Raw genomic sequence first — 144,179 nt, forward strand, 5'->3', positions numbered from 1 at the left:
CAAATAACATCACAGCATACACCTTGTCCTACCTGACCTACCCTCCCTGCTTTGGATGTATGGCTGGTTGGAAGCAAAAGGGTGATTTTAAATATCGGAGAGCTGAAGTGTGAAGGAAGATCATTAGGCTCACTCCTGCATTACCTGCTCAGATACATTCTTTCTGAGCATAATGTGCCAGGTTAGGATATATGTTTACTTACATCTTCCACTGGACTCACTGAAAGCAGAAAACTGGGAACAGGGAAGGAACGAACGAGTCTCTCTCATTTAATTTCAATCCTCTTTGCTGTCTGTATTATGTTTCTCCAACTGTATAAGGACAAGGCTGCTGGACTGTGCTCTGTCTCTGTGTCCTGTTGTGTACATGCTGCTGCTTTTGCTTTAGTGGCTCTCCTGGATGGTCTCTGTTTGCTATGGTTTCCTTTGTTATTTGCCATATACGCTACCTACAAAGAGCAATTTAGGACTTGCAGAATTTGAAATCTCCTTGTTAGCCCAAATGCAAACTCCTCTACCGACAAGAAGTGGTGAACTTCAAATAGTGGTGGTCTAGTTTGCAAATGTAAGTCAGTGACAAGCCATCCACCTCCCAAGGTGGGCAGATCCATTTTCCTAGCACCCAACCAACCCTCCTAGTCCTACCCTCTCCAGTTTTTGGAGCAGGATTCCCTGCATAGCTGAATACAGGAGTGTGCAGAAGGTCAGGGTCACTCTCAATCTAACTTCTCCCAGTGGACTATAGGAGGTTTTGTGCGAACCTGAACTTCCGAAGAGTTAGATGTCAGAAAGCAGATTCACTGCTCTTTTCGCCTGGACCATTTCCCAGTTGCCCGAGAACATAGCCTGCAAGAAACTGGTTATTATATTGTCCTTAACGCAGCCTCAAAAGTTTGGAGTGGAAGTGATTAGACATGTGAGCTTTGGTTTGGGAGACATGCTTACTGTCTGCCAAGGGACGTGCAGACAATCACGTAAAGCAGAAATGCACACACTCACTCAGAGTCATTACTGGAGAGACGAAACTCCTATTGCAGAAGCAGTGACTCAGAGCAGTATTTGCATATGCTTGATCAAGAAAAAAAAAAAAAAAAGACTGGGAGCTGAAGGAGGGCAGGATCGCATGTGATAGGGAACAGTCAAGAAGAAAGGCATATTGAAAAGTGGGTGAGGCTTTACTCTCCTGGGACGTGCTGCTTTGCACCTGGAAATGTCTGCCTGGGCACAGTCCAGGCACAGCCTGCTTGCTCTATACACTCTCTACCCTGCTTGCATATTCTTATGCAGGCTGATACAAGCAAGCAGAGGCTGTGGGACCCGGATCTACCTTGTATGGGCTAGGTGAGTCTTCTGGGATCTGTATTTCAGCAGGGGGGATTATGCACAGAATGGCAGAGTTATCTGTACATATACTTTTACACCATTAAAGTAAAAAGATGGATGTTTAATTTCCCCTTAGTCTAGTTCCCAGGAGTCAGACATTATAAGGCTATTGACTTTTGAGATTTTCTATTAAAGGAATAATTGCTGAAACCCCATGAGGTTTGAAATAAGATATGGTATTATTTTCACACACCCACATGCACACAAAGCAATTTTACTAACCGAAATTAAGATTATTCCCCTTAATTAACAGAGCCCATAAAAATAAGGTAACTGCTTAAAGTGTAAACTGAGAAAGGGATGGAAAGAACTCGTTACAGTGACACAAATAAATGTTACAGTACTTCCAAAGGCAACTCAGTTCTTTAACAGTAAGATTAGGATAAAAGAGAGCCTCCACGTCAGTGGAAATTCTTTTCTCCTTTACCGTGGTGACAGCCACATGTGTCGAGCTACATAAACATGTAACAGGAGATCCGTACGTTGAAAGAATTCATAAGGTGCAATGAGGCGTGTTTAGTTTCTGTTCCTAACAAAGGGCTTGAATCCTGCTTTCAGCTGGAAATCTCATCATTAGCGATGCCTTTCGAAGGAAGGACTGGTGCTGCGTTGACGGGGGGGAGGGAAGGAATAGGCAGCAGTCCCAGAAAGGCTTTAACTAAAGCAATCATCTGAGAAAGCAGAGGGAAATTCACTCCTGCGCAGAGGGTGTTTGCCAAGTTCCTTTACACCACTGGTGTCAACACCAGGTCTGGATGGAGGTGGCACCTGAGGGCTGCCCCAGGCTGTCAGAAATGCCGACTTGCTGCATCCCAAGGTGAAGCACCTGTAATCTCTGCTCGCAGTAAAGCTGAAGGCTGGCTTCTGGGGGACACAGGATTTGCTGGGCAGCTGAATAGGCTGAGGGAACATCCCTAGAAAATCTGAATGTGCCGACCAGCCTCCAATGTGTCTTTCTGGCCTGGGTAATGGGGCTGTTTGCTAGCTCCTCTCATAACCAGGAAGAAGGGGGACCGTGAAGTGCCTAAAGCCCATGATTACCATCAGAGACCACACAGATACAACAAAAGAGGCATAAGTGTTGTTCAGTGACTTGGCCTGAACCTCTGCCCTGTGGACCTTTTAGCCCTGCAGAATAAGCAGAGGTTTCCACTTGCTGACTGGCACATTTCTCGGTCAGGGTTGGCCAGTCTGTAAGACAGTTACCATGTGAATGTTTCAAGCAGTTCATTTCATCTTTTTAGATCTTCTCCAGAAATACCAGGAGACTGCAGCCCTTACAAGAGCAAAACTCTGATAAAGATAAGTATCCTACAGCTCCTGCGGTGTGAAGGCCACAGGGTCAGGTAGCTTTCAAAGTGTGCTCAGCAAAAAAGACATAAAATAAATGTGAAAAAAAATGTTTCTTTAAACTTTCATAGGAAGTTTAACATGGTAGTAGCTGAAAAGTGGCAACCATAAGGCTTTACAGCCCTCCTGTGAGAGACTGAAGTATTTTTTCTTTTTTTCAGTATGGCTTTCTCAAGATCATCTTACACATCTATGGTAGAGCAGACAATAGAGGTTTTATTATTCCCGTGTTCTCCCTTCCACTGTAGGCTTGGAAACACATTTTCTTTGCTGCCCATATGAAGCAGATTAGTTTTATTTCCTAATCTCTGCTGTAAGGATGTGTTGCAGCTGGATATTGATCTACTTAAAAGAAACAAAACGGGAAGTTTATATTCTTCATGAGCCTCATCTTCCCTGTTGCACCAGCAGAGTTGGAGGGTGGATGTGCTCCTTTCTCTGTCTCACTGCACTGCTCTCTTCTCAGTCTCCTCTTATGGTGCGGCTTTTGCTCCAGGGCAGTGACCTTTCCTTTGTTTGTTTGCTGGATGGTGTCTTCCTTTTCTGTGTGTGGCTGGCCTATCCCTCCCTGTTCTCTTTCTGTTCTTTTCCTTCCTTCCCTTTTTGAGGCCTTTGAAAATAATTTTGGCTGAAGATTTCTACAAGAAACTCAAAGGAATTTAAAATCACAAGAAAAATAAACAAAAAGTCTGAAGTTTCAAACTTCCAGGTTCAGACTCATTTAAGGCAAGGAAACAGCATAGGAAATTGCAGCCCAGCTCCCTGAAGTTTAGTAACATCACCAGCAGTTGGAAAGAAGGTTATAGAGCTGAAATACCAGGTCCCAGCCCATCACTATTCCGGTTCAGTTTGATAGAAATGCCTGTTTTCTTGTGTCTGATCACCCAGAGCATAAGCTATCTAATTTTACTTGGGAGAAGCAAAAAATGTGTCAGTTCGTTTCACCATCTTAACATTCTCATCCTATATTTATCATTTGCCTAGGTTATTTCATGTATAATCGTCCTTTCCATCAAACTTTGCTGTTTGTCATGTAGATACTTATTAACCAGTCAAAAGCAATCATTTGGACATCAGTGACTTCGTTCCTTATCTTGAACATATATTGTGATCACATTTCACATGCATACAGAAACACATGCACACAATAAAAAAGCAGCCCCTGCTAAGCCCAGGCAGGAGAACAAACACTTCCATTTACAGACAACATGTCTACACACCTCCCTACTTTTGCACATTTTCAGAATGGTTTACAAAGAGAAAAGAAAAATATGGGGCTGTTTCATTTTTAAATACACAGCTCCTGTGAAAGACTTCTCTAAAGTCACAGACCAGTAGCTCTCAATTGAAAGGCAGCTGTGATATGTTAATAAATGCCTATGCCCATGCCAAATGCACAATGTAAAAACATGGCTATGCACATGGAGTGTTGTCAGCATAGGCACTACGCCGTAAAATTGTTTGCATATAGGTAGTCGTCAAACCTTTGCCTTCCTCCATCAAACGATCAAATCACTGTCCTGGGCCAAGATTACGGATTTTTCCCTTATGCTCTCCTGTACTTCACAGTGTAGTGCAGCATCACTCATCCTGTTAACCTGTGTGCCAAGCCAATGCATCTTGTAATCAGGTAGTCAGCAAACCACAGGGAGTCATACGTGACCTGTCAGATAGACAGTCACATGCAGTGAGTCATTTCTGTAAGCTGGAGGAGGACCAGGGCAGGGCGCTGAAGGTGAGTTGCACAGCTCCCAGATGGGTCAAGCAACCAAGGGGTTGCACAGACTCTCCTCTTTGTCCCCGCCATTGCATTAGCCAAACCTCCACACACATGTCTTATCACATGCCTCTACATCCCACATGACACGGGGAGTCCTTTGGCACTCTCCATCAGGCCCTTTTGCATGGAAAAGAACACGGCAGAGAAAAATAGCTGATTATACAGGACAAGCACAGAAAGAAGGAGAGGACGTGAGGTCTGACTGCTCAAGAAAAAAGAGGAGAGTGCACCAGAGGGGGACAACAAGCAGACGACCGCAGACAACACCCACCAGTACTGGAAGGCATCCAGGGAGCTGGTGGACATGAGTGGAAGCCAGTCTGTGGCCACTGTGACCACAATTCCCCCTCCCGATAGCATGGATGGCAAGGAGGCTGTGGAAGAGCTTGTGAGTTAATAGGACAATTCAGACTCTCTAATTCCCTAGCCAGCTCCTCCTACCACATTGACATAAGTGTGGCTCTGCTGCCTCTTCGCTGGCTGCCCAGGTGCTCAGGAGAACACAGCCCGTGCAAGGCCTATCCAAGCATTACTGTAAACCTACAGTTACAAGGAAATCTTCCCCTTAAGGCAAGGGAGATCTGGTTATGCTCCTACTCTCTTATTCCATTCTCTCCTCAGCGCTAGTTCCCAAAAAGGGATCACATGTGTGTGGAGGTATTTGTATCAGTAAAGCTGCCTGCATTTTTTCCAATGAAAAAATTCCATAAAACCTCCCCTTTGCCCCCCCCCCCCCCCATATGTGTCTTTGATTAAAAATTTTCAGCGCTTTTGACTTCTTAAATACCAAAATGCTTCATTTTCAGTTCTAAAATCCCAAAGAATAATCTTCGTGACATTATTGAAACAAATATAATAAAAAATACACATCAGTTTGGGGGCAGTTTTGCTTATCAGGATTATGTGATATCTGTCCTACAGTGGCACATTTCTGAGCAGAGAAAAGAAAAAACAGCCTGAGAATGTCTCTGAAGATTGAAACTGGTGGTCTACTTAGGATCTTTCACAGACGATTGTGGGGGTGCTGCTGAAAGCGGGATAGAAAGGTTTAAGCTAATGAGACTCAAAGGAGAAAAGCATAAAAAGCAATGTGACACAGAGACTGCTGTTTGTTGCCAGCACTGTTGAGGGTAGTCAAGCACACACGTCGGATGTACATGATGGATGCCACGAGGACAATGGATCCCTTCAATCCATAAAGCAGAGCGGAGCTGCCAGGGCCAGCTACTGCCAACAGGTTGAGTCTACAAGGCTCTTGGATGATTACCCACCTTTGTATAACCTTCAGAGAGTCAAAGAGAGGCATAAATGAGCAAAACTTACATTGTCTGTGCAGAACTGCAACTAATAAAAAGAGTACCAGTTTTGACCGCGTGATTCAAACAGCACAGAAAAAACTACTAATATCAATGGGAGATCTATTGTGTGATCTGTATCAGGTTAATCTTTGTATAAGGAGAGTAAAAACAAACCCATACTATTTACTTACAGCACAATTAGTCAGGCACCAATAATAACCACTTGCAGCCTAAAAAGGCATAGCATATGCTGTTACAAAGACAAACAGCTGGCATGTTAGAGATTCATGCTTTCAAGATACTAGCTTCAGAAGAGGACTAGTCTAAGCACAAACACTCAGTTAATTTAGCCAGTGACGACGCAGCTCATGTTGAAAAAAAAATTTGATCAAATCCCTTCCCAGATTACATGAGCTATAAACGTACATATAAATGGGTCCCTAATACTTGTCTATCTCACCTCTCCATGGAAAGTTTTTCTGGTGATATTGCTATTTTGGTTCACGTTATGCTTCTTTCCCACTCTAAATTAATACAGTTATGTCAGTAAATCTTTGTATTGTAGATCTGCTATAACCTGAAGTGCTGGTTAGCATGGAGATCTCTTCTGACGAGTTTGAATGAAAGCCAGGTGTGGTCTGGCACCACTTCAGATGTGTTGACCCCATGCTTGAACTCTTCACTTCAACAAGTGCATCTTGCCAAAAGCAAGGGCTCTGGAGGCTGGGTGTAGCACTTCGCTAACCTCATGAAACTCTATGTAAATTTGAGCTGATAGTTCTGAGTGGCATTTTGCTCTGCCATATGGATCCAGGATGGTTCAGCGAAACTGAGGCTTCACTGAAAAGTGCTCTATGTCTCAGATGTGGACTTCCTGGTGGGCAGAGGCTGCTGCTGTAGAAGATGGGGAAGATGAGGAATCCCTGAGCAAGAAATTTGCCTGTTGTTTGCAGGTGTTTGAAAGATCAATTTGTGTCTCAGTTGAAAATAAACAAGAATAGGCCCAAGATATATCTGACTTTTGGCAATTTCTTTTCATGTGAGAAGCAAAACTGCGACGCTCAAGAAGCCATTAAGTAATGTGGAACACGGGACAGCAGCATTGTGAGCTCTTTGCTCTCATGGGTTTTAAAGAGCTAAGTGGTTGAACGTATTTCATTCACCAGGACATAGCTGGAACAGGGAATACATCGAGCCAGACAATGTCCGGCTTTGACCAAAAAACTAACTCCTGTGCGGCAATCTCATGACTTGGAAGCACTCACTCAAATTTATTTGTCTCACTCAAATTTATTTGTCACATGAAGAATCAGTATGTAATTCTGTTTCTTTTGGATTTTGCTCCTCATATTGTTTATAATGAAGGCTAAGAAAAGAATATTGTTTTAGCCAGGCCACAAGGAATATGAGATGCTTATTTTTATTATATTCTTCCTACAGGTTTGCAAGTATTTTTGCTGGCAAAATGTGATTTGAATTTTCATCTTTTTAATAAAAGAAGGAAAAAGACTATTGCATTTCATACTTTTCTTTGGAAAGCGTCAAAAACGCATTATTCTGTTCTACCTTCCCATTACATGCTGAGTATTGGTAGTGAACAAGAGTTTTAGCGTACCAGATTTCAGGGAGAACGTGAACTTCCAATGCCTTAGACACTTTTTTCTGCTTCACTATTAGTTCAAAGCGTACAACTGTCCTCTGATACATCACTCTTCATAAGAGGATCAGCAAGTTTTTTGCATGTGCCTGTGCAATGTAGAAAAGCCTCCGTTTTTACCTCATGCTTTGCCATACGCCAATTCATACCATGATGAGGGAAAATCACTCTTTATGTGAAGACTGTGTCCTGCATAGGATGTGGGCGCTGCTCCTAGGAGCAGGAAAAAAACGGGGTCCATTGCCTTGCCTCGTGATAAGTGACACGGTTTCATCTTAAACAGTGGAACAGCCTTTGTGGACAGCAGCTGGAGAAGCTGCCATCAGCTGAGCTGAGCTGTAGTGATGGCTGTGTGACTGGCCTGCATTTGAGCATTTTCACTGCAATTTACTATACACTAGAAATGTGAATGGTTTTTTCTTGGGGAGGACAAGCGTGTGGGTTATGTGTTGGTGAGACATTACTGGGCCATATCCCGTGGCTTCTGTGATTTTCTCCTGAATGCACTGATGTCCTCACTCAGGCAAACCTCACCTCTCCTCCAGCAGTTAGCTGTTTGGTCTCCTGACTGCATTGCACAATATCACCTTCTACCTAAGACAAGCTCCTCATTTGGCTTCAGTAACCCCTGATGACCTTTGCAATGGACTTGGGATGCCGGTCTTGGGATGGAGACCTTGAATGTTGAAGAGTTTCTTCTAAGGTTAATCTAAGAACTGGTAACACTGGAACAGAACCCCATATGCCCGACAACTCAAACCATCTTCCGCAAAGGATTAGCTCCACAGAATATAGAAGATAAAATAGTGAAAGAGTCAGTGGACCAAAAACTATCAAGCTATCAAAGGTACAATGTTAAGTTCCCTCTGTTTTAACATTGATTAATTATTACATTTACAATGTTACAGATTAAACATAATTGGAGCAGTTGTACAAAAAAATTACCCTGTAGACTACTAATTAAAATACTCTCTGGACAGAGGGGACCTCTTCTGAAGAAAATAGGGACAATGAGCCTATGTTTCCAAGGCTGTAGATTACACTAATCAGTGAGCTACTGGTTAAAGAGCAATGGTAGTTTGGATGGGATTAATTTCACCAGTGTTTGACCAACTTTTTAGCTTGGTGTCTAGTCTGAGCAAGCCGAAGGGGAGGGTGACACTTCAGTTGTTCATGCTTTTTCTGAGGAAAGTATATCTTTTCTAGGGAAAGCAAACAGGGTGAAGAAATGAGGGGAACGGAAGCGCAAAACAGCGTAGCAAAAAGAGGAATGGATATCAGGAAAGGGACGTAGCAAAACCAGAGGAAGTTGTAATGTTCCAAAAAAGTCACAGGGCAAAGTACCAGCATCAATGGTGGACAGAACAGGAAGCCGGGGACCCGCAGGGAGGCAAGTCCCATTGCAAACTGCTCATGTACGCATGCCTCCTCTATGACCAAACCCCATAGCTGAGAAAAGTAAAAGCTGCCAATGTTGTGATTCTTGATGAAGCTTAGGTCTGAGCCCTTCTGAGTAGACGTTTAGATGGAGGAGCAGGTGACACCATGGAAAGCATCAGGTGTCGACGGTTATAGCTGTCTTCAGACTCAGAACAATGATTTGGAGTGAGTCTTGGCACTTTGACTGTGGTTTCCCCCTCTGTTTATAATTCATAAACGAAAAGGAAACCTAAGCTTTAAAAGCATGGCAGCAGGCACCCTAAACTGTGCTTGCACAATCACATTGAAGCCCAGCTTCTACTGTAGATGAAATAAACAGCTCTGCTAACTATAAACCCTGCCTTTACAAAACAGTACCAGGAATGGACTGTTTGTGGCAGATCTCTGGTCAGGTGAATCTATTTAATGAATAACAGCTATGAACAGGCACTCAGCAAAATTTCACATTGTAAAGACAAAGGCTTGGCCCTTCCCAGGGCAGAGTCAATGGGGGAGTTGTAATGTTGACAACTGACACAGGGTCAGATGCTTTTCCCGTGTGCTGCTGAGACAGCTGCGCTGCAGTGCACTGTTGGGAGAAGCAAGAGGAGTTGGCCTTGGTCTTGGAGTTTTTTTGAACTTATCCTGTATGAAGGAAAAGTGGAATTAGTCTCTGCCAGAAGGCAGGTCAGTCATCCGTAAGCAACGCAAAAGCACCTAAGCAAGGTAATCAATCCCGTCCCTAAAGGTGTGTCCACGACGGTTGAATCATCCTCCGAAAGTGTTTACACACTGATTACACGGGGAGACTAGAAGATCAGTTTGTATTCGATATCTAGAGTTCAAGTAGATAAAATTAGGTAATCTCATCCTTGAGAGTCCTTTTACTAACTACAGCGGGAGATAATCCGAGCCCCTTTTATGAGAGCAGACAGTGAAACCGAGCAGCTAGCTTAAAAGAAGTACACGGAAAGCCTTTGTCTGCCCCAGCTTAAAAATCCCTACCGTGCCGCATGGGGAGAAGAGCACGTAGCCTGCCAGGTTCAGCTCCGTGTGTCTGTGGCAAAGAGCTATGCTGTGCAAGCCCCTGGGTGCCGTGTCCATCCTCCAGCCTTCTCACCACAGCTAGCAAAGCCAGATGCTGGGCTACGGCCAGGACTACGAGGCACGACCTCAGTGCAAATTATAAATCAGGATCCAATTAGCCAAAGGCTCCAAGTAGCTCATTCAGAAACCAAGCATCGCTTTCATGAAGTTAGAAAAATAAAGAAAAACCCCAGTGATGATACTAATACTTGTTTACACTTGTATTGCCACTCGCAAAGAAGGTAGTATCTGCCTGACTGGGACTGCCAGAAGCTGGACTGTTCCGCCTTCGTGCAGCAGGGAAAAATATGGATTTTATCTGTCTCTGCCTGGAAACTTGCTTTCAAGAAAACCAAACCAGTTTTAGGTACTGTTTGAAATGTAATGTTGCCCACCCCTCAGAAAATTAAATGAGCTACTGCATATTGCCCAAGGGATAAAAGTCTCCACCTAGTCGCCATGGAGCTGCTGGAGTTGCTGTGCCAGTTCACACCTCCATGTGCCTCTAAATACCAACATCATCCACCCACCCGAACACTTGTCTGCTGCAGGCCCAGGCATTACACAGGACCTACAGGAAACACTGCAAAAACTTGGTACGGTGTCTCCTGAGGTGTCTGTATAGGCAAATCTCCTGCCATAGTCATGCTGGGATTATCCTCTTGCTAGAACTGGCTGCTCAGCGTCCTTCTGAAGATACTGCTCTGGAGCAGAAGCAGTTTTCTGTCCTTCTGTTTTGGAGAGAGTGTAGAATTTCCTCCCTCCTCCAATCTTTCTCCGTAGCAGTTGCACAGGTGCTTGAGATGAGGGTTTTGCTAGATGCCACCCCTGCAAGGCATACACCAAACACATTATTTGTAAAGTCAACAAGATTTAAAAAAAAAAAAAAAGAAAAAAAATGTTGTTTTTCCCAGACAAAATCAGAGCGAGAGTTTCCCATATCTTATCTTAGCTTGTAGATAAACAAGAAGCTTCTTAATACTTTTAACAAGACGAGCAAATATGAAAAAGAAAGAATGGTGTTTGGTAACTCCTGATATGCAATATTTTAGGAGCAGTCTCCAAACAATTTTTTAGGAGCAGTTTATCAAAAACTAATTGTTTTTTTGACAAGAGTTATAACCTTTTAAGTACATTTCATTTTAATAACTAATCTGTTTCAGCAAATTAATTCACTTCATTTAAAATATATTAAACACAGCAAGTTTCCTAGTCCATTAAAAAAAAGAGTGAAATTAAAGCATGATGGGAATGCAAATGGCCAAATTCAAATGTAAGATGGATATAAACTGAAATCTTGGATCTATATGTAATTAATTGCTATGAAATTATTTTGACTCCTTATTTCAATAGAAAAACTCTAGATCATAGTAAATGCCCTGACGTTTGGATTCCTTGGTCTAAATATACCCTAATAGTTCTGATGAACCCTAATAACTCTGAAATTGAGACTGAAGAAAATTTGTATTCGAAATAGACTTTGAAGCTCAAAAACTCATTCTCACAGCAGAGAATGAGTGAATGAGTCCCAGGTCTCCTTGCGGTCTCCTTGCGGTTGTTGCTTAGGACTCAGTCCACTTTACATCAAAATAAAAGGAAAATTTCCTGTTGATTTTATGTGGTAGAGGACAGAAACAGCTAAGGCTCCAAAATTCACCAATAGCCTTTCTACGTTTATGGTGCTTAAACTTATCAGACTTGTCAGGCATGATTTCTCAGCCACTCAAGGCCCCAGCAGGCTGGCCTGTTTGGTTTGGATGAGGTGTTATGGGTGAGGCCACATCCTCCAGCCTCACCTTCAATCTACGTGCACTCCTGTGTCTTCTCCTCTCGCAGCCAAGGTGCCTATCCAGAGCTGCCCAAACTGAGTAATCACTGCTCAGCTTCTTCCTACACCCATCAGGATCCGGGAGTTCAGCAGAAGTTTGCCTGCAAGATCCAGCCCCTTAAACACTCTCAAAGAGCGTGTAATGCACAAAGTCTCGCACCAAATACGGTTGGGGCTGCCTTACTTGAAGACAGTGGTCTCTACGTTTTGAGCAGAACACTAAATAATCTCCTCTTTTGGAGTGCTGTGACCAAAATGGACTTAGACGTGCTTCTTCGACACTAAGACGCTGGCTCAACACCCTATACAGCAACGTAGCTCTTGCTAGTAGGTGGGGGGATGAATACCCCCACACAGTAGTCTGTAGCCTGCTAAATCATGCTGCTTAGTATTTGCTGATTTGAACCATCCTAGGTCAAGTCTCAGTTTGGACTTGAGGCCTCCCACTTCCTGAGCAAATGCTTTAACCACACAGTATTGTATAAAAGGTGGACACCAAGAGCACTACTTTTTAAAGGGAGTGGCCTGTTTTTCTGAGCAAGAGACCTCTTTTTCTGAGGATAACAAAAGTCCAGTCTGGCACACCAAATGGTGCAGGACCGTCAAGTTGAACTGGTGTCCAACGTAGTGTCAAGACTGCGACTGAGCATAGGGAGTAGGTACCTGATTGCGCATGTGCAGAAGCTGATCTGTGTACCATCCGTCTGGGTGGTGCTCAGAGATTATTGAACTTCTACAGTTACTGAAATCCTGGTTCTTACTCCTCATTCCTTTATTGCCAAAGGGTCACACTCAAAAATTTTAGGTGCAGTGTTCTGAGTGTATCCCTGAAGCAGTTCAAGCCTAAAAAGAGCGGACAGTACAGCTTAAGGCTAGAACTAATTGATCAGGACATGTAAAAGTATTTCATCTGAGTAGCTGAGAGCTACACAAAAATAGAGGGAGTAAACAAATTGCACTGGAAGATTAAGATGACCCAAGGCCCCAGTAAATGCCTGACAAGATTAGATTTTTTTTTTCCCGAGATCATATTGTTCTTTCGTTCCAGTAAATTTATTTAACCATGTTATCCTCCTCAGATATATTTTATGTACAGCTTCCACGCACTAGAGCTAAACCCAGTTCAGCCTTCAATATTGCATGATGAATGGATACCTTCTTGTCTGACCAGTGAATGACCTCCCACTCCACCGCAAATAAGTATGAAATTGTCATCTCTTTGGCAGGAGCACTAGCTATTGTTAGGGCCTTAGCCATGCTGTTTTGAGTGTGCTTGTACATAGGTGTAGAGGTCCAGGGGATGTGAGCAGGTATTTGTGCGCGTGCATGTGCGTGCATGCAAGAGAAGTTTGCATTAAAACTAATTGCTTTGGATCTCATAACCTTCTGGATCTGTTTACATTCCTGAGGCAAATTCCCTAATATATCTGCAGCTAGACTGCTCCACAGCCTCTAAATACATGGCTTTGGTATGCCATCCATCTTTCCCTGCTCAGGGAGCCACAGAGAACATTTAGTGCCTGTGGTGAATAAACGTGCCACCGATATAAACATAGCAGCAACGTGTTAATACACTGCACTAATGCTACTTAATCCTGAGGATAATCTACTGGCTTTTCTGAATATGATCTTAATATAGCATGGGAAGGGGGAATTGTTTGGTTTGGAGCGTGGAGGGGTAGGCAGGAGGAGTAGGAGGGTAAGAGTTAGAAAGTGTTTATATAACTTTGGTAATGACCTCAGTGCTGATGGGGGACTTCTGATCACAGGACGAGTTACGCTGAGCGTCAGCATTGAGAGCTGAGCAAGATCCGGTTCAACGTATCAGATCGTCTGTAGTGTTATGGGCTGCACAGCACTCATTCAAGATATTGGTAAGAAGCAGTTATACTCGCGCACCTGATTCCATCACCAGTGTGATGGAGCACACTCCATATTTGGCTAAACCCTAAAGTAAAACCAGTAACAACAATTTTCATTTTCACTTTCTCAATGGAATATATATATATATATTTGTATGTATGTATGCATGCATATATGTATGCATTCTCTTTTTTCCAAAGCATAGATCCCATCTCAAGAGGCAATTATGCAAGAGATATTTTAAATGTAGTTGCAAGGTATTGCTACATCTTGTCTAACTCAGCTTACCAGGCTTCCCCATATCGGAAGCCAGTATTTGGGGATGTGGTGTTCATGAAGGTGAGTCACTGGTGTTTACGCAACAAGTTCCTTACATAACATCTTGCCAAGTTTTTTAAGGTAAGGTAAGGAAATGAAGAAATCACTTCGGCTTGATTGGAAGTATATATTTGATTTTAGGAGAAAGGGTTACCTATACCTGAATTTCCCTTTATCTTGAGCATTTGCAAGTTTAAACAATTTTTTATTTGGTGTTGGTTACTTTCATAAGGACAGAGCCTAGAAACTCCCACGCTGAGGAGGACTCCATGGTGCAGATTAGAAGACTCTCCAGGGCATTTCCACCTCTCCACTCCTTCCAGCTGTTCCACTACTGTGAGCCCGCAGCCCATCTCCGTGAGCAGGTGCAGCCTGAGAGGGTTTCACATAAAGCTTGGGCTTTCCAGCTCCAAGTACAGTGCCAGCATGCACTAAGGGCTGCTTCCAGCAGCTCCTCATGGCTCCAGGGTGCCAGCCCAGCGGTCCTTCCACTGCATCGTACTGAAAATGGGGGGGTTTGAACATTAGCCACGTACAGTGAGTATGGCGTGGGATAGTGCCATGGGGAAGGTAGTAGGTCTTGGAAGGGGGCAGGGAACAGGCAAGGGAGCGGAGCAACAAGTGATGGAAATCAGCAAAACAACTGGCAGAGCCAAAATAGTTTCTATCTTTACTCATACGTGTAGGGTAGCCTGCAACGCTGGAGGCCAAGTGAGGTAAAGCATGCCCTGCAACTAGTTTCAGGGCTTTCTGTTAGCTCAGACCAAGTACTAACTTTCTCTATTAGGGCATCAGGACACAGAGAAAGCAAAAAGCTTTTCTCTGATGAAATAGCCCCAGTCCATTGTGCAGCTCCAGCACTAGAGAAAAATTTCTCCTGGTCCAGCCTCTCTGGATTTGGAGATTTGTCCCAGTGCCCTAAACTAACACAGTAACTCAGGGAAGTAATGGCTTGAAGTGAGAAGGGAATGTAATGTCTCTGTGTGACTGAAGCCCATCTCAAACTGCACCTGAGAACGAACACCTAAGGGAGGAAAGCTTCTCTTCCTCAAGATGCTAGTTTGTAGCATTTCCCCAAAGTGCCTGTGCACAAGAAATGGGAGTTGACTGAGACCACGACTGAACTAGTGAAAGAAACGGGGCTAACTGCAGGCTTTAGCCTCCTTTTGGGATCAGCGGCTGCTGATTTCATCTTGCATATCTCCAGAGTTAGACCTTCCATCTTGGTGCCAGCTAGGAGACAAACTAACTTCCCTGCTACTGTTCAGGAGACTTAATCTACTACCATACTTGGAGTGATTTCCTTGCATGTATTTACTCAGACCAGTCATGTGCTTGAGCAAAGATCAGTGGTGTCTGGTGAAAGCCCCCTGAAATCAATTATTGATTAAATTCTCATTATCACTTGTAATAGATTACTAAGCTGAGAGAGCTCTTGGGCACACTCCATACAGTTTGCCTGGGGTTCTGGCAAAGCTTGCTCAACTCCAGCCTGAAGTTAGGAACTGCTTTATTGTGCTTTGCTTTTTGCTTGTAAGCGTTTATGAGAGTTAAAAGTGTAAACATGTAAATTTGACTTCAAATAAGAAAATCTATCTATAAATACGTGGTAACTATCCAGCTGTTTCTGTGCATCTGCCATCCCGTTCCTTTGTTGCTTTGAAACATGCGCCTTATCTCTCCTTTACGATTTAATAGTGGCCATAATAATAACCACCCCAGCTTGCAGAATAGAGCTATGTACAGGGATCACATTGTTCAGAATTAAAACACATATATTGTGCAACAACTGCGCTGAGAGGGAGAAGTAAGATAGCAGGGAAAAAAAAAAACAAAAACAACCCTACAGGGTGGATTTCAAAATGCCAGAATTCAGCTGCCAGTGCAGGAGCTTGGCTCTGCCATCGCAGGACCTGGTGTGGAAGGGACAGGGGAGGAAACAAGGTCAGATGTTCTCAGACCTGAAGCAGAAGCCAGGTTCATATCTATCAGTGCCTGGAGCTACTGCCGCAATGCAAACACATAATCAGCCTGTAACCGAAAGGCCACACCACTTATTCAACCAAACTGCTTAACTGCACCATTTACTGGGACAGCACTGCCTGCGGGGGCTCTGTCATCCTGAACAAACCATCAGGGTCCGACCAAGGCTAACCTTTCCTGAAGGACACCTCTCTCCTGGTTTTTTAAAACCCTAGGCAACTGCTTGCTTTGTCCACTGACCTTTGCTGACAGGCCTAATGGGAGCAGACACACATTTATTGCGATCTTGCACTGCTATTTTTCAGAAGCTGAAATGTCCTGTAATGTCCAGGATTCACCATTCTTTTACAAAATAAAAAAAAAAAAAGCTGCCTCAGACTGATTCAGCTAAGGGGAAGTATTGCTTCCCCTGTGTTATTTTTAGCCAGAACAATGAACGTTATTATATCCTTTGCTGGATCTGGTAAGTGTGAGTGGGAGAAAGCAAGTCACAAGATTTACTTATTAGACTTATTGTTTGATTGCCTCTTAACAACACCCCTAAAGCTGGGACAGAAATGCTGGAGCTGCAGCTATCTTTCAGGTTTTTATTCCTCTGGAAGAGGAATTATCATTGGCACTGACTGAGACATATGGGCTGCAGAAAGAAGAGTCATCCCTGGGTCCGAGATAATTATTCCTTTTCCCTTGTTCCCTGCAGAGGCACAGGACTAGAAGGTTTCTTTTTGTTTTAAAGTGAGCTTCTGTTGTTTGATTTTTCTGGCGTGCTTGGAAAAATAAAAATAAAAACAAAAAAAAGGCTCCTAAAACACAGAATATGTGAAGCAAGCAAACCTGCTGAAGACTTCACATGTAGACATGCTGGAGTGTTCAATGCCAGGTAGGGAACTGCTCTTAGGGGTTTGTGAAGCTTCGAATGGCCGAGTGCCGTTTCGGAGGTGACATGATATACATGCAGGTCTTCAAATATAAGTGAGTCAAAGGCTGTAGAAAGAGGAAACATTTCCTCCTGCTAGAGCTGGGACAAAGCATGTTAGCCTGTGGTCATGCTAGTAACCTGGTGAAGGGCCTGCTGTCCAGAAACAGGCAGCCTTTTCCAACTGTGTTTGCTCATCTAGTAACGGATGTCTTTCCCTGCACTCTGTGTCTCACAGTCTAGTTTTGCTGCTTCGAATGCAGCTGCAAGGTTGATTTCCTCAGTCTGCTGATCCCTGCCTTGTTGGACCTTTCCCATCATCCCTCACCCTATTGTCACCGTCCTGCCCAGAGGTGGAGGGCACTCCATAGGGCCGGGCAGGCTGAGGTAGGACCTCACAGTACCATCAGGCATAGTCTGGTCCTCCTCCTGCTCCAGCTCCATACCGAGGGCCTGCTCCACACTTGTTCCACAAAAAACACTCCTCTTGCCTGTCCCTTCAGACACTGACTTGCTACCCAGGAGTCTCCCAGGTAGGAAAACCTCAAGATTTCTGTGCTGAGACCTTGGCCAAAAGCCAGCAGGAGAAAAGGGCACTGGAGCTCCTGAGACCTTTGGTTTCCTAATCTTTGAGGGCTGCTTCCAGGCTGGGTGTAGCACAAAGCAACCACAGCTCCAGCAAGCAACTCTGCCTTACGAAACAAAAGCCCGTTTGGAACAGGGAATCCAGAATTCTTCATTTAGAAAAACACACAAAAAATGTATTTCAGGTGAAGTTGAAGGGTTTTTTCTTGACACATCTGTCTGCATTGATGAATTCTTTAGTTACCCTTTGCTAGAATGTTTTCAGTTTATATGCCTGTATGTTTTCCCACGAAAAACAATGTTTTCTTAGAAGATTCCCAGCAAGCTGTAATCACAACCATAGTACCTGAGGTCTGTTGCAGGTGCTAAGTGTATGCACACTTCCCACAGTGTGCATATGCAGAAACTCCCCTCTCCCACACCATGCCAAGAAAGGATTATTTCTCCTATACACTGAAAAGAAGATCATTAATAATCATGAATTACTAATCATTAATCATTAATTATTATTACTGATTATTAATTTATTAATTAATAATGTTTATTAACAGGATGGAACTCCGTCCTCAGCCGACTGCTTGTAGTAGTCTGTATTAAGAGTTTATTCTGGCAGGGACACATCCCATCTTAATAGGCTTCATGAGGAACAGTTACTGGGGGAAGACATTATCCTGCGTACTGTGGCACCACCAGCATTTTTCTAGCTGCTCTGGAAGAGTGGAAGGTCCTAGGTAAAGTACGAGAGAGAGGAGACCACAGACAAGTAGCAGAGCAGGTATCATACCAGATAAGTCTAAAATCCTCTATATATTAAGTCTGATCCACTCAGCAAGTATTTCAGGAATGCAGTTGGGATTCAATTTAAGGGAATCCTGCAGGGAGTAGCCCAGTCCTCTCAGCAGGTGAGGCTCAATCTGCTTCTCATAGAAAAAGGCCTGAAACAAAGCCCCTGGGAGGGAGGCAAAGGAATTGGAGCCTGAAGAAAACTAAATTTCAAAGGATTGCTCTCTCTGTATATAAAACCTATAAGATCTGATGGAAATTATACACTTGTAAGTAGGTTTTGAAACGTCTGCTAGGGTTTTACCTTCTTGCTATTTATTTCACAGGAGGTGTGCTAAGATATTGCATACAGAAAAGTTGGTCTTTCCTCACTGCAGAGAACCAGCTCCTCTTGACATTCCTGAGAGTTCTGTTAACAAGGGCAAAAAGCCAGGATTTCATGTCACTGTATTATTTTTTTTAGTGCTTTACTCAGTCTCCATAGAAGTGACTTATTCAGTCACAATTTGGTTCAGTAAGATGCTCCATGCTAGAAGGGGTGGTAGGATCTGTCCTGCCTCACTCAGGACTCAGTGTGGGGGACCTCCAGGAGCCTGAATGGAAAGCAAACCCGTGGCGGGAGGAGGAAGAAGAATTTCTTTTTCTCCTGACAAAGCTTTTCAGTTTCTTTGGGTGAAGCTCTTTGAAGAGATGAAAAACAGCATGACTGCCAGAAAATTCTTGTGAGAAAGTTTGCTGTAGGCAAGATTTACTTACTAGATAACAGCTAGTGCAGGTAACCTGCAGCTTCCTTGCACTGAAGGTTAAACATTTCTTTGCCCGTCATTGAATTCCAATTTACAGGAATGTTAATTAATCCTAATTGAGACTCTCGATGGAAACTAAGAGACCTGAGACCATATTTCATAACTTTCGTCCTCTCAGGCAGTATTTACATTGCAGAGAGACCACTATTCTATCAGATAACACTGGAGAAGCTTTGCATTTCTGAAGGATTTGAATATTGCTATTCCAGCCTATTTGTGGCAGGTTTTGTTTCCACAAAAATGACATAATCATCATAAATGACATTTTTATATGGTATTATGCATGCCATGCATTCATATGGTAATTTCCTGAAGCATCTGTTCCTCCATATTCATAGGTCCTTTACAGTATCCCAGGCTACACGTATAGATCTTTACATCCTAACGTTTCCTGAATTCTGCAGATGAAGAGTATATTTCTCATACACATGTCACTGAAATATGGAATATATTAAAGATAGCTCAGCTTGATAGCCTCTGAAAGATGTTCCTTTCTCCATGCTCTTTAAAGGACTGGCTGTAGCACTTCTATCCAGATGTAGGAGTAAAGTAGTTTGTTATAGGCTTGCTGTCAGGAGCCTGGCCTTAGATGTGTATTAGATCTGCAGCTGTCTTGGGAAAACTTGGCATCTAGAAGCAGGGTCTGGAGTGCTGATTCGGAGTGATTCTTTCCTTAACCCTGATGAATGCTTTTCCCCTCCTAAAAAAACCTTTTTCAGGAAGAATTTAGACTGAAGCTACTTACTTATTTAAGAGAAATCAGACTCCCATGTTACAGTGACTTTTCCAAAACTGATTTCTGGGTCCATTGAGCCAGGCCGTGCACTACTTTATTCAAGAAACAAACCTGGAAGGAAAGAAAATGAAGAGAAAAAGGAGGAGGAAAAAACTGCTTGGCAACTGATAAGTTCCTCAAATGCCAGTTGTCAAAGCAAAGTTCTGCTCACTGGAGTTTGTGCTAATAGTTGTGCTAATATAGTTCATCCTCTTGGGCTTTACTGAATTTAGTTCTTCTTCAGTGGCTTTCATGGTATAGTTATGCGGTTGGGTGCTTGCACAGCAAAGAGGAAACTTGGGCTTCAGTCTGGGCTCCACTGATGATTATTAATCAGTTTTATATTGTCATTTTTGACTTGCAGTAATATTCAATCACTTGACCAGTCTGATCACAAGGCCTAGACTTCCCATCCCAACTCATACAGGGTCTCTACCTTTCAAAAAGAAACGTTTTTAGTGGGGACCAACAGCAAAAGTAGTAACAATAATAGTTTCATCTGAAAAATGTTTATTTTCCTTTCAACTTACAAATGAGTAGAGCTGAGGACATGAGAACACACGCATCCTCCTGCTCCATATCTGCAGTATCAAAAAATGTGTCATGCTCTACTTGGGAATGGAGTATATTCAAGACCTGGAGAAGCCAAGATAGTATTTTCCTGATACAGGAAAGCACAGCTGATCCACCTCAGGCTCAGAGACTTCCACACATCCTAAGATCAAGCCTAAAATGTTTCACTAATTCCTCAGGCTCTTCAGCAATCCCTCTGTAAACCTCTACTCTACTATATGCAGTCTCACTGCTGCTACTGCTTTTCACCTTTGTCATGTGCTCAGAACCTGAAACCAGGCCTGCAGACGTCATGGGTTATATCTTTCAGAAATGGTTTAAGAGTCCCAGCTTGAATAATCCTAACTTTCTTAATCCTTTAGCTCTGAGTTGTTCTGTGTTGCTTTTGGTATTAGTACATGTGGACTGCATATACTGTTGCTATGGTTCTGGTATGAGGAAGCTGCTATATCTTGATGTTTCTTGATGACAAAAAAGGTGTCTCATTTCTGCTGCACTAGCAAGGTGAGTCATTAAACGTGGTGACTTCATTCTACCCACATCCGAGCTAGTGTGAAGAGATCACCTGAGTTTTTCTTTACTTGCAAGCAGAAAGGCAGTTTGGAGAATAAAAAAATCTCCCACATAAGTTCAAGGGACAAAGGTGAGTACAGGGAGTTTTAAAATAGAAGGAATAAAGAACCTACAGAGCTTCATGGGAATCACTTAGCGGGAGGGGATGGACACTGTTTATCAGGAAGATAAACTGATGTTAGAGGAGGTGAAAGGCACCTGGGAAATCAGAGAGTTGTTACGGAGGACATGACCTGAGAGGCCCAGTTTTGAATCTCTTTTGGGTCTAGGTTTGTGTTTTTCTTCATGGTGATGCATAGGGAAAAATGGTGACTTCAGAACTCTTGGGAGAAAGCCCTGTGTGTTGGTGTGTGTGTACATGCATGTTCGTGCATGTGTGCTGCATACTCTCCCTGTGCACCTCCCAGAATGGGAACGGTGGGTAAAAGCTCTGTTGAATCTACAGGACACTCTGAGGGCTCCACACTAGGCCCAGGAGACAGTGAACGTAAGAAATATTAAGACTGTATTAGGCCAGCTCTCATCTGTGAGTGTACCTAAAGTCCCAGGCAAGGCTAATGCTGAGATTCTGCTAAGAAACCACTTTCACTTAAATCAAACTGAGGACTGGGAATGGTTGGGATCTGATGAATGTCTAATCTGGGGAAGACAACAAAAACTGGACCTAGAAATGTCCTTCAGATGGTTATCAGGAGTAATCATCTCCAGACACTAGCTCTTGGACTCCCAGTCCTTGGAGCTGTAAATGCGTAGCTGGGAAGTTCAGCTTCTACATCTGGCATTGGCAAGAATTGGAAATTCATTGTCTGATTGTCCACTTCTCCCAGGGTCTGATTTCAGCTTTCTGGAAATAAAGTAATGTTAGTAGTACAAGGAAGGAAACACAGAGAAAAGTGCAGGGAAAGTTGAACATTAACAGACTATAAACCTTGCTAGGCTTGGTGGGCCCTAGGCTGAGCTGTGTAGTCCTAGGGAAAATAAGGTGAAATTTTAACCTCTCCAAATCCCAATGATGAATCAGCAGCTGACTCTGAGATCTGTGAATTTCCCTGCAAGCACGTCCATCATGTCTCACTGTTGTGGCTGACACCCATTCCCTGCAACACACACCTTTCATGTCATGCTTCCAAGTTTAGTGCTAGAAGGAAAACAATGCTATTTGGCTTGTTTAAACTTGCGTTTGCTCTAAACACCTCATTGCCTCTGCTGAACCATTCTCTTTCATCCTCCCCCTTTCCTTCCCAATTGTTCTCAAGAGTTAAGGTCTAAGGCCATGAAAAGGTGCTTCTGCTTCTATCCAAATCCCTTGACCATAGGTCTGGTGTGATTTGTTTCCATGAGAACTCATTGATATGTTTTTTATCATCACCTTTCTTGGAAAAGAATGTCTTTTGTTAAAATGCAAATGAAAAGAGTGCCTGTTTCCAGGCAGGGCAAGCCATGAAGTGAAATTTCCCAAATGCAGCAGATTAGATAGATATGCAGCAACTATGTACCAATAACACTCAGTTTTGCTATGAATACTGCTTGTCAGAGAGGATTTCAGAACAGGTTACAATGGAAGGACGTCTAGTTTATGAACAGGAAAAGTGAGACACAAGGGGTTTACTCTCTCTCAGATATCCTCACCCTTGACTGTTGCAGTCAGCCATTCTCCTGTCTCCAATGAGAGTATCCTGCAGGTCATTTTAACAGGCACTGAAAGGAAAGCTACAGCTTTAATAGGAAGTTTTTTTCCACCCTGACTGTATTAGGGTGTCACAGGGATGTCACTTCATGGTCTCAACTGAAGGTATCCACCAGAAGTAATGACATACCAGAAACTGGAGAGGAAGGATGAATCAGTTGCAGGAAAGCTAAGTGACTGTGCATAGACCTGTACAAAGGCATGACTAGCTTGTTAATAGTGATTACTGAGTTAACTAGTGTTAATAGTGAGTAGGGCAACATTTTGGTTGTTGTACCTGCTGATGTCTCCCAGTCATCAGGAGGGCTGATTCTTCATGCTCAGGTCTGGGTATCTGGACAGTAACTGTAACCTGTAGTTAAAATTTGTAGTTTCTCTGAGCCCTCAAGCTAGGTCCTCCCTGCTGCTCCGTTAATTTCCTCCTGCAGGTCTTCACAGTTTAACTACGAAAAAGGGGAACCAGCCACCAGGAGCTCTACCTCCCAAGTGCTGCTATTTCCCTGCTCCATCTGCACCTCAAGGAGGGAGGCAGCTGTGTGGGCAGCTCACGAATGGTCGCCCCTCTGTTGAGATGATCTGCAGATGTTCTCATAGCAAACTTCAGCCTGGACACGGTAGGCTGACCTGGGAGCCTCCCCAGTTAAACTCACCAGCAGTTGCTTGGGACTGGGCTGCTAACATTCTGCAGAGGGGGAATAGACAAAAACCAGTGACTTTTGGGCAGCCTTGGCTTCTGTTACCAAACGAGAAACACTTTGGTTGTCACCGGAGTGAGGTGACCGACCTAAATGGGCCAGCATACCAGCTCAGACACTTGTTGGCCTTGGCTCCTGTCTTGCATTCACACTGCATGACTTGCCATGGACCAGCCCAAACTGACAAGGGAGTCACTTGCACCATGGCGCCATGGTAAGGCAAATCTGCATGTCTTTGGGCAGGTGCAAACAAGAAGGTAATTGCCAGTCTGAGTTTGGATACCTCAGTTCAGCGAAATGCATCATTCTATTTAATTAGAAAATGAATGCTCTTCAGCCTGACAAATGTCTTTGCATGTCATTTGGGCACCCAGTATGAGGCACGCTAAGGAATATCAATGCATGCAACTCTACTAGTTTCTCACTGGGGTCAAAGGTTTTCTTGGCACGTTATGTGGAACCTGATTTCTGTTTATACCACACAACATTGTGCTCCACTTATTCTTTACTTATCTGTACTCTGTGACCAGATTATTAGTCTACCTCCAGCAAAAGACAAATGGAAAACTACTGACCCCGTTTTTGTGAGATGTCTCCCTCGTGTTTACCCTTTACCTTTGCCTTTCTGACCTAGCCAGGCTGCAAGGCTGACTGCATATTAACTGGCAGAGTTAGTAAAAAAATGATAATATATGAAAATATTGTTCCCTCTTGTCCCATTAAGAATCTAGTGCTTTTCAGGCACCTTATAAATAGTACTATAAACCTAGGGCTATTTTTGTGGTAGGTGGCTTTAATTAGTGTTTAACATAGGCCAGAAAGAGATGGGAGAAATTCAGAATCAGTGCTGGGAAGCAAAAAGCTAGTAACCTCATTACCAGGTCAAAAAGAGTTTCTTCTCTCAAAAACAAGCACAAAATTTGCCCTGTGGAGTTCCAAATTTGTTGTCTCTTGATGTCTGTGGTCAGGCTTTTCCAGTTTACAGGAAGATGTCCATCTACCCACCCTTGCATTCTGTCCCCCTTCCCAAACTGCTCCCTTAAAATCTGTTGGCATCCAGCTATGCGCTTTCAGACTCAGCCAACATTACCAAGAAGAAAGAGCTCAGAAGAATTGCTGCTTTCATTTACTTTTATGCTCCTGGCTTTTACTTTAGGTATTCCCAGTCCCACGTTCACAGTCTACTTCTCTGCTGGTGATGCAGGTGAGTGGAGGTTTTGGGGCAAAGACAGCCCTAACCGTGAAGATGAAAGTTAGTTAAAGAGAGTAGTAGTGCTTCTGCCGAGCAAAGAAGAGTTAAACCTGGTAAAACATGTTGTGAGTAGCCAGAAGAGTGGCTTCTGAGTACGTACAAAGTTTTGACATGGTGAACTATTTCCAGAGTCACTTTAAGAGCTGTATTTTAAACTTACACAGAGCAAAGCAACCAAACATGATGAGGACTGAGGGAGAAATGAAACATAAGAAGGAATCTGAGCAATAGGGTGGGAAGGGGCATGGAGAGGTCAGCACATCCCTTCCACAGGAGGAGTTGCATAAGATAGTGATAGTTTACATCCCTTTAGTAGCATTCCTTTTCAGATGTCCAAGCACATTATACTCAGCCGATTTACCGTGGCAGTGCTCGGAGACGGACAGCATCGCTTAAGGTTACATATGCAAAGATAGAGCTGTTGACTTACCCACATTCACACAGGGGGCAATGAAAAAACTAGGAATAACAGTCCTCAGTCCTTCCCTTTGCAAAGTACCTGACCAAAGCGCACTGTACCACAAAATTTATTTATTTCCTTGCTCCCCTCCCAGTAAATGGAAGCACTGGGATAGAGCAGGGGGAAATGTGTCCATGAACCAGGTAACGTCCAGAGATCCTTTCCGGCCCATTTTTTTTCTGTGATTCTATGAAAGCAAGTGGGAAGGGAAAGACACTAGAAAGTGTTGAGGGAGCATACAAGGTGCTTGGAAGGGTAAAAGTCTGATGAGGTATATGTGGAGAGGCAAACCTGCAGAACAGTGCTGAAGCCAGGAACTTTCCAGACTAGGTTTTAGGGAGGACAGGTCTGCACTTACAAGGGTGATTTCTTTTTTTCTAAAAACATTTAGATTTTCATTTTTATGTATCAATGAATTTGGGATATAGCTGCTTGTAGTCAAAATGGTGACCACAGGAAAGCCCTATTATGTTGAGAAAACAGGTGTATTTATTCCCCATCCCGGTAGTTACTTATTAAATGAAGATAAAAAACAGCCAAGTATTGCAAGGGAGGCATAAATAGTTAAACATACAGGTGATAAACATCTGAGTTACTGATTAACTCCTGGCTTTTATAAACCCAGTGGTTCTTAAGATAGTTTACTAGGAGACCAAAACACAGAGCTGTGCCAAAAAAAGGCCTCAACCTTTAGTAACAAATATTACACTTTACCTCTTCTTGCAACATGTGCGCCTGTGCTGTGACAATGAGGACGGCACTGCCCTCTATGGATGGGAAGAATTCAAACCTGTTTCCATGCTTGCAATGTTGGAGCATAAAGAACTCCAAAAAGCAAGAGGAATCTGTGTAGGACAGGATGGTTAGTGGATACAAAATCTAACCTCTTCCACAACGTGCAACAAGCAGAAGTTGGGAGAGAACAGAAGGAATAATTGGTCTGCTTTGTGAACCTCAAGCATCTACCCAGGACGCTTGTTACAGACCAGCAGCAGGGACAGCTGAGCCTTTGATCTGAGCCAGTGTGGTCGGGCTTATGTTCACAGGTGAAATCTGGACTGGAAGGGAAAGGGGAGACTCAGACATTTCAGGAGCAACCACAGTTAGGGAAAGTAATGCAATATAGTTGGCAGGCTGCAAAACGGGCTGGTTCTAATCTGCGAGTAAGAAAGAAAAGGGTAATTTCAGATGTCTTCTTTGACATCTTCCATCTTGAGTGGCTTGCTGGCCCTTCCGGTGCCCGACCAGCTCCATGCACTCTGGAGTGTCACCTCAAGCAATATCTCTCCTTTGCTGTCATTCTTGATGTTATCACTTGTTATTGCAGCCTGTCAGTTGGTTTAACTATAAACATATTTGCTTGTTATATATATGTATGAAATAAAAACTGAGGAGTAAGGTGGCAGTAATCCCTGCAACTAGGGGTTCACCTTGGCTGCCTCAGAAGCTGGTTCTTCCTTCTAATGACTGGCTGGCGTCAGCAGGACCCCTCTGCCTTGTAGTTCAGCAAAAGTCGTCCTTCCAAAGCGTAATGAAGATGTCTAAGTAACATGATGTGAGCTCAATCAAAGTTGCTCTGGAAAGGAACTGATCCCACAACACCCAGACTTTTGCTTCACTCAGAGGAGGTATATCTGAAGAAAAGAGCAGAAACTCCAGGCACTGCTAGTGCAGAGACAGGCCATCCAGCTGAGGAGGACCCTTAGGGCTGGTGGGAGCCAGGAGCCCAGCACATTCTGCATAGAAGATCCACCACGGAGAGCAGAGCCCAGAAGGGCCTCTGAGGTCACCAAAGACGTGGGCAACTCGGGAACACCACCTCTGTCTCAGGGGTTAAAGACTGCCCTGCGAATGGAGCCTGAAAAGGATGCAGCTATCTGGTTTTGGCTTTACTTTACTTCTGCTCAGTCTCTGTTACTATCCCGTGCTACTAAACTGAAAACAATAACAGCCATTGAAAAATACCCATCTCTGTTCAAAATATCCACTGCTGGGACCAGCTCATTTTGCTGGTTGACCTGCTTTTGCTATACACTGCTTTAATTTTTTTTCTTAACAGCTTCACAGTAAGGCTTTATTTTCCAGGTCCCAAACAAACAGCAGGGTGCACGCTGAACAATAGTGAAGAGTTTGGCAGCACATAGGTTGCTCATCTGTGCCAGAAAAGCTTCTCTGATGGCCCTGAGTTCCTCTTTTCCCCTTTCTGCCAGGGGCTGACATCAGGGAAAGAAAAAATACAATTGAAAGCCATCAAGAGTAACGTCCTGTTTATTTTCCTGCTAACAGAATTCTTTTCAGGACATCTCAAAAACATGAGCGGCGGTTGGGGAGGGGGGAAATCAGAACAAAGATATGTTGAGATTTCATTAGCTTTTAGCAGAGAAGAGACTAGACTCAGGACCAAAATACAGGACAAGGACAGGATAAATGGGGCTATACATATGTCAAGTGCCTTTGTCTATGCTGCTGCCTTTCTGGGAGAAGATCAGAAGGAACAGGAGAAGTTGCTATGCCAGAACCAGGACAACGCAATCTGCCAATTGTGCTTGTTATCATACAGCAGTCCCCTGTGATTTAGTTGGCCCCTGTAGCCCCTTGGAACTACCAAGCAAGAGCAGTGCTAGCACCAGCATGGATTTACCAGAGGAAAAAGAGGAGATTTGGGCCCCTCATAAGCAGTGGCAATTGCAGTTTGCCCATGTGTCAAATGATGCGGTTGTGCAGCTGCACAGCCTTTTGCTTGGTATTTAGGATGAACTTAAACAAAATGGGTGATTCAATCTAACATTTCATTGCTGCCAAAAAGGGCACATCTTGCTCCCTCTCTTTTTACCCTCTCCTCCTTCCCTGCCCATACACACACCACTGTGGTCCTGCTCCCTTGCAGCAGCTCTGGCTTTCCTTGACCCAGAAGGAGAAAAAAATAATTTTCAAAATGGCTCTACTACCTTAGAAAAAACTTTTTTTTTTTTTTTGGTTTAGTAAGCCTCCTTCTTTATCGCTTAACAAAGAAGATCCTAGGCTTTCCCTATTTAGTAAAACCATTTTGGCTTAACACTTCCACTTGGTTCTCAGGAGTTCGTGAACAGCTCTTGAACATCCCACACATTTCAGAGATGTCTCAGTTCTGTGAAGACCACAAGGAGGGATGCCCAGGTGCAAAGTCATGGAGGTGAGGAAAATAGGGTGGCCTCTGTCCAGACATGGTTCACAACAGGGAAATCGGAGGCTGGACATCCTGTTCCTGACCAGGCGATCTCTAGATCACCTCTGCCGCTCACCACAGTGGAGGTTTGCCTCCTCTTGTTGCCACCACAGCAGGGTAACAGCTTACGCTGTTCCCACTGCTCTAATTGCACCTCCTATCTCTGCAACTACAACCGCTGTAAATAACATTGATCGATAACAGACTGATGAGCAACAGCCTTGCCTGAGGCTACTTCAGGGAGCAGGGTACCAGAGCGGAGTAAGGGCTTTTCAGCTTTCAGTTCACTACCTTCTCTCTGGCCAAGGTCAGTGACAACCCGTAGCCAGGACCGCAGCTGGGCTGACATGGCAGGGACCTGCCGCTGCAGCTCCTGATGCGCTCCCCTCCTTTGCCTGATAGCAAAGCACCTGCAGGTCTTCACCAGGCTGAGCTGCCCATGCTGTGGAAGGGAAGGTGCTATGGAAGGGGATGGTGAACTTGTAGCCCTCTCCTGAGGTCAGGCTGATATGGATTTAATTGAGAATGGAGTCATGGGTCAGTTGGGGGAGTTTATCTCGCTCCCTCTCCCTTCCCCAAGACAGTTCAGTGCTGTCTTACCAGATTGTTTCATAACTGTGCTGTTAAATTAACAGAAATTTTTCTGAGAGGAGTAATCTTTTCTGTACGAAAGAGTGAATGAAATCATGAAATTGCATTTCCTTTAATATAGCATCTACATCCACATCCTTAATTAACCTTTTAACCTGGATAAGCTACTTTGCTAAACTGCGTGCCATGAACTCCCCTGCCTTGCCCATCCCCATTTTGATAGCTACTGCATTCAAAGTTTTTTTGTCTTTTAAAAATTATTTTCCAGCATAAATCACTTTCCATTGTTCCAGTCCAACTAGCCAGTGGAAAAGCAAACGCGTGCAGGCTTTGCTTTTCATCTCTCCTGCCTGTATAGAAGAGAAGAAATGCCAGACCTGCTCTCTGAGCCAAAACTAACAATATCTGCTCAACACCTGCTCTGTCCTGGGGAGGAACGGTGTTGGTGATGGCGATAAACACGGGGAAACTCTGCCTGGTCGTTGCAGGCTGACCTTTCCCACAGCTCAGGAGTCCATCCATAGCCCATCACTGGGTTTGGGCTGTCTCCGGTTGTGTCTATCCTGATAAATAAAACAATGCCCAGATTGAAGCACTGGCCCACAGTTGTCCCTTTTCTTTAATTGCTTGCACATTTTGCTGGCCTGGTTTTGACCTCGGACAACTAGCACCTTCCCAGACCATGCTCAGGCATGGCACTGTCCAGAGACCATTCCCATGAGTTCCATAGCTGGTATCTGGGGCTGAAAGCACAAATTCTTTCGATAGGCAAATTGAAAGAAAATGATTAATTTTTCCAAGGAATATTTTCACTTTGCTTCAGAGCTTTTTTGATATGTTGTAAAAACAGGTGTTTTTTCTTTCTCTCTAACTTTTAATTTTTTTCCCCCATTGCTAAAATTTTGGAAGGGAAGAAAAAAAAAGATTGAGAAAACAAATAAAAAAAATTAAATCCAAAGATGTATGAGGAGATGTTATCTATCTACCTACATATGTACATATGTATGTATATCAACTAGGCATAAGATAATTTCAAAGTTTATCATAAATTCTACTTCTTTGACTATTCCTGGTAACATAGTAGATGTGCTAAATATTTACCTAGTTTGTAAGTTCTCAAGAATGAGAATAATTTTTGGTTCCGAGTTTACATATCTCTGAGTACTGTGCACACTCCATTACTGAACCTCCTGGAAAATTCTGCTACAACAATGAGGAGGAAAACAGTCTTTTTCTCCATTATCTTAGTGACAACCTGTGGCCCTTCTGCGTGTTTTATATGTGGTATGATTTGGTAGGATACTGTTAAGGAGCAGCAGAAAGTTTGACTAGCAGAGAGCTTTCGCTAGGTATTTCTATTCCTGGCTACTGAACAGATCAGCTACTTCCGATCAAGGCCCAGGTCCTCCCATGTCAAGCACCACACATGTATCAGATAAAATACAGGCCCAAAGAGTTAAACAGGGAAAGGATGACAGGGCACAGCATTTCCATAAATGACACATAGCATTTTCATAAATCCATAAAATATGATCCAGAAAGTCAAATCCACAGAGAAAAAGATGTTTGGCAATGCCAACACAGGCAATTTATTTTGTGCTGGAATGTAATGGACAATACTGCTGACTGGTGTAAATATCTTTTACAAACAGGATGAATTTGTTTTGCTTAGGGGTCTGGTTTTGGTACGTTGCATGATGGCACGGGAGAGGACAGTCTGAAGAGGGCTGTAACCAAAGGAAACAAGTAGCTGAAAGACTAAGAGCTAAAGCTGTTTTGAACTAGCCTTAAGGAAAAGCTTGCTGTTTTAAGTGCATTAGCAATTCTGTTCTTCCTGCAAAATACTGTCTGTCCTGAAACAGCTGGATGCCAGAGACTTTTAGCTGATGGGTTTAAGGAAATCTTTCTGTCTTCTGTTCAAAACTCCACAACTGCAGCTGGCTTAACAAGAGCCTTTCCACTCCTAGAGAGGCACCCTGCCCAGACATTATCCCAGTGCTGCAAACAGACACAAGAATACTGATTTAAAGAAAAATGCTGAAATCTGAAGTTCACCAGAGATTCCTAAAAACACTGACTGAAAGGATCCTGTGGGTATCTCTAGCGCAGGCAGGAATCCCCAGTACTAGATCATATTGAACTTGGCTTTGTTTTTGTCTTGATGTCCTCTAAGGATGGAGATCCCATCACTTCTCTGACTGACCTGTTCCCTTGCTGCAATACCCTCCTAATGAGAAAAAAGCTTTTCCTAATGGCCAATCTGAACCTCCCAAGCTGCAATATATGGTCTTTTTTCCTTCTAATTCTGGCTGTTTTTCTTTCCCAATTCCCCTTCCTATAATTGTAGGCTGCAATTAGATTGATCCTTAATCTGCTCTTTATCATATGAAACAACTGCAGCTACTCATGTTGTGTCCACTATGTAAAGACAATGACAGCCTGAAGGTGGGGAAAAGGTTTGAAACACAGAAGCAAAATAACTGTGATCCTTAGAATTCAGACCCGGGCTCAAGCTGGCACGGGACTGTCCTGGGCTCTTCTCATCAGGCTTTGAGAGCAGTGTGGATCTAACCCAGACCCATGTGGCAGGGTTAGAGCAGGGACTTCAAATCCATTACAGGTCCAAAGGAGCTTAGATATGAAAGGTTTAACTTTGAAGCACTAATAGGCTTGATTGTCAGCTAGGATAAAACCTCACCTCTCTCATTTATTGGTGCATTCGGGCTGAGGAGCACTACCCTTGACATATAGGCCCCGAAAGTTAGCCAGCATCTCAGGAGCTGTGTGTAGGAGAAAAGACATCAAACCCAGTTGCTGCATAGCATTGGCCCTTCTTAGAGCTCCAGAGAGCTGTTACACCTTGCTCATGAGAGTCTTCTTGTGGTTCATGTGTCTGATCCATGTTCAGTTTGAACGGCATTCTCCTTGACACATTGCCCACTCCTGTTGCGGAGAACAGAGCACAGAGTCTACAAGTACGCAGCCAACAGAGGCAGCGAACAGACGCAGCAGTTTGCGCAGCAGTTCGCGCAGAAGGGCGCCAGAAGGCAAAGAAGGCACCTCGCCATTTTGCACATTTTGCACAGTGGTGTGTCCTTCCCCGGGGCATGGTCATGACACGCCGCAGAGCACGTTCCCCAGTGGCTGCGGGAGGTGCTGCATCGGCTGTGTCTGAGGCCTCAACCCAGACAGACCCTCAGACAGCAGATGTAGCTCTGCAGGTGTCAGGCTGCAGGAGTGCCTGGGGCCTCTCCGTGGGGCCTGGGCTGACAGTCAGCTCTCCTGTGTGAGGTGTGCTGTGGTTGACCAGTTGCGTCACCAGATAAAGGAGTTACGGGAGGAGGTTAGTAGGCTGCGTAGCATCCGAGAGGATGAGCGGGAGATTGACAGGGCGTTCTCGGAGACTGTTCAGCTCCAGGAGTCCCCTGCCCCCACTGCAGCGGAGATGTCAGAGGGCTCAGCACCGTGTGTAAAGGTGCATCATAACGCTGTTGAAGAGGGCTGGAAGCTGGTGACCTCTAGTAGAAGGAGAAAGGCTCTTGCTCCTCCTCAAGACTTACCCTTGAAGAACAAGTTTAGTGCCCTCCAAGCCGAGGAGGAGCTGGGCATGGCTCCAAGGGAGGCAACTGGCCTGGCAGACCCTGTGCCGTGCAGGAACCCCCGGAAGAAACGGCGAGTGATTGTTGTGGGTGACTCCCTGCTGCAGGGGACAGAGGCACCTATCTGCCGACCTGACCTCTTGCCCAGAGAGGTTTGCTGCCTGCCAGGGGCTCGAATAAGAGATGTCGTGGAAAGACTGCCAAGGCTTGTCCACGCGTCGGACTACTACCCTCTGCTGATCTTCCATGTGGGTGCTAATGACACGAAAAGCAAATTGGGAACCATCAAACAGGACTTCAGAGCTCTGGGAATGGTGGTGAAGGGTCTGGGAGCCCAGGTTGTTTTCTCCTTAATCTTGCCTGTGAAGGGAAAGGACAGGAGGAGGAGTAGACGAGTTTTCCAAGTTAACACCTGGCTGCGCCGCTGGTGTTGGCAACAGGGCTTTGGTTTCTATGACCATGGGACCCTGTTTGAAGATCAACAGCTGATGGGGAGCAGTGGGATCCACCTTACCAAGCGGGGCACGCGTGTCTTTGCCAACAGGTTGGCCAGCCTGGTACAGAGGGCTTTAAACTAGGCAAGATGGGGGAAGGGGAGTGGTATAGTGGCAGGAGAGTCAGTAAAACACCGCTCAAGTCAGGATGCCTCCAGCGGGTGCATACAGCCAGGGGAGACAGCATGGGACATGGCTATGGAGGATCCTCTTGCACCTCTTCTGGGAAGCCTGCGTGCTTGACTGGCTCTCTGAAATGCCTGTATACCAATGCACGCAGCATGGGGAATAAGCAGGAAGAGTTAGAGATCTGTGTGCGGTCGCAGGGCCATGATCTCATTGCAGTGACAGAGACATGGTGGGATGGTTCACATGACTGGGATGCGGTCATGGATGGCTATGTGCTTTTTAGGAAAGACAGGCCGGGAAGGTGAGGTGGTGGAGTTGCTCTTTATGTGAGGGAGCAGCTAGAATGTATGGAGCTCTGCCTAGGGGTGGATGAAGAACAAGTTGAGAGCCTATGGGTAAGGATTAAAGGGCAGGGTAACATGGGTGACACTGTTGTGGGGGTCTACTACAGGCCACCTGACCAGGAGGAAGTCATCGATGAGGCCTTCTACAGACAGCTGGAAGTAGCCTCACGATCACAGGCCCTGGTTCTCATGGGAGACTTCAACCACCCTGACATCTGCTGGGAAGGCAGCACAGCTAGGCACAAACAGTCAAAGAGGTTCCTGCAAAGCATTGATGATAATTTCTTGACTCAGGTGGTGGAGACGCCGACGAGGAGAGGTGCAATGCTAGACCTTGTAGTAACGAACAAAGAAGGTCTAGTTGGAGAGGTGAAGGTTGGGGGCAGCCTTGGCTGCAGTGACCATGAGATGGTGGAGTTCAGGATACTACGAGGAGGAAGCAGGGCAATGAGTAGGATTGCAATGCTGGACTTCAGGAGAGCTGACTTTGGCCTCTTCAGGGACCTACTTAGGGGAATCTCATGGGGTAGGGCCCTAGAAGGAAGAGGGGTCCAGGAAAGCTGGTTAATATTCAATCATCACTTCCTCCAGGCTCAAGAGCAGTGCCTCCCTCTGAGGAAGAAGTCGAGCAAAGCGGGCAGGAGACCTGCCTGGATGAGCAAGGAACTCCTGGCCAAACTCCAACAGAAGAAGGAAGTACACAGAATGTGGAAAAGGGGACAGGCCACTTGGGAGGAATACAGGGACGTTGTCAGAGTGTGCAGGGAAGTGACAAGGAAGGCTAAGGCCCAGTTGGAATTAAATCTGGCAAGGGATGTCAAGGACAACAAGAAGGGGTTCTTCCAATACATCAATAGCAAAAGGAAGACTAGGGAAAACATGGGCCCGCTGCTGAATGGGGCGGGTGCCCTGGTGACAAAGGATCTAGAGAAGGCAGAGTTATTGAATGCTGCCTTTGCTTCAGTCTTCACTGGTAAGGCCAGGCCTCAGGAATTCCAGACCCTGGAGACAAGAGAGGAAGTCTGGAGAAAGGAAGACTCTCCCTTGGTGGAGGAGGATCAGGTTAGAGATCTTTTGTCTAAACTTGGCATGTATAAATCCATGGGCCCCGATGGGATGCACCCACGAGTGCTGAGGGAGCTGGCAGATGTTATTGCTAGGCCACTCTCCATCATCTTGGAAAGGTCCTGGAGATCAGGAGAGGTGCCTGAGGACTGGAAGAAAGCCAATGTCACCCCCGTCTTCAAAAAGGGCAGGAAGAAGGAGGAGCCAGGAAACTACAGGCCTGTCAGCCTCACCTCCATCCCTGGAAAGGTGATGGAACAGCTCCTCCTGAAGGTCCTCACTAAGCATCTGGAGGACAAGAAGGTGATCAGGAGTAGTCAGCATGGATTCACCAAAGGGAAATCATGCTTGACCAATCTGATAGCCTTCTATGACGGAATGACTGGCTGGGTAGATGAGGGCAGAGCAGTGGATGTTGTCTTTCTGGACTTCAGCAAGGCTTTTGACACTGTCTCCCATCACATCCTCCTAGGTAAGCTCAGGAAGTGTGGGCTAGATGAGTGGACGGTGAGGTGGATTGAGAACTGGCTGGATGGTCGAGCTCAGAGGGTTGTGGTGAATGGTGCAGAGTCAAGTTGGAGGCCTGTAGCTAGTGGTGTCCCCCAGGGGTCAGTCCTGGCTCCAGTCTTGTTCAATGTATTCCTCAATGACCTGGAGGAAGGGACAGAGTGCACCCTCAGCAAGTTTGCTGATGATACTAAACTGGGGGGAGAGGCTAACACACCAGAAGACTGTGCTGCCCTTCAGAGGGACCTGGACAGGTTGGAGAGGTGGGCAGAGAGGAACCTCATGAAGTTCAACAAAGGCAAGTGCAAGGTCCTGCCCTTGGGGAGGAATAACCCCTTGCAGCAGGACAGGCTGGGGACTGACCTGCTGGAAAGTAGCTCTGCCGAGAAGGACCTGGGAGTGCTGGTGGACAACAAGTCAAGCATGAGGCAGCAGCGTGCCCTTGTGGTCAAGAAGGCCAATGGGATCCTGGGGTGCATTAGGCAGAGTGTTGCCAGCAGGTGGAGGGAGGTGATCCTGCCCCTCTATTCAGCCCTGGGGAGGCCTCCCCTGGAGGACTGTGTCCAGTTCTGGGCTCCCCAGGACAAGAGAGACATGGCACTCCTGGAGAGAGTCCAGTGGAGGGCTACCAAGATGATTAGAGGGCTGGAGCATCTCTCCTATGAGGAAAGAGTGAGAGAGCTGGGCCTGTTGAGCCTGGAGAAGAGAAGACTGAGAGGGGATCTCATCAACGTGTACAAGTATGTGAAGGGGGAGTGTCAAGAGGATGAGGCCAGCCTCTTCTCCGTGGTGCCCAGTGACAGGACAAGAGGCAATGGGCAGAAACTGAACCACAGGAAGTTCCATCTGAACCTGAGAAAAAACTTCTTCACTGTGAGGGTGACTGAGCGTTGGAACAGGTTGCCCAGAGAGGTAGTGGAGTCTCCTTCGCTGGAGATATTCCAAACCCGTCTGGATGTGATCCTGGGCAATATGCTCTAGAGGACCCTGCTTGAGCAGGGAGGTTGGACTAGATGATCTCCAGAGGTCCCATCCAACCTAAATGATTCTGTGATTCTGTGATTCTGTGGACTAGCTGTAACTTAGTGCTGTCCAGAGATGGTCCATACTGGTCAATTGTTAGTGTATTCCCCAGCACATCTTTGGCCCCTGGCATCTCACATTGTCCCAGAGAACACCTAGGCTCAGCTTGGGGCACAGTGCAAACCAAGAACTGTTCCTGAAAGGCAGTATGGATCAAGCTACCCCAATATTTTTAGGATACAGATAGTTCAGCTGTACAGACATAGTCGATGGTGTGCCTGTGCTCTCAATCACAAAGAATGGGATTTGATTTTTTTTTATATAATAGCATAGCATTGCCAAAAAAACTTGCCTAATCTGTTAAATAACAGCTTCCAGCTCACTCTTTGCACTCTCAAGCGCTCCCGTCACACCATGTGCAGTAATACAACATATACATTCAGCTTTGTGCCATACAAATCTCACTCTGATGGGCTGCTGCAGCATCCTGTTATTTCATATACCTTTATCTAAAATATAATGATAATTCTTGTTTAGATCACAGGAATAGCACTTGCGACTTAAAGGAGATGCAGGGTTAAGTGCTACGCAGTATAGATATGGTCAGTCTGCCAGACGGAACTAGTCCTGAGCAATGCGGGTAATATCACACCTGCGGGTAATATCACACCCAGGAGATGATGTATCAGCAGTGTTGATGTACCCATGGGGAGGGTGAGTCATTTCATCCTGGGACTTCTGTCCAGAATTGGTGAGGTGGGTGTTACCACTCTTTCCCTTACCACAAAGGAAGCCTTGGGCAAACAGCTTAGCCTTACTCATGCAAGTGTAGGTGAGCAGAGTCACCCTGCTATGTTCGAGCTGCCCCTAAAAACGTAGGCAAATTTTTAGTGACCCAGGTAGGATTGGGGTCTCAATGGGGTGTTACACTCACAAGGGAAAAAAAAAAAAAAAAATCCCATCACAGTTGCTCAGCATGCCCTTCCTTTACCTGCTCTAGGATTTTGCCGCTCATGGGCTGCTTGCTATGAGTGAGGCAGAGCTACAGTGACACTGAAAAACACATGAAAGCTGTGCAAAGCAATAGTGGCTAGAGCATCCACAAACCAGGCTACTGAATTTTGCACTGGCCTATAATCCTGCATCATCTATGGTCAGTTGTGAGGATCTGGCCACTGAAGTGGGATTTATTGAAGCAGGCAGAGGCCCACACCGGCCACACACATTTCAGAGATGGGCACAGATGAGAATAACAAATAAAACAGATGATGATGACATGATGAGGGGACTATGAAAATATTCAGCAGAAGAGGTGAAATGAAACAACTGTTCACTGGACAATATTATAATATTCTAAACTTGGTTTGCCTAATGAAATGTTCAGATAGTGAATTTAAAACTGAAGTTAGTAGCTGTTCAAGCAGCACATATTTAAACCATGGGACTCACTACCACAGGATGCTATAAATACCAAAGGCACAAATAATTAAAAAAGAAAAGGGCCAGACCAGTTAAGGAAGAATAAGTTCAAAAGTGGCTTCTGAACATGGTGTTCTAACTGCAACCTTTGGCTCAGGAAAGCCAGATTCCCAAAATCTGGGAAGCTGTACCAAGGGAAAGGTCAGTCTGGTCATATTCTTTTACTCCTTTCCAAACAACAGTGATAGACCAAATCTCTTAAGAGATTTGGTTGGATGAACCTTTGGTCTGGTCCAATATGGCCATTTCCATGTTCGTTGCTGTTTAAGCAATGCTGTGCTCATATCTACTGGCAGAGGTCTGAACTGAAATCTAATTTCACATCAATTTCTTCCTGTTCTGAGGAATCAGATTTGATTCATATCGCGTTTGTATTGAAAAGTGTGGACACTTTCCACAGGAAGAGTCCTATATCTGATGTCATATCATGCCATGTTCTTGCAATGATACAAAAAAAAAAAATTCTATGAATATCGTGCTCTTCTGGTCTTGCAACTACATCCAGGGGAATTTTTAAACCCATACAAGTGTCCAATCTCTCTTATCTTCCTAGAGATCAAAAATCACATGAAGAACCTCTAACCCCTTCAAAACTATCCTGATCTGCTATTGTAGCAAGCTCCCTTCCACATATGGGTATTTGAGAGGCTGAAGATCCCATACAGCTTCAGGAACTTTGGAGCATATTTCTCCTCCTCTGGTCCAGAGGTAAGGCAAGGGCAGGCCAGCCGTCATGGAAGACCTGTCTTTGGGTCATACAAACTTTTCCCTGGATGAAGGAAACGTTGTAGGGGTGTACTGTGCTTGCAGAGCTTAGTCTGGGGCTCCCATGGGTATTCGAGTCAGAGGTGACAATAAATTACAGTATGTCTCCCTGGAGCTAAACCTGACAGTCACGGGAGCATAGATCAGAGAGATTGTTTTTTCCCTGTGTTTGCCACTTACAGAGCAGCAATGAATTGGAAGAAAATATATTGATTTTTCACTTTGCAATTAACAAAGCACTGTGTCTTTTACTAGATTGACAGCAGAATGACTTCATGACTATCCACGTACAGGGACAAAGGCTTCAGTTGCTTAAGCAAAAATTGTAGTTGCTAAATCTACTTAAAGTCTGAGCAACCCAGGTAGGTAATCTTCCAGCTCTACTTCACCAGCTTCCTGGTTTACAAGGGCTGTATCTGTCTTGTGTGAGATGATATCCTGATGGCCTTATAGGCAAACACATATGGAATAATCTGATTGGCTTCAGGGTGCAGATGCAGCACCTGCACACGGTTTAAAAGTGAAGGCTGCTGACCTCAGTCCTGCACTTGACATTCAGTTAACCAATTTAACAGCAAGAGGAACTGAATGTGCTGCACACTTTCAGAAGATTATGGCTCGTGTTGATCTCCTGAGTCAGGTCACCCGTGTAAACCCTGCTACTCCTTGAGGCCACACACTGTTCTGTGCAGTGCCATTATGGCAGTAGCACTCTCTCTGTCCCAAAATAGGAGAGTACAGTATAAACCAGCATTAATGCTTGGGTTGTGAAGAACCACCCCATTAGGAGGCCTTTTAGGACATCATCTCACAAATGAGGCAAAAAGCACAAGGGATGTTATCTTGCCCTACAAGTCTTGCCTCCCTTGAGGCAAGCATCTGTGGGGAAGAAAAAAAAAGTATTTGTAAAAATAAAGCTGCTAAAAAAGGTGAACTGATATTTAATCAGTCCTCCTCCTCCTCCTGTGGTGATGGTCTTACCCATCATCAGTAGAGTGCCGGGGCTGTTTTAGATGTACTCCTGCCCACTCCCTCCTTGTTCTGGCTGTTCTTGCACTTCCCAAAGACAGCATAGATTGGGGAATAATTGGCCTGTGACTTTTTCCCTTGCTAAGGTAGTTTTCTTCTGAGTCAGTTCATGAAGCTGATTCACCTAAGGAAAATTGACCATTGGAGCACATGGAGATATAAAGTATTTTTTGAACTGCAGCCATGCTTGCCTTGGGGAAAGACCAAACAATGCTATGGGGGGGTGGGGGGGGGGGGGGGAAGGCGCATCTTTCCCATGAGGGCAAGCATGCCGAAGCTGGTTGGGCTGCTTTGCACCATGCTCAGGTCTCTTAGAACTTGGCAGACATGGTTCCTCTCATGAGGAGGGTGGCAGGCACCTCGGGGTCCATGTGGAAGGGCACACAGGGTGTCAGAGAGGATGAGGGGGGCATGCCAGCGTGCCCTAGCCAGCCCTGTTCCTGGTGCGCACGATAATGGTGTGCACTCCCCAACAGCAGACAGATGATGTGATGTGGTGTGGTCATCCAGCAGAGCTGTTGCAGAGCCCAAGGCAGGAGCCAGGATTCCTGGTCCCCAGCCGGCATCTGTCCAAGTGGGCCGTGCAGCTCCCCACACACTCCCTCCGTTGCTGAGGCTCTGGGGCACGACTAAGGGACGGTCATACACTCTGCTCTCAATTAGCAGCCAGATAGGGCTCCTGCTTTCATTGACTCCAGCTAATTAATTTGCAGCATTGATTGTTTTCTGCAACATACTTGTCTCTCATTTAACATCTGGGTGCTACAGCTGAGAGCAAACAAATCCAAAACTATACAAGTTAATCATATTGGTATCATAACATGCAACTCCTATTATAAACAGCTGAGTAGTCTTTACGGTTTGCAAGGACCCTACCCTACTCTTTGATCTGCCATAACTAAAGCCTTTTATACCTACAGCTAAAAAGATTCGAGCATTACTGCATATCCCAGAGCCCAGAATATTTGTCCCTGGTCAAGGAAATAAGTTTTAAAAGAAGAATAATTTTCCTTGTTTGTAATTAAGACCATTGCTCCAAGATTAATAAAAAAGGTAGCATATGCATAGCTGAAAGCGTCATCCCTTCTCAAAGCAGGAGAGAGAAACTGCATGGATAGCAGAGCACTTATGTAAAAAACCGTCAGAGTGTGAAGCCTTAAGGGACTTCAGCTCCCTTCTCATGCTCCCCCATCCCCTCCATAGTCAGTAGGTTCCTACCTGCAACTCTCAGCTAGGCTTCATCCAGGGACCAAAATAGATAGATCTAGGAAATAAATCCTGAGTGTTAAGTCTGTGAAGATGCAGCAGTTCTGCTAGGAGGGAAGTGGCTCTGAGTAGTCCCCTGTGATGGGACACATGCTGGTACAGGAGGGTTATGTGCTCCAAAAGCCGCTGGATAACTCATGGGAAAAGGAAAATAGCACGCTCTAGTGGAGAAATTAATAGAAGTTATTGGAAATCAAATCACTCCACTGCATTGACCAAATGCTCCCTGCTAAGGCAGCTGCACCTTTGTGTCTCTGTCCAGTTTTTCTTCTCCCCTTACCCAAGCATCTCCAGGCACTTATTGCATCCTTTGCCTTTTAAGCAAGGGAAAAAATCACAGGTCAAAAGCAACTGCCCGTGCCGTATACATGCACAAGAGTCCCAGCTCCCTGGTCACCATGAGATTTTCCCAGTAGAGTCCATCCTGACTCTTATTTAAATTCATTCAGAAAAATACATTTCCCTTGTATTTCTCACATACCTTTAACGTAAGCTTAAAGTGTGAAATCTTGCTATATTCTGCCACCTTCCCCACTCTTCCCACCCACACCCAGCCTCAGGGTCCAGTACCTCCAATTTAGGGCTATTTGTCTTTAAGGGACCCAGAATTGCGTCTCAGAATTACAGAATCACAGAATGGCCAAGGTTGGAAGGGATCCTTGGAGATCATCTAATCCAACCCCCCAGCTCAAGCAGGGTCATCTACAGCACACTGCCCAGGATTGCGTCCAGGTGGGCTTTGTACATCTCCAGGGGAGGAAGGGTCCTCTCGTGCAGGCTTGCTACATGTGCTTGGCACACCACATGTGTGCCTGGCGAACCACACACATGTCCATGGAGCCCATAAGCTGGGTAGCTGGAGGGGTCCTTCCCTCCTTCTCCCTTCCGCTGTCATCCAGCGGAAAACTCCATTAACATGGAGAACTCATTACTGGCTAAACCAAGACACTAACCAAATATTAGTCACAAGCATTAATGAAACAGATAATGAGGTGCTTAGATCCCCAGCTCTGATTGAAACGAGTTAATCACATCTCATTGCTCAGAGACCCATTAATTCTATATACATGCAAATGTTTCCCTTTCCTTGGCTTATTACAGGCAATAAAAACATTGTTCCAGCTTCATTTACTTATGCCTGCTGGATCTCCCTGCTTAGCTGTTAAACCACATGCACGTGGGTCAGATTTGCAAGAGGTGACAAGGAGCAAATCTCCCTGGACCACAGAGAAGCCACGGTTGAGGGAGCTATCACCGGATGGACGGCACACACTTTTGGGGAAGGAGGTGGTACGCCAACACAAAGAAGCAAATACAGCTGCAACAAGGTAGTGTTTACGTATTGCTGTGGGTGTTGGAAATGGAAGTTTAAAAAAAAATCATTCCAGCTCCTACAGTAACAGAAGTTAAACTTCCACTGGAGATTTCACTACAAATTCAGAAACAGCTTCTGCAAGGGCATGTAAACTGCCCCTGCCTGCACTCCTTCTGAAGAAACTCCTTTTTTAGTATTTTTTGGTTTTATTTTGTTTTGTTTGGATCATATCATTCCTGCTAATGGTAAGTGGTAATCTTACCTGATCCCAGAGAGTTAACTGTGGGATGAGAAATTGGGAAGAACAAGTAATTGAGTTAGCTTGGTGCAGTTGCACTCCAAAGACTTGATTTTCTCAAGGTGGCATTGGTATTACCAGCTCTTAGATTTAGGAAAAGGTCTTAGGACCTATATCTCTATATATTTTTAAGTCTCTAGTTTATTTTATTCTTGCGTTCTAGGGCATACATGCTCAGCCCTAAGGCCTGCTCTCCTGCCATACTGGTAAGAAAAGCATCCAGGACTTGCGTTTTGAGGAGTGTCTCTGAAAGATGCTTTGTTCTGCCCAAAAGCCATCACTGGCCTAATTCAACCCTGGCCCACATACTTTGACTGACAAGACAAATTGCTAAAACACTTCACTTTGTTTCCAGAGATTTTCTAGAAGCTCTACTGACTTTATTTTTATTTAGCCAATCTCAACCTTTACTTCCGTTTATTTCTTTTTCCTTGTCTACCTATTCAAATCAAAGCCTCAAATAATAGAGCCTATGAGCTTGCAAAACTTCTCTCTTTGAAGAGCTCTCCAAAGTCCTGACCATGAACCTCTGGTCATCAGCCATTCTCATCACTGCCAACGGGAGGCTTAGCACCTCACCAGCTTCTCGGCATGCTCACTGAAGCATGCATGCTGTCTGGTATCTGGTGGTGTGGCCTGCTGTTTATCACTGGAGTCTCTGACTATGTGGAAAAAGTAACAATTCTGAGGAATGTCCTGTCTCAGTAGGACTACTAGTGTCACCAGTCTGGCCAAATTCCTGTATAGATATGTTGATGTTCTGCTGCTCAAAGGCTACCTTGGAAACTCAGGAGAAAAGCAACATGTTACATTGTCTACAGGAGAAAATTAAACTGAAAACGTAGAAATTTACCTCTGCATAGAAGTTCCTAACCTTGGAGAACTTTCCACTGAGTGAACCACACTTCATTTCACAGTGCCCAAAGACAGCAAAATGTAATGAGTTCTGCTCTTTGCAAGTCTGCTTGAAAGGAAAGTGAAAATCGAGATTTTAAAGGTGGCAAGGGACTCCCTTTTCCTTCGTTGGGTTTAATTGCTATCCTGAATGTGAGCCATCAAAGGAACCCATGCCATGAACTGAAGTCATACTGTTCCTCTGTGGGTACTTTTTTTCAGCTGATGGTATAAGCAAAGTCCTTTGTCCAACTCCCGTGGTTGGTCCATCTGTCTGGATGTTGCTGCTACTGCTGCTGCATGTCTTACTGGTCTCAGGAGTCTTTTGATTTTAATTTTATGTAAATTACATTACTGACAAAGTCATTTCAGACCTGAAAGTTGCATTTCAGTGCACTTCTTGTGAGTGGACATGAAGCCAAGTACAAAGTAGTTTTCAAGAGCAAGCTGCCAGTGTTATTTTGCTTTGCTGGGGCTGAAACTTAAACGTCACTCTGGGAGGGGAGAATGATTTGTAAACATATTTCTGATGATTTCCTTGATGGTGGGGAAGTGTGTCAGAAGAGGGGAGGGGGGATAAAGCTTCATTACACTATTATGTGACAGAGGAGGTGCTAGAGCTACTGAAAATGTTATAGGAAGATGATGAAGGGTGGAAATAAAGAAACATCTTTGATTTGATTACAATAAAAAATTTATTTTGATTCATACCATAATGAAAACTTAAATAAATAAAATGTCAAAGAACGACTGAGTGAGACTCCCCACAATCAGAGCAAATAAATGATTATCATAATTGATCATGTATTCAAAGAAAAATAGGAAGAAAATCTAGTCATGGAAGAAAAAAAGTGCTCAAGAGAGTTGGCTTTGGTTAAAAACACAATACACTCAAGGAGTGCTTTAGAGACTTTGCAGTGGTGGCGAATACAGTTCAAGAGTTTGAAGCCTTGGCAGGTTGTTAAGTGTTTTCCTTTGTTTTTCTTTTAAGCAACATAAAACCAGAGTTCCTAGCAGAAAGTCTTCAACTCTGGCAGAGGGAATGAATTGTTCCTCCAGCATCGTCTATTGGTGTCTCTTCATTCTGAAGGCTTTTGAGTGAGCAGAGAAATTGCGGAGATACTGTAACAAAAGATCTAACATTACAACAGTCAGTTGCCTAAAAGACTCCAGTAAAAGTCCCTCTGGAATAGAAATGCAATGGCGTAGACTGTTCCTCATCCTACATATCGAATCAGGTCCACTTTCTGCTCTTCTGGTACTCTGAAAAATGGTATCAGTGGTACACAGTTACTGCTTGCAGCCAGTAAGAAAATTAAATGGGAATTGCAGTTTGTTCCATGATGAAGACGCTAGACCTGACCAGTACAGTATGAGCCAAGATATTGCATATGCACCGTCAGAGGCAGAATATTCAGAGAAAAATTGAAAAATTGGACGGTAAAAGGACACTTTCGAAACAACACAATCAGAATTTAGCTGATCTTTGATCGTTTTCCTTGATCTCAAATGTCCATCTGTGATCAAAAATCAATAGGAACTGGGTACCAAACTACTATGACTGCTCTCCCAAGTCTTTCCAACAATGACAGAAACAGCAATGAAATGTTTCTGAATTATCAACATCTCTCAATTAGAAAAGAAATTAAAATATTTAATATATAAGTGCTCATGATGCAGAAAGTAGCTCCAAAATCCAGCCACAGAGTGAAGATACTTTTGGAGCCTTCCATGGAGTCTTATTTCTCCTAATACACCTGCTTTGCTTGAAATCTCTGTATTATTTTCTCACCAGAAACATATTGATTTACAGTAATTTCAACACTGAGAACGTTTAAAACAAACAAACATGATTCAGGTAGAAAATTGTCATTCTTTTACAAAAGGTGTTTAGCAGATACTAGGTTTGTTGAATTTTCTCCTCCTGCAACATACAAGTGAATAGTTCTGTTACCCACCATGCTAGGAAAGGGTTTCTTGACATAAGGATCATGAACGAGTCTCAGCACGAAAGCTGGAGAATCCTGCCCTTTCCATATTGCTAAACTGAAGGGTTACGTGTGTGCAGTGCGGGAGCTCAGTTCCCCGTTCAGAAGTTTGGCATCCTTGGCTCTTCATATGCTGTGAGTCCTGTAGAAATACTCATGTGGGTAGAGCAACTGCTGGCAAGGGGCACTGAGGCCGGAAATAGGTCGACTCCAGCTGGAAATAGGTCAATAATCCATGAATCCTATTCTCATAATACTGGGAAGCAGTTCCCCATCGTCCATCACCTGAACTTTGTTCTTGGAGCCATACTTCATATAACCTTGAGGATCAAATTCTAGCAAAAATCTGTGGATCTAAAATCTCCATTGTCACTTCCCTCCTCTCACTGCCTGCAAGTACTGACATTAATATACTGATTCCTCCAGAGATGCACATAATTTAGAACTCTGGCCTACACTATACAACCAGCGTGTGTAGAGCATGTCCTTGTGGATGCTGCTACAGTACTAAGACTTCCTATTATATTACTATCTATTACTATATTGCCACCCATGATATTTCTTCTTCCATTTCAAATCTCATCTCATGTCTTGTAAAGAGATACTACTTTCCAAATTTATAAAAAAATAAGAGGAAAAATTTCCTTGGAACTTTTGGGTATTTTCCCATAAAAAAGGTACAAGCTACCTTTAAAAATTTGCCTTATTTGCATTTGTTCAAGTACAATATAAGAGCTATTATTATTAGTTTTAACTACAAAATATACCACATGGAGGCTAAACTTTGGTAAATTTTCTCCCCTTTTATAAAAAAGTTTAATTAGGGTTCGTTATCTTAAAAAAAAAAAAAGTACATCTGTTGCACAATTATAAAAGGCACATGTAAATGACTGAAAGAAAAACAGTCCACTTCCCAACCTTAAACTGGATTGATTAAATAAAAATCAGCACTCCAGAGTATTTTCCACCCCAAAAAAAGAATTTAAAAAATATATATAGCCAAAGAAGACAAACAATCAAGTAGCTAAAAAGGCCATTTTTTGCTGGAGTTTTCAGTATTGTTTTCTCCTCTCATTATGGCTGTATAGGAAGCAATATTAAATAATGCACGATCAGAGATGATTTGATTCATATCATTTTTAGATGCTATCAATGCAGACTGAGGCGTTGGCGGAAATAGTTATTACTGCAGGCAACTTCATCACATTTTTGCTTAATATAATATAAACCCAGAAGTAATAGAGGAAACTGAAGAGATGGTTCAAAAAGAAGACTAACAGCAGAAGTGAATTCATTTTTTTGAGGTAATCCTTACTATGATGTTCACAGCTACCCTAGTGGGTGTCAAATCCCAGAAGTTGTTTTCACTTTTCTTCAAGGATTTCCTGCCTTACTCAAGGAAAGAATGGACACACAAATAGCAGTTCCCGTGTCCAGGTTTCCCTTAATTGCAACAGGAAGATTTTTCATCAGTAATTCAGGAATTAAGCCGTAGAGCCTAAGCAGTGATTCAGCATATCATTTATCCCCAGAACTGATTGGTAGGTCCCAGCTATTTGTAGAAGGAAATCAAGTGCAGCTGGGAACCTGGTCTTCGGACGAGCTCCATGCAGTGATCACTGCAGCAGTGAGACACGCCAAATCCACCACAGATTCAGACACTCAAATCTGACTGGCTTCCAGATCATCTTCACTAAATTGCATTCTGCTGCATGCTGGAAATTGCAGCCCCCACTTCACCCCGTGGCAAGGGTCATCTGCCCTTGAAAAAATTAATTTTTTCAATGGAGGCAAGAGTCAAAGTTATATTGAACTCAAAATCCCCATCATGGACACCTGTCTGCCGGAAAGCCCCTGCTGAAAGGTTGTTTTCCCAGTAGTGATGCCAGTGTCCCCTGCTGTCTGCTCCAAAACCATACACATTCACCTAGGAAGTGAGAGAGAATTACGGTTATGGCCTGGAAGGCCTTGGTCTCTGTCAGAAATGTTGAAGAAACTCTCAGCTTATCTATATCCAGCAGGACGTTAGTAGGTAGTGGGCCACTGCACTTGGTGATGCAACCACAGAATAGTGAGCTCAGGCCTGCCCAAGGAACATTACACCCTAAGCCATCCTGAGACCATCACCGCACTTGAACCCAGGCAGAAGAGGAAGTTTCTATCTGTGACCTTCTGTTTACCATCTGGGGGAACAGGTGGTCCGGTCCCCTAAAGATGATGCCTGACTTCAGGAGGTCAGGGTCTTAGGATGGTAATCTCTTTAGTGCATTATAACCACAAAGAGTAAAAATATATTTGTTCTTGCTCCTAGTTTTCAAAATGACAACCCACATTGAGTCATATTTAGGTGCTTAATTACATGACATTTACAGTCACTTCCATGAGATCCAGAGGCAGAGAGGCACTATGTTCTTTCTGTGGGTATACACCTATGGCCTCTCCTCTCCCAGCTGTTCATTCATTGATGGCTAGGTCTGTCTCCTCGGGTGAAAAAAGTCAAAATATGACAGCTGACTTTATTTAAACTGTGAGTGGCGATACGGCTCGGTTTGAATGGGTCACAGGCCACAGGACAAGCACTTCAACATACCCACACCTGGGCCCACCCAGATGCAAATTAGCTTTAAATTATTTTTGGTAGTGCCAAAGCCTTTCTCACTGCCTGTTCACTAGACACCAGACTCCACCCTAGCTGCCCTTCCTGACTGCCTTGACTGTTAACAGTTTCTGCCAGCATAATTTGGAGTTTTTCTACTGGCATAGTGCCATCACCTCTCCAAGCAACCCAGGCCAAGATGACAAAAGCTCTCTTTTGTCAGCAGAGTCGTGTCCAGGCCAGGATTATGATTTTATCATCTCCTGTCCTGACAGGTCTGTGCTTGCAGGATTTTGTAGAGCTGATCTGGCCTTAAACTAACTAGCTAAGACTGATCACTTAGGAGCACCTATCATCCCCGAGCCCAGGACCTTCTTCAAGTAACTCGTGGAGTGGAAGGATTTACCATAACCGGCTGTGTAAACCCCCAAACCTGGGAACTGAAAGGAACTTGAAAATGGACGATATGCATTCCCAAACCTGGCTTGCATGAGAGTTGTTAATCAACGTTCTTCAGCTGGGATTAAGTTTAAAGTTTAGTTATCTAAATAGAAGTGTCTGAGTGCCCTCCAGAGAGTGACCCTGCTCCCCTAATGTGTAACCATCAGGCTGGTTTACTGAATCAGTCCCTTGGCTCCACTGATTATATTAATAAGAATTCAATTCATGCCCAGACATAAATGCTGTTTGAGATTCCCTGGGGTATTCAAGACGTCTACCCAAGATGGGTAGATATCACACAGGACCAAGAGACCTGCATCCTTTTGGCCGGGCAGCTGGAAGCAGGTGGCAAGCTCAGGGCGACACTAATGGCTCTAGGTGCCTAAATGGTCAGATAAATTATAAGCTGGGCCACCAGTGACTAAACGGATCCATAGACACCTAATGTGGACATAGACGCCATTAGGTAGACATCTATATTTACATGTCTTAATGTTAAATGGCATCTTACCCTTTAAGGTTGATTATATTTCTCTGAAATGTATCTGAAGCACTACCACTTACTGACATCACAAAATAAATCATTGATAGTTGAGCACATCTGCATGTTACTGAGGACCCTGCATCTGATTGCCTCCTGAGAGGCAAATGGTAGAGAAGATGGAGATGCGCCAATAAAGGATGAGTGAGTGACCCAGGCGTGATCCTGGCACCTCAACAAGAAATACATTCTCTTGTGCTATCTCCATATCCAAACGCACCAGCCTTTACCTCATCGCACACATGGAGTGCAAATATCAGTGACAGAAGGCCTGTGGAGGGGTATCTCCCATGATTCTGGAGCCAGTTTTCATAGACATACTTGATAAAAGCTGGGTTATAAATCAGGATCTAGGGAAAATTGGAGAGATGGGTTCATTAGTAGAATACTTTGGGTAAAAAAAAACAATAGTAGCATTTAATTTCTAAAGGACACCAGCGTAAGAGAGTGGGGGAGACAGCAATGATGGTTATTCCCTGACAGCAGGTGCAAGTGAAATATAGTCACACAGTTAAATGCATTCAAAACATGTCCCATGTGCAATTACATGACTATTCCTTCTTAGGACTTGATACTCTGCCTGCTTACATCGATGTAAATCCTGAGTGATTCCTATTGAAATCAATGGCTATAAAGTGGCACAAGTGAGAAGAAAAACAGACATTCAGTTTTTGCGAAAAGCCGCAGACAGAATTTTCACTGCAGTGTCCTGCTGCAACAGAGGAGGACTCTGGGGAGTTTGAGGCCTGAGAAAGGAAATGTAAAATGCCAAGACAGATTTGAGTGGGAATGCAGGAGCAATCGCATCTTCTGCACAATGTGCCAATCATATCTTGGCCTTTCTGTAGGTATAGGTCATGGGGAACCTGGGGTTCAGGTATAAACTATCAGAAAGTCTATCAGACTGTGCTAGCTGCACTTCTCTTTCCCAAGTATGCTCTTTTTCCGTGCCTTATTTTCTGCAAGACATAAATCACACTTGATTATCTCCTGGGGAAATTATGGGGGCCACATAATGGGGATAGAACACATAAGATTAGAACCGAGTGAACAGTGAATCCAATAACTGGCGGGAGCCTTTGGTTTCAGACCCTTTCCCTGAATCAGGCAAAGAGAGGTTTTGCCATCAGCTCCGCGCTTCCATGCTGCGTTTGTAATTAGAGTGACACTATATCAGTGCTGTCTGGTTAGCTGCAGGGCTTTCCTTTTTACAAAGTCAGAGGCTAATTGCTGATATTGTATCTGTGTGTAATCGCTTCTCACGGGGCGTTTTGCATTGCACAGCGTGGGAGGAAGTACAAGTGTACTGTCTCCCTTGTTGGGAAGTTGCTCTGTACAGAAGGCCATTCCCTAGGCTGGTGTTACCGGCTAAATGGTGACATCAGTTTAACAACTTGCCGGAGGGCATCTCACAGGGGTTTTGCACAGGTTAACGCGTCCCTCATAACAGGTAGGGATCAGCCAAGTGATTATTTTACACCCTACAGAAATCCATAGCTGAAGTGCGGAGATATAAAGTGATACCGGTTGAAAGGTCTCATCTGAAGCTTTCGGCAAAGCCTGGCCTCCTGAATGATGGACATATGCCTTAATCAGTACGAGCAGCTTTCAGGCATATATTTAAAAATAGGTTCTATTTTTAGCAGTGAGGCAGCTACCAATCATTTGTTGAATGCATCACATATGTTTCTTCTGTAGCCTTCTACAGAGTGAAGCAGATGGGTCAGGAGAAACAGAGGGAACCTGTGCCAGGGCAGCAGTGCCTTAGAGAAGGTGTGCACAGCAATGGAGTGCTGATGGTCCTTTTGCATGCTAGAAAGGTAGCTTGGTGCAAAACTCTGTCCCTTTCTACAGGGCGTCCGCGATCTTAATGCTCTGTGACTGTAAAAGCCCTGGAGACACCGGGATCCTGAGTTCTTCCACACGTGCACACCGTGAGAGGCAACGGGCCAGAGACGTTTCTTTAGCGCTGGGGCAAGTGGCATGGCATAAACTATGTCCACATAGCTAAATTCTGTCCCTATCCAAAATGGGGCATATTCCCAGGCCTGTACTACCTACCAAACTGTGCTCTGGCATTGCCCGGGAGAGTATCAAAACCGTGCCAAGAACTGCACTAACTGTTAAACAGTATGGCCTTGGCTTGAGCCCAAGCTTCAGGCTTGTTTAATTTGATGTTAGTACACTCGCAGCTATGGGCCTTCCCTAAGAGCCATTGAAGCCATCACAAGCTCTCCACTGACTTGAAAATACACAGCTTTTTATTTGTTTGGAGCTCACAGAGCTCCTTACTGTAAGGAAGCATCCCAGGAGCAAGAAACATGCTTGAAGTTCAGAGAGTCAAATTATTTTAAAAATATCTCCAAAAACTTTCCGCAGCTCAAAGTATCATTACACCCCAACGACTGCAACAAGTGGAAACAGAGCAGCTGCTGCGGAGGGCGAGTGCTGTTAGCCAGCAGAGAACCTTTCCTCTCCCTTAGCGGTACCAGAGGGAGCAATGCAACCTTCAACACTGGCCCTTGCACCATAGCATAGTCACAAGATTAATTTCTTCCCAATTTCAGTTATACAGTGCCCAAATTATGGCCGGAATGGCACATCAAGAAATAAACTTTTAGTTTAGCTAAGCCTTGCAAAGAACGTGTATTTTTATTTGCCTTTTTATGAATGTGAAAGACTGCCTTGGATTCTTGCAATCTCCCAAAGAGGCAAAAGATCTACAGCTGGATCAGCAGAACAAACTAACAGACCAGCATTGCTCACCTTTTCTTTTTTGACTTTGATTTTTCTTGGAACTGGAACGTAGGTGCTGTTAAAAACAAAAAAAAAACAAAAACAAAAACCCCAACATTTGGATTAGTAAAAGTCCAACATATTAATATTTTCAAGTATTTCCAAGAATATTTCTCATTTTGAGTAATAAATCCAAGTGATTTGAAAGTACTATGCCAGATAATTTGCTGTTAAATGAGGCTGCAATTAAATAATGAAGCGGTAAAATGAACTGAGCTTTCATTGAGGCAAAGTTTATAGGGAGATGTTACTTTTTTTTTTAATTTTCAAGGTAATTATTGACAGTAGGATGCCATGACTTTAGTTGGCAATATACTATGCAGTCAATATTACACAGAACCCAAGACTCTAATTCTCACACCATTACAGTTGCAGTAAATCTATTATTTGCATTAAAGACAGGAATGGCTTTCAGTTTAATACCATGGCAGAAAAGCCTTTTCCCACCAGAGGGAGACTTTTCCCCTTTCAATACTTGCAGCTGATACACGATTTTCAGAGTAGGTGGTAGCAGAGTTCATGATTTCTGTGGTTATGTGCAACCGGCGCATTCCCAGTTCATTGCCCCGGACTGGCAAGCTGTCCCCTTCCTCCAATCGCTGCGGGAAGCACAAGGTTGCCAGCAGTTCCTACCAAGTCATACCTTATGACTGGGTCAACATCACGAGTCACATCCTGAAAACAAACAGGCAGTTCTTCCCCATGTCCCATGCACAATGGACGCTGGCACTGCATGGCTGATCACATGCGTGGTGTGTGAAAATCGCCTTGAGTTTGCTTCAAGTGCAAAAATGCTGGTGACTTGGCCTTGTTGCTGGAGCACATCCCCAGACATACCCTGCATGCTTGCTAAATGGGTCCTTACTCCACATGAGGAATCACCACAGAGCCTTCCGTTAGTTCAACCTAAATGTTTACGCTCGATTTTTGATAACAAGAAGGATTCTATCATTAAGATTTAATACCCTCCCAAAACAGCAGTGACCCAGCTCTGTCCTTGTTTCCTCCGGGTATCCCAGAAACTTGCAAACCCTGCTCCAGGCTCGGTGCGCTGGGAGAGGTGACAGGAGTATCCAGCCCCCGGGATGTGACGTGGGACATGCACTAGGGTGGGCAGCGCTAATGGAAAAGGGGAACAAAAGGGGAACACCTGCAGACCTCTTTGTCTGCCCTCAGTAAATTTGCCCTTGAACCTGCTTCTCATGCGTCACCTTGGGTAGCAAAACTGGCAGAAGTAGGCTTGCTGATCCCACATCCTTGTTGTGGTTACGAGGACAAAAGTGTTTCTTTGCTGGCAGAACCCCTCATTACCTTAAAAATAAATAGCTAGTCTTTTCTAAAAAGGCAATGCGGAGGAAACAAGGGGACATATTTCATTGATGACTAGCCATGTACAATACAAAACCAATGAGAATTATGTGCAGTATTCAAGATGGTATTTGCAGATAGCTCTAATCCGACAAAGAGAGTGCTGTGGCTTTGGTCAGATGATATGTCATATATGTCATATGATATAGTTATTTTAATCATGCGGTATTCCTTTTTTTTTTCAGAAGCAATGCCCAAATCCAGCTGTCACTTAGCTGTAGAATTTCATACAACTGCATAAGAAGTTTTGGTATGCTGCTTAAGATCAAATGGAGACCTATCATGTTACAATCACACAAAACCTGGGATGCATAGAAGCCAGGGAGTTAGTGACCCGGCAAGTACCACACCGGAGCGATACACAGAACGAAACCTGTGATGAAGGAGGCTTCAGGTGGAATTCATATAATCTGGAAAAAGTCGCAGACGAGTCACTTGGAAGGGCTCTAGTGAAGCCTGCCAGCCTCACTGTATGCTTAGCAGAGGATATCTACCGCACCTTTAACCAAGGACAAAGATGTGGAGCATTTTAAGGAACACAGAAACCACTCTTTGGTAAATCCAATGGAGATGCATAGGGCTTTTTTCACTATGGTGCTTCCTAGCAGACTTGCAGACTCTCCCTGCCAAGGTAACTAGGCTCACTATATGACTGATGAGGGCCTGGAGGTTTTTGCCCCCAGGCTTTCCACAGGTCTTTCCTAGGACAAAGCTCAGTCTTAGAGCTCTACATTGAAATGGGAGGTCCTGTCAACCAAATGGGAGATGCGTCTGACGGATTATAATTTTATTTGGTCTCTTCTCCCCTTTACAAATGTATACAGCAATTTTCTTATATATTGCATCTGTCATTGTGTTTGCTTAATGTACGCTCACCGGTTTAATCTATTAGTCTAAAATTATGTAAAATGTATTGTTATGATTTGTGTGCCTATGATTTTCTGGTTTTATTACTCCAACATGTGCCAGCTTATTAATTATGCAATTTCCCTGCTTCGAGTTCTGCAGAAATCTTAAAATATTGGTATTTATTCCATGTGGTTAAATACTTATTAATAATTTATAGCAGATACTTACCAAATCCATGTGATACTACCTAATTATAAATACATATCTTGTATCTTACTAAGCAAAAATGTTTTGCCTGTATGTGCTGATCTCTACTCTTGTGATTGCTTTGTAGGCAACTAGTCATGTCTTCTAACCGGGCTAAGGGCTCACTCAACTTTCCTGCTGCAATCCGCTTGCTCCAGCCTCTGAAGCCACATATTCACAAAAAGTAGTGAACGGCTTTGCGCTGTGGGCACAGAACAGTTACACTGACTGAAATGCGGACAGGTGACACCCGTGGCAGGAGGTCCTCTGCAGGCTCCTCTTCCTACCACAGGTAGGAAGCTGTGCAGCAGGTGCCAGGACTGCAAGATACCACCAAAGGGCTCTTGGGGCTGGAGTGGGCTCAGGGCACTTCTGTGCTTCAGGAGGGGAGCCAGTGCGCTTCAAAAGGCTGCTGGGCACTGGGGTTGACGTAGGACATTGCATGCAAGAGTTTTGCACCCCTGAAAGTGTGACCCTTGCGAGCCAGGCTGCAGCTCTTTAAGGTACAGCCAGAGGTGATTCCTGCTGCTGTTTTACACGGCTTATTGGTGTGCAAATATTTGCAGGGCTGATGGTGTTTTCAAAGCATTGTAGTATATGGAAACAGTGCTCTATGAACTAATAAAAAACAGTAAATAATTGACTCCTCACTCAACGCTCCTTGTTAATGAAGCAGATTAAGGAATCCCATTATATTCTCTGGCAATCAGAATAGAGCTGCAGATGGAGGGACAACCTCCGGGCATGGGGCAGAAACTAAAAGTAGCTCTAGAGACCCAGCTCACTGATTTGACAAAGATGTAACAAGGGGCTTGATCCAAAACCCATTTAATGCAGCTGGAAGCTTTTCATGGATTCTGTTAGGCTTTGGAGCCAGGCTTAAGGACAGAGCTTCTCACCTATTTTTATCAATAGAGCTTACTAAAGAAAAAATGTAAGCCAAAAGTCAGTGATTTTTTTTTTTAGCTGATTTTCTAAGTAGACTAATTTTTATGAGTTTTAAATGTTGCCTGAAGATGGATTTCTTTGAGACAACTTATGACTGGATACACCAAGCGCTGGTGCCAAAAAATAAAAATACTAAAAAGAAACTGAAACACATTTGTAGTAAGTTAAGAGACTCTTAATATGCTAAGACTTGAAAAGGATCTAAAGGGCTTTTGCAAAGAGAAGAAGAAGGGAAGAAGGAGGAACAAAAGTCCATTCGTTGTCCCATCAAAAAAGTTTTCTCTTAAAAATGTGAAGCAGGTCAAATCCCCTTTCAATAGGGACACATTTTTGCAAGTTTTTAATCTTCTAAGACTCTGAAATTAGAAAAAAGTTGAAACATTTTGAAATACTTTCTCTGAAATACAATAGTCTGATATGCTCCTGCTCTCTACGTGCAGCAGGAAGTAGGGCACTGCTGAGCAATCCCATGAGGTCATGGCTTTACAAACAACAGATAACCTCATATAGAGTACAAATGTCAAAAATTTCATTCTCTGGATTAGGAAAAGCCAGCTTAGAGGAAGGGAGAGAATCTGCTAGCGAGTGTCCAGAAGAAACATGCATTTTGTTCATATTTCTAATTCTAGTGCTGCCATAAATGTATTTGCAGGACAGCGTTTCATCCCAAAAGCACTCATGAAGAAGAAATAGAGTATAAATATCAGTATGGCACATTATTGCCAGGTAAAATGTGATAAATCGAGGCTAAGGTACACAAGACACACGTGAAGGAAGGATATCGCCTCTGCACGTCTTTCAATCACCACGAGCCACGCTACCACAAGACAGCTTGCAGCAGCTTAATATTGATCCAGCGAACAGCTCGCCCCTCGGCCGAGAGGAAGCACAGCGCAAGTTCATGGCTTTCACCTGGCTTAGCTGAGGCAAGTGCAGAGACCAGGGAATCAATGGGAAAAGAAAGAGGAAAAAGCCAACAGAGGAGACACAGTGTGACCCTCCATTTGTCGTCTGTCTGTGCCTTTATCTTCCCTCACTTTTCTCCTCTTGGTTTCTTTGTTTGGGGGTAAAACAAACAAACAAACAAACAAACAAAACTTGTTTTCCCAGAGATATTTAGCAAACACTTTGACCAAACACACAGAAATGCTGCTTATGCCTCTTCTGCCATGCGGGCGACACAGTCCCTCTGCCCTCCTTCTTCAGGGGCAAACCACCCTGGACCCAGTATTCTCCCTTCCATGTCACCACCATCCTCCCTCGCAATGTCCCAGGAGGAGGAAGCCCTGCTTTTCCCAGGAAGGGTGGAGGCAGCGTTGTTCCTCCTGGGTCTAGCGCTCTGGAAAAGACCCAAATCATGTAGGCGACAGCTTACAAGTGCTTCATCTTCCATCTCTCCCTCTCTCTGCTGCAACTTATCCCAAAAGCTCCCTCAGCCACTCATTCCTCAAGCCAGCAATTAGCACAGATCTAATCCAGCAACATCTCCAAGGCACTGTTCCCCCTGTACATTTAAGCTCTGAAACAGGTTGGTGCCAGACCGCCCGAATGAGAGACAATTTCCCACCAGGAAATTAAAATCACACAAGATGGATAACTCTAATGCCAGCTTCGCTCTCTGAAGCAGGCAGAAGGCAAGGGGTGAGAGGCTAAGCCTGACGGGACGAAGAGAGAGAAAGGCTTTGAAGGGGCTCTCCAGCCCAAGAGTGATTCTCAGGGTAACACCTCCCTTTCATTAGCACTACATCCTTCAAGAAAAATAATACCCTGGCACAGAGCGAGCTCTCTGATAGATGGATCTGGCGTTATCCAGAGAAACACCACAAGCGTGAAGCCCTCAGGGGCTTCCTGAGGAGACAGGTGAGAGATCAGTGTCCTTGTTTGCCACCAGGAAAGACAGATCAAACTCCTGACTAACTTGCCCAAATGAGGTCAAGCGGGGCCAGAGTGCTATGATCCCTTTTCTGCCTCTGCTTTCACGGCCTTGCGTGAATAAAATCTGCATCCCTCTCTGCCTCCATATCACCTTCTACAAATAGGATAATGTATGTTGGAGGACTACTGAGACAGTGCTCAGAGTGTCACAAGTGGAATTCTCTGGGTGTCTAAGACTGCTCCGGAATGAATGACCCACCAAACCACTGATTCTGCAAATGGATTTCTGCTGGGTACGGGCACATTGACTTCACCTGCTTTATTTCCAAAGCTACATGAGAGAAGAAAGGATGAGGAGAAGCCCCAAATTAGGCACTCTATGTCAAAGCCCAGGAAGTAGGTTGTTAAGGTGCCCAACTCCAGCAACAAAAGCATCCCCTTTCATTTTTTTGAGATCATTGTGTAGGGCCAAAGAAGAGCTGGATCTGGATCGTCACCTAAAAAACTGCACCTTAATATCAAATTGTTCCTAGAAAGTAAATTTTCAGGATAAAATTCTGCTCTGAGAGGGTCTCTAAAACTCCCCTACCCTTATCACAAGTAGGGGTTAGCCCAGTGTGAACTTTTTTCTTCTGTGGCAGTGTGAGATGCGTGACCACCCCTCCTGCCAGCCCACTTGCAGGCTATGGTTACTCACAAGTTGATGGTGCCTGTGGTGAGAGCAGTGACAATCCAGCGCAGGTCCAGGGTTTTGAAAGGTATCATGATCATGCTCACATTTTCTGCCAACTCTTTGTAGCTTTCGGGGTAAACAAAGTGGTGAGTGGTCTTGCTGCCAACATCTGACTCAAAGCCAGCAGTGGGGGCACGATTCATTCTGCAACCCCAAAAAAATAAGCAAGAGAGTCAGAAAGCGGGAAAGAAATTAGGTAGGAACAAACATGTTGCTTGAGGTGTCAGGAGAATACTCCCATGGCTAAGGAGAGTGCTATATGCAGACTTGCCATACTGCCTTGACAGGATGCAAGGGTTGTCAAGCAGGCTGAAATGACCACCACCCACAGAGGATAAAAGCGAATGAAAGCTAGGCTTTAGTGTGAGATTCCTCTGACTGACTGGGAGAGTTTGCAAAGAAGGTGTTTCTCTAAGTCCTTGGGTCCCTTTTGTAGTTAGTGGAGAGCAGATCAATAGAGGCTGATTCTGTGAAGGCACAGCTCCTTTAATCCTGAAATTGCTGCCTCCAGTAGGTAGAAAAATAGTACCCTGAAGTCCATCAGCTACATCTCTTAAATTTTCATTCCCACCCATCTGTACAGATGTACTGCAATGACTAGGGTCAAGGTAATAAACAACATCATACGTGATGAAAAATAGTAAATAATCCTCATGGTCCTCCCATGACAAGGCACCAAAACCACAGTGAGAAGCCTGGTACAGACACTTTATTTACTCATGCCTTACATTACAGCGCGTTCCCCAACTTAGATAATCCACTGAGGGAATGAGGGATCACTCCTAAATCAGCTCCACAGTCTCCTAGTATGTCAGCTAGATCCAGCAGCGTGGTCTTTCAGTAACCCTGGGGTCAGTGCATGAAGATCTGCTCAGGGCCCACCAGAGCTCCATCAAAAAGTGTTGGCCAATAGGACTTATTTATGTCGGGGCTATCAGGAAACAGGGAGCAGAGGAGGTTATCTGAACTGTAAACACTGCCAGGACTCCACAAACCTCTCTAGGCTTATGTTCACTCCTAAAAGTAACTCTGGGGACGCACCAGCAATTCCCTCAACAGTAGAGAGACGATATGTTCCTGTGATGCAGCAAAATGAAAATTAGAGATCTAAGTGGCTCTGAATGACTTTGTACGTCTCCATGGTGCCACGCAACACCATGAGGAAACCTTCAATCTGGCTCTGAGCAAAATGGGGTTTCTCTGCAGCCCAGTGGTCTCCTGCAGAGGCATTAGCTCAAGTCCTAGCAGAAGCGTGGGAAATGGAAGAAAGGATACAGCTGATGAGATGATGAGAAGCATCTCTCATTGCCAGACAACATGCTCCCCAAGTCATTGATAATGGAGGATGCAAAATCTCTTTAGTAAGTCTATGACAGGCTGCAATATTGCCATGCTCCTCTAAGTGAATTCATTAAGTTTCTTCCAACTTCCTAAAAGGTAGTTATTAGCGTAGGCAGAACATCCTGCCAGCCTGTACAGACTTGTTATTGAGTTAGCCTCTTCTCTGCCAGCTTCAGGGATCTAGGTCTTATAGTGTTGAAATACTCTAAAGAACATGGTACTTACTATGTTTTTGTTTTGAGATTAGCTGGCCTGAAGCAAGAAGTGAACGACTTACTTTCTATTAGTGAAGACAATGCAAAAGTGGCATCTTAGCTACAGACTCACACCCTGCCCTCGGTTCTGCGTACCTTCCCCACCGTCTGCAAGGCAGCACCGCACAGTGGAAGGCAATATGCACACATACTCTGAGCAGGAAGACCTGGAGTTACTTCAGTTATGAAAGCAGGTGGCTAAATAAATAAAACTGGGCTGGAACATGGTGTTCGCAATGAAAGATGTCATCTTAGACTCCCTGGCTCTTCATCATACTTGGCTGAACTGCCGAAGCACGAAGAAGTAAACTTCAGGTCATGAAAGATTTTGTTGCCGGAGTAACACACAGAGGCATCACCTTTTCTGCACAAGTTTCCACAGCAAATCTTAAAAACCTTGTGCCAGCTCTTCAGACCTAGCTTGAGCGGGGAAAGCTCAAAAGAGTGCTGAAATAGAGATCAGAGACAGAAAGATCCTATTGCAAATCATGAAGATTTTCTCCCTTTTTAAGGATGCATGGCTGTGGCAAGGGTAATGCCTCAGAGCAGAAACAAACATCTGAGTGTGTTACTCTTCACTTACCACTCCAAAAAATAGTCTTTGAGTCTAGTGAGACTTTTCTGCATGAGTCTTGAAATTTAGGCCAGGCAAGTAAAGCATAAATGCTCGTCAGTTGCCTCACACTTACGACTTGCTGTATTAATAATGTATGGGGCTGTTCACTTCACTTCACGGGAGTATGCCTCCCTGCTGAGAGCTCCAGCAGCTCAGGCAGGTTTGAAGGGCAGGTCGGCTGCCTCTGCTTCTGGGGAGGTACCTTTGGCCAAGGGCAGGGAAGCAACTGAAGGGGACAACTCCTTAAATTACTTTAGTGTGAACATTCAGGTGTCCTCTAAAACCACCCCAGAAGCCTAGGTCTGGAACAATGGGGCTTAACTACTCAGTAAGGGATGATCTTTCTCTGACTCATTGTTGACTTCCGTGCACAGGTTGCTGCTAAAGGTTATCATGAGGTCTCTGAGAGTATAATCCCAGATACTGTATTTTTAGTCACGAATCCTTCCCTTCCAGAATCTCTGACCTCTCCTGCATCGATCCCTGAATTTTGCTGTGCTGGCAACTATTGTGTGAAACTTGGAAAACACTACTGACCACTGTGTTTAAAAGTCCCTCCGACATTTTTGCAAAAATGACTTTATTCGACCCAGCTAGCTTGGATGCCCTCTATGTTCTTAGCTATGCCTACCTAGATGCCCCTTGAAATTTCAGTGGGACTTCATTGCCTTTATAATGTTGCCACAGCCATCCAGGGGTCACCCTCTTCCTCCCTGGTGAGGAGTAATCTTACAATTGCTCAGTTTTGGTCATCTGGAAGTCACTTCCAACTCGTATTTACCTCCTTGGAGCTTAGACTGGACCTAAGTACCAGATTTCACTAGATAGCCCCTAAAATCTTGTTTGCTCACTTATCCCCCCAAAATAATGATGGATCTTAAACAATGGAGGCATCTGGAGTCGAGGTGGTACATGCTTACCTGAGCACAAAGTCATGGGAGTCAATATCGTGGCCATACTGAGATTGACGAAGGTTCCCGGAGTTTCCCACGACGGCACACCGTCTACATGTGAAAATGCCTCGTTCTTGCAGTGGATCTCCATCCCCAGGAATGATCCCAAACAGTTCCTTGAGAGTATCATTGATATTCTTAGGACTTTTCTCTCCTTGTAATTTCTGTTGGGAAGAAAAGTCACTCTAGGTTACCAATACAGCTAGCTTTTGCATTAGCAAGATGTAGCTTCAAAAGTCTTCTCAAAGACCATTCTTGCTCATTTAACTGCAGACACTGTGTCTGCTGTGATATGTGTTACAAGGCTCCAGGATGAGAATAGCAGTGTGAAGAAAGAAGTGGAAGACTCCTTCCAGTAACTTTTAATATAGTTCCCTTTCTTCCCTCTGTTTCCTCAAACTGTCTCACCTTCTCATTCTATATCTGACAATGGTGGAAAAGATCACATATTCTCCCTGAGCACTGAACCTGGCAAAACAGACAATCCTCTGGTTTCTAAAAGCCCAATGCAACCTTGACCCAGATATCTCCTGCTAGGGCATGTGTAAGATTTCTTTCTACCCTCAAAAAAACGGCAGAAAAGTATCAGGAAATGGATGGAGCACTGAAGAGGGGCACAGCAAGCAGAAGTAGCCATGGACCCTCCTTCCACAAATCTTAGTGAATGCCAGAAGTGAGAGTGGGAGATCTCATTGCTGTTATCTTGCACTGTGGTGGAATCAGCTGCTCGTGGAATAGGAAGCTGAAGTAGAGTAGAGTTAGCCCTGAGGGCTGGAGAAGTATAACTATCCAGGATGAAGAAAACCATCCCGGACCTAGGTCAGTGTGTCTGTTGCCATGGAGGGAAATTCTTTTGTAGTAGCTCTGTCGTGCATGGTGGAAACAATGGTTGAATTTGGAAGGTGCAGAGCAGAGAAGCAGGTGACAGTTAGACACTCCCTTTCTGGGGCTCTGCTCTCTGAAGGCTACTACATGGTTTAGGAGTGCTGGCGAGCTCACAAAAAAGCGTTGCCCATTCTTCTTGGTGCTGCTTGCTTGCAAGGAGAAGGTCCCAAGGGGAGAAAGGGTCATAATGCAATAACTGCCAAAAGGCTCTGCAGTTGTTCTGCAAGCCCAGAGCAAGGAGGGACAGGGAGACAGGGAGGGAGCTAGGAAGATTCCCTTTTCCCACGACTCCCAGTGACATTCCTGGGGCATTTGATTTAATGCCTGCGGTATGGAGGGCAGTCTGCGAGCATGCCGCTGCTGCCAGCATGCTAGCTGGTGCCAGGAGGTTGGCATCCCCTCTCCGACTGCCATAGATGTACACCAGGGATATGCATGCTTGACAACCAACTCTTTACACTACATTAAAAAAAAAAAAAAGGGTGTCTAGATCAGGGGAGTTTCCTAATCATCTTCCCAGGGAAGACAAACTATCCTGTCCTCCCAACCTTACAAATGACCTGAACACCCCACTTCACATCCAGAGCTCTACTAGAGGCACCGCTGGTTTTCTACTTTGCCTCTCTTTAGCTTCACTTCTATTAACAGCTCTTTTTGCATCTTCTTATTAACAAAGAAAGAAAGAAAAAAGCTCTGAGTTTATTCACTTCCTTTCTTTACGCACGAACACATTTCTGAGGAAAGGCTTGGTGCTCATTCTCATGCCACTGTGCATACACATCCACTAAGGATGACCAGGGACCTTGTAATTTGCTGCTTTTATAAACTCCTTGGAACGCTTTCCAGTATCATCATATCACCAGTGATCAACAAGAAACTATCCACACGCCCGTCTTCATGCATATCACAAGGGGAGGATGTAGATTACATAACTTCAGCCAATGCTGCCCAAAATTAATTGCTTGGAGAGGCAAGGAAGCAGCTATTGGTTAGGAAACTGTGGAGGAAAGCTATCCAGCATCAACTAGACAAGTTTGGCGTCATGTTAAGCACGCCTTCAAAATTCCCAGATGCTAGCATGTAGACATCATCCTGCTTGGGGGCTGGCAAGCACTGGCGTGGGCACCGAGGTGGGCCCTGAACAGCAGCTGGCACCACTGGGATGCTCTTCTGAAACATAGCCCATGAAGCCTTGAGGAGCTTGCAGACTTAATATAAAAACCTGGCAGAAAAGGGTGCATCAGTACCATTTCTTCGTGGCTTTCTTTCTTTCTTTTTTTTTTTTTTTTAGTGTTTTTAAAAGATAAAGAGGGAACAAAGCCCCATGACACTCTTTTGCACAGCGTCTAATTGCATTGAGGAAGCAGCTCTGAGGAATTAGCGCTCACGCAGCCCTTCCCATCTAGAAGACATTGTGCAAAGATTAATCCTAGCAACAGTCTGGCAGGGCAAACCCAGGTAATCTCCATTTTGCAGGCTGAAGGAGAGGTTAGAGGGAGACTATCAATTTTAAGAATGCCTCCTTGGCCTGGAAAGGATGACATTATTATTGTTATATTTAACAGCCTGCAATTACTCCAAATCAGAGAGATTAAGGTGAAGAATATAGGAACTTTCAGATGTTTGGGTTGGCTTTGTTTTACGATTTGTATCTATTAAATAACACGCGTTCTCAAATATGAACATAATATGCATATATTATGCAAATAGCATGTAATAGGCATAGGCTAAGTGGTATGATTTGTAAATTTTAGCGCTGGCTGTTGCTGGTTCCCATTCCTGCTTATATGGGCAATATTGGCCAACTCCACGCTGCTATAAGGAGCAGAGCCACCGCCTCACCAGCCTTGCGTGCCTGTATTTCTGGCTCTAGGATGCTGGCAGCTTGACAGAGTGCTCGAGGGCAGCCTGGGCTCAGGACATCTTCAAATCCACCCGTCCGTGCCGAAGACCGTAGGCTTTGCTGAAGGGTAGCACAGGTTCAGGCGTTCTCTCCCAGTATGTCCAAGGCTTGTCCAAGCGGTGGGCTTGGACCCAAGCGGTATTGGCCCAGGGCACATGTGGGTTTGTAGCTGGTGTTCGGGCTAGGGACTGGGACCTCATTTGGGTTCTCTCGGCACTACCTTGTGGCAGGGAACACGCTCCCTCCAAGGCGCTGGGAAGAAAACTGTTGTTTTTCCTTCAAAAATCACAGACGGTGTCCCAGTGCTAAAGAAGACTTCTTGTGATCAAAGCATTTGGGCAAAATATCTATAATAAGCACTCCAAAGGAATGACTCGGATCCCAAGTGGCCGTGACAGTGTCTGAAAGAGAACTGTACCTTCCACGACTTCCCCAACGCCTGCCTTGGGGGTGCCGTTTTATGTGCTGTCTGGTTATCAAACCTTTAAGCCATCTGTTATAATTTCCCTTCAGTCATGAGGACCAAATAAGGACTAAAAGGACTACAGAACCGTAAGGTCTAAAAGCTAACATTTTCTGTCAGAGGCAGGATGAGAGATTCTCAGCTAATCAAATGACCCCAAGAGCTGAGCTTTTTCTCTAAAAAAAAAAAGAAAAGCCAAACCCTCAAATATCATAAGACTCAAGATAAAAACTGTTATGATGTGGTAGTTTATGAACAATGTGCTACAGATAAGATTCCTAGGAAACTCTGAGCCTGATTTTACTTATCACAGTTTTAATTCATCAACGTCAACTGAGTTATTTTGGAATTAGAATAGCAGACTTTGATCTCCTGTTTTTTATACTTTCTGACCACCAAGAACAAAGTAAAAAAACTCAGAATAGACCAAGAAAACTATAAATAAATGCTATGCAGTGTTACAACACGTAATTCTTGTACTCTTTCCTTATATGCGGGTTACTGAATTTGGTGGAAGTGTCCACAGCATTTGTGTCATAGAACAACAATGAAAAAAAAAAACACAGAGGTGAGTCACCTCACGGAGGTGGGAGAGAAAATATAAACAGAAAAGAACCGCATCACGTAACATAATGTGCCAACTTCCAGAACAGTGAGACTCTCTCAGTCCTTGAATGTGAGATGAGAAAAGAGAGACAGACAGAAATAGAGGCACAGGTAATGAAGAGACAGAGGGAAGGGGAAGGGAGGAGAGTAAGAAGGAAAGAGGAGAGGAGAGGAGAGGAGAGGAGAGGAGAGGAGAGGAGAGGAGAGGAGAGGAGAGGAGAGGAGAGGAGAGGAGAGGAGAGGAGAGGAGAGGAGAGGAGAGGAGAGGAGAGGAGAGGAGAGGAGAGGAGAGGAGAGGAGAGGAGAGGAGAGGAGAGGAGGAAGGAAGGAGAAAGAAAGAAAGAGAAAAGAAAAAGAAAGAAAGGAAAAAAGGAAGAAAGAGAAGGAGAAAGAGAGAGGAAGGAAGGAGAAGATAGGAAAAGAAAGACAAAAAAGACAAAGAAAGAAAGAGAGAAAGAAAGAAAGAAAAAGAAAGAAGGATAGGAAAGAATAACAGAAGAAAGGAAGGAAAAAGGAAAGCAAACAAGCTAGCTAGTAAAACAAGCCTGCAGTATTACAGCTGCCCGGATCATCTCTGAGAGGAGGAACCCACAAAAAGCACAGAGCAGCTACAGGGGTGTAACCAGGAGGAGAATTTGGGCCATCATGTGTTACCTCACAGAAGGAACACAGCTGGGCAGATTTAAGCAGAGTAGTAACAGCCGTAACAACAGCCGCCTTTGCTTCTGTGAACAAAGACACAACCAGGTCAAGTTTTACCCATTTTCAGCTTACAATTTGGAGGAAGCCCTTCAAAGTGCTGCAGGGCCGCTTCCGAAAAAGCTAATTTATGGCCAGGAGGGGCTGGGCCTTCTCCTCCCTTCTGGGTCCCCCCCTGCACGTGTGGAACAACTCACTCAGCTACGCACCACACCATTTTATACACTTTTCCACAAAAAGGCCGCATCCTACCAAGCTGGAAGGGCTTGAAGTAGACCATATATTCTCCAAACATACTATGAAGCGGGCTGCCAGCAATGTGAAGCGGGTAAGCCCACGCCATCCTTAGACCCAAGTAACGTTTCGTCTCAAATATCTGCCGTTGGCTTCTGAAGCTGGTCATTGCTTTCCTAGAAGGGGAGGGACGAATGCTCCAGGATTATTTTGGTATAATCCTTGAATAATCCTTATTCCCACATAAAGGAAAAGGGTTAATGAGAGCCGAGGGCAGAAGCAGGTTGGTAAGCTGACGGCGCCCTGGCAGGAGCCCTGTTTGTATTTAGTCCAAGCACACCACGTGGGTCTCCCCTTGATGTGAAAGTCGGGGCGCTACAATAAATAGCTCCACTGCAGTTGCAGGAGTCTTGATGACAGCATAACGAAACCACCATGCCGTTTTAAGTCAGTTTCTGTGAGCTACCACGCGGTCCTTCTTCCCTTGAATTGAAGTTTAAGCAACAACCAGTCACCTCAGATTTCCTCAGTGCCTTATCTTTTAAGCACAAATATAGCCAAAAGGTCAGAAATTACTGAGCTGATAAAAACAAATGAGAGTCAAATATGGACACGAGCAATGTTTTCATTAAGACTGATAAAAATCTCAGAATCATTTAAGATAAGAATAAAAATGAACAAGCCCCTATAAAACAAAAAGGGATTGCAATGAGGATGTACCTGAGTTATTTACTGTAGAAACTGCAATGACTGTCTTAAAGGTTACCCAGGGCAACATGCATTTAATTGGAATTAAGTTACAATGAGGAGCTGAGGCTACGTCATGCCTTGATTTACCCAGAATCATCTTTCAGAGGAGAGAAAGCACATTTTCCTTTTATAGTAGATCAGGGCAAGTAGTTTTGGTGAGTAGCTAACTTCCCAGACAAATTGCAGTTTTGGGGGACACCAAAATAGTTCACACATTCTGGATGAAGATAAATTCTGGCTGAGAAAAAAAAGGCAGAGAAAGTGTAGAAATATTAGAATATTTATTTACATCACCTTAGGAAAAAAATTGCTTTGATTTTTTTTTTTTTTTTCTGAAATAGTGTATTCCCTTTGAATTTGACCTGGATTTAAAAAAATGAATGAAAACACTAAAAATAGGGTTAGATAGCTTAACTACCCTGCCTCCACCCTCAAACTGTTTTCGGTTGACCTGAAGTGAGCTATTCTTGGGTTTTTTTCAGTTTCACCACAAGCAGGACAATCTGAAGTTCAGACTTCCCTACTGAAAGTACCAAGGATTTTTTTTTTTTTTTTTAAATGAGAGAATGCTTTTTAGCCATATGTTTAAAATCAAAGTTCCGTCTGAAGGCAGACTTCAGCTGTGCTTTGGCCTGCAGAACAAGCCTTCAGGGGAAATCACCCTCATCAGAGACCCCTTCCTTACTAAGGAGAAGTGTCTGGTGGCTGCAAAAAGTAAAAAAAAAAAAAAAAAAAAAAATCCACACGCCACTGGACATAAGAAGCATGGTCAATGAGAAAGTGAAAGAATCCAACAGCTGGAATATGTGATATTAATAGCAAAAAAAGGTGGGTTTTGTTGTGTCACAACATGTTTGGACATGATGTTTGGATGAGCCTCTTTAGACCGCCCTGCTCAGAGGACACCCAGAAGCCACTAGTCTTCAGCGACCCACTCCTGCAATACACGGCTCGTGCACGCTATGCATCTGCTTTACGGCATCGGCTAGAATGGGGATCGTGCTTATATACACAGAAGTGATCATTCTGGGTTTAATCCTGCTAATTATTTAAGTATCTTGTGGTGGGGAGAGGCCCAGGTGAATTACACGTTTTATAACTAGTTTTCCTTCTTAGCTGGTTGCTCATAACCTCAACAGTGGCAAGAACGCCCACTATCCTCCACCTCTGCCTGCCTTCTCAACAGAGACTCCAGCTGTTTTGGGAGGAAAACCATGTCCCAGAGCCCCGTAAGCACTGTGTCAGACTCGGGCCGGCACCCATACACTTACCAGCCACCACCTGTAGCTGTCTTCTGGGATCAAGGCATCCCGTGAGGTTAGGAAAGGTTGCATAGTTTGATTAAATCTCTGATCAAACCAGAGGGAACGTCCTCGCTCTGAAACACACGTGGTACAGCTGCATGGTCTCCTGGGGTATTTGATGAGTTTTCTGAATTGTTCAGAAAACTGCATGATGATGTGCTTAAGATCCCAGGTGGTCATGGTCACCTGGTGCTTGTAGTTGAGCAGAAATGACGTTATTGTGATGAGCAAAAAGGCGAACGTAAACATTTTCACGTTCCTTTTCCTTACGGTGACCATCTTTCTCGTCCAGGTTCTGCCGCCTCAGCTGCCAAAATACAACGTAGGGTCCAAAGTAAGGCAAAACGGAAACGTTGCTGGGCTTTCAGGGAACGCTGGCCAGTTAGCACCAAGGACTTAGGCTGAACGTACCCATTCCGAGACCTCCGTCAATGAAGGAAGAAGTTTCATTTTCCCCAGGTGGGCTTAAAAAAGGCAAAGCTGAGTGTTTTCTTGCACGTTTTAGGAGTGGTTCTACATCTTTCAACTTTCTGTGCACTGCAGCTAATCTCTCCCACTGAGGGTTCAGTGAAAACTGATCCTTTCCCTTCCACGTTCCAGACGATTTAGAGATGAATAATATCAACATTCAATTTAAGGTTTTCCGTATGGGAGCAACATACAGATTAAAGGAACCAGATTGTGGAAAAAATAGTTTTGTTTTGTTTCGTTTTGCTGAAAGTTAGTTCACAAAGGATTAGATCAGCCTGGGATATATGTTCCGGCAGAGAGAGGTGCTTTGATGTTCATTTAAGCCAAGGACAGCAGTTTGCAGCCTATAGACACACACACACAAAAAGAAAGAAAGAAAATCAGAAAGTTTTCTGCATTTCTCCCAACTTAATTTCTTAATTTTAATTTCTTTCCTCATCACAAAACTTCCAATCACCTCAGAGCCTTCAGAACAGAAGCAGCTGCAATTTCTGCTCTGGGATTTGCATATTGAGAAGTTTCACACTGAAATTTCCAAAAGGGCAGAGCACTGACCTGTGGACATTGAGTCCCTGTGTATTGAATTAGCTGCAGCATTCTGGCCTTATTGGAAGTACGGTTTGCAGCCCTTTCAGTGGCAATGAGTTAGCTTATTCCCTTAGGCTGATCTTGACAACCGCAAAATACACAACGCATTCATAACTAAAACCAGCTGAACAAAAAAGGAGCAGGCAAAGGAGGAGGAGGCAGGACAGGGAAGAAGAGGAATTGCTTCCTTTCCCTCCCTCCCGCAACAGGCATCATTTCCTAAGGATCAAGCTTGAATCGGTGACGCAGAAAATGCCGCGCGAGAATAGCTCATAAATTCTGGGAAAACTGCAGAACTTGAGGCATAAATGGCATTTTTTTGGCTAGATTATGACTATTTTCTGTGTTGCTGCCAAGGAAGGCTACGTAAGGCAAGCTTTTGATCTCAAAGAGTTCCCATGGGATGCTGAGCTGGATAGAGACCTGGAGCGCTGCTCTGCCTCGACCAGCTGGCTGGGAGCAGTACCCGGAGCAGTGATTTAAATAAGTCAACAAGTTTTTGAAAGCTGAAGAGTGGATCGCTTTCCTCCTACGGTATAACTATTCTACGGGAAGAAAAGGCACTGCAGCCTTTTTTTTTTTGTTGTTTTTTCCCATTGAAGAACTTTGCAGAAAACTGAAGTGACATTGTTTAAATGACATTTTTATTTAAAAATTAAAAAAAAAATGGTAGTTCTAGTAGGTTTACATCTATAATGAGAAGCATATGTGCCAAAACACATGCAGTTTTAATAAAAAAGTAGAAACTCCAGCAAAGGAAGCCTTACTCGTGGGCCTTTCCTGAGGCTCCGAGGTGATCTGGGAGGAGATGCCCAAGGCCACACTGTTTTTCAAAGGGATTTGATGTGGTGTCTTGGAGACAGTGCAGGCCTGGTTTTTTGAGGGGTTCTGTAAACATTTACCGAATCTGAGAAAGCTAAATCCAAAGGCAGGAGCCTGAGACTGTGATCTCAGCCCTCTGCCCTGTCTCCGGTTTCCCATTTAGAGCTGGTGATGGGTAGCCAGGGCCATTCAATTAACTGCTGTTTGACAAATGCCTTGAGATTTGTTTTAAGTCAGGCCTACACAAATGCATTTATGGGATCTCAAGGACTGACAAGTGTATAACGCTCAGCAGCAAAAGGCTTTATTAACCCCAGCTGCTCAGGCTTTCAGGCTTGGCCTGTACCCGTAAATTAAACCGCAGAGGGGAGTAATCCCGGGTGCGGGAGCTTGCATGGCTCTAACATGAGCTTGGGCTTTGGGGGCTTGCCATCACTCTCGCAACCATTCCTGACTATGATTTGGGACTTACCTCCCAAAAGCCACCCTATTTTGGAGAGCAAGAAAAGGAATTTAACAGCACAGCCACAATACACAGGCGAACGCTCACCAGCTGGCCTCTGTGCCAGAGAAGGGTCCCGAGCACATTGGCTTTACCAGTGTGCATGCAGTCATTAGTCTAAACAAAAATACAGCTTCTAAACCCAAAAACCTATGCTAAATCCCCAAAGTAGATTCTCCATTTATAGGCCAGGTAATTCAAAAGTTGTGATGTCAGTGGGTTGAACACCAGTGCTGTTAACGCTGAGACTATTCATTCTTTGTAAACGTAATTCCTGTTCTTTTATTCTTTCTTAAGTGGAGGAGGGATGGAGATTATTTAGCTTTTCATGAGAAAGCCTATAAAATGAGTACTGTTTATATAAGAGTGCTTTTGGACCTCCAAAATAAACACACACTTCACTAGATTTTTTTTTAATTGATCTTAGGTTAAACATATATTTAGAACTGGGAAAAAAGTATGTTGTTTACACGGTGCAGCGCAGTGTCTCCAAACTCCTAATCATACTTGCTTTTATAGCACATGACGGCAAGGTGAGAAACCAGAATTCCCATGGCCCTTTTCCAGTGAGTAAACATACATCAGATACTCTATTTTAATTCTTGCTACTTATAGTTTTCTATGAACGCTCATTTTCCTACAGGCACTGACGATAAAAAAAAAACAAAAAACACCATATCCTGACAGAATGGCTCTGGTGACTATAAATATGATTTAGGGCTTGAGGCAAAGGCATGCCAAAATGAAAAGAAAATGCCTTCATCAAGTTCACTGTGACTTGGACCAAGCTCATTCTTTTCTATCTTAACCGCTAGTTAAATACATCATAGGCACCAGTATTTTCTCTTTTGCAGTCCTCCAGGTGGGCAGCTGGCCATGTCAGAGCTACTCCACTGGTACCTGGGGCTCTAACTGGGTCGGTGCCACCAAATCCAGCTTTGGAGAATTCCCTTTGCCTCATGATACCATCTGGGAAATTTAATTCAAATAATTACGAGGAAGTAGTGTGGTCGCAGCTGATCTAAGCCCGTACCAATATGCCTCAACATGACCTTGCCATTAGTCCATCTACGAATGGGTCAGGGTATATTGGGCTCAGACCCATAAATAATTTATGAAGACTTAAGCTATGGAGACTTAAATGACTTGCCACCTCTCGGCCAAGCTATAGAGTTAAGTAGAGTTTATATATGTTACTTCTGCTGCTGGCTGTGCATGTGGCTCCTATCACAGCTCAGCTGAAGTAAACAATATATTAAGCTACCTTAAGGGATTGGGTGCAGAAAGTCTTATCTCCAGCCCGGATTTCTCTGCCTGCTTTTTCATTTCCTACTGCTTTCCCACTTACACCCTTTTCCTGGGAAAGGTATCTCCGTACACACCGGGATTACTCTTACTTCTGTTGCCAAGTCACAATATCCAGTGACAAGCAATGCGAGTAAAATGTAAAATTACATTTCCCAGGCAAGAATATAGAAGGACAGGTTCTTCTGCGTTATGCCCTAGGGGTAGGAGAGGTTCCAAGGTGATTATATGGTCATAAAAGAGAGCAGACTTTAGTCTTTTGTCTACATTTTATGAACCAAAATAAAATATCCTGAGATCAATCCACTGTGATTGATTGTCTTCATTGTCTTCTCACATTTGAGAAAGAAGGAACAGAAAGAACTTTTTTTTCATGGTAGACCTTTTCTGCATTGTACACTCCAAATTTGAAGAATGTCCTTGGATCCCTGCCAGTTATACAATTAACAGACAAAGATGAAACTGCATGAATTCAATGAACTACTGTAAAGAAGTTCTTAACACCTTTAGCAAATAAATCCTTTGACAAATCCATTCGAAAATGCAATGTCTTCTCACCATACTGAGTCAGAATAGTGGTGGGAATTTTTGTGTGCTATTACAAATCAAATCAGGCACAGGTAATTTCATTGGAAATCCACAATTTCAAGAAAATTTCATTCCGGAATGAATGACAGTAAATCATCTGAGCTAGCCAAGTGGTATTTTGTTGAGGTCAGACCTAAATGCCTCATGTTGATAACGGTCAAATCGTTTCTTGACCATTTTTATCTGTTTTTAAATATGCAGATTCTTTGAAGAAGCTATTTTGAAACAGAAGATAGAAATTTTCCATTCTCAGGATGTTACAAGAGAATATTTCAATATCAGTGGAATGTTTCATTTCCTGATTTTTTTTTAAGGTGGGTCTTAAATAAAAAGCATGACTCAACTATTCATTGCATATTGGCAAAAAATTACTACGTCTCCTCCTCTTCCCCTCGCAAGCTGCAATGTAGCCACACTATGGTAGAGTTTGACCTCTTTTTGCTGACTGCTTTGCTAGAAGATAAGTACTTCGTATTAGCACCCTTCGAAGAGATATTTGCTAGCTCGTATTAGACGCTGACGGTTCAGGATCCCACCCTTGCTACTTGCCTTCTGGTTGTTACACACAGCAAAATGCAGGTATTAAATATATTTCTCTAGTTCAATGTCACCAGCATTTCGCAGAGCCAGTATATGGGGCAGAAGAGCACACAGGCAACAAGAACCAGCATCCTCCTTACTGAGATATCTCTTTGCAATGACTTTCCAGTCATTGCATTGCTTGAATAGTTCAACATTCGTTACTAGAGTGCTTTACACATGGGAACCGCTTCCCCATTCTCCTCTGTGCGCTGTCACCCCACTGGAGACCAGTGAAGGACAACACAACCTGCCACAGCTCTCTACACGTAGCCATAACACAACCCACGGTATTTTGCACATGGAAAAAGTATATGTGTCAAGGAGTAGAGGAGATTTGCTTCAACAGACCATTCTATGCTAGAGACTCCTCCACGGCAGCACTGTAAATGCCCAGTTTTAGAAGCACAGCTTGGCTCACCAACCCAACTGCAAAATCTCCAAATACTAATTAGTTTGCCGGTATAGCTAAGCCACTTCTGCAAATGACAGCTTTATCGTTATAAAACCTTGCGGAAATACAAACTGCATTTCCTCAAGGCGGAAAGTGGTTTGTTGCTGCTGTTCTGGGACTCCTCCACATACACACTCCTGGTGAGTAACTCCTTGAGCAACGCTTGGTCACATAGCCCTGGTCTGCGACGCACCGAGAGCATGGGAAGTTAAATCTTGTTCTACTGCACCTATGAAGGCCTGGGGCAGTCTTGGAAGATGTCACCCCAGTGCAACAAAATAATCCGTCCCTGCAAGAACATGAATAAATTTCTACCCCGGGTTCGTGCTTAGACCTAGAAAGGAACAATGGACAGGACTGTCTTATTTGAAACCACAAGCTTGTCTGCCCTGCTGCAGCTCATCACTGGCTACTTTTCACTTCCTATCCCATTCAGTAGCTGGCTGACATTTAGAAAGAAACGTTTCACTGGTCTGACACCTTGCCAAAGACCTCTAACCCTTAAGACTCTCGGTACATGAGATAAATTGTGCAATTATGAGGCATTGTGGCACCCTTCCGAGTTAAACACAGAGGAACACGAATCTCCCTTGACCAGATGTCGCTGGGAGCCTGTGGAAAGCCTTTGGTCCATCTCTTCTGGCTCTAAGTGATCGGTTTCACAAGCTCTTGAGCCCTACAAGATGGCTGTAGACGTGAGGGGATGCTGTGAACACCCCTGTCTAGTGTGTGCTGCTGTCTCTAGGATTGTTGCCTTTTCATGGTGTGACTTCCCAAGTGTCGCTGACCCCACAGAGCTCCGTCCTCAAACACCAAAAGCCACCAAAGGACACAATTTTGGAAAAGTGCCAGCTGCCACATAACTTATCTCTTTTCCACTGATATCTTAATTAAAACCTGAGCAGATTTTGTTTCTCGGAGCTAACCAGTTCCCCTCTCCCATTCCTCTTCATCTCCTCAGTCCTGGCTTGTTATGGCAGAAGATAAAGGTGTGCTTGTTCTGTGTGCCCACAGTCATGGAAAAGCAACTCTTAAGTCCAAGCTTCGCTTTAATCAGTGACAAAATTATTTGTATCTTTTCTGCCCCACTCCTGCCTTCGCTGCAGGCATAAATCTGTCTGACCGTCACTGTCAAATGGGGTCAAAACATTTAAGTCAGCCTAGCCAGTTGGTATACCACTCTTAGATTTATCAAAATGCTCACCCCAAGCAACTCCAACTAATCATATCAACGCTGCCTAAGTAACAAAGCTATCTGAGAGCATTTAAGCCACGAGAAAAAGTCATTTCAGATAGATTTCAAGGTAGCAATTCCTCCATGTTTCTTGAATTTGGAGCAAGCTATTGGGAACTGTTTCATCTATTACAGCGAATGGAAAACACTGGAAGTGGTTTATGGAGTGTAAGTGCCTGGCATTTTAGATTACAGTGATCTGAATAAATTGTTACTTTTTTGTGTCTTATCAGGTTTGCTAGTAGGCTCAGGCTGGCCAGGTGATAGGAGATCTCCATAGATCTCCAAGTACTCTACTAAAGCCTTCCTTACCTATGTGCACAACGTGTCTGTGCAGTCAGGGTAAGTAAACAGCTTTTTGTGCAAGATGTTTATAGTATTAACAGAAACTTGGGTGGGGAAGTTGGATTCTGCTGCCTCAAAATAAATCTTTATCTTGGCAGACCTTGTCAGGCATATCACAGAAAGGTCTGGAAGTGAAATCTCCACCGTGCCGCTTGCGGAAAGGGCTGGTGGTTGCGCTTCAGAAAGGATTATGAGCCTGGGCGCACATTCAGGCATGGAGCTGCCATTCCCGCCTCCTCCTACCTGGCAGTGAAGATGTTTTGTCCTCCACTGCGGCAGAGGGGTTTGCGCAGCAAAAGCTTCCCCTTCCTTTGCATACCAAAAGTCAACTCCTGCAAGGAGTGGTTTGTTTAGAGAAATTGCAGTGTTATCACCAGGGATTAATTGTGCTGCCCTCCACAGGCTGGAGTTCCTGCTTATGTCTCCAGGCCAAATGGGAGTTCTTGTTTTGAATTTGTGCAGTTTTGGCTAGACGTGCCATTAAAGATGCCATGGTCTGTACTTCAGGTCCAAAAATCTGTCCTCATTTATCCATGCCTTAGAAGTTGGGCACGGAGAAAGTAGGATGCTCCAGCAATCTCTTCTGTGCAGCTACAGGACAACTTCACTGCGCTCCTGGGGAAACAGTGCAGCCATAAATGGGTCTGAAACAGCTTTCTCAGATCGGCAGAGCTTGGATTAGACTTTAAATGAAAAATGGCTGAGTAAAAAGTAACACCCTGGGCTTTTGTGCTTGCTCTCCTGGCTGATCCCAGGCTGATCCCATTCTTTTATTTTCACTTGGAAAATAAAAGAATACTGGGGCTGCAAATTTATTCCAGGATCCCAATCAACCAGTGAGCTTTCTGGTAAATGCAGTGTCCACCACTGTCACCTCTTCGTATAGCATCTGGTCTTCAGCTTTGAGAGAGGAACAAAGCCACATTCATCAGGAAGGGCAAGGCTGCGGGGCCATGTTGCCTCTCCCAGAGGTACTAGCTGTGCAAGGCTGACATCCACCGACATATCAGTCATGACTAGAAAACACACAGGTGATTGACTCTATGGAGCTAAATCCATGTTCCATTTATTTCGGGAGGGAGTTGATAACCTGAGTAAACCACTGCTTATATGCAGCCATGCTTGATAGCATATTAGGCTTAGTGAATAAGGACATCGATATCCAGTAATGTACCCAAACCCTCCAAAAGAAGCATCTTATTCTCAACTTTTCTAGCTTAGTGGGGCTCCAAGGGTGCAGCACACAGCCATGTTTGCAGCCTGGGTTGGCATATCTGGCTATGGGCCATGAGCGTGCTAAAGTGGACAACTCAGGAACTGTCACACCTTGCAGACGGACCCCCAGCTGTTTTCTTAATGGGATAAACTGGAAGAAATCAGTGAAAAGGGCAATTAATTCAAGCTTATGGGCAACTTCACTGCTGATCTGCTTATGGTCCATTCCTTTGGCTCAAACCTCAGTTCAAGCATTTCCAAGACAAAACAGGAGCACCGGAGAAGGAACCATCCACCCAAGTTGTGAACAGTAGCGATTACAACCAGGACAGAGACTGGAGGCTACCACATCACACCAGTGATGTTCTGAAAACCAGAAGAGTGGAAAAATAAGCTGCAGGTAGCAATATCTTTCACAGACCCTGACTTCCTAGAAAGTGATTTTTGGACCAAGATCCCTGCATTTCTGCACACACTCTATGTCCTAAGAAATGGTCCCTCAGCTCCCCTCATGGTACCTCATTTTCTTCCGTATATTCCAAATCATCTTCCTCACTGACACATTCATGTTTTCAAAAGAAATTTGTCTCTACAAGCTCTTAAAAAACGTTCCTTGCCTTCCTTATCCTGCATTTTCCCAGGCAATGTTGAACAGACAAATAGGATTAACCTGCTGGAATATGAGAGCTTTCCTGCTGTGCACCAGTGTCCACTGATGGGTTTGGAAGGGACTTCTTGCGCTGTCTTTACACAGACCGGCACACTGAGATCCCAAAGCTGAAGGTAATAACTACAACAACTCATCAATTTTCTCAATTAGTGAAAATGCTTAATTAACATCCAGTGACAGTATCAGTCTCTGTGAAGAGCTATATTTCTAATAGCTCTTTAAAAATATCCAAGCAGAGAGCTGGACATATGTAAACTGCCCTTTGATTCCTCTTAACATCCTTTGATAGGAAGAGTTCATGGTGGACAGACTGCCTTGGTACCCTCAAATCCTTTCCATGCCATTAGCTGGTGTTTAAGTTGGGATCAAAGCTGTGCTACTTTTTGCTTGGGTAAAAGGAGCTATCAAAGGGATTTCCAGGGCATCCACACATGTTTGCACCTACTATAATTCTTTAATGCTTCATGCTTGGACAGTCTTAGAGGTGGTGCTAGTGAGGAGCTTCTCCAGTACATTTTTCAGGGAGAGGGGATTTTTCCAGATTTGAAATGAAAAATGCTAGCTTTCATTTTGCAAAAAAACTTATTTTAGAAAAAGGTCTGATTTATGGTAATTAAAAGAAAGTAAAACATGTGGAAAACCAAAACTGAGAACAGCTCTATTTTCACTTCTGCTAGGAGAAGGCTGAAAAAATGTTCACCTCTTCCTTTTGGTTTTACTTCATATTGGGCTGATTATTTTTTAAAAATCTTGCTAATTCCCTACTTTCAGGTAATCCAAATACAGGAAGACAAATTAACAGTGGCAACAGCAGTAGTGGAAATAGAGGTAAGTTAAAAGCATTGCAGAAGAGAATTCCTGTACGTGCATTAGTTTCAGTTTTACAGGATTACAGGAGAGGATATAGGATTATTTCAGATTATAGGACAGCCTAAACTAAAGGTAGAACTCAATCAAATTGACAGCAGGTGCTTTGCTATCCTGTCAATTAGCCTCCAGCCTAACAATATGCAGCAACCTATTTCATGGTTAAAACTGCGGGAACCAGTATGCGAGTACAAATACAGTTCTTTATGTAGAACAGATCGCAAGGAGTATATCACAAGGAACCCTGATTTCTTATATTAAGAAAGTATTAACATACCACAGGGACCCTTATGGCGTTATAATTATAAATTCAGAGAAAGGCTAGATAATAATGATAATGATATTGTCAAAAATCCTCAAAAACTGGCATTCAAGGTTGGTCTTTCTCATGCTACAAAGGCATAGGCGTTGAACTGACCTCACTAAAATTCAGGAGTGTCTATGCATCTGTGCATAGTCTGGAGCCAACACTTAATGCAAGCTACAGCAAGCACAAAATAACACCTCCAGTTTCCCATTTAGTGCGCATACTTTTGAGAGTTCAGCAGTCATAGGAAATCTACAAGAAGTTAATAAATAATTCTTTAAAAATACATCACAGATATGACTAATGTGCACGATAGTGAATCTACTGCGTTACAAGGCAAAATTACAAAGCCATTAGGCAGATACTTTAATTGATCAACCATTTACACATCCTTAATAGGAGCTCTTGACCTATTTGGATACAAATGCACTGCATGCTCTCCCTCCCAGCCCGAGCACCATCAAGCCTCTGTGCATACGGAGCCTCTCCCATTCCAGCTTCAGCCGTACAAGTACAACGTCACTGAAACATCTAAGAAAGGAATGAATGATTCCGATTGTCTCTTATTCAGAGGACTGTTATATCTGGGGTTGTTTCTAATACCTGATGGAGAGGAGCAGTTGCATACAGCAGGCAATCTGAATATGGCCTGGAGAGTTTCCTCCTACTGTGCTCCAGCAGTGGAAGTTGTGCTTTGGGTTGTGTGGCTGCTTTCCTAAAGAACTGCAGGATTTCAGGGAAGCAGAAATTGTGTCTTTTGGTTTGGACCTTTTAAGTGTTTTTAGGGAAACAAAGATTAGCATACATCAGAGTGGCACAGGCAAGGCTTCTCATAATCCTGAATATGAAAATATGTCAAGAGCTGCATACCAAATGGATTTGCATACATCAGAGCTGCATATACAGCAGCTTGCCTGGGCATCCTAAAGTGCATTAAAAATGTTAATACTGAATTATGTGGAGGCTGATAATTGAATCCTGGAGAAACACACACAGACATGCACAAAACTATGGCATCTTTTCCAGTTCTTATATGGCTAAAACATGAAAGGAGAGTGCTAAGGTAGTCCATACTGTTCGAATATTTAAGGGATTTCTGGTTCAAAGAGAAATTCAAAGTATCACTTTTCATTCTGAAATGATTAGCGGAAGCTGATTTAATTTATTTAGCACTACAATTTTCAAGTTTAAAATGGCATCATACATCAATTTTGTGAAAACAGAAAGTTTAACATATATGGTAACTGCTGGAAACACCAGCCTGAATTTACTCTTTTATCTGACATATGGTAGAAGAGGGAACACCTCTGTCCTTGGGCCACTGATGATCAAACTAAGACTGGAAAGGCCACGCTGCTTACCTTTCCTCAGGAAAGATTACCAACATCTACCCAGTTGGTGCAACCTAGTGCATTAGAAAACCAAGACCTTTCTCTTCTGCCTCAACCCACAGTAAATACACTTCTACAATGGCTGGTTTAGTATCGTTCAGAAACTTGAGCTTCAGGTGCAGGGTAACTATTGAGAAGTGAGCATAATCGTATCAGCACCATGTCGGTACTCGTGGGGTGAAGGAGTAACGTTTCAGGCTAAACCCTGTCTTCAGGTGTAAGAGCACATCTCCTATCTGAAAGCCAGAAGAGAAATTTCCTCCAAGTGGCAATATAACATACCCACAAACTCCAAAAGGGCCATCAGGTGAAGAAGGATCAAGTACTCTAGACTCAGTGCTAAATTCTGCCCTTGCTTACTCAAATGTCCTCCTTCCTGAGAGATCTCCAAGAGCCTGCAAATACCAGGATATCATCTAAAGGATACCTTAAAAGTAGCCCCCATCCGGGGTGCAACACAGCAACTATTTAGCAGTGTGCACAAACGTTACTACTACACACACTAGCTTGCAACAGAAATACAAAAGGTATCAAATCGCTCCAAAGGGAAGGGTGTTTCAAACCAGGAAAGGAAGTTACAAACAATTTGGGATCCCAGGGCTCCTGCTCTCACTCATGAAAAGTTGCACGGTAACTTTGAAGATGGGGCTTACAAAACCATCATCACTGATCTGGCATGAAAGGTCCTGGCAAGTTCTGATGGGCACGGTGTTAAAAACAAACAATCCCTAACAACCACATGCAGCAGAGCCCTGGGGCTCTGGGTTTCCCTTTAAGTGAGCCACCGATTTATGTGGAAAAGTTTGCTTTGGAAGTGGGAGCTACAGGATTTTTTTGTGTGTGGTCTCAATTAAACAAAAGGAAAAAGAAAATTCATTTCACCTTTAAATAAAGTGGATTTGCCACGAACTTTATTGCAAGAACCCTTGAAAATATGCTGTTCTGCTTGGCTTGTTTTCGAACACAAGAAGATGAGTTTTTAATCTCTTTTTTCACCTTGCTCTCTCTCTCTCAAAAAAAAAAAAAAAGTGAATGCTGAAAAATAATGACTGCACACAAAAGGAAGTCATTACAAACAGAGCTTAAAAGTTAAGAGCCCCAGAGAGGAACTGACCTATGACTTTTTACTAAGGAGATGTAGCAACTGCTGAAGGGCATCATTGTTTTTAAGTTGTTCTACAGGGAAGAAAAAGGGTGGCAAGAGTCATTAGCCCTTGAAGCTTTGTCCTTCTCACCGCCCATGCTCAGCTACAAGGGCTTCGTCCAGGAAGTGGTAGTTGCCACCGGGGCATTCTCATCCCTAGGCAAAAACTGTGAATATTGGGATAGTCTGCCCTGACCATAGATTGCCAGATCACTTGTAGAGATTTGTTTAAAAGATGAGCTTTCTAGTGGCCAGCATCACTACTGCAGACATTTTTCCAAAGTCGCAGCTGATGTAAATAGCTTCCCTTTTCTCACTCTCGCATTTCTTTCTTAGGAATTTCATTGACCCTGCTCCGATTTACAGGCACAGAGCTGGTACATTGCAGATTTGTATGAGAAACCATGAGGAGAGCGTGGAAGACAGATGGCTACAGGCCTCAGAGTGACAGTGAGCACACAGGACACAAAGGCACAGTCATCTTGCTCAAGTCTTAAAAATAAATACGGTCATTCCTGTTCACTCAGCTATCACCCAGAAAAGCAGGGTAGGAGAACCAGTTCCCTCTCGCAGTGGCCCAGCAATGTACAGTTACTGTCTGATATCACTGGGGGTCAAATGAAATGGAGATATTTTGGCTTTAACTCTGGACATTCGTTCACAGATTCATAGGAGACACAAGGCCACAGGGTAGGGCTCTCAGAGGAGTCCTCCTGTGCAAAGGCAGCATCAACCAGTGACACGTAATCATTTCAACAGATGTTTGTTCCACTTGTTCTGAAAATACCCAGTAGAGGAAATTCCCCTGCTTCTCTGAGCGTTTTTTTTTTTTAATGAGTACAAGCTTATCCCCAGTTTAGACAATAAAAAAAAAAAAAAAATCCAATACTCTCATTTTAGTAACACTTTCACAGAAAGAAATGGAAACAATTCCAGCGTTCAGACTAAACACTACGCTGGGACTCTTTCCGCCCTGAACAATTAGGAAATACAACTCTTTAGTAAAGCCACTGCCATGCACTGCTCGGTACGACATGGCAGCATCAATCTGCAGGTGAAACCATGCCTCAGCGTGCACGGCAATGCAGAGGGGCAAGAAGTATGAACATCCCTCCTCCTTCTGCCCACAGATATCCTAGGAAAGACCTTCAGCGTTTGATCTCTTGCCTCAACCGTCAAGTAGGATATGAAACTATGCTGGGACCCGTAGGGACGTATCCTGGGCCACCCCAGCCCAGGCAGCAGAGCAAGGAGGACCACGGGCTGTGAAGCTGTCTGCGCACAGCCAACTTGCGCCCGCAGGGACGGCAGGAGCTCCTCCGCACCCGAGGGAGACGGATTTTGCTTTCACACATGTCCCGAAACGGTTAAGGCAGTTCCCGTAACTTTCCTTTGCTCCCTCCCCTTCTTTTTACCCCAAGGGGGTGGAGGAAAGACGAGAAGGAACAAGGAAAGAGGATTTGTCTGGATTAGCTGGGAGCAGCAAGGGTCTGACGAAGGGGTTTACAGCCGTGCTGACAGGGCTTACAGCCAGCATTAACCCTTACGTGGGTCACACAACTACGCACTAGGCGCAGGGGAGAGGCCCACAAGGATCTGCCACTGTCCAAACCGCTGCCAGTCTCAGCCACACCGAGCTCCCACTGCGGTAAAAAACCTTTTGTACAGCAAGGGCTGAAGCAAAGGAGGGGGAAATCACCCCTCTCCCTCCCGGTGGCTTATGCTAACAGGGCCAATAACCCGGCAGTTTCACTCTACTCCACTGCAAAGGAGCCTGAGCCCCTTTGGGCCCTGCAGCATGGTCTCTTTTGCTTCCTCTGGAGCTGCAGGCAGCTCCCCCTCTAGATGCCGGGAACAGATATTGCAAAGCAGTTTGTACGGAGAGCACAAAAAGATGGAAAAGCTCATTCAAATCCTCAGCATCCTTCGAACTTCCCTCTTTAACCCTGTCCTTTGCAGAGCAGGGCTGGGCCTGCAAGTAAATGGGGAGAAAAATGATTCAAGCTCAACAGGCCCAACTCCGGTAGAGCAATTTTTGTTTCAAAAACACCCATGAAAGAAAATTTGGAGGTGAACAGCATCTTGGGTGGCTGAACTTCACAGCATCTTCACAGCCGACGGAGGGAATGACGAAGCTCTTGCAAGCCCTACCACTGCTGTTCAGGAGGAATAAGGCTCTTTTTGCTGGCCAGGCACCCTTCAGCAATACTTCCCTGCCCCAGGTGAGCGGGCAGGTTATAATACATGCCACAAGCCCCTGACAACGTGGAGCCCGTTCAGCACCAACACACCTCTATTCTCCCCAAACACAACTCCTGTTACCCATGCCTGTTCCTCTTTTCAGCAGGACATCACCCTTCAGCCAGCTCAGGGCCACTAGCCCTCCCATTTCCAGCTAGGTTGGGGTGCAGGGTAAAGCGGTCCCTGCTTCCTTTTAGATGGCATCGTCATTATTTTGGCCTCATAGTAGTAGAGGGAGGTCGCTGAGGGACCAAGCCCACAAGGTGCTGCATGCTCTACCCAAAGGAAAACCAACTGAGAAGTGTGGCCAAAAGTAATGAGACTGATGAGAGCTGCAGGTGTGGTGTCGGACCTCAGCCACCCACTCCAGCAGGGAGCTGATGCCAGCCATTCCAAGGTAAGCATACTTAAAAAGCACACGTAGCCTGCACATGTTGTCCTGTCTCCAGACTATCTAGCCTTGATGTGGGAAGCTCATGACTTGACAGGTGTTGCACATTACTTGAAGTTGGCCAGACATCTGCAAATGACTGTAGAAATACCAGGCTAATTAGGAAGTGAAAATAGAGCTGTCTTCCTGATAAGCAAGTGTGAAAGCAAAAAAGAAAAAAAAAAAAGAGGAAAAAAAAAAAAGCTGCTGAAAACCCCAGACTTGAAGGCACAAAATCTGAGTTGCGTTTTTAGGTGCGTGATCACAAAGAAGTAATTCTGGCTGACACGCTTATTGCTTTTATGTGGGGTAGTCAAATAACTCAACCTAACTTGAGTTGTGCAGGGTTTGAGTTTCCAGAAATGCTGAGCATCTGCCCTCGCACTGATTTCAACAGCTTTGGCTCCTCACCACCCCCAGGAAGCCAGTCCAGAATCCCTCAAGACTGGTATTCCGCAAATTGAAAGTCTCCCGCTTTCACAGTGCTTTCAGCAACATCCGGCTTTGGTCTCGCAGCATCTGTTTCCGCACCTGCTACAAATACGTGTCTCCTACATAACAGCCGACGTGGGGCTCAGCGACCGCTTGCAAAGCACATTGGAAAAGCAACACGGAAAAAGACTTAAAATCTCAGTTTTCCTTTCCCTTCCATTCCACCTTCCGCCAGCTTCTTGGCATTTCAGAGGCAAGCCACTACAAACGAGAAGCCAAAGCCGTAATAGAAAAGTTGCGTCTATCCTATGCAGTGCCCTGCATGCCTCCAGCTCACATCTCCCTTAGGGCTTTGTTCCACCCCGGCTCCTCCAAGAGCTTGTGCTGCAGCCGACCCTGGCAGGTTCAAAGTTAGCTTAAGACAGAGCTGGCTCGTGTCCCCGTAGCTCTTTGCCAGGTCTGACGACGGCCTCAGCAAACTTGCTGGCATAATGGGCAGCAGTGGTACTAAAATAGGAGAGCAAGCCATGCCACAGCTGCTGATAAGGGGATTTGGTTTGTAAATGCATGGCTAGCTATGCTAACAGCAGCGTGTGGGAGGCAAGAGGTAACTCTAAGTAGGAAAAGGTATTTTTAAGGCTTCGGTTCAAGGCACTACCACGTACAGGCACGCAGAGTTCCTCTCAACTCAAACTGCATTTTGTCGCAACGAGTGAAAACACTGCTTCTGCCTCTCAAAGGAAATCCTGCTTGCGGTCAAACATGGCAATTAATAAATAATCCGGAGCACCACAACCCAAGCACGGGCAGCAGCCCGCGAAGAGCGCTGCACCGTCTGCCACTGCAGGCAGCACAGAGGAAGGTGGAAAACAGCGTGGCCAGTGCTAGCCGGGCTAACCGCCGCCACCGTGGGGCCCCTTCGTCATTAATGACTGCGGTTTCTGGACCCATCGGAGAGCCCCTGCCTCCTGCTTTCCCCATGCCATGCTGCAACATGAAACGCTATGGCCATTTCCAAAGGTCCTTGATTTTGCAGCGACTACGTCGGTCTCTGCCGCGCCGCTTTCCCGCTCCCAGACCCTTGGTTGACGTTCAGCAGCAGGGCTGCAAGTTGAGAAAGGGTCTGCAAACTGTGTGATTGCCACATGCAGATAATTTGCGTTACTACACCCCCTTCCCCCCGGTACATTAATGCCAGTCTAGACAGACCCTAGAGCAAAGGGTTCACATGCTTCTTTTGTAACTCTACAGCAAGCTCCATTTTTAGGAGCCTTTTGTTCCCCTGCTCTGGACAAGATTACCCGCTGCAACTTGATGTGTTGCTATGGCAGTAATTAAAAAAAAAGTCATGTCTTTTTCTTAAAAAAAAAAAAAAAAGAGTAATTGGTATTACTGTGTAAGGTCCCTAACATTAATTATAAATAAATTTTAGACCCGCTAAAATAACCGAGTGAATTTATAGCAGTAGGCCGCATGCTGCTGTTTAAGCCTGTGAGGCTGTCACGATACATATAGAAAACATAAAAACCGTTGGGGACCGCCGCTTGCGTTTTATTGCCTATTAAACCGAAAGCGTAAATAGCAATAAAACGCACAATTATTCAGCACAAAAATAAAATACTCAGCAGCATTTACAGACTGATGGATGGCTTGCCTGCCCGCTCTAATTTACCAGAAAACGAGGAAGACAAGGAGGGGAAAAAAAAATAAACAATGGCTCCTGTCAATATGATTAGCTAGGAGAAGGCAGGTTAGAGCAGCCGGTCTCTGAAGAGGGTAACACGACGCCACTTCATCTGGCTTTCGCTTCGGTGATTTAGCACGGGCGGCCGTGCCAGCATGCGCTTGGCAAAGGCGACACCGGGCAAGGCGAGCGAGAAAGAGCAGCATCCTGCTTCGTTTGCCGGATCCTCCCCCAGCCCCGGCCCGCGGCAGGACAAGAGCCGGGGACGAGAAAAGACCGGCAAAAAGGTAAAAGCGCTTCAGTGCCATCTGCTAAAAAAGCAAAGAGAGAGAGAGAGAGAGAGAGAGAGGAGGAAAAAAAAAAAGGTGGGGGAGGAGAGGAAGGAAGCCCTGGGCTGTGGTGGTCCAACCCGCCCACAGTTTAACCCTTCCTCTGCACAACCGCCGTGCAGGAGCTTGCTCCTTCCCTTGGCGATATAGGGAGCTCGGCCTTCTAATTCACCAGTCTCCCAATTTTGACGTCAAAATTAAGTGCTGAAAAACAGGCAGTGTGAATAACCAAAGTCCTGGGGAAGCATATATCAACTGGACAATAAACACAGAGGGGTTTTTTTCACTTTGGGACTCGTCCGTGAGCCCGATCCAGTTCAAGTGAAGCCAGCCGAGTCTTCCAGTTGACTTCAACAAGCTATTTTATCCAAAAGTGCCTTTTTTCATATTTAGGATGAATTTTGAGAATTCGTCCTGTTGACGAAATGGACATTATGTGTGCAGGATGCTGCAAATATTCAGGGGAATCAGGACAAAAAATCACAAAGTAGTGCAATGAAGACAGGCACTTTCTGCCCAGATCTACTCCGTTGCCTTTAGCGAGAACTCCAGGAGCAAGTCTTAAAAGAAGGATCTTACTATAGCTAGAGCAGCGCTCCTGCAAACGATTCAGTGTGTGACTTTTCAAACCTGCTTCAAAGCCCAAAGTCAATGGAAAAGCTTCTAGCAATATACACTAGGATCTGGTATCAATTAGCCAACTGCAATATAAGAATCAAAAGTGGAACACTAAATATTGAGTTTTTACTGTCCCTACACATGATTTCCTACACAAGAAGAAAAATTCAGTAACGATCCGTATGGCTGCTTGCTTGGATTTGAAAGGAGATAAATAACCAGCACATCTGTCTCTTATTTACTAGCATAACCAAGCTTATTGCATACTATCTGCTTGCTGTTAGAAAATAGCCCTTTCTACCTGTCCCAACAGCATGTTACTGAGTTGGCAAGATACAGAAGCCCTTGAGTGACTAAGAAGGGAATTTCTTCAAAGAACAAAGTTGTTTGTCAGTGATTTTGTCTCCATAGTCTAGGTCACCAGTTACCCAATTTCTTTAAAGAAAAGTCCCTTTATATTCTCCTTAAACGGCCTTCATTTCTTTTGGCTGCATGCAATTCGTCCTTTTTACTTATCTCATGAATCATTACAAAGAAAAATTTGGTAGATGACTTTTCTGCCAGACTACACTCCTAAAGTGCTGAGATCGCACACCTCCTCCCTGTTTGCTTTGCTCAAGACAAAACCAGATGCTCAACCAGTGTCCAGACCCATGGCAAGACTCTCAGAAAATGATCCACGATGGTCATCCTCCCACACCCTGCTCAAATTCTGCTCCTGGGAGGCTTCATTCTGGTCGGAACAGATGACAAATGCCCCAAAAAGCTCTGATCCATGCAGGAGCTCGGTTCCCAGGATATCTCCTCCCCATACCACTAAGGGAGATGCAACATCTGAGAACTTCTCTCAAAGTTTTTGACTGCTTCTCTCTGCTATTCTGTGTTGCCTCTGAAGTAACAGGAAAAACTAGCCTCATAGTCTGAATAACTAGTCCCATGGTACCTGTCTTCCACAGCTTATATCCCGCAGTTCAAGCCTCCTACAAAGCACAATTACTGATCTTAAACGCTAAATCAGCAGTCCAGAATTTACTTTTGCTTTTCTGCAACGCTATCAATCAAATACTAAATATATGTATGCACACGCATTCCCTCATATCTACATATACCCACAAACTCATATATATATATACACATATAAACATTGCCTCTCTCTGATTCAATCTTACCATCATATGATGCATAGTGATAGGAGGGGAGAGGAAACAACATCGACATGCAACTGAGTATAAGCAAATACAAGAGTTTAGAGTTCAGGGTGTTGCAGTGGACAGACTCCTCCTGTCCGTGCGGAGTTCTCCAGTTTGTACTGAGACAACAACAAAGCCCTGCCTCACTCTTAGGAATGCCTTAGCCCCCTTACCATCACGACTGCGTAGAAGTAAACATGTTAACCTTTCTCACTCTGCTTAGTCTAGATTTGTCCTAGCAAGGGAAAGTCAACAGTGCAGGAATACATTAGCACAACAAACACGGCACTAGTTGGCACTTTAAGTGGCTCCTGATGTCCTTCCACAAAAGCGCAGAGGGCTGTCATTATGAAAAGTAAGTGGTCGGATGCCTTTATGGTTAATTGAATTGAAAAGATACCTGGCCTATTGCAGGATCTACCCAAAGACAAGACTGGCCACAATCCTTACAAGGCAAGTGCTATCCGAGATGCCTTTTCCTTGCACACCCAAAAAAGTGGCAATAAAATCAAAGCTTCCTCACTGTTTGGTCGTTCCAGTTTGGAAAATAATCTTCTCCTAAGATTTCTCCATTCAGCCTAATCCCCCCTAGCCATCAATTTCAACGGTCCACTTAGATGAAGGCAATAGTCTGAAGGTATTGCTGGTCTAAGAAGAAGTAACTCCTTGATTTGGGGGCCCGTGGGTGCTTTTACCTCAAAGGTGAATTTCTCTGTGTAAATCATTTGGAAAGAACACGTTCTCTCTCCCAGCTTCTTGTTGAACTGTCTAGGACATAGCATTTAAATGCAAGAAGGCAAAACAATAGTATTGACTGTCCTTTGTTCGGGTTTATTTAATTCTGTAAAGCAAACAGTTTGTGTGAAATGTAGTACTCGTAATAAAATTGTATTGCACGTTTGCTTATAGAGGGTCGCCAGGGAGAGTAAATGTGCCTGTACTCAGCAATAAATGTTTGATTTCTTTTTGCACAGCAATTATTCAAAATGAGAGAGACTATTGGATCCAAGACCGCTGCCCTTTAGGACTCAGCCTGTCAAGTTGCATTGCTCTGCGTTTTTTATCCAAGTGGATTTCACCTCCACACTGTTATTGCTGGGCAATATTCAAGTTTTTAAGTCCAAGTTGCACAGAGCTTGAAAAACAACATTTGACTTCCAGACTACCTATTCTTTGTTAAAATGAGCACTGCTTTTTTCAATTTATCAATGTGCCATAGCATATTAAGGGAACAAAATTCAAAATGTCTGAAAAGACAGAGAATTCAATTTAATTATCCCTAAAATTGCTTCTTCTCTAGCTCTAAAAAAATCTTTAAAAATTCTTCTGTAGCTTTTGTCATCACTGGGAAGTTAGGTTACTATCACATATTTATCTCCTGTGGTTTTGGTGCATACTTTGGCAATTTATCAAGAATCTGATATTTCTTCCTTTTCTGAAATTAAACAAGGAGTCATTAATAAATACTACATGCATACCTTCCCCTTAGATACTTTTTCAACATTTATTACCTAGCTAGCCTTGGACTTGATAAACTTTAACGTATTGCTTTAGCAGAGAGACATATAACAAAATTCCACCGAGCTTAAGTGCATGTAGCGATGTGTGCCATTTCTCCTAAAAGTAAGATTTAATCAATGTACTGCCACCTCAGCCCTGACCAGATGATCAGTTAACTCAATGCTGAGTAATGTCTTGGAAAGTCTGAGCCTACAGACAGTTACCGAACACTTAAACATAACATTTAATCAAAATAATAATTAGCTACTGCATCCTGTTTAACGCACAAGGATGTGAGCCTTCCAGTTCCTACTGCCAAATCGGAACTAATATATGAATGAGGGAAAAAAATAAGTATAGTCAAAAGACTATAACCTTGATCCAAATACATGAGAAACTAAATTCAAATAGCTTGCCAAATCCATAAGCTTAAGAAGTCTAGTGCTTATGCCAATCAAAAAACCCAACCCTACAAGATTCTTTTAAAGATTTATTTCTTCAGAAGACCAAATTATTTTTTTTAGTAGACCAGGCTTGAGAGATAAAGCTCAAGGTCCTGGCACAGTAGGTGCTGTACTGAGGCTTAGTAAGCAATTTTTGCTTAGATAAACCTTGCCCTATGGAATGGACAAGGATGGAAGGGAAGAGCTTTATTAAGTGGCTTTTTCAAGGTCAAAGTGAAGGACATAAGTCTCCCATCTTCCTATCAGAAATCTTTGCTGCTGCACTACACTGCCTCTATTGGGTCAGCTTTGTAGGTCTAAGCAGAGTTACAAGACTCTGTAGTTAATACATTTTTAAAGAACCTTGTATTTACTGTAGCTAAGCAAAGTCACTTTCCGGGATAGATGCTATTAAGAGGATTTTACCATGTTTTCTCCTGACTTCAAAGTGCTGTGTGCGTCTCCTTGTTAGAGACAAGTGACATCCAAACATCACTGAGCTGAAGCAGCAGCAGCAAGCACTGCATTTGTAAACAACAAAAAGCCCAGAAACACCAACGCTCGGAAGAAAGAACAGAGGGGTGTAGAAAACGGACTATATGACCCCACAGGTCACTTGCACTTCCAAATTCCACAAATCCTGTTTAAAAATAGGATGAAAAACAGCTTTTCCTTTAAACTAGTGCTATGCTAGAAGTTGAGCGGGTCATAAGTAACTATGCACATTCCATCTACCCAGAAAGAACGTGTCCAGGACAGGATGCTAAACACTGTCGTGTCCTCAGAGCAAGGACAGTTATGTTTAAAAAACCTGATGGATAGTTTCGTTTATACTAAAGACCATTTTAGTCCCAGGGGTCCAAAATGATGCACTGAGTCATCTGAAACAGCACCACAATGCCATTTCCACAAGGTCCACACCTTCATCAGACTGAAACACCACCTCTCCTCCTTGCAGGCCACGGGGCTGGGGCTGCTTTGCACTAGCTGGGGAGGTAGGCCAATTTTTTAAATTCAGAAAGTGAGTGGCTTTTCCTAGGGGTCAGCAGAAAATAAAGAAACTCTACAGACTGACAAGGAAGTGAAATCCTTTCTTTATACTCAAGAAAAAAAAAGGAAAGAAAGAGAAGAGCTGAATGATGGTAACATTTCAATCTTCACAGCCACTATTAGCTGTGATGAATCCCTTTTGTAAATTCAGGGGCCTTGAGCTGCAAATACTTATCAAGAGTGTTATTATCACCCATTCTGAGCCTACGAACAAGAATTCCCACTGCATTTTAATGGCTACGGGCCACATCCATCAAAAAGGGGACTCTAACAGACATACAGTTTTCATTGTTCAAATTTTAATGAATATATGGCATTCCCATTCATTATTTAGGTGACATTCAGATGGAGTTTCAGTCAAAGCTGCCTCTTTATAAGTGTTATTAGCTACAATTGTGCCTTTAATAAAATATTATACTGGGCAAAAATAAAGTATTGTACTGATAATCAAAGGAAGATGAATAGAAAAAACTAAAATCCACAATGATAAAAAGTCTATGCTCCTTATTCACTCAAAACACTCTTTGATTTTAATGGGAGATTTCTGAGTTCAACACAGGAACGCAGGGTCAGAGCTGCTGGGCACATACAAAGACACGATCAACACCTTCTCCAAACTATTCTGGCTCACACAAAGGCTGCTACATGGTTACTTGAGTTAGAACAGGTCTATCAGTGGTCACTTTGACCACAACTCAATAACGCTGTCTGCAGATCCAATATACATGGCCCTCTGGGCAGTTAACATTCATTATCTAACTGTTTGGACCACATACTTTGGAAAACACTCTGTAAGTTAGTGTTCAGGTTTCTGAGCCCGGTTCAATGCGGTAAAGGCTCTCTGCTTTCCTCAAGGGTGCTTGTATTTTTTCCATAAACTTGTGCACTGAGGTATCTCAAGGTAGGTTCTCAAAATGAAACATCCTAAATCTAGCTAGGCTGCCAACGTTGGCCTCAGGCTGCCTACTATGCAAGCCAGGAAGCAGCTATTTATTTTCTGCAAATTAATCCCAGCTCAGCAAGACATTTAAGCACACATCTAACTTTATAAAGACAGAGTGGGTTTCTCACTGACTTAAATAATGCAGATGCAAATGCTCTGCTGAATCAGGTCTATAAAAACCCAACAGCAGTCAGTAATAAATATTGTGGTGTACGATAGTAATCTCTGCTCCCTAGTCAGGAGATTGGACCATGCTACTGTGATATGTAATGCAACGTCCCCATTTACAGAAAAGTGCCATAGGATGGTCGCCGCCTTCCTGCATCCAGCTCGCTTTCTCTATTGCCTTCTAGTGCAGAACTGGGCCAACAGCCACACACACTCCTCCTCCTCTCTTTGACTGAGAATAAGATATATCTCCACATAGAAAGCATCTATTATGCAAAATTTATCTTGGGTTTCCCTGCCCCACTCATTGAACCACACACTTGAGATGAGATGCCCAGCAGACATACTGACAGTGTTTTCAAGCAGTAGTGACAGAAGGGTGTTATTTGCAGGAGCAGAAGGCCTTCACTCTGCAGCAACTTTGTGTTAAGATGGCTTTATTTCTATCAGGATAAACGACCAAACTGATACTTCACTGGAGTTGGGATCCTGCCTTCTGCATCAGTTTCTTTCAGTCTAAGGGACTCCTCACTTGTCACCCAGCAAGTGCTCTGCTTGCGGCAGTGCTCACCCAGGCAGTAGGAGGCTTGGACTCTATCTCCTCTTCTACCTAAGGGGATTTTCACCAACGTATCCCACTTGTCAGATTGATATTCTGTGCCTCTGAAGAAAATAGCCAGATCTGCTTGTTGTGCTTTTCACAGGGGAGAGGAGGAGAGCCTGAGGCCCAGTTTTGGCTAAAGGTTCAAGGTAAAGGATCTGGAGTACAGAAAGGGTTGCCTTCACGTAGCCTTGAATAAGTCTTCAACAAGGCAAGACTTCAGGTGCATGCAGGTCCTTCGAAGGACCTGGCCTTGACTGATCTATGGTATGTATATGATAGCTATTGGCTTAAAGGCAGGGGGGAGAGGAAGCCTAACAGTAGCCAATTTAATAGTTTTATGTGGTGTGCTGCCAGTGTCCAGAGGAAAGATTGGGAGATGGACACTCCAGAGCAGAACATAGTTTCATCAGAGTAAATCTGGATTAATTCTGCCATTTTTGGTGCATATTCATTGCAGAGAAACACATCAGTTTCTCAGCGTACCTATAATGATTATTTTTCCTACAGTATGGGCGAGCCCTTCACAGCTATCCACCAGTTGAACCTGAAGGTTTGACTTCATAAAGAATTTGCAGTGGGTGTCTTCTGTCCTCTACGAAGGGCAGAATCTGTCTCTGGTCATTTTAAAAAGCTGCCACCATGTAGACTGCAAGATGAGGCATCTTAATCTGGAAACTCTTTTCTGTTCTGCAGGATTATTTCCATGGAGCCAGATGCAAAAAGCACTTTTAGCATTCCTGTTATTCAGGTAGATATAGGGAAGGTAATTTATGGGTGCCTTTGCTTTCTCATAGTTTAAAAACTAAAATTAAAACATTATTAGGGGAAAAGGGTCAGCCATAGATCCAGCCAGCTGGCTGGCAAACATTCCACCTGGAACAAAGAGATACCAAAATAAACTTTTTTAATGAGAACGATGGCTAAAAGCCAAGCAGAAGTTGCCGAGGATATCTCATTAAAGAAATTGATAAGAGTAAGTCAGGTCAATCTGTTTAAGTAACTCAATGGCTTCAATAGATAGGAATAGATCTGCCTTATGTGCCTTCGGGAAAACAGCAGCACAGTGGGAGCGGAGGAGGAGATCTCACAGGGAACCATAAGCTTTCCATAAAAGTTGGTAATCATGCAGGAAGTCCCATCTGTGGTTTACTCACTTGGAAGGGACACAGCTCCCATAAAGTGAGCTGAAGCAGTTGTAGGCATAGAGAGCTGCCGCACATGAGGAGCTGCTTTGCATTCCTGCAGCATGCACTAATAATACAGGATCTTTCCTGTATAGCCACAGTCTGTACCAGGGAGAAAAGGCTGATGGAAAACCCTTTGGCAAGGGCTAAAAATAAAATTTGGTAACAAGGTGCGAGACAGAATCTGATTTCTTGTTACACCATCACCACGCTGGAAGAGTTTCAGTAGAAACAAGCAAGTGGACTTTCTGCTGGAACAAGAGCTCAGAACATGGTTCCCATTTGAAAAGTCCACCGGAGACCCCAAAGGGGAAAATAAATTGTTGTCGTTAGGAAAGACCACCCCCCCTAAAAACAGCACTGCTCGGCCTCCGTCACTATCCTCTCTGTTTATGCTTGCCTAAGCTGACGGCAGGGTTATCACCTACTTCAGGATTTCCGTACTGCGGAGAACAGCGCAGTCACCAGTGCGCTCCGCATCCAGTCTGTAAACTGCCAGGAGCCAAACAGGGTCTTGCTAATGATTGCTACTTATAGGGCAGCGCGCGCACGAGCATTCATTAGCAAACCGCTGCTAAGCTCAGGGACCTCATTTGCAGGTAAGCTGGGTGACCCTGCTGATGTGACTTCAGGGCTTATTTCCTCACTGAGCAGGAAGAAAAACAAAACAAACAAAAACGCCTTAAGTAACTGCATGGTTTGTTAATACGTAAATAAGAACTTTGCTTAAAAAAATTAAAATAAATCCAAAGCTGGTTTTAGTGGGCAGATCTCAGCAGCAGCCCAACAGGAGGTTTTGTTCTGCTTAGATTTAATCTACTTTTTCGAGACGATGTAAAATAAATAATCATAATGATTAAGAGCCAAATAGCATAAATGTAGTCCCTGTCACCCAGGCTTCAAGCAAACTTTAAGCTTTCTAATGTATGAGTGTACATAGTAATGAATAAATCTCTCACAGGCTTTTGTTCTCTGCAAGCACGCTCTGTGAAGCGTCTGGTACACCAGCAGCCCCAGCTATTAACTACCCTTCACTCAGACCTCAGAAATCATTAGATATTGTGTTCTTGGAGTCACACTTCAGCTTTTCCTGCTAATAGGAAAGTTGGAAAAGGACTTAAAGTATGAAGGGAGAGATCCTCACGTTCCCACCCAACCTCAAAAGTGGGTTTTTGCTAAAACTCCAGTAAGATAACTATGATATCATTAATCTGCTCAATACAGTCACAAGCCACTCAGGACTTTAAAATCCACAAGACTAAAAACTCTAGCTCCAAAGCCAGAGCGAAACCCATTTGTCTGAAAGCAAGTAGAATATTTTTACCTGGGTAAAAGGAACTACGCCCCAAGTAAAAGATTTCCTGACTCACATAAAGCGGACATGTTGGGCAGATACTTCAGCACCGATGCAGGAATCTCCTGGTTTCTGAACACTTCTTGCTGTAGCAACCTGCAACCTGCCCTACCCATAGCAAATTAGGACTCTCCAGCAGCCTGTAAGTTGCTTCAAACTGCATATGCAAATGCCATCTCCTCAAGGAAGAAAGGAGGTGAACCCAGGAGCTACAGAGGCCGGAGGGAATGGGGTATTCTCCCTAGGCTGTTGGACAGGCGATTACTAAGGACCATTAACCTGTTCTTCCCTAGCTAGATTTACTGTTGACTCAACAAAAGAAAGTGCAGATGGCCAAGTACCTGCCAAAGCTGTTGCACTAAAGTAGGAAAAAAAAAAAAAAAAAAAAAAATCAGTGCAAAATCAGAAGGAAGACACTAGCAGTAGATACTTGCTTTCTTTTCTGCTTGCAAAACTGAAGATAACTTCCTTCTTTTGTCAATGGAAAGCTTGCAAATGTAGAGGCTTAGGAAAAAAACACCTCCCAGATTGTGACTAGTTAAAGCAGACATTTACCTCTCCATCCCAAGCTCTGTTTCCTGAAGTTTAACATATTTTGATTCACCTTCTCCAAGTGGCTTACGGTTCCTTTTCTAAGGGATAGCAAAGGCAAAGTCACGAGAAGGAGAGAAAAATCGAACCCTGTGAATTCGTACGTCCCCGAGACAGACAGCAACAAGCAGGTGGACACGGCAGCTATTTACCTGGTGAGAAAATGGAGGCATCGCTTGTGTCCCAAGAGCGGGGAGAGATGGGCGATCCGTATCTGCCGAGAACTTGGCGTGGTCAAATGACTCTTTCAGGGCTTTGTGCCAGAATGAAGCAGAATGAAACAGAGATAATCCTCTAAAAGAATTCCCTGTGCAGCACGGGAGCAGCCAGATGCTTCTTGTATATGTGATTTCAGGCTGGCAGAGGACACGTGTTAGGGCACAGGTTTGAAATGGTCAGCAGCGACAGTACAAGTGGAAAAAAAAAAAAAGAAAGAAGAAAAAAGAAAACACACCACTCCAAATATGAAAATACAAAGGCAGAACTAACCAGGCCAAGTGCTTTGTGCTAGGAATTCATCAGTCCCTGAAATCTGGCACTAAGAAACAGCTGCGGACAGAGCACCGGAGAATAATCCAAGTGCAAAGCAGTGTACTGAGGTATAGGAGTTTGGGGGACTGTGAGAAACCAGATATTCATGAATGGCTCGACACAAACCTCTGAAGTAAAGAAAATACCACTGTGAAGATGACTTCCTTCACAGCAACCTGAAATGCCACTGAATTTGATTATTTGATTTAAAAGCTACAAAAAAAAAAATAGCCTGCTAAAATGACATCTAGTCTTTTTTCTTTTTTTTCCTGCAAGCATCTGTTTTTTGAAACTCTAAGGCTAATCTGTCACAGAATAACCTCAAAACACCTCAGAAGAGCTGCCCACAACTAAGTTACTTTTGACATAGTGCCTTAATTGTCCAAAATTAAGTAATGAAGTAAATAGTGCCCTTAACAGACATTAAGGCTTTCTACGGTCAGACTTTCCAGTTACATCATGTGCTTTTTAGCCGCATCTTCCCTTTCCTCCAAGCGTTTCGCAGTGTCTCTGAGGGTTTTGGATCACATTGTGTTTAAGGTTATAGCTACCCAGCTTGTCATAAATACTCCAAGCATTATGAGCTGAACATAGAGAGACACAAAGCAGCGCTTCAAAAGGTAGAGCTGTGATGCAGAATTACAATCCAAAAATCTTCAGAATGACAATCATGTTTTCCCATCCCACAGCTCCATTTGCAAGGCAGCGGTCGTTTCACTTTTCTACAGAAGGACTAACTTTTTTACCTTTATTCTTTTGCATGTTTAGTTATTGGCATAGACCAGAAATTGTGCTTCTCTTCTAAAGAGATGTTACTTCTGCATTTCCCCTCACTTCCTGGGAAAAGCCAAGACAAGAGCTTTTTACAGTGACAGTGAACACACGCAACAGCAATGAGGCTATCAAATTAAAGGCAAACCTGTTACAATATCAAGTTTGATGATATATTAGTGGCACAATGCACAGTAGAGGTGTCCAACTGAGAAAAGAACTCCTGAATCCCCTGCCACGAAACAGCAAAGAAAAGCATCTGAACAGTGTGAACAAAAGGGAGAGTGTCATAGAAATTACAACTGACCAGATGTGCACGCAGGAGAAATTCCTTCCCTGGGTTATCACTAGCACTATCACTAGCAACTAGCTTCAGAGGAAAACCAGTAGAAAGTCATGAAAGGCTCTAAGACAGGAAAAGGCATTTGCTCTTCAGCCTTTGGGAGACAGTGATACAGCCCAAAGTGGCATGTTTCGTGGGTCACCTAGACTTTGGCGATGCAGTAATGCCTCACTGCGATATTGTGAATAATATGCTGCTGGAATCCAATAATTTTAAAACAGCCTTACAGAATGGCAAAATTTAAATTTTGCCATCCTTTCAGGAAAAAAAGGCTAAAATCTTCTATTTTGTAGTAGAGCGCTTATAGGATGCTTTTAATATGTGGTCTCGTGCCCTGCTTAAACACTTGAGGCATTTCAGTTTTCTCACATGGAAAACAAACACTTTGCAGAAGGCTTCACATATTACACAAGTGAGTGTCTGGAAGTGGGTCAGGCTGGATGTCTCATCTATAAGCAGCTACAGTGGGTGTCAGGCAGTGGGAAGAAACTGACTGGGTTAATTTTCAGCCAATTGATGCATCTTAGCACGACACGTTATTTTAGTTTTGATTTTTTTGTTTATGTGTAATGTGTTTTTATGTGGGTAGAAAAAGAATTTGGGTCCTGCGGTCTGCAGTGGAGCTTTGAGCGACTCAGGCAGGTAATACGACCTGTATGTATTACTCCCACATAGAAAGAGGAGCAGGTCCTGGGAGGCAGGACCATAAGGAAGCTTACACATTTCGCTGACACCCTTCTGCAAGGAACACCACCTAGGTGCTGGATGGTTTTTAAACAGATAAACCAAAATAAACTATTTATTTTAAGAAAAGGGCATAAATAAAGCAGGTAGGTGCACAGTTCCCACTGGCTTTCAGTAAGGCATAGACAAATCAGTGCTCTTAAAGGCTCCAATAAGAGCTCATGAAATCAGCTTAGATGACAAGCGCAGGCCCTCAATTCTACACGGAATACGGAAAGCACAAAACCAGTGGTAGCTGCCTTGGTTTAGATGCTCCAGCCCCATCCCTAAGGCAGTTGCATCCAGAGCACAGAGATTAATGATCTCATACCTACTTGGGGATCATTCCCACCAGGACAGGATCTAACGTTATGCCTCTATGCCAGAGCTAGCCATCAAGGCTCCTTTAACAGTCAACAGGGACAGATTCTCATCCCCAGAGCCTCTTTTTCAGATGTTTCCTCTAGAATGAGACAAATCACACCCTCAAGTACCTTCTTCTCTCTGCAGGCTATAAAAGGAGGCTAGATAACCAGCCCTGGCAGTACTGCAGGCACTGCAGACACTTACGTTTGGTCAGATGTATCCCACCCTGACCTCCTTAACTCAACTAACCGAAGTTCCCAGCATAGCAAACAGTCTCTGCTTTGGCCTTCCTTTGAGACTGCTCAAAGGGATGGGTTTTTTTTTTTTACATGCTTTTGCAGCGGGACAGAGCAAGCCACAGGCAGGGAAAGCCAGTGCGGTTCCTGAGGGAGCATGAGTTGCTTCCCCCTCTAGGCCTGTCGTCTGTACCCCTCCTTGCACTTTTCTGCCAGTTAAAGGAAACTAGAGTACACCTAAAAGAAAATGAAGCTCCAATTCCCTCAGCAGTGCTGGAGAACGTACTTCCTTCTGCAAGGCTGTTTTAAAATTATTGGATTCCAGCAGCATATTATTCACAATATCGATCCCAACAACAGTGCTGTCAGCTTGCAAGACTGCGAGAGGAGGAGATACAGCAGGAGTCTGGCTCATTAGAGCTATGCGTGTGCTCTGCGTGGTAGGGCCTGGAAGAGAGGCACGGAAATCAAACCCTACCCCAAGCCCTCAAGGGCAGGGCTTGTTGCCAAACACGAGTACGGTTTTCCTTCATATCTTAGTCCTCTCACATGTGTTTTTGCTCCCCGCTGGCCTTCGTAAGGAAATGAGTCCCAGAAGCCAGGCTGCTTTCTAGCCGTTTGTTTTCTTGGTTCCTTTGACACCAACGAGCGCTGACTCCTTTTGATGGCTTTCTGTTACCCCTTCTTGTCCTCACCTACAGCCCAGGGAACCTGGGAAGAAAGCTCTCGCAGCCTTTCTTCTTTTGTGCACGACAAGCCACAAAAAATGAAGAACGGAGACATGCCCAGGAACAAAACACACTGTACCTGCTGCAGAGTCGAAGCCCTGCAAACATGCCTGCTGGAGCTCAGAAAGGGTCCTGCAATGGGCACTGAAACCAGCTACCACTTTCCCCAGCATGGGCTACAATCACCATGTCTCCAGCTCCTTTACCTGGGTTGCTACCAAGAGAAGAGAAAGATAACGGTCTCCTAGGGCTCGTCCTGCCAGAGAAGAACAGAGGAGAGCCACGTTAGCAGCTCCGTCCTCTCTCCATCACTGCAGATCAACTACAGTATGAGGTCTTGTAACAGCCCTGAGTAGATAGAGTAATTGTAGTCCATACTGCATTTATTTTTCACATTAAGTCACTACTGAGTTGCCCAGGTGGCAGTAATTCCCCTGCACAGCAAGGTTTTTGCTTGAAGAGTTCACGCCTTTGGAGGTACACTGGGCTTGGCTGCTCTCCAAGCTATGATCCCACAGGACATGACTTTGCACTGGACTGATCCATTTTCATATCTTTCATGGCTCAAGGGTCATCTTGGTTGAATTTCACGCACAAGCAGCCAGGAGCATCCTATTTTGATACCCAGTCCGAGGATGCTCCTATCCACTTTGTCAAGAGGCACCCAGGGGCACCCAACCCTGCAGAAGGAGGTCTATTCTCACCATGCTGCCAGTCACTAGTCTGTCACCATGTCTACTATCTGTCAAAAGCTATTAATGAGCCACATTCCTTGTTCTTATGCTAGTATATTAAGGGTTACAGAAGTACAGCTTACAAAAGCACAACCATTTACTTAAGACTAACATATATTTAGAGCTCAGACACTGCAAATTGTCTGTCCACCAAAAGAATCATATTTTTATTTTATAGGTGTATTTATGGTCAAGTAGGCATTAAAATTAGCCAAATGCCATGTGGGTGGAAGGTATTTTCAGAAAGGGACTTGAATATTCTAGTTGTTGGTAAACAGAATCCTCCTACCTTGACTGCATTTAAGAGACGATTTAGTTGTCCAAATTATACCAGTCAGTCGGGTGAGGGGGCTCACACTTCCCAGGAGCCTTTTTGAGAAAAGAAGATAAAAGCATTCATTTGAGGGAAAGCTGAGTGTAGGATTTATCAAAGCCACAGCACGAGACTTCTTCAGGGTCAGCTTGCCCTCGCAGATGGAACATCTTGCTTACCAGAGACACCTACAGTTTTATTTCATTTCTATGTAACTATCTCCAAACACTTTCATTTTAATAATGTTTGTCTAGCAGAAAGCTGATCACACAGTGGCTTTCTGAGCAAGCCCTGAAATTCACTCTCTGAAGAATGGTAACCCTTAACAGGGACAGCAGCCTGCTCTCACAGGGTTCAGCTCCCTGATCCCAGGGCAGAGGTCCCTTGCATGCACATCTCCAAAGAGCTAAGGTGAGAAGACACTCCTGGAGGTGTCCTAGAATAAGGGATCATAATAAGATTTTTTTAATTGTACTGTCATCATATGTTCTCCTGACAAAGAAAAGGGAATTGGGAGAAACCCATTTCCCAAATGATACCAGTGCTGAACAAGACTGAAGTGCTTGTTACAAGGCAAATATAAAACCAAGTCTTGCCCATGAGAATCCACCAGAAGAGGCAGCCTGAAAGCTTCCTCCAATAGGGCAAGCTCTCTTCTCTCCATCCAGAACAGAATCTCTAGGAACATTATTCTGGAACAATTTAACATCTCATTGGTTGTGTTTGCACAGCGTGGGATATGGAGAATCCTTAAAGGGAAGGAAAAAAAAAAAAAAACAGCCAGCCATAGTGTTGCCGTTTTTGCTACTGGCATCCTCTTATTCTGCAAATTCAAAGGTTCCACACGTGTCTTTGTTCCTTTAAACTTCTGGTAGCTGTGACTTTGCCCTGGAATAAGCCATCTGCATTTCGGCTCTTCAGTAACAAATGTCTAAGGATTGTCAGTACTTCGGCATGCTGTGCAGACCCACCCATAGAAATTTCACATTCTTTCCTAAAAGGAAAAGCACCCTTCCAAAACATTTTAATGTGATAGCACAGTATATGATTAGCTGTTCTGTTATACCCTATCAATCCTCTCCATTAAGAAAAATAAAATAATAATTAAGAGCAGATTAGCTCCAAAGAACCAGGTCCAAAGAAGTGCAGACTTCCAATGTATAGCTGGCAAAACCACATCAGACAAAATGGAGATCCCAGTTGTTTAATGGCAGAGGTAGAAACAAACCCCTGTCTTCAAGCCAATGTTGTATCCAAGGTCTATCCCATTTCACTCAAAAAATAATTAGTGTTTCTACTTCCCTAATTTCTATAGATGGGACCCGTTCCAAGGCTAGAATCAGACTATCTCACAGACTTTTGTTAGAACAATAATAAAGTAAATGTTATCTTGTTTCTCTGGAATTGTAGGCCACCAGGGCTCAACTCATGATTATAAAATAGTCAAGAAGGAACTCAGAACAATATTGCTCTTGTCACAGAAACCAACCTTATCAAAGCAGTGACTGTATCAACACTGCAGGTACAAGGGATCAATTATTACCAGATTTTGTACAAAATGTAGTTAGCTGGCTAATGATACAGTTTTGTATGAGTAGAATGCATTGCGTATTCTATAAATAACAGATTTTGAGCAGCTGGAAGTGTTTTTTTTTTCTTTGATCAAGGGTGGGTAGATAGCTGGTGTGTGTATATACACACACCAACTCCTTACCTGCTCCAAGAGCTACCCTCTCTAGAGGAAATCTGTGTTCAGTTCGCCCAAATGTTTTATACAAGCCTGCATCTACTTTTGTTTTCCTCACACTGCAGAGAACCATAGAAGTGCTCCCATTTTTCTTGTTTTATTTTGTGACCTCACAGTGTAGAGCTTACTAGCTTTTATTATTCCCACATATGACTTCCCCTTCACCTTGTTATCCATTAAAGCACTGTCACTGGAGAGAAAAAAAAGAAGGAAGACAGTAATGACACAATACACAGTTTTAACCTGAAGTTCATTCCTCTTTGGCTATTGGAGGCTGCTTGAAGTATGAATTCAGTTCTGCTGTTTCAAAAAAAAAAAAAAATCCCCAATTACCCAAGTGACTCATCTCTCACAGAGATCATTGGCTTGTTCATCACATGCCTGGGCTCAGAGCACACAGATTTTCCATGCTTAGAGCAACACCACAATTTCCTCAGCTTCTCTGTGGGTCTGCCATGGATTGCATGGCTTTGGGGAAATCTCAATAAAGCCTTGAATACTTGAGAGCTAAAAATGGATAGTTCCCCTTTCAACCAGTTTTTCCTGTAGAGACTTGTTTAACTTCAAATACCGAAGCTTAGATTTTAAACCTGTGCTTAACACTGCAAATCTCTTTCACATGGTCATTAGCAATATTAAATCAAGGCAGAATCTGCCGTAAAATTTAATCTGGTACCACAAAAAAAGTGCCAGTATGTTTGTTAGAAGTTCTGAGAAGGGCTGGTACTCCAAACCAGTACATACCAGTGCTTGTCAAGTTCTGCTCATTATTTGCTTTGCAGCGACACAGGAAACAGTAACAGTATTTAATCTCTAAACAATCTTTCCTTTAGGGAACTGGAAACAATCTGCAGGACGTAGCAACTGAAACTTTTTCTCCATTAAATGTTTTATTAAAGTACTGCTCACTCAATAATAAGTTTTGGGAGGAAGAAAAAAAACACACAGAAAAAAAAAAAAAGAAGTGTTCTTATGTGAAGCCAGAAGTCCTGCAACTCTGTTCATATTTTGCTACAAACAGCTTGCTTGAGTTGCAGGAGATTTGGCTTTGTGTAAGAATGCTTCATAAAAAAGGAAAGCTGATTTTGAAGCACAAGGGGAAAATTAAGAGGAAAAAAATGTGCTAGATAAGATGGGCAGATGAGAAGTTAAAGGCTCAGACACCTTGATCTCTGCACATCAAATAGAATACATCTACTTACATGCAGACTGCACCCTGCACATAAAAGCATGCCCCGCTGCCACCAGGTGCCCAGATCCCCAACCTGAGATCAAAGTCCTCTAAAGGCTTTTCCTCCTTTCAGCTACTTCGAGGCACTCCTGCCTGTCAGCCTCATACAACTTAATACATCAGCTACAGGGCAGCACTTCAGATTTGAGGCTTAACACCACACTTCACTGATTGATTAGGCTTCAGCAAGACGACTTTGTAGTGATAATTTCCGAAAGAGGGAGGATTAATTTTTTGTGTGATGCCACAAATCAATCTCCCTTTTAGAGTAGTTAATTCCAGCAGGTAGGAGACTGGCAACACAGTAACTACTGCTTTAGGTATCCAGTAACAGCTGCTGCATTAGCTGGATGCTAGAGGTGCGGCATCCAGCATGTTTCTCACCGATGTACTTGGTGCCTGGAGAGAGGTCCTGCCATTAAGAGCCAACATCAGGCTTGAGATGGAGAAGTGGCAGAGAAGAACCATGGTTGGTGACAGCCACGTCCCAGCCTCTGTTAAGTCAGCAGAAACACCCATCTTGGCTGCAATGGCTCTTCTGCCTCTGGAAGTGTCCATGCTATGAGAACTGAAGTATCACGCTTTGGTGAATCCAAAATTCTTCTCTTTTCACACTTTTAACCCATAAGCATAAATGACGTGTGTGCAAGCTACACACATCATATATAATTCACATTTATGCCAGGAGCTCTTAAGACCGCACAGTAACCGCCTGCTAGTGAGTCACTATTATCTGCTTCTTTTACCCTGATAACTTCCATAAAAAAATCAAAGATGGATGGCTATGTGTGCAGTTCATAGTTACAACAGATGCAGAAGATTGCTAAAGAGCAGCCACGTTGCTCTTCCAGGCAGAAGAGTGTAAAGTTATGGCCATAACACATTTGGTGAAACCTGCAGAGGAATCAACTTCAGTAGTTGATTTGTGGAGGCTGGATATATTAAGAAACATGACTATTAAGCCAGGATCATCATTTGATCTTTCAAGAGTATCAAATTACTACTTCAGGCCAAACTGTACTCCCATTTTAGTTCATTTAAACCTGTGAAAGTGAACTGAATTACTTAAGACCTCCATCAATGTAATAAAGCTAGTCATTTTAGCATTGCAATATACAGGTATTCATTGCAGAAGCTGAACGACAGACTCGCTCCAGATGGCTTGCCTGTGCACCCATCCAAGGCACTTTACAAACTAGTCACCTGATCATATTCCTTCAATTAAAAATTACTCCTGCTTTTGGCATCCATTTTAGAAATGCCAGGAAACAAAATGTTTGACCACTAATATGTAGCTTCTTCTACATTACAGAAGTGTCAGCTCACCAATATTAAACAGTTCAGTAAAGCACTATAGTTTATATCTGGCACACAGTGTCTGGAAGGATGCACACCTCTGCATCTGCTGTAATAATAGCCTTAAGGAGACAAGCCAAGAGCATAGATGAATAGAAGAAAGTGTCTCGCAAATCTACAGCACTAATACAAACTAATTGGGAGAATTTTTAGATTATACCATTCAATTCAATCAAAATTCAGTCTCCAAAAGCAGCTTCCCTCCCCCCCTTTTGGGGGGGGGGGGACTGGTTTACACACATTGCTGCAGAGCAGATACCTCAGGAAGGGAAGAACTTTGTGGTTTACATCTCATACCAGCTGAACAGCATGAGGTTAACAAGGAGGTTTCATTTCACCATTAAATCATACACTTGCTTACACGGCCAGGTCACTTATTCTGACTTATATCAGCTGAATATAGAAAAAAAGAGGCTTGGACCTAAGATGGTGATGTTTTTGGAGAACAGAATACGATATGAAAAGTCCATCACCATTTTCTGGGATCCTTATGCAAGCTATGTACACAGAGCTTTCTGGGTTTGTATTCACATGCAAACTTAGTGCACTACTCACCAACTATTCCAGTTGGAATCAGTGATCACTGTTCTCCAGAAATACAACCATTAGTTCCTCCAGTAAGTGCCAACAAAGAGACAGCACTTACATTAGTCATGGATAACAAGTTGGAGACACTAGCAATAAAGTTAAAATTATGCCTTTGATGAAATAACAGACTTCCTTACTCATTGAAAAGAAAATTAATGATATTCTCCAGTCCTACAGCTACACTTGTCAAGTCTGATTCAATATATCTAGTGTTGCAGCCACACTTTCAGCCACACAAAGGTGGCTCCATAGTAGGAACAAATATTTGTATAGGACAACTGGATCAGCATAAGCAAAGTCTTCCAGCACTATGTCATCCTGACGAGTATCCCAGATTTCAGTGTTTTATCACTATGCTGAGTGAATTATGGGCTGTTGGTATCCCATAGTCCCTAAACACAGGACCCTCATGGTCATCTAAACAACTTTATATGGGCCCTGTCATTTCTTTTTGTGAATATGCCCTGCTAGTCTGCTGCAGACAGTCATTTACCATTTCTCAGCAAATATAGCAATTAGGAAATTTAATTCAATCACTTAGATCCCCCATTGCTTTCACTGGCAGGACATAATCCTGATTGTCCCATAACTCTGCAATAGTTTGAAACCTGGAGCATCTCAGATTGTCTCTTTACCATGACCGTTATTGAAAAACCAAAGTTAGCACCAGAATTCAAGAATAAAATGTTTAAAAATAAAATGGGAGTAAGATAGGCCATTGCATGAAGGCACCCATCTTGTCTCTTGACATTATATGGCTACATTTAGGTACTGCAATCACTGCAGCTGTCACTGAGGTAAGGCTGTGCTTTACAGCAAAGACAAATGCAACTTGCTCATTTGGAAGAATGCAAGCACATAAGGTATTGCTTCCTTTAGAAGAGGCCTCTGAAAAAGATGTACGCTGTATTCCTTAGGTCACAATATAGATGGGTATGATATAAACAGATCCTTTAAAATTAGCATGTAGGAAGTCAAAATGTAAACAAGCAGCATACCAGTTTGCTGTGACCAACTCCTTTACAGTCCCACTCTAAAGATGGACTGTATTTTCCCACCCTGCACATTTGCTTTTTGTACTTGTCTTGTGAGAACCGACTGAACTCATGCTGATAGAGATCAATTTTCCTCACAGCAGATAAACATACGATAGACTTTATTCCAGAAGCCCCAGTATTTCAAACTAACATCTTTACTCCATGCGAGGTTGCAGACCCTTTCTTACAGATGTCACTCATGATCAGAGACCTAGTGTACTAGCTTTTTTTGTTTCATTGCTAGGCACTAGAGTCACTACAGCCTGTTAAAGAGACCTGCCTAGCTGAACAGCTTCCAGAATTGCAATGAAGTAGTTACTTAATATCCTCAGATGAAAGGTACTACACAAATAAAGACTACTCTGTTTGCACCCGAGAGGGTCTTCTGATTACTATCTCTTATAGTCCGATAGACGTAAATGGATTCTAGCCTGAGTTTTTGCAATAGTTTCCTGGATAAAGAGTCTTCAGTTTAAAACAAGCCCTGCTATACAAGCTATAGTCCACTTACCTTGACAAATTAAAGCAATTAACCTGTGGGAAACCTAGCTTCTCTTATATTCTCAGGTCAGCTGCCTTGAGACAATGTCTAAAGTACAAATAAGTTTTTAGGATCAGATTCTGATTTCATTCAGCCTGGTGTAAATCAGGAATAATCTCTTTAAAGATTAGTAAAACCAAGATTGGATTCAGGCTCTTGGAATTAACCACAAATCATGTGCTTGCTGGACTTACTTTAATGCTAAGTAGAAAGAAATTCTGCTTCAGCACATCCCTCTTCCACTCTAAAATACTCTGAATAGAGGAATAAAAAAGTGCTATGATAATGCCCAAAAGATGACATTTGTTATTGCAAAATATTTTTGCCTATAAAATTATTCAATAAGGGTCATGATTAAAAGAAATTCTTTAAGTTACACAGGCAGAGGAAACTTGTTTTTGAGGATCCTTTCTGACCCCTGAACCATGAAATGAACTACAGTAAAAATCCTTTACAAAAAGCCCACACATTTAATTGCTTTGATTTACAGCATCTGTCTCTGGTTCCAGACATGTCTCAAACAAAAGCAGAAACAGAGTTTCTGCCAGATGCATGTAACATCCTTCAGAAGCATCTCAATCGAAGTCCAGCACCACTACCAACAAATGCAGTTTCATCTGAAAGTCACTCATGCCCTTCCCCCGCCACCTTCTCCTGTGAAAGTTCAGACAATGAAAAGACAAACATGCCAGTGAGCATCTTGCTTCTTTTTAGGAATGATCAAAAAAATCAAGTCATCATCTTCAGTGAAATTCTTAATTGCTGTGCAACTATATCAAAGGGATTCAAGTTTCAGTGGTCATTGTAATCTAGGTACATCTTTACTAATGGACTGCCTTTAGTGTGCAATCCTGGCTAAGATGAAAGTCTCCCATCTCTTGTGGGACTTATCTTGATCTAAATAGGGAGGGAACTGTGACATCACTTGATGAGAATGATGGTACAAGCCTATATAACTACTGTTCTCATTCGATGTGATATAGAGTAGATTAATCTCTGCCATGATGCTTACATCCTTTATGGTTCTCTAACAGTGAGAGCAGGTTGACTGAGGGACACCCTTAATTCTGGAAGCCAGTTGTGTTACTTCCCTGCACCTCCTTAAAAAACCAAAAACAATTCTTTAATCTTCAGCTCTCCCAAAATCCAAGTCTTTCTGTAGGTTCCTGCTACATGTCCTAAAGATCACTCATCAAGTTTGAAATATTTTACTGTTTATTATTCACAAGGAGGCCTTACCTGCTTCTAAAGTACAGGTGGTTTTTAGAAAAGAAAAAAAAAAAATCTTGCAACAATATATTGCAGCAACCTTGGACAAGCTGCTGAAATTGTTTAGGAGCTAGAAGTAGAATGCCAAGGGCTCACATCTGTGAAGGTTCCCTATGGGAAGGGGAGGAAATCTGAAGAGGTAACTTTTCAAAAAAGGATAATTTTTAACTTTGACTGGACTCTTGGACACTGATGGCAGATGGCTCTAAGAAAAACATTCTGCTATACAGAATGAAGAGTCCTGTTGGAATCAGGTAGGGAACCAATACCAACAGCCCTGTTCATACAGGTGCCATGTGTTTAAGAAATTACAAGAAGTCATAAGCTTGGTAAATCTCATTAAGAGGAGACCTTCAGCAATCAATTCTAACTCTTCCTCAGCCCTGCTGACTCAGAGGGAAGCAGGCTCTTCACCTGCTCTGCCTCCAGAAGATATTTCAGTCCTGCCTTCCAAAGAGTCTTCAGGTAATGAGCAGACCAAGCCCTAATGAGCTCATTAGATATGACAAGTCTATACTCCAGGTTACTGTGCATGACCCCATTCTCTTGGGGAAAGGTGAAGCCATCATGCAGCACTTATCACTGACAGAGAAGAGAACTGAAAATAAAACAAAATATAGCATTTGGTCCTAGCAGTAGAAACACCTTAATTTCCTAGGAAATTAGTACTGTTGTTGCCAGCCGAAGGGGCACTGCTGTGTAGCTGCCCAGGAGGAGCAACCAGTTCCAAAGACAGCATGGCATGGCAGCTGCAAGGGGGGGAACACAGGATTGATTTTGATAGCCAGGAGAGTTTAATATTCAGAAAAGTGTCAGAGGTGGAAATTCTTACTAGGGTGCTAAGAGATACACTTGTCAAATGAGACCCCAGTTAGATGCAAAAGTAAAGCATCCATGCTCTGACATATCCAAAAAGAGTTCCCTTTGTAGAGGTGAGGAAGTCAGAAGGGGATGCTTTTTAAAGACCAAGTCTCTCACCTATTTTTACCCTTAACTTGACTCTCAGATATTGACAGCAAAAGCTAACGTTTCACAGTTTAAGTGAAAAGTGTCAGCAGCATAGGAGCTGGCAGTACCAGTTTTGACAGCACAAAGTTTCACCCCATAGAACAGCTTTCTTGAAAAACCAATTGCTTTCTTCTGAGAACATGAAGAGTTACAGTCCATCCTGGTAATACAACACTCTGCAAATAGACTTTGGCCAAGCAAATCTATAATCTGCATAGGAGGTGTACGAAGTTCAAAGGGGGCCTCGGGATGGGTCTTGTGTTCTGCCTGCAGAGTGTTTCTCTGAAATGCTACTTGCTGAGAATACATACTGGTATCTTCTGCGCATCCATATCACACCCAGTATATTTCCAAGGAAGACTATTTTGTTGGCAGGCTATAGTCAGAATTAGGGCATTAATTGCCAGTCCAGAGATGTGTCAAAAACATGGTTAGTGGCTCTGAATATAATTTTAAGGAAGAGTTCTACCTTGGATAAATACAACTTTCTAAAATGAAGTGAAGTCAAGTCGTGGGCCGTTTTTTGTTTATTTTTTCTCTCCATAAAATACAGAGAACCCAGAGATTTGTGTGGTATACTAAAACAGGAAAGCTGACATTGAGAGAAGTTCTTTAAGAAATTCACATACATAAAGGAAAAAAACCAGGGATGTGTGGGTTCTCAATAGCTGGCCTAAAGAGGATCTAAGGATTGCTTTCAGTTACACTAATACTGTTCCCACAGGACAACTTTCATTTTTCCAAAAGAAAAACTTAAATAGGGCAAACATGGAACTTCTCAGGATTGTTGGTCAATTAGCACCATGACAATCCCAAAAGACACGACTTGGGTATTTTAAACCACAAGGACAAAAGGCTCCTATTGAAAGGAGAGGGGAAAAGCTCTTCTCTGAAGCAATAGAGGCTGTAACCTTGTTGAGCACTTTGGGCTTAGTTTAGTAATATTTTAGCTTTATGTAGCATTTTTCATCCACTGTTGTTACACCGACAGGTAAAGTGTATCCTCATTTTAAGCGAGTGGAAACAAAGGCACAAAAAACTAGCCACTTTCTTGCTTCCCCAGCAGGTGAGATGACAGCACAGGAAGAAATGAGAAGCCTGTTTTCCCTCACGCTACATGAAACAGACATCCCCTTCCAAAAGGATCTTGTATGGTAATTCTATCTATCCATACTTTCAGGTCTGAAGCTCCTTTCCCCCCCCCTCCCCCCCCTTCTAGAAAATCCCAAAATTAGTTGCAATTACTTACCAACTTAATCAATATTTATACCCAACTCAGTATTGACAGGAGAATCTTGCCTTGCAGAGAGGCAACTTAAACTGCTTTTTTTCATTGCTACCAGCAAATTTTTTATCTGGTTCTGCAATTAGTGTATCACATTTTCTAATAGCCAGCATCTCCCCATCTCCTGTTCCTTCAGTCTTTGGCCTCATGGCGATTTATGTAGTTGCTTGAGGCTCATTTCCATTTGAGGCACTGGCCATTTTACACGCCAGACTTGCAATGCTCTAAGAGAAGCCCAGGTAGATAGGCTGGACCACACAGTGCACAAATCAACATCTCATCTAGGCATTTACACTTAACCCATGTTAGCATAATGCAGCTGTCTGAATTGTGAGCATTATGTCAAATGAGAGCCACATTTGAAAGATAAGAAGTTAGTTTTGTTTGTAAACTTTCATGATTTAAGGACTAGGAAACATTAAAAATAGGTATCCCATCTCCATCACACTTATTTCCTGTAACTTGAGTGGAATTCCCACTTGTAAGAGACTTAAACCACTCAATTTTTCCTCAGTCTGTACTATGCATCACAGCTCTCCAGAATCCTTAAATATTTTTACTATGTACGCACCTTATAGGCAAATTAAACACTTCCATTTCTTAAGAAGGCCAGATAGCATCAACAGCACCTGGATATTGCACACAGCTCTGTATAATTAAGAGTCCCACCAACCCAATACAATGGCCTTAGGGAAAGTTGGTCTGGTAATCAGTATACTTTAATAGGCTTGCTTTATTAGGTTGCCTCAGAGCACACACACACACCTCACTGCCCTAGCAAGCTAATGAAGTGGCCATTTAAGATGGCAGGATGGTTATGCTCCAGCAGCCCAGCAGTTTTGTCATGCTGTCTGAGAAGTTATGTAGCTGCTATCTCACACACCGAGCTACCATGATACAGGCTTTTCCTCTACCATTTCTGGTCTGAAGTGTTTTTATTATACCAGCGTTCACATAAAATCTGCTGTGACAGTCATAGTGAGTTAGTGACACTATGTTGCTCTGCAACATCTCAACAAGTAGTCAAGCAACGAGCAGTACATCAACAGCTCTATGGAAAAGCATCAGATGGCATGACTCTTGTAGCACGCGTATCACTACAGTAGACAGAGCACAAACATAGGTGATTTTTGTTGTCCTAGCAGTGCTTTTGCACATCACCTGTAATTGCACTACTCAATGGAGTGGCAGACAGAATCACTAAAGCCAGTGTCACGTGTCCACAGAACTTCTGTCCATATGGCTGAGTATTTCCTTTGTTTCCCCAACTCAAAAGCTGTTAGTACAGAGGACAAGCATCCTACTTACTGGGATCTCAATGCATTTTATAGGCTGGAAACCAAGGTCAAACATTGTCATTTACACATGACTAAACTGGAGCATGGAGGCCAAGATGAAACAGGTCTCTGAGGTGACTCCAGGTTCTTGACCACAAGCACATTGTCCCTCTGTCACGCATTTGACCTCCAATGCAAAATTTAAATGCTTTTGGCTCTCCTAACCTCTGGGTTCACTCTGGCCTTGGCACATCTAGAGTAAAACACTGTAGAGGAAGAGTGTGGTAGGAAAGATGAAAATAGGTTGTGTTCCTCTGAAGGAGCAATTGTAGGAGCAGAATTGGTGAGAGGAAGAAACCATGGAAAAGGAGGAAAAAACACACAGAAGACTATCAAAGCAGTAGCACTGAAACCTATTTCAGTACATCCTCAGTAAGTAGTGGAGCATAAACTGGGGAAAACACAGCTTCTTTGAAGCTCTGAATCAGCATAGAGTGCTTCACACCTTTTTGTGTGGGTGTTTCCACAGAAACCCAGGCAGATTCAAAGGAACAGCTTTGACTTTGGCCCAGATAGACTATTGATCAGTAGGAGAGGGCAGGATGCCACGAGAGCCACGTTCCATCAGTTCCTGACTCTGTCCCAGAATTACTGCCATCTTTCACCAATGTACTTTTTGCAAGCAACCTCACTGGCCAAGTCTTGAATGAGGCAGTGCAGACCACTGACAAGGTGGACAACTACATGGCAGGAATACAGATGAAGCCAATACTCTGTGTGGTCACAGGACAAGCACAACGTAGTCTGAAGCTCTGCCAGGAAAAGGGGTGCCTGGTGTAACCACATTGCAACCAGAGTAACATAGGGGGAACCAAGGTAAGGTTTTTCCTCTTGAGCTAAGATCTTGAAGTGAAACTATTCTCTGGCCCCACAGCTGCATCCTCAGACCATGTGGTATCCATGAATCTGTAACCAGGTTTCCAGTTACACAGGTCACCTAGACCTTAGGAGCTTCTGGCAGCCCAGAAAAGAGCTGACTTTCATCATATTTTGTAAAGGGCCACCACACAAAACATCCCTTCTTGACTGATCCCTTCCTTCTTTGCACTGTAAGTGAAGACTTATATTTCTGCAAGATATTTTATAAGAATCAGTTTATATTTGAACTTTGTCTTACTGTAAAACAGAATTTTTTGCAAAGGGCCCATCTATTTAACTATTAACCTTTGATAAAGGCAAATGCAATTTTTCTCATGTTTTTGAGTTGCTACCATGGCATAATCTTCAGAGCATGTAAAGTTCTCCCACAGCTGCACTGCAAAGGTTATGGCATTTGCAGCTGCTCAATCATCCTAGCAGTGTACCTCCATCCTGCCTGCTAGCTTTAAATCTAGCTGCTTTACATTTCCATCACTGTTCCTGTTTGATCTGCTGGAGATTAGACAGCCAGCATTAACAAATGAAGTTTGAAGGTAGAGTTTTGTTAATGGGTAAAGGGCAACTTTTTTGTTTTAAAAAAACCACACAAATTTCAGGGTGAATTTGTAGGCTAGAATTAAGCCAGCTGCTTGAGAAGAGTAGCAGGTCTGCTTGTAAGGGAGAAGCCACAGAACACTTGACCATACAGTCACCACTTCTTAATATCAGTGAATTTTATCTGAAGGGAAAAAACAGAAGATATGAGAAGGGAAAAGAGAATCGGAAGGCAGATTTCTAGTTCTTCTAATTAATATTAGAGAAAGAAGCAGTAACGATCTTTCCTTATTCAAATTGCATAGAATTACCACTGAAGAGAAAAGCTGGGTGAGCTTTCTGAAGAATAGTAATTTCAGAAAAATATTTTCAGAGATAAGACAAAAACTCAGCTTCAGGTGCTATTTCAACCTTGCCAGTCAGTATTATCTGTGTCAATGCGGATCATGTCAAATTCTGAGGAATCCTCCTGACTTTAAGTTAATGTTTTTCTGCTCTTTCAAAACTACTAATTTTAATTCTATGTCAAAGTGTTCAAAACAGAGCCAAAAATCAACAAAATAGTAAGAATGTCTCATCCAATCAAAAACAAAATTCTCAGACATGTTTAATTAAGGTTTGCTTCTATTTGTCATAAACCAATTTTTCCTCACATTTGTCACCAAATCAAAAAAACAAGTCAGACCATGAGCACAAACTGATTTAGCAAGCTCTAGTAAGAGAGGGCATTGGATGAACAGAGTAATACCTTCAGCAGCTTGTATTCATATGAGCTGTAGCCTGTACACTTGCCCAAGAATGGATCATGTTAAAGGCACCACCGTATCTCCTTGGACTAAGGAAATTTAAGAAAATTTAAGACAGGCTTCCTCACCCTCTGCTCCACCCTGACAGCTCCTGATGCACTCTGGTGGCATAAGGAGATGCCTACTGCAAAGTCCTTCCAATCACAAGCATTGCACTCAAGCTGGAGATAAGAAACCTGATTTTTACCCAAAAAACCTGCAGGTGCTGTCTTGTACTTCCCAAGAAGGGTCATATGAGCTGATCTTGCAAATTTGATAGAATTAGATTTGAGTTGGTATAAAAGCATGATGAGTCAGCACACAGCATTTCAGATATGTAAGTCTAAGTCATTGATCAAAAGGGCCAACCTTCAGAAATTATTTAATGTCCTTTTGAAGGACAAACCTTTGTTTTGTACTAGAGCAATACAGCTAAAAACAAACCAAAAAACCTACTAATTTTTTAGAAAGTTACAACAACAATTAGCTAGTCCAGAGACTAACTTTTAAGCTTACACCAATTTAACACCTGGGGTTCACTGCTGATTTTTCCTTTGCAGAATGATCCTCCAAAGGGATGAATGGGGATTGCTCCTGCTTTGGGGAATTTTGGGGATACCTGGAATACATGTAGCCACCTCCATGTCAGCAGCAGGTGCCACAAAGGTGCTGAAGGCTGAAGTCAGGCATCGTGGACTCTGACTGAAGCCACTCCTTAACTCCAGTCCCTTGGGGCAGAGGGCTGGAGCTACGGAGAGCTAAGCCTGTATCAAAAACTCCTCAGAGAAAGGACTTTCTCCCCCACCTCCAAAAAAAAAAAAAAAAAAACAACACTTAAAAGCTACCAGATAAAACAAAGGCTCTATTGAAATTATGTCTTCAGAGCAAGAAAACTAATGTTTTAAATGTAGCTACTAAATGCATCATGTACCCATTTGTATTGTGCCTTATTTGCACTTTGCTATATACAGTGATCGCCAGTAGAAACAGCTGTCATTTTTATGATGGTACAGACTTCTTGCCTCCCTCCCCAGAAATAATATACTGAGTGTCTGCCCAAAGACTTTATCATCTAGCATGCAGGGTAAAAGCCTTATCCTCCCAATGAAGGGATATACATGTCGGAATGGATGAGGTAACTTAATTGAGAACACCTTAAAGTATAGAAGAGTCAAGAATGAATTACATCCCACTCTCCTCAAAATTGTATTGTAATAATTATTACAATTTTTACAACTTACTACTTTCCTAACCATCATGCACACCTCAGCACGCGTCTATCAATGCTCTTGGGAGTTTCTTAAGAGCAGCTCACAGCCTGAAGTCAGTCTTCTGCGCTTTATAGATATGCATGTTTTAAAATTGTTACGTGCAGGAGCTTTCAATAGCTTTAGAAGATACTTGCCATGAAGTGACTTGAACTTGCTGCTTACAAACTACAAGATGGGAAACTGATAGCACCACCAGGAAGGGGAGGCAGAGAAAGAATGGGAAAGACAAGCAGGAATGTGACTAATGGCACTTCGTCTGCGGCTACTGCTAATGGACATTTTGGTAGCCCAGTGACCTTATCATAGCGACAGATGAGTTACTTCTGCTGCACAGGCCAACAACCCCTCCCTAAAAGCTTGCTTCCTTAGTAGACAAAAATCACTTATAAAATGGATGTTATTGACAAAAGTTAATTGTCTATGCCCAGAAAGTATTCTATAGCTCTTGGGAGAGTGAATTCAGTTGCTAAATGGAGGTGTCAAATGCCACTGGAGATGTCTCAGGCAGCAGAGCCATCCTTACCAGGGTCCCAGACATGACACAAGGTATCAGAGACTTACATCCTTCTGGACCAACTCCAGAAGGTCAGGACAGTTAGCTCAGGGCAGTTCAAACAGCGCTAAATGACTATGGTTAGAAGAGGAAAAAATAGAAGTCAAGCCTTAGATGTCCTTCAGGCTCAGCGACGGATGCAGACCTGCTCTGGATAACCTGCAAAGGTTATCTCCCCATCTTGCCAGTGCGAGCAGACATACCACAGCAGCCAGGACTCGTGAGGCAGAAGGGAGGTACTGCCTTTTTTAATTAGCCTAAACCCAGGTTAATCTGTTTACTGAATGACGCAGAGGCGCTCAGACACTATGGCGATGAAAGCAATACAAACATGTGCAACAATAATTTGTCTGTCGGTCTGGATTGTTTGTCCCCTACAATGTTCTGAGGGCTATGACTAAAACAAGGAAGTTTCTCACTCACCGTTCTGAGATGCTAGCTAATGAGTACAGTCATCAGAAGGTTATTTTTAATTTCCATACCTCTGACTTACTCAGACTTTCACTTAGTTACCAGGCATAACACACATGTGACAGTCCAGCTCTTGACATATGTACTGAGGCCTAACTGCATCAGAGACGGGCAGAGGGGTCTCTTCAGCTCTTTGCCTTAGTAAGTGAAATGTATACCCAGCCTAAATCAATATCTCTCAGATGAGTCAAAAACATAGGTGATCTTCTTTTGCTTACCAGTTGCTTTCACCAGGCAGTTAGGAGTACTTAAAATAAGACGTTAGTGTGGGGTAGTGACTTACAGGAATGAGATCCACAGACTAAGCGGCAGTCTTAACCCACCTTCCTATAGTCTGTTTAACAGTAGATCAGAGGAGAGTTGCAAAATTAGTGGCATTTCTTTCAGAAAATGGTGCACTCGAGGGTAGCTCAAAGCACGGTTCTAAACACGTTTTTGCCTCACTTTGATGACCACAGAGGCAGCGGTTTCTGTGCGTGACACCAAACTAAGGCTCCAGCTCTGCCTTCCCCTTCCAGCCTGGTCCTGCAGGTAAAAGCGTCACAGCAGACTTGAATGCAGCACAAGCTTTAGAGTAAAGATTTTTATAGTAATCCTTAGAGTGATGTTTAGTACAACTCTAACTTAACCAACACTGAAAGTCATACTGCAGTTTTCGTTAGACTATCTTCAATCAGGGGCAGGCTATTAACAGAGATTCTTCTACTGAAGTGTTCCTAGACACAAACAAATAGCTCCCGAAAACTCCAGGTGACAGTCATGTCCTGTGCCAGCATCATATTGCCTTTGAAATAAAAGGCAAAATAGCCTGAAAGGGAAAGGCAAGGACAAGAAGGAAGGAATTTCTTACTTAGATTCATCTGTCCTACAGAGGAACGCTGTTTTGGATTAGACACCAGAGGCCCCCTGCTCCCTTTTGTACAGGCTAAAGATACATAAAATTAAGTTTGTTACAAGGAAGAAAAACAGTTTAAGAAACTATGTAGCATCTGACAGTATTAAAACAAGACAAATACATCCTTATTCAGAGCTCCCTCAGCAATAGACCATTGTCATAAAAAGCTCCACCAGGTGGTGGGATTAACAGCACTTCGAATTTGCTATTGAGCTGGATTTACTTTTTTTCTTTGCTTTTAAAAGCACATCTCTGCTTCACCACACTTCTGAAAACACTTATTGGAATATAATATCTAAAAGATAGTTCTAATAAAAACATATTACTACTATCATTTAACACCCGCATTTACAACACACTCGGGATAAGAAATACTGTTATAACCTGGAATATAGAATCTCCATTTGCATAACTCTAATTTTGCCCTCAAATTACTCCCCATTTTACATCAATAGAAAAGCAAATTCAGAGACATAGATACAAAGGCTCATACAAAACAATATTTCGTTTTTTGAAGTTACCTTTGCCAGCTGAGAAGCCAGCATCCCCATTATTAGTATCGTCAACTTAAAAACTGAAAGCAAGGCTGCAAGTTCCTTTCTGGTTGGGATGTGCAAAAAATCCATACAAACAGGGCAAATTGCTGTCTCAACTGCACAACCCAACTGTGCACAAAGCAAGGAAGCCAAAAGCATAGCAAATTGGATTCTTCTCTCCTTTTGCTCTTTCAGAGCGCTCTTGCAAGCTGCTAGCAGAAAATAAGCGTATAGCAGGTAGAAGTGTGCTTTAAAAATCCAGTGGTATCTTTAAAGGTGGTTTGGCAGGGCTGTAGGCTGCTTCGGCTTTACTAAGGCAAAGGATTTTAAATCTGCAAAAGCGTTACCTTACAGCAGCACCGAAACAGAGCAAATGAAGTGAGAAACCAGCGGGGGGACAGAACACCAAGTTCACCATAGACCTACATAGAGCTTTTGCCGTTTCCAGGATCATGAAATAAACAAATCCACCATTTTTATTCGCATTCACTCCAAGTCCCTGCTTCACCCACCCCGGTTTTAAAATGTGTTCAAGCACATGAAAAGCATGAAGATATCAAACAAGCGCAGGAAGGATGTGGAACAAAGCTACACTTTGCTTTTCAGCTAAGCGCCAGGCAGTTCTCCAGACTAGACGAGAGGACCTGGGGGCCAACCTCAGCTCTAACAGTCCCACCGAGGCATTATAAATACCAGAGCCCAGTAGGCTTTGGATTAAGCTCTATAAATCGAAGAGGGTGAAGGGATGGGCTCCAGAAGGCACCAGCTGGCAAAGGTAATACGGGACAGTAGCTCTATCGAGCCAAATATTTCAAAGTAGCTGCTTAGGACAGAGCCACCCCTCCGGCCATAACCGTGTAAATAATATACAGGAGGAGCACGCTGCTGATCAAGTATGGTCTCAGCTGCCAATAGGCAGGAAGTCTACAGTTTAAGTGCCATTTTTTTCACTTTAATTTATGTCATTGACTAACATCAACCTAAGTGAACTCAGGAGGACAAGGATCAAAGTAAAATATGGACTTTTGCCCCCCTTGAATTTCCTGTCTCTCTTCCATACTGCAATTTAATTTCCTTCTCAAAGAGAATTTTCAGAGCTTATGAAAATTGACCCAAAAGATTACAAGAGCTTCCAGTCTCTCTCAAAGAACGATAATTAGGGAGGTTTTTGCCTTTAACATGTGTGCCCAGCAGGCAAATATATAATTCAGACTTACAATTGTATGTCTCCAATACACTGAAATAACTCATTCATGTAAATCCCACCTTTTCTTTACACAGAGTTGCAAGATCCTGTGCATCCAGAACTACTAAACATGCATCAAGGCATTTTTCCATCCATTTGTTCTCATTCACACCAAGACCACAATCAGTCACAGTACGGAGCAGGGATGCATGTTTACCGTTGAGATAGGTGTGTCAAGTGCAATTAAAAGAAACACCTAACCACCAAACTGCTCTCCTCCAACAACTGTGATTTATAGTTCACTCTGCAAGCAGGTACTTAAGGCAGATCACCAGCTTTTTGCTCTAAGGGAGTAACACTAGCTTTATTGCACAGGCTGCCTGAGGGAGTTTGGGGGGGAAAAAAAAAAAAAAAAAAGAGGTCCGGCTGCAGGACGAGCCGGGCTGGCCCCTGGGGCACAGGGGGGCTCCCGCTGCTCTCCGCCGGCTCCATCCTGCGCGCGTCGCCGCGGCCAGCCTGCGGGGGGCGTCCTGCGGCCACCGCCGCCCCCCCCCCCCCGAGTGCACGGCGCTGTACAGGTACCCCCCCGCCAGCGCACCGATGCGATCCCCGCTGCCGGGGCAAAGCCTGCCCCGCTCCGCAGCGCCGGGGGGACATCAGCCGCGGCCACCATCTGCTCGCTCCGCCAGCGTTTTGGGTGGGGGGGTGGGGCGCGAGAATAATAGGGGAAAAAAACCAAAAAAACTTCAGAGCCGAGTGAAGGGCAGGATCCCACCGCGGCTTCGCGGCGTGTAAAGCGGCGCAGGCGGGGGAAAGTTGCCCTCACGGGGAACGAGGAGGAGGAGGAGGAGGAGGAGGAAGGCGGCGGGGCGCGGATCCGGCGCCGCGGTACTCACGGCAGGGCGCGGGGGGGGGTCCGGCGGGGCGCGGAGCCCCATGGCTCGGGCACGGCGGGCGGGCGAGCGCGGCGGCGGTGGCAGCGCCTTCCCCCGCGGTCAACGCTGCTACTGCCGGCAGCCGCGGAACCTCTCCGGATACCCCGTCCCTCCCCGGCCCGGGCTTCCTGCGGACCTAATATAGCTCCCCCGGCCACGTGGACGGCGACGGGGGCCCTCGGCCCCTCCTCGGAGCCGGACAGGGCAAGGCGGAGCCGGGGCCGCCCCCGCCGAGCTGCGCGCCCGCGGGGGGCTGCGCGCCCGCCCCGCCCCGGGCTGCCCACGCACCGGCGCTGCCGTGCAGTGCTCCGCTGTGAACGGCGGAGCTGGGTGGGTGAGTGGGTGGGTATCATCACCCAAGACTGCCTGCCGCCCTCCCTCTTCTTTCCTCCTCCCCTACCCCACCCGGCGGCGCGAAACTAAGTATATCTTCAAATTGTGCTATGCGGATGATGCGGTGATCACAGGAGCGAAGAGTGAAAATAATTAAAAAAAATTTTTTTTTTTTTTTGTAATCACGGTTTCTCAGGAAAGAAACGATATTTTGCGTTACTAATGATAAAACCAGCAGGCAGTAAATTATATCACCTTCCAGTCCAGCGTCAGGTATTTTTAAGATGACTATAAAATGCTGTGGAATAAAAAAGAATACAGCATCGTTAAAGAATTCCCCCAGACAGGAACATACAACTGATAAAGTGACTGCTAAAACTATTTAACAACATAATACTGTTTTGTTTTTTTTTTTGTAGTGTTGACATGTGAAGATGGAAACCAAGACGAGAAGTGAGGAGGTTATACCACCTCCAAACAAGGAAATGGTCTATCTGGTCCTGTTTTCCAGTTTCCCATAGTAGCCAGTGTATCATGTGTGGTGAATACACACCGTACATGCTCCTTAACCCTGAAAAACATGCTGCTTAACTCTGGATAGCTAGTGCGTAACTGACTTTGCGAAGGAGACGAGTTTATAGGTTATTAGAAACTACCGATACTGTTTTGTTGCACCCACCACTATATACCGCCAGCGGAAACTGTTACACGCCACGTAGGAGCAGTAAGTCATCAGTCTAAGAGCCTGATGAGTTACATTAGTAAAAGTGTAAGTGTGAATTTAAGCTGATGTTACATATGTGTAACGTGCTATGTAGGTATTCACATTCTGGTATAAACATCTGTGACAGACACAACGTTTTGCTTTGGAGCATGAGCCCATGCAAAACTGGAAGGGACTTCCTCCAGCACCAGATCCTGCCTCTGGATACTGCAGACAGAGCAATATAGTATTATTTCCTTCATAAACAGGGTTTGGAAGGGGCGTCATCTAAGCCAAGGAGGGGGAAAAAAGGCTATTCTTATTTTACAAGGAGTGTATCAATACAAGGGATTTATCAGGTATAAAGATCTCTGTGGAAAACAGTTTATTGGGCAGATCCTACTGCTTTTTCTCAGAAGAATCAGTTACTGGCCACTTCGAAGGAGATGAGGTACGGCCCTAACGCAACTCAGGACTGATCCTCTGTGACAATTTCTGCGATCCTTTGGACTCGTTACTCTCACACCTTTAGACAAATTAGCTGAATGTGCTGTTTCTGATGATTGTAGGTGAGTGGTTAGGTGAGTGGGTCTGTTCATGAAGAAATCACTGGAGAATGTCTCACCAGCAAGAATGGGCTTGGCTGTACAACCTGGCACGGCTGCGGTCCCATCCTAGTTCATCTTCCGAGGGGGGAACAGACCGTTAAGGAATGATGCTTTTGAAGGGATGGAGGGAATGAGAAGGTGATGCAATCTCCAAAGGACAGCCACAGTGTTCGGGGAAAGGAAGTGTGGGCACCCTGCATTTCTCCACCTGTTGTACTACACCTGGTCTGTCTATGAATCTAACAGGCAAAGAGTATGATTCTAATCAGCAGATCTGTCCCGATAATATAGTGTCTAAACTTTTATCAATATGTCTTCAGGCTGTATCAAGGACAGCAACTTGCAACCAGAAGTGTCCTAATTAGCCTTAATCAAGATGACTGAAGAAAGGGAGCAGGAGGTAATAAGAAGTTGTTCTCAGCGTTAGCAGTCCTAGCACCCCGCAACACTTCTCTAGAGCAGCCGAAGATGCACCATCCTTGAGCAACCAACCCAGCCTCGTTTACCCGTTGGAAGGGGAGATGTGGAAGAGAGCTTTCTAGCAGCTAATACGAGTGGGAGAAAATCTCATTTCTGTACGTCAAGGCAGTGGAGGTAAGTGCTCGCTCCGGGACTGCCTCGGGGGTGCCCAACACAGCGATAGAAGTAACAGGTAGGATGTGGAGAAGTGCCTGGGTTCCCCTCGAGGACTAACAGGGCAGAGGGAGGGCCGAGCTGGCCACAGAGGGCATGACTAAATGTTCCTCCCGACTAGGCAAGTGTGGGGCCTATTTCTCTTGTATCAGCTTTATGCTCAGGTGACTCCTTTGGATGCTCTTAGCTTCACTGATGCACCCTAATGAGTGTGAAAGTAGGAAGTGCGCGCTGATAAAACCATTGTAATTAATTCAGGATACAACTCGGAAGATCAGATTCTGTCCCCTTTATACTGTAGCGTTTCCCTAGTAGGTGCCATTTAGATGTTTTTGGGAAAGAATCCAGGATTTGTTTCACATACAGCATTTCCTCAACAGCTCAGTGAATATGAGATATTTTAAACTAACCATGCAAATCTTACTTGTCTTCTTCTGTGGAGAAACAACATTTAGTCTGAACTCTGGGTCAGGGTTTTCAGCCACTGGTGGAGGGGATAGCGATGCTGACACCAAAGGAGCTATATCAGTTTTCACCAAGTGGGGATCCAGCCCTTTATTCATATTTTAAAATTCAGAAACTGTGTCTAGGTAAAGCATTTTTCTCTATAAATTTAAGTAGCCACTCTTTTATTTTATAGCTGTTCCCTCAGCGGCAGGATTGTTTCTCAGCAGTCAATGCTTAAAGGCCCTTCAAGGCTGAAGGAATTAAAAATGAATAATTTAAAGCTGGTCTATGATGCAGAATTTTTAACATATGTTTTACAGGCCATGTAGAACACTCTTTTTTTGTCTTGTCAGTACATATTTTACAAACATGCTGTGCTGGAACCCAAACGCTTTTTTATTTAAGACGCAGATTTGAGTCCTCCTATGCCTTGACACAGTGAAGCGCTGGAGTCTACGAGCAGCAACAGGGAAATCATTATCGCTGGCACCGATCGGAGGAGAGGAGGGATGGAGCAATTACACCTCTCTTCCTCCTTACACATGCCGGTGAACCAGGTGTGGGCAGCACTGCGGCTGTCTCCCTTCAAAGACCCACATCCCAAGGCAGGGGCAAAGGAGCTGTAGTTTCTTTAATCCTGATCTGCCTCATGATGACCCACCACAGGAGCTATGGGGAGCAGGAGGCATGAGACCTCACTTGGCTGGGGTATTTTTTGCCATACTCCTCTTAACTTCCTAAATAATGTAACTTAGTCACTCTCGGCAGTTTTAGAAGGCAATGCTAATTGCTGTTAAATAACCGATAATTCACATTTTATGGATTTCTTTTTTTTTGTTTGGTTCCCTCCCTAACTCCTTGCTACAGCCATGGTAGGAGGCACCTACTTTGTGGACCCTGAAAATCAGCCCTGTTTTCAGCTTTATGGCGTGCTTTCCACTCTGTTCCTTGTGTTGCCTGGATTGTCCAGCTCTTCATTTATATTTTACAGTTATTCTAGCATTGCAATTAAAAAGAAATTATCTTGATGATTTTAAAAGCTCTCCGAGGCCAAAAAAACAATCTGAAGGATTTCAGCAAGATGTAAGGTTAGCTCCCACATTGGGAGAGTGTGGATTGGGGCTTTTATTTGTGCTCTCCTCATTTATTCCCTCTTCAGTAGGTAATCTACCATCTTTGAAACGAGTCGATTGCCATTGTGTCGAGGCCAAGAAGAAGAAGTTAAAATAGACCATCAGCATTTGGCGTGCGCACAGTTGCCAAGAAGCTATTTCTTCTTGCTTGGGGAAATTGTCAGTGAGAAATGGCTGGCTTGCTCTGAAAAATTCGGGATGAAGCTAAGGGCTACCAACAGGGGGAAAGAAGAGCAGATACGGTAGAGTACGTGCCCAGTAACATGCCCCTTCACCAGCTCCCCTATTTCCTCCAAAGGAGCCCATCCTTTGCGTGGAAACATTGTTGAATAATTACCGTCACAGCTATGTAGTGGTAGCGATTGGCAACCCTGCCACAAAGGTAGCAATTATGACCCCTGCACAGCACCAAACTCCTTGCAGGTGGATCCCTTCTACAAGGCTATTACGAAGCTGTTTTCTGGATAATTGTATATATTCTCGTGTCAGCTAATGGTACGTGTTTATTACCTACTGCACAAATACAGACCTGTTGACTGGCGTGGCTAGCTGTGATTAAGGACACCTGACAAAACTTTTTAACCTTGAGATGAGGAACACTGACAATAACCAAATTCCAAGCAGTTTGTCTACTGTTATATGCGTACCTTATCTCTGCTGTTGGTTACATTTGGCTGAGTAAGAGGCACTGCCCTCGCTTTATGCGAATTGCTACAGCCAGCATAATAAACACATTATGGAAACAGGAATTTGGACTTTATAATAGCTGTGATCTAGCCGATGGTGATTTGCTATGGCATAGCGGATGGACTGATTGAGCTTGGTCGCTCCAGCCTTCTTGGCTGTTGTTTCTGTGGGATATGCTTAGCAGACAGCACAGCAGTTTTTCTGTTGTATCTCGTTACGTGGCCCACCCAACAGCAAGTCATTCCCCCGGATCCAAAGCCTGCTGAAGGCAACTGAAGTGAGCTCAAAGATTTACCTGGGCTTTTAGGGCAGGTCCACAGCCTCCACGCTTCATAGAATTGGGCTGGTGGGGCAGTAAAAGAACAGCAGAAAGAAACCGAAGGCACATCAAGGCACACACAACATACCTTGGTGGTTGCTCTTAGGAGGTGAATGAGCATGGCAGGTGCTGGTGCACGGCTGGTGCTCTTGACGCCTGCAAGTGGGACCACATCCAGGAGCTTCAGCGTCGGAGCAGGATTTCATTCCCGGCTAAACCGTAACAGTGGCATTTTTTGACCTTCTTAATTTCTCTAGAGCTGTTTATGTCAGTACTTTGTCCTTTGCAGGTGAAGCTGTTGTGTGGCACAGCCTGCTCTCCATAAACAAAAGCCGGAAAACTTTCAGTATCATGGCACATAAAAATAGACAGTAAACACCAAAAGCTTGATTTGCAGAAAGATTCAGCAACTCTGGAGCTCAAACCAAGCCCTCAGCAAACTCACATAAAAAGAATTGGAACTGTGAAATATTGCTTTGCTTTTATACTCTTAGATAAACGAAATCTTCTCTATAAGGACAATATAAAGCCTGAGAGGAATAAACACGAGAGAAGAATAAAGCGCTGAGGATATTAAAATAGATAAAACTGTGATATGTCTGTCAAGATATAGGAAGTAAAATTTGTGTAGAAACATTCATCGGAAATCAATAATTCACTACAAAACAAACAAACAGCATAAGCACATAAAAAGAGGATGACGATAAGTAAGTATATGGCAAAGAGGGACAGACATACACTTTTGAGTGTTTTATACACATATAACACGAGTAATTTCCTCTACATAAATAACCCTTTCTGGCAGGTCACGCATCACGTGCAGAAGGTCACAGCAGTAAAATCTGCCCGATTTACATTTGTGCATCTTGATCCCACAGTGCCTTGAGTGCCATCAGTTCCCAGCCATTTCGGCTGAAAATCTTCAGCTTTTCCTCAGCAAAGCCTTAAAGACATGGAGGTTATGGTGATGCAAAGTTACTAGCATCATTTCATTTTATTTCATTTCAGCTGTCCTCCAGGATAGTCAGGAATAAATGCGAAGGTGGGATTAGACTCAGGCTCGGAAAATAAACACTGTTGATTAGATTGAAGTGTCTATTAGGCTTGCTTTTGAGACTCCAACCTGCAAAAAGAATGGCAAGCAAAGCCTGTTAAAAAAACATTTTGACAAGAATGCATTTTTTCTGTGGCTGCAACAAAACAAATACAGTAACGGAGAAGAACCTTTTCAAAGTCAGGCTTATGTGCTCGTCTGATCAGCAGCAGCTAACCATTTCATCTCTCCTGAACGTCACATAAGCACACAAGCTGTGCCGCCGTGCCGTTAGAGAGAGAAACGTTTTTCCTCAAAGGATACTGCACATGTACCCAGGGCCGTACATACTGTATTAAGTTAAACACACTAACAAAACAAAACACTAATTGTATGTGGCAGTCATCCCCTTGGAAAATGATGAGAAAAACAATGAGCCACACCTGGCAGATGTTGGTCACTTTGCTTAATTTCCTACTGAAAAGTTTTCGTGTTCAATGGTGGGAAAGCATGCAATAAGGTGCCTAGGGTAGAAAAGATTCCTTTTGCTAGGTATAGGGGGGGGAATACTCAATATTAGCATTGCACAGTCCCTTTCAGCATGTCTGACTAGCTGGGATAAATGGTGTGGACAGAATCTCTCCAGGGAGGGACGGTGAGCTGGAGGTCTGCTGCTAACACGCAGGTTGGGGCTGGATATGAAACTGAGTATCTGAGCTGTTACTAGGGAGGGGGGAAAAAAAAAAAGGCCCAAAATTGTAATGTTCTGGAAGACTTAAACTTCCCAGATCTAGACTGCAAAATATTTCAGCCTCGTTGTTTCTTTATGCAAAGGCTAGCAGAATTCTTCACTAAATCAACACTAAAGCAGCACTAATTCAACACTAAAGCCATTTTAGATCTGTTATCAACAAACTGACCATCAGAGAAATGCTTGTCATCAGAGATGGCTTTGGAGTAACGGATTGTGACTTGCTTCCGCTTAAGTTACATGGCAAGATAAACAAAAAAGACTGTAACTACAGTTCCCCAAACTCATAAGGGCAAACTCAGGAAAACTAAGAAACTGCTTTAATGATAACAGCTGGATAAAAGAGTTCAAAGACTTGAAGATGATCTTTCCATAAACCAAATGGCTGCTGAACCCAGAATGTAGCCTGCCAAAGTAGCAAACAAGTGATTTAGAAAACCGGGGGACAGTTAATCGGACCTTAATACAGTGTGATATCTTACAACAAATTCAGAAGGAAAAAAATTAATTTAAGTGCTGGAGATAAATAGAAAATGGAATAAGATGCAACCTGTGTTTACAGGTGAGAGATTAAACAAGATTCATTTGTAAATTTATCTGAGATAAGAACTGATTCTCTAAGAAAAGATAGTGTGATACATTGTATTTGCCCGGTCTTTGATGAAGCACGTTAAGTGGTGCTACTTCAGAAAACTGGTAGTTACGTCGGAAGTTAAAGGTGAAACGAGAAAGCTGGGCCAAAGTCCAAGCGTGCTGAGCATGGAGTAATAGAAAAATATAGAAAGAGTTAAGCTATTGAAGCTTTGAGAAAAAGAAGTTTCAAAATATTTTCTCACCAGGACATGGGGAAGAAAACCTGTGCTGCAGTGTAAGGTAACATTCACTGCTGGCAATAAGAGAAACTTATGACTCAAAATAAGCTTGGAGAATTCATACGAGGCTATAGTAAGTTTACATTTTTCCCAGTCTCCTATTGTCTCTCCAAGAGCAGTAATTTTGTCTTGGGATGAGATCTTTGCTATTGCACGGAGGCCTCTTTGGTGTCCTACTCTTTATATTGCACAAGAGTCATCAGAAATACAAGGAGCATTTATGCATCCAAGGGCTCGTTTTTTCGTACACGCACAAAAGAGCTGGAATGGTTATTTTGAAGGAACGGGGGAGGAAGGTGCTATTTAGAAGCAGGAGACTGAAACTGGGGGAGCCATGAGCCAGAAGTGCCCGATAGTGTCACAGGATGTAAGGATATCTCATCCAGGTCCAGCCAAAGGAGAAGCTCATCACTCAGGAAGAGAAGTTAGCAAGAGTTACCTGGGCCAGGTGTCTGCTTCATGGTTAGAAAGCAAGCAGCAAATTTAAGGGAGTTATCAAAGTGCACTTGAGACCTAAGTGAGGTGCATCCCGCTATTAGGCGCGAATAAAACCATCTGACTTGAGATAGGAGCTCTTCTTTTGCTTCCAGCTAAGGAGGAGGAAGATGCTTGTATCTGATATGGCACCTGGATGAAGCTATGAAACAGGCAAATGAGATTTGTGCAGCCTAGCAAAATGAAAGCTGAGGGGGGATCCGACTGCTGTTGATTAATGTCTCAGGAAGAAAATGTCAGGGAAGGGGGGAATTTATAGCAACTAACAGAGGAATAAGCTGCAGGTGAATAAATTCAGGCTGGAAATCAGAATTGTGTTACTAACCATCAGACAAAAGGATGTAGAAAAACCTTTAATGGAGAAGGGAGAGCAAATTCTCTGATGTTTACATATGGGGCTTCTTCCCGAAGAAGATTTTATGATCTGGTTTCCTGTGAGGGAAAGCAACTGGAGCTGATGAGTCAGACTTACATTTCCTTATATTAGGAAAAGTGATTTGCTGTTGCGTGTTCTTGAAGATATACATCCTAACAGGGGTCATCAGTTATATTGCACTGAAAGAAGTAAAGAAATTGAGGCTTTAAAGAGCTTGGCAGAGATCGTGCTGACCCTAGCAGAGTCAGCAGTCCAGGCCCTTTTCCTAACCTCTCGGATGAGCAAAGAGCTTTGCCTGCTCTGCCTGGTCGGCTCCTGTGAGAGCACTGAGGTTATTAACAAGCCAGAAGAATGCTGCAGATAGGGAGTTACTTGTCACGGGAAGTGCCACTTAGATCCAGTATTATTAATATGTTCCCCACAGCCAGTTGCATACGATACAGTATCACGGTTTCCTGCAAATAGAATGTTCCACAATGCAGTTTTTAAAGGAGATTTGTTTTTGAGGGAGGAGGAAGGAATTCTTCGAAAAAAGAAGCTAGCTTGTACAACACAATCGTGTTTTCACAGCGTTAACATGAGTTACTGCTCAGTTTCCTCTGTTGTTAGTTTGTATTAGATGGTATGTGGGGAAAGTACTTTTTGTTTTTATTGCATTTTTCCTTCTTGCCATTGTAGTTTGAGGAGTCAAAATAGTTTCTGACCAAGATATGGGGGGGGCAGGAGGAGGAACTGCTGCAATACAAGCTGACATTTCACTTTCACCACTGCTAATTAGAAAAGGATGTGATTCAAAATAAGCTTCATGAATTCATGCAAGGCTGCAATACCTTTGCCCTGGTCTCCTACCATTTCCCTAGGGGGACATTCTTCCCCAATACAGGATTCTCTCCCACCATCTGCCTGAGCACTGAAACTTGATCTGTCAATAACTTTAGACACAAGGGCTATATCTTTGGCTAGCATAAATCGCCTTCTTTAGCACCTTCCATAGATCTACAATGATCTGCATCAGTTGGGGGCATCTATCTTCATCTTTCATTTCTTAGGATGCTCACTATGTTTTTCCTTTCTTCTACCCTCCCCATCATCAAAATGTCCATCCAAGTATTAACCCTGTGTAAAGTATGCGCCATAGAAATACGCATCACAGACAAAGAGCTGAAAATAAACAGTTATCTCAGAAATAAAATCCTGGGCTGTTACTTTCCCTTTTTCCCCACTGTATCTTCAGGGCTCTTCTCACTGACATAGCCTGGCTCTCTCTACTTCAGAAATACACCTCTACTACCTCATATAAAATTGTATTTCTCTATTGTTCCGCTTCCCTTCTCTGTGCTGTACTAAAACCTATTCCTACGGGATGACATCAGTGTTGTTTCCAGTGTGATTGTGCCTAGCAGTCCCCACCATGGATCAAGGGTCTGTACAGCACGAACACAGAACATTTCCTTTAGACCAAGGCAAGCTAGCAAAGCATGAATCGATATGAGTAAACACACCAGGACAGAGTGCAGCGCATACATCACCTCCCAGCTGCCCCATGGTGCATTAGCTTTGCTCCACAGAGGAGTCAAAGGACTTGATTGGCACCATTTACTTGAGTCAGTGGGAGTTTTTCTAGCGAATTCTCTAGGGTCCGAATTGAGCCTGAACTCTGGGCAAATATTTCTCTTTATCTCAGAAACTGGATGGTTATGGACATTGGTACCACGTTAAAAGGGCTGAACACATTTAATCCCTCTAATCTACATCTGTCATTTAACGGAGATGCAAGATTGAAGAACAGTTGCTTCAGGATAGAGCAGCTCAGAAGACTGGGCCCTTTTGGCTTGCAAAGATGTTCTCATCTGTGCAGACCAAATCCTTATGACAGTCCCCATCACTGCTTAAGATGTAGTTATCATCAAAAAACTTTAGCTCTCTTTTCTAGCAAATGAAAAAAAATCCACCATATTTTCAAATTTCTTTTTCAGTAGAATGGAGGAGAGTGTGAACTTTTCAGTATGCAAGCTTTAAAATAAATTTAAGGTAGGGACCAGCAAAATGATGCAGATAAGTCATCTGATCTGATTTCTGGAGCAACACAGGCACCAGGAGTTTATCCTTATTAAGAAAACTAAGGAGTGTTGGTCTAAACAGCTATTTCAGAAAGACATCAAAGACACAGATGAGAGTCTACCTCTTCTTTTGCTACTGTTTTGCAATAGCTTGTCTCACTCATTGGAAAAAAAAAAAACAAAATAAAACTCACTTGGAATTTTACTTGCATGTATCTGGCTTCAGCTGCCAGCTGTTAGTTCTCATTTCTCTCTGCTAGATAACAAAGTCTATTGGTAGCAAGACTATCTTTATTTGAAGGTTCTCTGCACTATAATCAAGTTAGCACTTTGATCTGCTTCTCATGAATTAGGTAGACTAAGTCTTTTCTACCTCTCAGGTGGGATATATCTGACCAGATGTGGACTTCTACCCAACAGATGTCTACACAGCACTAGTCACCCTTTATAGTCAGGAGAAAGAAATGAGCCTTCCAGGACACTGTTCATCTCATCCTAAAGTGGGTGTTTAAAACAGGCCAGATGAATTTCTCTCTCTCAGAGAGAGAATTTCTCTCTAACAACAATCAAGGAAGCCTGTGGTGATTACCTCTTATGGCAACGCCTGCGTTACAGACCTCTCTATTTAGACAAGATGGATCTGAGTCTCCGGCTAAGTCATTTTTCCGGCTTTGAATCATTTCCTTGGCTCTCTCTTCTGTGCCAACTTCTTGCACTGATGAAATTTTGCAGCATCTCCAGCAGATGCATGACTTTAATTCCTATGTACACGGATGCCTCTCTATAAGCGCTGGGAGCACACACTGGGATGGTTCACTGAAAATTAGGTTAGGAAGATATTACTGGATTTCAATATGCACGTTGTCCACAGTCTGTATTTTCTATTGATTGTGTCTTCCTAGTAAGAGACGTATGGCACTAATGAGAAAACTCCTTAATATTTATGGTCCTCCTGGAAAAAGACCAGATTATATAACTATCAGTCTTGATATTTTTGCTCCATATCTGCTTTCCATTTTCCTGATGTTAACATTCCCTGAAGCATCGCGGATCTCAGCCCCTTCCTTCCAACTTGATTTTTTAGCATTAGCTGCTCAGCTGTATGTAATCATACCAGGCTCAACCACTAGCCCAGACAGAGCTACCAGATGTTTTATTTTTAAATAAATACTTACATCTGTTGAGTTATAAAGCAGAGAACAATGAATATATTCTTAATGGTTTTTTGTCTCTCCCACTTGAAGAAGACAGGACAAGATTTATGCAGAGTCCACAATGAAAGAAAAGGATTCACGTGGCTGGGCAGGTTCCCTTGGTTTTAAATACACTGTATTTAAATGTCAGTGTTAACCATTGCTCCATAGTGGTTTATTAGGCCTGAAGGAAGGACTCATTATGAAAATCCTTCCTCTTCATCAACACCTCATCCCTGCTTAAGCATGGCTGGATGTAACGTTCTTGCATAATGAATATTATCTCTAGTGTATATTTATATATTATATACTCATCTGGATAGCAGATGGGACTGGGGAACAACTTCCGTATGCTGTTAGCTAGGAGAAATGAGATGGGGTGTTTCCTTCAGAGCACCCTATTTCTTCTGGGGCTCTTCTACCACAGATTGATAGGAGCAGCTCAAGCGTGCCTTTTCCCTGTCCCTCGCTCCTCTCTGTCTTGCCCAATCTTCCTCTTTCCCGTCTTCCTCTCTCCATCATGATTACTAGCTCTGGTTTCAGATACTGTCAGGAAAATGGGCAGCACTGCTGAACAAGTGTTGTCATTTATTCTTACTTACGGCTGTGTCCCCATAGATGTCAAGGCCATGTTAGAGAACTGAGTTTTAGCCTAGATTTGCTGTGTTGTTTCTTATTGACCCCTTTTTCAATGACAGACTGGTCCATCCTAGATAAGGAAGGCAGTCTGTACTGATAGTTCATGATGTTACCTTCTCATGCGCTCACACCATGGCTTTCTTTTGGAGAAAGCCAGAACGGATCATGCTAGAGCAGAGATTCTTTACAAATAATTAGCTCTTCTTGTTAAAATCTGCTCTTGCAGTCAGCAAGCTAAGCCAGCTCAGCTAAGACCACAACATCCTCACTGCAGATCCCTCATAGAGCTTTAAAAGTGATTTATATCAATTAGTCAGTAGGGGATCAACTTCAGTTAAATCGATATAATGTGGGTTTTCAATTGATTTGAGAAGGTCCACACCACAGGTTGTGCTGGTTTATATAATCAAATTTAAACCATTTAGTTTTTAAGGTACTTTTAGTTACAAACTGGCATATAGCAATTCTAGAGCTACAGATAGAACAAAGCTTTTAGAAGTGGCTCACTGCAATATTATTAAGGACTAAGCAAAAATGAAAATCTTGTGGGATGAATGCAAAAGTGTTAGAAGCATGGAGTGATTCAGTAAGAATTCAGACCACTTCTGGTATTTTTGAAACTAATCTTTAGCTAATATAATCCTACATTAAAAAAGTATACAAAATGCACAATGGTTTTTTTTCTCTCTCACTTTCTCTGCTTATTATTTATATTAAAAGATTTGTATAGTCATCTGCTCACAACTTCACGCAAACAATCCTGTGACAATTGAAATAACATTTCCTAAAAGATTAGGGGAATTTGTGGAAAGAGTCATTGCTTCATGAGGGAACAATCAAATACTCATTGCAGACATTTTTGTTCTTTAATCTTAATTTCTTTGTGCCAGTACCTTGATTTGTTTCTCAAATTGAACAGAGAAGGGTATGAAGCCACTAAAAATCCAAAATTACTATGCAACCATATGGAAATATTAAGTTTAGGAAGTCTAAGCACTTAAACCAACTGTTCAGGGTATTTTCCCCTTAATGTGCTTACATAAATCACATTAGTTTTTATGATAGTTATTTTTCAAATTTATAGGCTTTTTCAAGTGGAGCTTCATCTCCCAAGGTAGCGTATGCAGAGGCTGAGGGTGTTTCTGCAAATTAAGGACTATGGAGTTCAAATTCTAACTCTGACTTTGGATTTGTGGGTGTTATCAGATACACTCATTATGACTAGACTTTTGGGAAAAGCTTCTGCTTTTTAATGCTCAGCTTTAGAAGGCTAAATTTCCATTTATGAACACCTAGCATTTAAATCATTGATGCAATAGGCAGATATTTATGTGCTAGTTTTAGAAGTGGCATGTGTTATGGCTTCATCTGCAACAAAATCTGAACGGAAAAAGTCACTGCCACCACTTCGGCAAGTACAATGCATCAGAACTACTATCTGTCTTGTGCCTCTCATTCATTTTTCACTGAAATCTTCAGTTCCTAGAAACAGGTAATTTAGGGGAAATCTCATAATTTAGAAGAGAAAGAGTATTGCTAGCTTTGATGATCACAGCAAACATGTACTGAATGCACCCTGAAGGCTCAGAAAGCGGAAGGCAAATCAAAACTGTCCGATATTTACTGTAGCATTCAGATGGAGAGATATTTTAACATTGATTTTGTGATTTCGGGATGACCTAGTTCATGTGTTTGAATTTGGCATTATTGCAAAAATCACTGAGAGTCTCTGGAATGTGTTAGCCCACACTAAACCCAAGAGGAAGATAGTGCACAGCAAAGCTTCCTACCTACCCCACAGCAAGCCCACCTCAGGGAAGGTTCAATTCCCAGCCCTCTCCCCCACTCTGTGATCCATCCGAGCAGGCTGGTAGCCATGCGCAGAGCTGTGAAAAGCTCATGTGGAGCTGGCAGGGCTCTGTGCTTGAAGAACACAGCACGCAGCCGGTCCAAGGAGAGACCTCAGCTGCTCAGCTTGTGGTCAAGAAGGAGAAACAATGTCGGATGAAGAGCAGGGCTCTATGCAGTTCACAAATCCTTTCAGCCAGACCAGATTTTGCATTAGATCTCTTGTACTCATATTTAAAGCAGCCTTTTGCATCAATCCTGATGGGAATATGGGTATAGATTTTGGAGACACAGCTTGCATTATACTTGCCATGTGCAGCTCCCAGCTCACTGCACCCTCTGAGGGCTGGTGTCTGAAAACTGAAACTAAGCGTATTTACAACACAAAGAAGGTGTCATTTTTTCACAGAGAGGCTAATTAGTAAGTAGGACAAATCTGGGAGGCCTACTGCTACACAGACTTACCTTTGCAACAGAAAGCAGGTACTGACTCCATCACTCAATTATTAAACCTCTTTGGCCATTGGTTCTAGCATGCTGTTTCTCCTTGGTAGGGCCTGGAAACTCTTCAGAAAAAAAGAGGAGGTCAAAGGCTCACCAGAGGGTCAAAGTACTCACCAAGAAGCTTTCGTTCCACCCTCGATCTGGACAGTGACTCACACAATCAGCAACTAGCAGCTAAGAGAGGGGCCATGATAGGCGCCACACAGGCAAGCGTGGGACTCAGGATGGTGCAGCCTGTAGAAGAGGGGTTTGCTCTGGGGTGCTCCCCAAGAGTTTAGGAACCCCGAGTGCACCACGGCCAGAGCCACCACACTGTGGGGTTGCCGTAGCCTCATGAGGGCAGAGCACGAGTGCAGAGCAAACCGAGTCAGCAAAGGAGAAGTGACACCGCAGACTCACACTGTAGGCATCTAGATACCTTGGAATTGCGTACTGATAGCTGTTGAATGTGCGCACTGATAGCTGCTGACTGTGCGCACTGATAGCTGTTAAGCGTGCAACTGTTAAACATGCGCACTGATAGCTGCTGAATGTACTGATAAGCATCCTGGTGACCATGCTGTCGGCATCCATACCGTTATCACCTAAGACCATCTGTTCCGTTGTCCAGCTATGGTCTGGCACTGATTAATGAACTAAGCCCGGGAAGGATAAAAGACAGTAAGCCACATACCTCTGTGTGGACTCGGACTCACCGTCAGCGGGCCTGCGGACCGACAACCCACCCATCAGCGGGGACGCCCCCGATGCCAACTGCCAGAGAGAACCTGAATCCTCTTGGCGCAGCTCGAGCGTGGTGAGAACAATCCGGGGAAAACTATACCGGAGGGGTGGCCCATAAGGACAAGGAAAGGGCGAGAGCGGTCATTATACCGTGCATCCGAGAGCAGTCATTGTACTGTGCTTCCGTGGCTTAACCATAGAGCTCTGATATGTGTGTGTTTTTGATTCTTTGCTATACTTCTTAGCTTTGTTATACTTGTAGATTGTCTGCTGTTGATGGTTTAGTGTTGTCCAGTGTCCGTCATATGTGTAGAACCGCTCAGATCTAATAAATTCTTACATCTGACAAAGAACGATCTCTCGAGTTCAGTGCAACTAATCCCAGAATACGAAAGAATCCCGGACGCCCCTCTAGTGGCACGTCACAGGCCATTAGGCGCTGCCTCTTAGCAAGGCTGAAGGACAAAGAGCGCACTCCCCTCACTCCTGTGCACTGGAACACCTGTAAGTTTAAATCATCCTTCTGAAGGCAAATTAATTTCTTACAGCTAGAGTTCATTACCTACTTGAAGTTTTTCTATATGATCTTCTCTATTTTCTTTCTCTCTCCGCTAAGAGACAGCAGGTAAGAGCATCAGTTGTGAACAAGTTCAGGGCCCACCATCTTCCATCCAAGGTAGGGGCCAGGCTGATTTGTGCCAGGTGGAGGCTAGTCCTAGTCTGGACATGTGAGCCATGAGTTAGGAAGTTTACCAGGCCAAAGCTCAGCCCTCGCTGCAACATCTCCCTCCTGAGGTCAGAGGGACATTACCCATCACTTGCCATCCTTACGCAAGGCTTAGAGTTCCTCAGTGTCACCCAAAAGAGATTTTTGTGCTCAGACACGAGTTTTGGGCTTGGTGTGGGACGCATCAGTGAAACGCTGGCTACAGTTACGCAAGAGGTGAACAGAGATGACAGCCATGACTCCTTCTAGCCTTGCTGCCACTGCTGCGGAAAAATGGACATTCTTTAGGTATTCTTTTCTTTATGTATTCTTTTTTGTCCTTCGTAATGCCAGTACAGTGGAATGCTTGTATCTTATTAAGTTTTTACTGATTCAGAGCTCCTCAGACCTTCTTGGTTTCTCAGTCATCACAGCCCCATCAGTCTTGAAAAAGCTTACGATTGCTAGGATCTGGGTTTTAACTATTTTGCTTGCTAGCCGTGGCCTGGTTCCTGCATCTTAAAAGTGAGCCTTTCCGTTTAAGCTCGAGCTGTCACGACTGTGAAACGTGTTGAATAACCAAGCCCCTACTTACGTTTGTCTCTGACATGGGTAGGGTTGGGCTGTATGTTAGGACAGAGTATGGAGACAAGCAGATTCCTTTCCAGTTTAAATGGCAGATGGCACTTATACTGAGAAATGGTCTATTCAATGAACTTTTCAAAATAATCACCTCCTAATTATGTTATTCAGATCCTATTTCCATTTTCTCCTATTTCTTTCTCAGATTCTTTTGCTTCTGCTGGTGGGGGAAGGGCTGTGCTGCGTAAGAAGGGCGGCAGATTTAGAGCACATAACAACAGCAACCAGATTCCTTCAGCTTAAGTGGTATTAAAATAAATTCTTCTATTGAAGGAAAAACAAAACCAAGAAGGATAAAAGGAAAGCCTGTGTGAGAGAGCACAGCATATTAATAAGTTGGATCTGTTTCTTCTCCTGTAATGGAAGGTTTCACAGGAGACGGCTCACTTGGAAATGCAGAGGCGTGGCGGGGACGAAAGCTCAGACACATCATTGCCTCCCCCAGCAGGCTTGTTGTTGCATGGCCATTGAGCTTCTGCTTAGAAACAATCTGACCATTTAGTACTTCCTAAAGTTGTTAGCTTGATGGCACTTAGAGAATTTGGTGCATTAAAGCCTCCCCTCCATGCAGGATCTCTACTTTCCCACCGCGTCCTGTCTCCCGGAACCACCTTTGAAACAGCTCGAGCTGTTCATGCCACTTGCTCCCCATAACTGTGGAGGAGCATTGTATCACCCTCACTGCAGCTTACAGCTCCCTCCTCCCCATCTAATGACAGAGAGCACCTGAGGTACTTCAGACTTATAGGGAATTTGAAGAACATCCAAACGCATAGACCTCCATAGGTAAAGTCCTCAGAGACATCTGTATAGCTCGGCAGAAGTTTTCAAAGGTACTGAATTCCTAAAAATTCAGAAAGTGGGATTTTGAAAATCCCCAGCGACATAGTTACCCAACTTGCATTGATTCCCCTTCCCTACGCTCTTAAAAAAAAAAAATCTTGGGAGGGCATCTATAGATGCTTCTCAAAATCTACCCCCAAATATATTTCCAAATTGGTAGCCTGTATCATCTGACACTTATTAGCACCAGGTAACTCAGAGGCAGGTTTGCTGGGATGACTCAGCGCCTCGTCCTCACCATTACTATCCTCCCAAGCCATGCTCATGCTTTTGCTCATGGGCTGCAAATGCAACTATGCAACTGTGCTACATCCCTTCCCTCCTCCCACAGCTGCCAGCAGGACTGTTTAGATAATAATAGGGTACTTTTGCAAACAGAGTAACATGATCCTGTTAGGAGGAAGCTCTACAGATGTTATCTAATCTGTGAGAAGAGTAAACGTCTCCATGCCACCCTGAAAGGGAGATTTTCTTTGTTATGGTAAAACAGAGCAACTCTGTTCTTTCTCATAATATGCTACAACACAACTTTGTGTGGCACAGTAAGCTTCACCAGGCAAGTAAGCCTGCTGACTGAGCCATCAGTGGTTATGAAGATTTATTTCTGAAGAAAAGGTTCAGCAAAATAAAATCACCATGGCAATATTCAGGTACCTGATGCTCCAGAGATTATGAACAAGCAGCAGTAAAGCCAGACACCAGCAATAGCTGAGTGAATAACTCACAGCAAATCATGATTTTGATTAAGTTTACCCTTTTTCTAGCCACAGACAGATCATCAAGGCTCTTGGAAGTTCTCTGCTTGCTCCTGCCAATTACAAATTGAGGCCTTTATGCAGAGGGCTGGTATAAGTGCTGCATGTCTGTTAAAACCACAAGTCCTGGAGACACAGGCTCCAGCATCACAGGTATTTCAGAGACTTTGAGGATTTGGCACTGGTTAAATTCCATCCACACTGAAGTTTTGTCTTTTACAGTCAAAAGTATATCTCAGAAATACCCCCTAGCTCCTTTGCTTAAGGTGAAATGAAAGCAGTATATACTGTTGCACAAGCAACGAGGATGGAAAATGTGTTGCATCACTGTTTTTCTTTGTAAAAATCAAAGGTTATTTGTGGTTGTACATGGGACGTGCAGGTACGTCTTGAGGAACACCTCAAGAAGTCCCTACTGAAGAGCAAAATGCCCTCTTTTAAGCTATATTCACTCTCCCTGATCATCCAGCCTTGCTTACATGTTAGCTTGCAGTCTGGCTGTAGTCAGGAGCCAGCAAACTTCAGGCACAGCAAGAACCAACTCACACTTGAGTATGGATGTAGCCTACGATAGATAGGTAGCCCACATTACCATAGTAACTGCATGCTGTTGCATTAATTTCAGTGAAATAAATGAAGCTTGTAAGTCAAGGGGCATCTACACAGAGCAGTGCAATAGCACATAAAGATACTGAAACAGTTCTGAACAAGACAGCTAGGCTTTCTTGCCTAATTTATCCTGCTTTTCAGGAGGGATAATTGTCTGGGTGGAATATTTCATTATCCATGGCTAGCCTGCTTTCAATATCTGAGCTGGCATGTTCAGATACGGCTTGGGTATATCTACACAGCACTGCACTGAGAGATGTAAGAATCACCAGAAGCATGAATAAGCCTCTGCAGTGCTGGACAGCTTTTCAAAATTTGAGCTACTGAGAGCAGAACTTAGCAGTCTTCTGTATTTCCCTTTTCTCTAGAGAGGTTTTTTTTTTTTTTTTGGCACAATGAAAAAGGCGGCGTGACCTATTCTTTTGGGGGAAAAAGAGAAGCTAGCCGAGATGGGCTGAGATCCTCATTTTGCTGCTATTGCCAAAATCCCACCCTGCTTTCTTAGAAAGAATAACATACGTATGAAATGAAATTCTGATTTGTCTGAGCCAACTTAGAGGTACCCTTGCTATAAAGGAAGGCAGGCAAGCATGTGGCTCATGGGACACTCTGAAAACACTCAGTTCCTCGCGGTGTAGACTCTTACTTACTGGTCAGTAATACTAGCTCCACTAACTTGGTTAACTGTATCTTCACTAACTACAACAGGAATTTAAATGCCTGCCACAAATGTAAAAAGCTACAGGTAGACATCTAAATTCAATTGTCTTGGCAAGGATTTAAGACCCATCCCAAAAACCAGATGAGATGAATCACTCCTTCTGACTAACCATTTTTTCTATCCGAAAATGCCAGTTTGTGGAAACTTATGTTTGGATGAAAAAAAGCCTCCAGCTGGAAAAGTTTGAGGGTGAGGAACCTGTGGTCAGTGCTGGAGAAACACCCTGTACAGTTTATTATCTGCCTCATTCAAGCCCTGGATGGAAAATTCATGTCTTCCATACCCCACAAACATTTCCCATCAGCTGGCTGCTGGGGAAAGAGTTTGGGGCTGATTTGGCACATACAAATAATTGACTAATTATTGTGAGAAGAAGAAAGATTTTGACCTAGCTTTGCTGCTCAGACAGCCGGGGTCTTCAATTGCCTCTTGTGGTGTACACTGCCACAGCGAATATCTTGTCTGTTGGAAGAGCTAATCTATCTCGTCATGTGCATTTTGCATAACAGTTTCAGATTCCCCTGCAGCCCAGAAGATTTAATTACTTTTTGTTAGGCCAGTCTCCACAGGCGGAGAAAACAAAGTTTAGGTTCTTAGCATGAATACCTGAAGGTAATAGTGTTTAAGGCAATTATTATACGGCCCATAAATATGAAGAAATTATTAGCCACATTTTATTTCTTTTACAATATCACTCTTGGTCATTGTTGCCATGGGACTAAAATCTTTCTTCAAATATTGTTTATTCTGAGTCTTCATAATTATCATCGTAAACTGTGTCCTTACAAAAAAAAAAAATACTGGGAGTGGTCATGGATACATCTGTCAAGATACTTACAGCCAAAGCACATAGACACAAGGGACTATTTAATGAATAAGAAAACAGTTGTATGCCTTGTTCATCTCTTCTCAGTTTATTTTGCTTTCTTCAGATTCTGTCTTCTTCATTGAGGTGTATTTGGTGTGTCATTACAATGTTGTAGTCATTCCTTCACACAGCATAGTTGAATAATTTGGAAAACATCCTTTTGTTTATAGAACAGCTGATTTGTGTGGTACCAAGGGTTTCGCTCTGTGTCTCCAGAAAGTTTCACCAGCTGATGTTTAGGAAACCTTGCACTTTTCTTTCCTGTTTTTCCTCTCTCTGTTTCATGTTTAGTATGAAGTTAAACCACCACATTAGTGAAGGATTCAAGAAAAGGCTGATGATAGGTGATTTACAGAGCTTTACAAGGACATAATCCCATCACAGAGTTCACAATGCGCCATACAGTATGTGAACAAGGGCTTTGTATTTCTATTCTCTTTATTCTCACACAATCGAGGAAAAAAGGTAACATACCAGCACTGATTTTTGGCAGGGGAGGTTACAGAAGGTACTAATGAATGGGCTTAGACTTTTCAAATATTGACTTAGACTGTGGGATAACGTTTCTGTAAGGAATTACCAGTTGCATCATTGTAGTTGTTTACATTATTTACAGTCTAACTACCCTTACTTCCCATCTCCACAGATAAACAGAGCAACATATTAACTTTCTTCACCTATTTGGGCACCACTGGACGTGTCAGGCTTAGCTAATACCAACTCCCACTTCCTAGGGGGTGCCCAAATCGCCTTATTTCTCGCATCTTTTTATCTTGGGGAGCATACCTAATCAGCGTGCCCTGAGCCTGTTTGAGTCCCGTTTTGCCTTGTATCTGCAGAGCGCGACTGAAAGCATGAATGCTGGGCTGCTGCTAAGTAGAGTGGGCTGGGCTGTTCGGAGTGGTCCTGACCCCAAATGCTATGGGGTAGCCTGGATTTGTAGAGAGCCTGAACCTGACAGAAAGTATACCAGTCTGTAGACCTGTGTGATATAAAAAGCCAACTCAAGCAATGTGATGAGCTTTACTTGGATCACAGCTCCCAGGATAATGTAGATGCAGCCTCAGTCTGTTTTTTTATTACTATTTTTACTACTGTTGTCTTTTGCACAGGTTAGGTACTTATTCCCTGGGTTAGAAAACAGAAGAAAACAAGAGAAGGATCAGCAGTGTCAGATACTCTGACAATCACCTGGAAGGTAAGACACCTGGGTTCCTTCTGTGTGCTAGTAAATATGTGAATGTTTTATGTAAAGTTGAACAAATTCAGCAAATGGGTGAGCGTGGAGCTCTGTAGATTGACAGGTGGGATGTTAGCCCAGAGGGGAATTGAACCTAGTTATCCTACAGCCTGTGCGGCTGTCCTGAGCTGTGATTTATTAGGCAAGAGAGAACCTCTTTCTTGCAGAGTTCATTATTATATATATATTTTTTCTTCTTCTTCTTCTTCATTTGATCAACTGAAACTATTTGGCAAATCTGACATGAAGCCGCACATGTTGGCAAATAAATCAATTGCTGGAAGAAAAAGCAATCTTTCTGCCTTCCCTTCCATTCCAGCGTGCAGGCACTTTGTTTGTTCTCTGTGTTTGTGGATGGGCCTTGGCTCAAATGTTTTCAATAGATACAACAAATAGATTCTAATAAGAAAAAGTAGAATAGAGGATGAGTGTTGATGGAGTATTTGATCCAGATATTGGGCTACGGCAGTTTTTGAAAGAAGAGACTGAAAGAGGGAAGGAGGGACTGAGATAAACCGTGAGGGTGATTCACATTCATAAGAATCTCTTCCCTGATTCCCAGGTCAAGTTATCAAATCAGCTACTTAGTTTACAAACTTAAATCCCACTGTCTTTCATTTATACTTGGGCATGTCAGCACCCTTCATTTCTGGAAACACAACAAATTCCTAAGTCACGTAGAGCCAGATGTTTATAGATATTTAAGTGTATAACTCATAGAAACAATGAATTCAGTGCCTAGAAAGGTTTAAACCCTTAAAAAGTGTGGCCTTTGGTGCTGTTGAAAATGTCACCATTGGTTTGTACTGGAGATTAGCCCAAGTCTCACTAGGGCACAGGGAGCTATGTTATTGCTGCTACCATCATAAGTAATGAAAGCTACTGTGTGCCTTCAGGGCATTTACTGAGTGAGCATAACTTGGTGCTGCAAAGTGGAGCTCATAGCAGGATTTTCAACAGGGCTTTGCAAGACACCACTAGATCAGCACAGGAACTGTGTGTAGCATTTATCAGGAAAGCAGTGATCTATGGAGGACAAAATTTATGGACTCTGATCCCACCAGCACTCTCTCAAGAAAGGTGCTTTGTCTTAAGGTTAGTCACCACAGGGATATCACCTGCTGAGATCAAAGCTAATCCTCCATTATGTCTAAAGCTTCAGTCTAAATAAACTACTATTAAACCCCAAAAAGCTTCAGTCTAAATAAACTACTATTAAACCCAAAAACTGCCAAGGGAGAAAATGGTGATGCCCATCAGTCTCGGTCTTCAGGGCAATGTGTTGAAATGTGCCAAAACACTCAGAAAGAAAAATGCATTTGTTTATCCCCAAAACAATCCCCCTCTAAAGTCAGCCACACTGCTCCAAGAGTCAATATGAGTTTCTACAAACTGTAACAAAGAGAACACACTCTGATATCTCTATAAAGGGTAACATCATAAGGGCAGATGTGTAGCTTGTTAAAGTCACAGAGCTCTATCAGCATCCAATTTACAGAAGCACAGTGACAGAAATGTTACAGTAGTGAAACAGCAAAACCTTTGAGATTTAATGACTCTATTCATCAGACGAGAAAGTGATCTGAAAAGGCCTTTTTATCTGTATATAGTTAAAAGTGCTTAGGAGAGGAGGAATGTTGATTTATGAGTAAGGGTACATAAAAGGCAGTTAGTGACATATCTAGGTCTTTTTGTTTTTTGTTTTTTTTTTTAAGTATGCAAAATACATATATTAAATACATATATAAAATACACTAACTTTTCCTGTTAGTGGTTGTAAAATGATACTGCATCTGTGAAAGCAACTTTCACTGAATAGCGTTCTCCCTGTTTGCCTTGGAGACAGATGAGGTTTGTAGCTTCTCTGGCAAGTTGATGCAAAGGACAATCACTGGGAATACTAAAGTACCAGCATTCCTATGACTCATTCAGATTACAAATTTTGATGGATACACCCTGCTAAAGTGCAGGGTGCTTGGTAAAATCCACTGCTGTTCCCTTTCTGCTTCTTTGATCTCCCTGTGAGTTTTCTTCCCCCCACTCCACAGCCTACTTATTTACAGCCTCTTGTAGGCAATGAAGCTTCATGAGCACAAGATAAGCAGTTTTTGGATCTGGGCAGGCAGATATGACATTGTAACAAGTGTTAATCAAAGGCAGTGCAATGCGATTTTGTACTCCAATTAAACATAGTCTTACACTAATAGCCATTTTACAGCTTCTTTACTTGCTACAGGGCTGACTCATCAGCTGATTCATTAGTTAAGTCACTTCTTGCTGTTTCTAATGTGTTTCTCGCCAAAACACCTCCTGTGAACTGGCAACCTTGGAAGTCTGTGTACAGCAGCTTTCACGTCGGTGCTGCTGGGTGCAGGACCGCTGCCCTAAGGAGTTCCTTGGACTCCAGGGAGAAGAAGAACACAAGGTAGTATGAAAAGGTCATCCTTGAACTCTGGCTTTTGTCTCAAAATATGGGAAAAACCTTAGAAGCAGACCTGTTCTCCCAGCAGAGTGTATGGGACTCCATAGTAATAAATATGCTTGTCTGCTGCTGACTGCGAAGGTGCTCTCCAGATCTGATTTGAGTGCCTTCTCCATCATAGGACCCCTGGGTGACCGAAGTCTGTCCTGCAGATCACCCACGGGACTATGTGGCTGAGCAGGTTAGCTGTGTTATGCCTCCTTACAGAAACTGGGTAGGATGTGAGTTGTCATTCTTACGGCTGCTCCAGAAGCTCCTCCATTCCTGATGTTTCAGCAGCATCTCAGAAACATCATTTGAATAAGGACTCCAGGCTGCCAGCAGTGTTAAACCTCAGCAGAACTCCAGGACCTTTGGAGGATTGCAAAAAAAGGGAGATGGCCTGAGGACAACCTTCAGGCGCGACATTTCTTTGGCTGTGTTTTCTTCAGCTTATTGGAAATTTGAGCTACACCCAAATAACCGCGGATTGGGAAAGGCAGTTCAGGGAGCTGTAGCTGAAGTGGCCATGAAGGCAGTTTGCAGCATCCCTGACTTGTGTTTTATATGGATCAGCTGCACTCTGTGACCTGATCTGATCATGTCCTCTTTGCTTATATGCAGTAAAAGTAACAGTTTCTTCATTTATTTTAACAAACGCTCCACCCAGCAGTCTGATTTCTTTTCTCCGCAAAGCTATCCACTTTCCAATAACCCCTCCAGTAGCACAGGCAGCAATTCAGGTCACAGGTTTTGACAGAGAAACCACATCATCAGCAAGTCACTGCTAATGAATATGTTTTTCTTGCTCCTTATGGATTTCTCCATGTGTTCAGCACTCCACTACTTTTATGTTGGACTTCAGGTGAGAGTCAAACAGGCACAGCAGCAGCTTAAGAACCCTCTAAATCCTTGCATGGGGCTGCCCCTTTGCTGAACTTTTATTTCTGTGAAGGGGACTGAATCTGGGACACAAATAAGGTGAGAAGGGAAGTCATACCCCACGCTGGGAAGCGTGGAGGAGGCATCATGCGACAGCAGGACTACCTGGAGGCACTGCCATCATCGCTGCAGAGACCGAGC

General features: G+C 43.6%; 1 protein-coding gene and 2 long non-coding RNA genes across 6 annotated transcripts; 1 reads left to right on the forward strand and 2 right to left on the reverse strand.

The window, feature by feature from the left end:
- Nucleotides 1-1,197: 1,197 nt before the first annotated feature.
- Nucleotides 1,198-7,320, forward strand: LOC138066095 (uncharacterized). Its single transcript, XR_011139338.1, has 2 exons — nt 1,198-1,341; nt 2,628-7,320. It is a non-coding gene; the product is annotated as an uncharacterized lncRNA (long non-coding RNA).
- On the reverse strand, nt 6,074-40,629 carry LOC138066096 (uncharacterized). 2 transcript variants are annotated; one of them, XR_011139340.1, is made up of 3 exons: nt 40,519-40,629; nt 19,801-19,902; nt 6,074-10,801 (listed from the first exon to the last, which is right to left on the reverse strand). It is a non-coding gene; the product is annotated as an uncharacterized lncRNA (long non-coding RNA). The 2 variants fall into 2 exon arrangements; XR_011139339.1 differs by lacking the exon at nt 19,801-19,902.
- Nucleotides 40,630-43,747: 3,118 nt separating this feature from the next.
- ST3GAL1 (ST3 beta-galactoside alpha-2,3-sialyltransferase 1) lies at nt 43,748-119,151 on the reverse strand. Of its 3 annotated transcripts, XM_068933370.1 has the most exons (9): nt 118,856-119,011; nt 99,427-99,506; nt 94,858-95,061; nt 67,430-68,277; nt 60,586-60,782; nt 57,419-57,598; nt 51,406-51,451; nt 48,870-48,989; nt 43,748-46,988 (listed from the first exon to the last, which is right to left on the reverse strand). In XM_068933370.1, the coding sequence occupies exons 4-9, from the start codon at nt 67,739-67,741 to the stop codon at nt 46,815-46,817; spliced, it is 1,029 nt and encodes a 342-aa protein (XP_068789471.1). In that variant the 5' UTR covers nt 67,742-68,277; nt 94,858-95,061; nt 99,427-99,506; nt 118,856-119,011; the 3' UTR covers nt 43,748-46,814. The 3 variants fall into 3 exon arrangements, with proteins under 3 accessions (XP_068789471.1, XP_068789469.1, XP_068789468.1); XM_068933368.1 differs by lacking the exon at nt 94,858-95,061 and having other exon boundaries at nt 118,856-119,026; XM_068933367.1 differs by lacking the exons at nt 94,858-95,061; nt 99,427-99,506 and having other exon boundaries at nt 118,856-119,151.
- Nucleotides 119,152-144,179: the final 25,028 nt, after the last annotated feature.

Source organism: Struthio camelus, chromosome 2 (genome assembly GCF_040807025.1).
Source record: "Struthio camelus isolate bStrCam1 chromosome 2, bStrCam1.hap1, whole genome shotgun sequence".
In the NCBI taxonomy this organism is placed as follows: Eukaryota; Metazoa; Chordata; class Aves; order Struthioniformes; family Struthionidae; genus Struthio; species Struthio camelus.

Excerpts from the sequence above, each read along its gene's own strand:
- ST3GAL1 (XM_068933367.1), bottom strand. The coding sequence starts at position 67,741 with ATGGTCACCGTAAGGAAAAGGAACGTGAAAATGTTTACGTTCGCCTTT. Across the intron at positions 51,452-57,418 it reads ACCACAGGCACCATCAACTT|CACCTACGTTCCAGTTCCAA; the intron begins GTGAGTAACCAT and ends TGTTTTTAACAG. Across the intron at positions 48,990-51,405 it reads TCAAAGTCAAAAAAGAAAAG|ATCCTGATTTATAACCCAGC; the intron begins GTGAGCAATGCT and ends AATTTTCCCTAG.